The sequence below is a fragment of the Onychostruthus taczanowskii genome, unplaced genomic scaffold (genome assembly GCF_017590055.1).
Source record: "Onychostruthus taczanowskii isolate IOZ18803 unplaced genomic scaffold, ASM1759005v1 scaffold7, whole genome shotgun sequence".
Classification (NCBI taxonomy): domain Eukaryota; kingdom Metazoa; phylum Chordata; class Aves; order Passeriformes; family Passeridae; genus Onychostruthus; species Onychostruthus taczanowskii.
Window position 1 is genome coordinate 13518234 of NW_024504786.1, and position 144179 is coordinate 13662412.

The 144179-nt window shown below is 38.9% G+C and overlaps 2 protein-coding genes across 2 annotated transcripts; one reads left to right on the top strand and one right to left on the bottom strand.

The window, feature by feature from the left end:
- Positions 1 to 1289: 1289 nt before the first annotated feature.
- SELENOF (selenoprotein F) lies at positions 1290 to 25684 on the bottom strand. The gene is made up of 5 exons (XM_041421438.1): positions 25565 to 25684; positions 22499 to 22666; positions 11633 to 11696; positions 3950 to 3999; positions 1290 to 2283 (listed from the first exon to the last, which is right to left on the bottom strand). Exons 1-5 carry the CDS (start codon positions 25631 to 25633, stop codon positions 2152 to 2154), a joined length of 483 nt encoding a protein of 160 aa, XP_041277372.1. The 5' UTR covers positions 25634 to 25684; the 3' UTR covers positions 1290 to 2151.
- A 537-nt stretch (positions 25685 to 26221) lies between these two features.
- HS2ST1 (heparan sulfate 2-O-sulfotransferase 1) lies at positions 26222 to 100004 on the top strand. Its single transcript, XM_041421454.1, has 7 exons — positions 26222 to 26497; positions 82854 to 83092; positions 89220 to 89305; positions 92804 to 92942; positions 96386 to 96483; positions 97556 to 97713; positions 99190 to 100004. The coding sequence occupies exons 1-7, from the start codon at positions 26374 to 26376 to the stop codon at positions 99414 to 99416; spliced, it is 1071 nt and encodes a 356-aa protein (XP_041277388.1). The 5' UTR covers positions 26222 to 26373; the 3' UTR covers positions 99417 to 100004.
- Positions 100005 to 144179: the final 44175 nt, after the last annotated feature.

Sequence of the window (144179 nt, forward strand, 5' to 3'; positions counted from 1 at the left end):
GAACTCTGACCATGCCCCTGTATATAGGGAATTACAGGAATGTACCTTGCGCATGCTTTTAAACTATGGGAATACGAATCCAAGGCCAGATTAGTATGTGGAATAGGAATCAGCAAATCAGGAACCTAGGAGGAAATTGGGAGAAAGGCTTATTTCCAGTGTCCTTAATAGAAATACTTGAGAACCAGTACTGGAAAAGGTCAGACACTGCAGAAACAGCACTGGGACTCTGTTGTAAAATTCGGTTATGCTGGAGAAATTCTTTGGCCTGTCATCCTTCTCCACTCTGGAAAGGTCATCTCCTGGTACAAGAGTGAGTTCCTTGCTTCTCTGAAAGACAAGTAAGAGCAGCCATGAGGGATCTGGTGTAGGAAGACAAAATCTGTGAAGTACTGGATGGGCAGTAGGAAGACATGGAAATAAAAGGGAGGCTGAAGGTCAGAAAATCACTGGCTGTCATGTTAAGGAGGAAGCAGAAAGACATAAGGAAAGCAAAGAGAAGTATTTGATAGATATCAAATGAAGCAAACAATCTCACTGAGGAATGGTAAAGAGTACCTAAAACTGCAGAGAAGAACCAGGTTAAAAATACTCTGCTAAAACAATGTGCTAAGTCATCAATACAGAAACTGCTGGCAAGCACAAGAATGGCAAGTACTGGATATAGCCAGTATATTAAAAGACCAGTGGATGGCAGCATATTTTTACTACCAGGTTACAGGGTTGTCATGCCACGTGTTTTGGTTGTAGCTCATCTGCTGACTAACACATCATGTGTCCCAAGAAAAAATCCATGTTTGACTCTGATAAGTCAGCACAAGCTGCAAAGATTTGTGCTTTTTATGTACAGATCGTGCTTCTCCAAGACAGTGGTGACCATTATTGTAGCTGTCTCACACTGAGTCACCTGGAAGATCAGGAGCATATTCACAAGAATAGGAGTCAGCTGCACACAATCTCTATGAGTTTGTAAGAACATTTTGGGAATAAAAACTCCAAATGCTATGCCTGAAGAATACCTTAGGGCATTACTTCTAATAGTTCAGTATGGTCTCAGTCCCAGGTTTACTGTTCTGCTGTGAATCTGATGATTTCTTCTCAAAAGCTAGGAATAAAGTCTGTAAATTATTGAGAATTTTTTGAGATAGAAAATTATATATTATGAAGACAAAAACTGTGTACCACTTCAGGTCATAGCATAACACCCATCCAACCCAAATCTGGTGACCATGGAGTAATTACAACAAACACTTATTTACTAATTAGACTTAAAAAAAACCCCAACATTATTCTTGATTACCATATTTATTGACTCTAAGTGGAAAAAACTCAACAAGTCTTAATGGATTTGACTCATTACTATACATACTGTCTATATTCCCTGTTCACATAAATTTCAACTGAGAAAGAAAAATATACATTTTAAAAGAACAGTTTCTAAATTAATTTCATAAACAAACTTCCAATAAACTTCTGAAAGTTGGAAGGAAAGCTTTTTCAAGAGTTATAGCTCATGTTTTCTGAAGCAAAACACTTGATGTAAAGCACACCTGACATCTGACTTCATACACCTCAGAGGTTTTCTATGTAGTCTTCACTAAAGTGTACTTAATAAATGTTTCACAGTACAGAGCATGAGTTCCTCCATCAGCTTTCAAACCTGTAAATTAGGTACTCACTGTAAACAAGGCTTCTATAAAAGGACAGTTCAAATACAAATAAAAAAGGGCATTAGTAGCCAAGTTTCTTTGGGAGATAGATTGCATTTGGTTCTAACTTCCTTAAGAAAAAGCAGCAGACAAAAAGCATGGTAATCTTTTCTATTAATTGAAGCTCTTCAGTTTTTAAGAGCATTTGTAAAAACAGACCTGATTATAACAAACTGAGATTTGCATAATTAACTTTGAAACAAAGCATTCTTAATGATAAATGCATTAAGAGCTGAAATAATAATGTTAAGACAAGCTATTGTTTGTCAACTTGTCAGATATGTGTGCTGAAGCTTCCCTTCTAATTACAAGATGTAGTACAGCACAACAGATATTTTAAAACTAATACAGATGCTGGAATGTTTCTTCAGTTGTAGTGCACTTCATCTGAGAAGATTACCATGACAAAATATGAAAAGGAAAGAGGACAGAAAGCAATGATTTATAGACGTTCTAATTTTTCACTTAGAAATTCTTCCACACTATCTGTATTCCACTTGAGGATGCTCAGTTCTTCTGCGATGTTCCCACTGTCGTCCAGCAGCTTCAGCACAGGGTCAGAACCACGCACATACTGGGGGGAAAGGAGAAAAGTCAGTTACCTTGGTTGGCAAGTGCATTCTCCATACTAACACTGCCCCTGCTCTCAAGTGATTTAAATCCGTTCAGGCTTCTGACTTGCATTTAATGTCAGAGAGAGGGAAGTGGAGGAACAAGTCAAATGAAGGGGGGTGGAGGTGTGTGTCAGAAACCTCTCCTCATTCTCCTTGGTGCACCAGAGCAGTTAATGGCTGTGCAGAGGGGCACGGCCATTGGCCTGGTGTTGAAGGAGGGTTTTTTTACTCCAACTGTTTTAAGTTACCAAAGCTAGATTTTTGATGATGAATGACTTTTCTTATATGATCAACAGCCTTTTTAACCATTTGAGAAATTCTGGGTCACTAACAGGTCGAAGTTGTACTATCAATTTCTAATGTAATCACATTCTTTCTTGCTGTGTTGCACCTGTGCCTATGATGCTTTGCTGGTAACATAATTTTCCGCGCTTGTCAAACTCACTAAATTCCAAATGAGGTAATGCAAATAAAAGCTTTTAACAGTATCAGAAAGCTCTGACCATTTCAGTTTATGGAAAGATTGCCCCAGGAGCATTCCACTTTGCTCAGCTGAGCTAACCTAGTTGGTTTTACTTAATAAAACTAGTGGCACCTCTATCAAGTTTTCCAAAAGTCCTGTGAAATAAACAGATTCATTTGCACTTTTTTTTTCCTGGCAATACTTGATACCAATTGTAGTCTAGAATGCTTTGATGTTCAATAAATCTACAAAGTTAAAAAAAAAAAGAAACAGACGTCCAGAAGGAGAGAAAGCTTTTAAAAGAAACTGGAGGACACGGAGACATGAATGCGTGAGACAGACAGAGGAAATCTGTTTTACATAGAATCTGCTGCTGAGAAGACAAATCACTTATTGCAGCCATGCATAGCTATGAAGTGATTCCAGATGGTGCCATTTGGGCAACAGAGATGGCAGGCACAAGATGTGAGAATCAAGACGTGTATCTTTGAAGTACACTTGAAGCTCACACAGGATTTTAGGAGGAAGGTGAAGTCTTAGATTAGATCTTGAAAGCAAAGAATTGCTGGAGTTTAAGGCAGTGCAGCTTATGCAACTGTGCATATATGCAAGTCATAAGAAACACTATTCAGTATATGCATTTTTATAAAGCTGGATGTCTGAAGTATATAGAGAAAAAACAGCACAGCAGAACACAGCAAGGGAGTTCAGAGAAGGAGAAGAAAAATCCAAGAATCACTGAGTGTATGGAAATGGCAGCTCCGTAAGAAAACTAGGGGAGAATAAAACAGGAGAAACTATGACAGAATAGCTTGAGTAAATCCAAGATATCTATAAACTAAGAACAGAATATAAACATTCCTCAGATTCTTTTCCCATCTGCTATAATAATAATAATAATAATTTTTTCTTGGCTTAAAACCAACCAAACAACAATAAAACAAACCAGAACCTCACCACCACCAAAGGATTAGTACCAGTTACTGAGCAGTAAACAAATCAACATTACTAGCAGGAACTTGTGAAGATTCTCACTGGCAATGCAAATATATGCATACTAAAGGATTTACTTGATCAGCAAATAGGGAACAATCCACAAAATTGTCTCCACCAAACACAGTTCTTCTTAACATTGCAAACAAAAAAGTTAGGCTACTACTTACCTTGATTTGCAGCCCCCTGAAGAGTTTTGGCTTATCACTCCTGACGAAAGCTACAGTTTGGAGAAAAGAAAGAAAATCAAATTCTTCTCTACTTACATAAAGTAGATTTATGTCAAATTAGTATTCCCCATTTTTTTTTAATTATGCTTTAAAAGATATCTTAATGTTAAAATCTTAGTACCTTCACAAAATTAATAATACTAAACTTATTATGCCAAAGGAACACCTATTTTTGCTAGTAATCCAAACAGGAATTCTGTCTGCTTGGAATTTCCTTGAACACTAGTGCAACTGTGTAAGGCAGTTTATCTGCACGCACAACTGACAGCCTGCAGCAGACTGGCCCATATGCTGCTGCTAGGCACATGTGAGGAAAAGCGTTGGAGCGATCAGAACCTGGCTGAGGATCAGCTCTGTGAGGGAGGCTGAATGTGACACCCATCTCATCAGCACACTCCCCACTGCAGCTCTGCGGGGGCCAGGCACGCAGGAAGCTGTGGGGAGAGGTGTTATTCCAGGGAACAAGACGGTCAGTCTTGTCTTGCAGAGATCTCTGAGATTACGCGTTGAAAACCAGCAAGACAATCAAGCTAGAAAACAGGAAGAGAAGCTCGGATTTCCTCCTCTCCCTGACACTCCTGAAGGCAGTCGGTGTCAAGGCTCTGTGGGCTGCCAGGCAGCCACATGGAGAGAAGGCAGGTCTGAGGAGGGCTCCTGCTGCAGCAACCCTCACCTGCCAGCAGGTATGAACAGCAGCACGGGCCCTGCATCCCTACAGCACAACCCAGGCCTTGCATTAACCTTAACTCTGACAAGACAATATGAGCTATTTCAGGACAAAGTGTGAGCATAATCCCCTACTTCCTAGCACTTCACCTTAATGAATGTCTGAATTCTAGAAATATTTAAAATTTATTTAGAAAATAACAGTTCTCGTTCTTCCTTTTCACATGCTAAAAGCTGAATTTAGTATCTATATTGACATTAAGTGGATTCAGGATGCTCCTGTAGTATGTCAGTAGCGTTTCCCCAAGGATGAACCCTGTCAGTACAGACTGACTCCTACAAGGGTGCCAGCTGCATGTTAAAGCTGCTTTTTCAAGGTTAGACAACAATGAATCTCTCACAAATTGCAGTGCATCCAGCTGGTGCATGGAGATGAGTGCAACCTCAGGACTAATGTTTCATACTGCTTGACAAAGTGTAGTGCTTTCCTCAGTAATTGCAGAGATATCCCCTGGCATCTTTGTACTTTGTACTTTATCTTTACATTACTGCAGACAGTTACCTTAACACTTTCTCAGCATGGTTATCCAGACTGGCACTTACTTTTTTCCCTCTTTCACTGAGGTCCCAGTACAGATAAAAATCATAGACACTGCTTGCTGCACCAACTACTACACAATATAAACAAGTTAAAAAAATACCAACGGCCCACAGAGCTGCCAGATGTACCAGACCCCTGAAGAAAATGAGTTGTGTCATTCAAATTGTCTTTATTCCTTCTACAGACTGTGCACTGATGCCATTGTAAGCTGTGTACAACAATTTCCAATAGCACAAAATAACCAGTACTTGCTCACGTACTGTAGTTCGATTCTGATTTAACTCAAAGATGTACTTTCAACTTCAGTGTTTCCCATGCCCTTGTGACATGTTGTCTTGGCTGTCATCACAAGTAATGTGCAAAAAAGCAGCAAAGATATTCCTCATTATTTGTTAAGTCCACAGACTGTTGAAGTGTTTCTGGAGGAATTTTTCCACATTTTTCTTCAACTTAAATCTAAAGCTGAAATCAGTCTCTAGAGCTTTTTATGAAAAGAAGGTTGTAAGAAGCAGTCAGTACAGTGGGTGACTAATTGCAAAATGGTAAGAGAGCATAGTAAAATGGATAAAGTTTCTGAAGCAAATCTGAACTCTGTAACTTGATTGTAATAAAAAATTGCCTTTGGGAGGGACCTCAGGTTACAGCACTTCAAGCTTGTAACAGGTGTGAGGATTTGTTACTTGAGTGATAGATGAAAGCTGATTTGGACACGAGAGGCTGTTCTCTAGCTGCAGTGTTGGACTGAACAAGCTCACATAACGTAGAAACAGCATTAGGTGGAAGAAGAATATTCTATAGGCAGCATTACATTCTGCCACATTAAAAGTAGCTATTACACACTTGTATCAATGTCAAATGTCTAAATCTTCTGAAAGCTGAAGCACTACAGAATGCTTTTCCTGAAATTTTAGACAGCTGGAACAAAATTAGTTTCTGTTATGCCATATTTATTTCTAATGCTGATCATAGAGACTTTCTGCATCACTCACTTGAATTTGCGATGCAACAAAGAAAAACACTCGATGTACAAATAATTTGTATATTCTGAATTTCGGAAGCTAAAATGAGAAACTCGAATACTGACATGCATTAAAAACACAGATTATCCCATCAAATGCTTTTTTTTTCTTTCCCCAAAATCAATCCTTGAGCTGAATTAGCAACCTTTGAAATGATGAGGTTAGGAAGTCAAATGCATCTACAGTGCACATTTAGGGACATATCAGTGCTTGCTTATCATGGGATGTGGTGCATATGCTCCACCTTCACATTGCTCCAACAGTTTCCCCTCTATACCCTGACATCAACATTGCTTCTTATGGTTGTATCTCTAATTAGTACTTGCACATCATCTATACACCATTATTTAGTAGTTTCGTGTTTAATACTAAATCCTATTCAAGCCATCTCCCCATTTTCTTCTCTCTGTAGCAGCTTTAGAAATTACACACCCAGAGAAACAAACCTTTCTCTAACCTATCTGTGGATGAGCAGGAGAGGCATTTTCCACCGTGACTTCTGTAAGATGAACCCTGAGTTCGTGCCATGACACCATGTGCTGGTGAATTAAACCCCAGACCAGAAGTCAGAGCTGTTCTGCAGACAGCTCTGCAAAACCACTTCACCTTATGCTCCGGTAAATGATGAGCGGTACCACAGCACTTCTGTTGGAAGGCACTCCTCAGGTGATCCTGAAGAGCAGGCAGGGCTGCCCCACAATCAACTACAGCTACAGCGTCAGAGAAGGATCAAGTGTGTAGCAGCATTTTAAAGCCTGGCCCCCACTGAACAGTGCTTTTGAAGCCCTAAAAGCAGCCTTTATCCATGAACACAACAGATTGGAGAACTCACTGCTATTGTTAAAATGTCCATTTGTTTCAATACAAAACATAGAGGTGTAATAAGAAAGTCTGTGAAAACTAGTTTGTTGGAGTTAAATCCCAGATCCCTAAGTGGAGACTGCAGGAATCTAAGAATCACTGTGGCCAAAAGGGCAAGTCTGTATATATGCCCAGACCTGCACTATTTTCTGAGGTGCAGCAAGACACAGCATAAAAGAACTTCCTGACCCAAAATGGACATGAAACATCTCCCCAGGCAGAACTAACAGTTGTTCTGAGTTAACTTGAATAAACAGAAAGCAAGTGTAATGTTACTTCAGATAAGCTAAAGGGTTGCTTGCTTGGCTGTGAATTATTAGACACATGCCATTTGAAAGTAAGAAATTTTACTGGAGACACAAGTTAGTGCATAATGTTGCAAAATTTTACATAAAAAGGCACAAAGAACTTGACTATACAGACATGAGAATTTTGTACCTGAAATGAACTTGAATTAAAAAACATTTTACTGAGGCATTGCCAGTTATCAAGGGTTAAATCCATGAAAATAAACCAAAACAAAAGGTAGAGTAAGAGAGGGACATTTTATGAAGACAGGAAATTCCAAATTTGATAATGCCACCAATAGTAAAGCATTGCTAAAACAACTGGCAATATTTTCTAGAAATGTGAATTTGTAAATCAGTGGGCAAGACAAAAGCACATTAATGTCTTCCCTCAGACGTTAGTTTTGGGGACAAATACATGCTCTGCAGTTTTGAAGGTGGTATGAGTCTGCTTCAAAAGTTCCCATGAAAGCCGAGCAAAAAGACTGAACTACAGCACACAAGCACTTACTTACATTTTAATGACTATAGCTCTGTACCTTTTGGGCACCTCAGTTTGAGACAAAAATTGAAATTTAAGAATTCATATGGCACATCAATAACTACCATTTGTAGTCTCTTAATCAAGTTACAATGCAGCTGTCCGAGGTTTTATAAAAAGCACCACATGCTTTCAGAAACGAATCCAAGACAGTGCTCCAGTCAAGCCTAAAGAAGAAACTTCAAAAAATCCCAAACACAGGGTACCCTGTAAAAGCAGTAGGGCAAGAGACATTTCTAAATCTGAAGGGAAGTATTAATTTGTGTGTCATCTATTTGCAAAAGATTACAATAAAGCAATGCATGTCTACCACTACAATATCCAAATTTCTTAGCAAGAGTTTTAGTAATGCTTTTATCTGTGCAAGGTTTAAGGTTAGTATAATTTTCTAACTTTCTTTTGTCAGCACGTATGAATTGCAGATTAAAATAACTAGGAAATGAGTGATCTTACCTCATACAATACAATCCCATATGAAATTACATTTTAGTATCTAAAAGAATTCCCTTAACACTTGGAGAAGTTGGGTGATATGATAGTGCTGATTGTCTCTCAAGTCAGAGGATTTAATGTAGCTGGACACAGCATGAGTGCAAGGACTAAGGACCTTTTTTCTAGAACAGATTTGCTGTGAGCACATCCATTTCTTAACTCACAAGGAGAGACGAGAATTATTTTATTGAAAAAAAAAAAGAATGGAGAGAAATATGAAAGGAATGTTCAATGAAAAAACCCAGTCTGATTCAGTTTTTTAAACAAACTGGAGAGAATGTAGGAGTCTAAACACCCATCTCCTATCTCATGGTGAACAGAACACAGCTGCCACTGAAAAGTCAACTTAAAACAAATACACAAGATTAATCACTGACCCAACTAACTCATTATTCTGTTCCAGAGCCTCAGTTTTGTGGATGTCTGCCAAAAACTGTCGTTCTGTTACCTGGAATATTAAGGTATTGCTTCATCTATGAATCTTGTCACAGATTTGTAATATTCTGCTTTGATGAAGTGCTTTTAAATGACAAATATTTATGAACAGTTTTATACAGAACAATTTCAAAATAGATGTACTATAGGAAATAATATTACAGAGTACAGCATTTATAATAAAGCCCTTTATTTTTAAGGGAAACTTATCAGTAAGAATATTTCAGTACTGAATTTAAAGGAGGCATACAGAAATGTCATCTGTTATCAGACTTATCACAAGAAACTGTATCTGGAAAACCTAGCAGACATCCCTGTCCACATTCACAAATGCCAAATTTAGTAGTTTGGTGTGACACTACAAACAATAACATCCAGTTCAAGACTGAGATAACTTGCTGAAGACCAGACTTTTCCATCCTCTTGCCGAGAACTAGATTTTTATCATCACTTCTCACTCCTTTGCTTTCCTAGTATATACAAATATATTCCATATGTAATGATTCTCACATTTCAGGCACACAGGTGGACTGAGCAACTGTTTTTAGCTGAAGATTATATAACCAGTAATTTTGAAAGAAACTTTGACAGAGAAGGACTGAGCAACCCACAGCTTCTTCCAGTTGTGTAACTTTTACCAACCTTTATTACTTCAACTCATTTCAATCCTTAACTATTTTAATATGTGAATCTTGTAATAACAAATTCAACCACAACAAAAAAAAAACCAACAAAACAACACTGGTTATCCCTAAGCCAAATAAAACATAATCCAGACCTAGCCTGAGACACATCAAGTCTGTGGGACTAAGCCAAGTGACAAAACAATTTACACAGGTACCTAGAGATCAAGACTTCATAGTTACCAATCTCAGAATACAGTAGTAACATACACTAATCCATGTAATTCTAATATGTACAAATCCTGCAATTAACAATGCCATTTTGTGTATATTCTGGGGAGAAAAACCAAACTCATCTAAACAAACTCTAACAAAACCCTCACAGAAGCTATGGAAAAGGATTCAGTTATTTGTGATGAGACACTGTCAGTGACAGGCTACACAGTTGAGTGAAGCCTACAAAGACAATGCTTCAAAAGCAGCAGTGTGACCTTAAAGCAACCTAACTTCCATAGCAAATGTCCAAGTGAAAAGCTAAAATAAAAACACTTCTTGAATGTAAATGTCTTAAGATGGAGACGTTAAACACTGTTTCTGTTAGAAGTTAAAATAAAGGAGAAAATCTGGGTATGCTGAGATTAATACTAGTGTGAAGACAAATACCAGCTGAAAGAATATATTCTACTGCTTCTAAAAATTTCTAAGTATGCTTCTAATACATATCTCATCTTCCAACCTCTTCTAATAGCCTAGCTGTAAATTTGGTTAAGATAAGTTTAAATTGAGTAGCTGCAGAAACTGGTGATGAAAACACAAAAAGTAAATTTAAGTGCACTAGTCAGTCCTTTTTTAATTCTTACTGTACCAATCTGTTTTGACTGGTGGTCAAAACAGAGATCCTTTTAAAAAAACAATGAAATGTATCCAGCCACTTTAAAAAGTAACCTATATGATAAACGGAGTGTAAATATTTGAGAAGGTTTAGATAACCAAGAATTGAAAGGAAAAAACAACTAGTCAGAATTTTCAAGTTTCTCCTTTTGCACCATTCCAGGTCTTTGGAACATGTTTCAAAGTGTGCACACAGCAGGAATTGAGGGCCATTTCCTTCAAGGACCTACATGTGAAGATAACTGAGAACACAATGCAGGCTGGAGTCAGGCTAACAGGTTAACCTTGTCCTTCAAACCTGTGGCTCAAATGAGCACTTTCATGTTACAAATCCAGAACCATAAAGCAGCTGAGTGAATGGGCAACAACAGTAGAGACTGTTTTTGTTTGCTAAATTTGAACGGTCATGGAGGTAATACGGACTCCTGTGCTAACGAAATTATCACGCCCCTCAAGTATGACAAGTCATCTAAAGAATTCTCATTTGGACATTTTATACAGTGGAAAAGAGAAAAGAGCTTTGCTCTGGCCTTGTCATTCAACTCAACTGTGTGGGCAGAGGTGGCAGGAAAGGATATAATGCAGTACAACTTATGTAAATTGTAACCTGTTTTAAAACCTTTTTTTCACACTTTGTCAGCCAGCCTTCAAACAGGGAGGTATTAATACTTCCCTGAGTAGATGGAGACCTGCTGTTTGTGCAATTTTAAATTCTAAAGCTAGATTAGTACTTATGTCTGACTGTGTCCAAAGTACAGCATTAGGGAGTATGGTATTAGGGTCCTCATTACATGAAAAAACCCCACAATAAACCATAGTACTGCTATCACCTAAGCTCTTCCCTAATTTATAAGAAAAGTCCAGCTGGAAATTTCTCACAGACTCTTTTCCTGCAGCTTCCTCCCATCAGACACTGATGGTACTGATTTTCCTTTTGCTCTACTGTATTCCATTCCTGTTAGTTGACTGTCATTATCCACTGATAAAACAATTATGTGGCAGGATCTGTGAAAATAAAATCGTTCCATAAGTGCACAATATACTTTCATCTATCAATTACTGGAGACCGGTTCCTGAGTTTCAGGTCAATACAACTTCTCTGATATAATATACTGAATTTATGACTAGTAATGTACTTGAAAGTACCTTTTGTCATTCAGCTGTGACAGTATTTCATATTTGAAGGAATACTAGTGGCTTTACTTACCCTGGACTTGAGGGAACCTTCCCAATTTTCATCCACATACTTCTAGAACAGCTCCTGGATAAAGCTGTAATAATAAACAGAAGCTGTTAATGACAAAAGTAATCTAAATTAGTAGTTTATTTATCGTATGTTATCTGAGGAGACAATATGTTACTCTGTTGATGCTAATTACAAGTAAGATCCTAGAAAGAATCCCAATTCCAGACCTGTCTCTGATTATGCAACAACTGACCATTCACTCACAATACATGATAATCTTCATTCATTATACTAAAAATGTAAAAAAAAAAAAAAAAAAAAAAGATCATTTGAGATATACTGTTGTTGTAAGCAAAGTTTCATTTAGAAAATTCAACTGGACATGTTACAAAAGGAATTATGGGTTAGTAATAGGAAAACTATTCCTTCCTTCCCAAAGATACTAACAAAATGTCATTAAATGAAATTTTAGTTTCCACTTTAAACCTAACTTGGACATTCAAATACTTATAATAAAGATAAGGCACTAATTTTAAATTTCCCAATTGGGCTACTGGTTGATTTTAGTTCATTGTGTTTACAGAAAGAGGACAGACCACAGTAACAGGCCTTAGGTGAAGTAATATGTACAAGCTGGGCTTACTTTGATACTTGCACTTAGATGTTAATCACTTCTGTCAGCTATGCAAGATACTCAAATTCAGTCTCCTTAAAATATAAGTTAAATTTTATATAATATCTATAAAAACTGTTCACTTAATTATCTTGCATACTGTCATATTTTTAGACTATCTTGTGATTATTTTTGCAACATGCAAATGATTGTATAGTTTGGTGAATCTTAAATAAATTGACAACATATTTTCTAGCTACTAAAACAGAACTTCATACTCCGAAGTAAGGCATTTTAATACTACACACAGTATATATACTATAGGTAGATAATACTATATACCAAATCACATTCTTCTAAGCCTTAAACCTCACTGTTATAGATTAGCATACAGAATGAGTTTATTTTAACTATTTTTAATTTAATTCATTAGCTTTCATAGACAATTAAAACCTCTGTTTTCATGTTCTTTTAGACAGCGTTTTCATAAAAATGTGCAAGTCTGAGTATAGAAAATATAACCTTACTGAAATTACATAAATTAATGTTTCACTTAAAATATGAACTGCGAACACAAGTAATAAAAACTAACCTTCATGAACCCATCCAAAAAAGCAAACCACACATGACACAACAGAAATCTCCAAGACAATTTTATTAACATTCCATCACCTATTGCATGGAGGCATTATAGGCAGGCAAAAATACATGTTCATTTCTGAGTATTCAAATTCTGATTCAGGGCTAACTCAGTATTTGCTTAAATACTATGAATTAGAACATAAGAAATACTCTAATCATTTGCAGGGTAATTACAACTTCTCTCTTGGCATGAACTAATCAATAATCATTACTTCCATGGGAACCTGAAAAGAGAATGCTATACTGCATTATCTGTTCAGAACAGCAGCTCAGAAATTTGCCTAGCTACAGATACATTTTCAACTAAACATTGTATTTAAGATAAAAACCTAAGATTTGACTGTTTAAACCCAGAAATATTATGAAACAATACTCAAAAGATCGTAAATACTAGACTTTTTAAAAGCTTTTTTACCACCCAACTCAAGGTTTTAATTAAAAAAGGCAGTGATAAACAGCTCAGATACTAGCTTGCATAATTAAAATTTCTCTGGAATTAAAACATGAAGTAATTATGAAGATGGAGGAAACATGGCACATGGTTCATAAACTTCACTTACCTTGTCTCTTTTATAAAAAAAATTCAATAGTTCTATCAGCAATCCTAGATTTAGATATTCCTTTGCATATTCATTAATCCACTGAACATTTATCCTGATTTCTCTGATACTAATAGCTATCTGCATTTTTCTATCAAGAAGTCAGTATAAAGAAGGAGACAAAGGAATAAATAGCCTTCTATCTACTTAATTAACTATTTTATATAAGTCTATCATAAGCTAAGTACACTCAAATTTAGAACAGTAAAATAAACATTTTTTAATTCTTATTACTGCAAATTATTCTTGGTCTTTTTCCTTCCAAACACAAATTTTAATGGAACAAAATCACTGTAGAAATCTAATATATGTAAGACATTTTGTAATACCTCACTATTCCCAGTTTGTAACTCCTGGCCAATATCTTACAGAAATTTTACACAGAAGACAGCTCCATAACTGATGTCTAAATTTTGAGCTTGTAATTCTGCCATAATTGAAACCCAAATGTTCTCAGACAAAAAGGTTTAGATTCATGCTGGGAATAACAGCTGCTTTCTCGATGGCTAGACCAGAAAAAAAGAAGGATCAACTGGCTTCATTTATAACTCTAAACAAAGGTGTCTTTTGCAAAAAACCCAGGTTTATTTGCATCACTTAGCCCACCACAAAAGCCTAGTTGTTAATATCTACCATCTCATTGTGTCCAGAGCAGATGTTCTCCAAATTTCCTTGTGAAGGCAGTCACTGTGTTCAAGTATTAATAAGAATGACATGTATCACATGGAGGCACACAAACATCTTGAGTCAGTTCATTATACAATGCTTAACTCATGAGTTAGTTCATTTTAAAGTAATGCTTCACTTGTTTTAGTGCTCATGAAAGTGAGTTTAGTACTAGAAGCAATGAAATAAAGACATTCTAAACTATTACTGGTGTCCATGTTAACATCCCAAACAAGTGCTGATTCATGTCTGCATCTATAAAAAGAACTTAGCTTTTTTTATAACATTCTAACAGCATGTTTTCTAAAGCTACCATGACAATATCTGAACTACTCTCTCATCTTTCCCAAAGTATCAACTTGAGTTCAGTTTATTCCAAAAGTTTTTGGAAAGCATCTGAAACTCTTGTAACAGTCCTTACTGTTGCAATCAGGATCGCTCTTCACAAATGAAAAGAGACAAACCACATTACTGGCCATGTCTGCTTTAATTATGAAGGAGAGTACCAATTATATCAGAATAACACCTTTTTGCTTCAGGATTGTGCTAGTTAAAAATATGCATTGTAAAACGAAGGAACTTTAACTTATATGAAAGAAAACATTTCACCTGCTATTAGGAAGCGAAGCAATTTCTGCAAGACACAATTCCAGCAGCGCTTCATTTATACATTGATATGGTATTGTTATCACAGTTACTCATGGTGAAGACTCCAGAAGAAAAGTGACATTCCTGCTACATAACCATTAATATTAACAACCAAATAGGAATTCAGACCAAACTGAACTGCAAAAAGTGGTATTGAACAGAGATTACTCCTTGATTGTAATAATATTCTGTTAGATCAAAGGCGACAAAAAAGTTGAATAAAACACAACAAGTTATACCTAATTTTACTTCTATGGCATTTATATTTTGCCGACTGCTTTTTGCTAATTATTAATTCGAGGTGACCCTGCCTGACACAGGTTACAAAGTGTCATTCAGGCTGAATTTGTATGGCTGTTTGTAATCAACTGACAGTACCAGCATGTCTTAAAGCATGGAATTAAATAGGCTGTTAAGGCAGAGCCACAAAAGGGGCAATAGCTACTTTATAGTACCCAGATTCTCTCCAATATGTGCATACTGTCTTCTCCTAATATCAAACAGTTTAAAAAATATAGTTAAGTTCTGAGAATAAGCAGAAAAGCAAACTTACAACTACAGCTAAACCTCTAGATTTTCACTTGCCTCAGGTACAAGATTATCTTCCACTAAATATTTAGTAACAACTCTCTTTCCAATGTAAACACTGTTTTTATGAAATTTCACTGCAATTCTAATTTCATATTATGATATAAGCAGGTCTGCAGAAAACAGCTCCTCATCTCCTATTGATTTCAAAAAACTTCAGGAAAAATATGGATGTTATTATTCTTACTGGCCAAAGTTCCTTAGTATATGCAAAATGGTACTGTTGAAAAATAGGGTGAATTATCTCTTATGAAAGCATACAACTTGATTTTTACTATGTTCCATCCACACACACAGAAAGCAAAACAGGTTAATTAATATTTGTTCTTCCAAGAAATTTACAACAAAAAGATTTTGTTGAAAGTTTCTTTTGCTTTTTTCCTAAACTCTTCTAACTAGCAGTTCATTTGTGACTTTTACTAGAAACGTAGTCTTCTAAACTAGAAACCTTCTAAAGAATTTACACTGAGATACAAACTATAAAATATTTTCAGTGGGAGAGAAGGCACTCACGGACACAGCTCAAGGTTTTCAAAATCCCTCGTTTTTCCTTTCCCTGGAGGCAGAACATGAGTAAGAATCTGTGGGTTAACAGGGAGCAGTCAGAAAGCCTTATTGCCAGGAACATCATGAATTACTGCTCTATAATACAAGCCAAGAAAGTCATTGCTACACACACACATCATTCTGAACAGATGTCATCAGTAAATTTAGCAACAAAGCAACTTCTACTACTGACAGCTCATTATCCTGTGAAGGGAGATGCTTAACTCTAAACAAGAGTGTGGAAACAGAGTCTAGCAGTCAAAAACCAGTTATGTGAATCAGTGCTACTCCTGTGATTAGTGATATGTATTACAGGTAAATTGCTCTGAACAAAGCTGAGCAGAATCTAAGCTCTCATTTATTTGTGGGGAAGGAAATTCCGACTGAGTGTAAGGGTGAAAATAAATCACAATGATGGTGATTAAGCACTGAGGAATTTACCAAGCAAGACTGTATAATCTGCATTCCTGGAGATCCTCTGAACTTTGAGTTCTGCTCTGAGTAGGAGACTCAAAGGAGACTTTTTATTCTGTACATACAAAATATAGCTGTGCATTACTATTACATTCTTCAGCATAAAGGAAATGTGCCATCCACCACTACTTTTGGTTTTAAATTATACCCTCCTTGCAGGATTCTATAAACTTCTGTGCTGTTTAAATCCAGTAACCACCAAAAAGTTCCAAACCAGCTTCTGCTCCTGGCAGCCTGTTTTTATTAACTTTGGTCTCTGCAATATTTGGTGTAAGTTCATGTGAGCAAGAGATCTGGCACAAGGGCGACAGAGAGAAAATGGAGAAGCTGAGCAACCACCAACTTTAGACCTCTGGAGCTGTCACTTGGATTAGGTGGTGTGAAGACCCAGTTTGAGTGGAATAGAGAGGGTGGCAGAAAAAAGGCTCCTATGTACAGGCTCTCACTTGGACCTAGTCAGAACCATGCAAGCGAAAGAGCACAGACAGGAAGTTAACAGGTCAGGTTTCAATTCTGGACTATGCCACCTGATTCTATCTAAGCACCTACTTACCTCTAGAAGGAGAATCCCTGAACATCTCTTCTATTCTCCAGTCTGTGTTTTTGTTAAAAAATAAAGCATCTTAGAGTTGTAAAGACAACAGTGAGAACACATGTCATGAGATATTTATTTGACCTTGCACATTTCATTAATTTTAAGACTCGCAGTTTTCTGAAGTTTCTTCAACAAATGTAGAGTGAAATGCCAGTACTTTATTTAGATGAAGGTCAGCCTTAATTAGCTAAAGATATTCCACTGACCAGCACAATGCACATCAACAGCTGAAACTCACATTTAGCAAATTCACATTTATAGTTCTCTAAGCTTTTTTTTTCACTGATAAGATCAGATAGAGCTCTTCCATGGGTAAGGCTTACCCTGCTACAGACAGATAAGGTATTTTATCTTAGTTTATCTGACAGAGATGAACACTTGGTGAATCTGAACCAAACAAAAGGCAGTAAATTTCTGTCTTAGGCATTGAGTAGTTAGCTGCACCTTCCTTATCTAGGACTACTCTTGTCAACATTAATTTTCATTGCCAATAACAACATGTACAGAGGGAAGGGAAAGAGTGTACATAGTAAAGTTCTTGAGAAGGACATCCATTGCAGCACTTTTAATACAAGGAATGGTTGTGAATAATATTTTGAAGCAACTGTACTGGTAAAAGACTTTCTCAGTTAGAGAGAACAGTATCATCTCAGGTCCCCTAAGTTCCACATCAATATAGCCCATAAAATCATCCCTGTATGAACTGTATGGGACACTGAGTTAAAAGCAAACTTTGAAAGGAGATCATATGACATATAAGTCTTAATTACAAATCTTATAAATCTTAAAAAAAATTAAAGGTCTGATTATTTACTTGAATGTTAAATAAAATATGCTATCATTGGATCCCACTATTGTTGAAGTCACACTTGCTAGAAAACCAATGAATTTGGACCATTTTTGTGTAACACGTCAGAAATAAGGAACGTGCAGTTTACAGTAAGGTAAAAACACAATTTGATTTTTTACAAAGTTTTGAAGAGATTTTACAGTACACATAAAAAGACAGAAGAAGATGTGGGTTTTGAGAAACAGCTAGAAGAAGTAAACTAAAATTCTAATTAATTTCTGTAAGTATTGATATGACTCACACTTTACATCTCTGAGATGTCAATGAATTCTAAGTAGTTCTCTGTTTTTAACCATTGAGTTAAAAACCAGAAGTTCCAATGAACGTGGACCTATTCATGTTAAGAGCCTCTGGCAGAACAAGAAAGCAGTCAACAGCAATTTGAGTGTAGCACTCTAATTAGTGTAATGAAAAGAAAAAAAAAAACACCTGAAAAATGAATGTAAATTGGGTCACACAGGAGTAACCAGAAGCATTAAAAGCACTTCAAGTTATTCTACTTCCAGCAATTATTGTGAGTTTTAAAAAGTAAGTCTGAACAACAATGTCACCTTATTCCTCCTTATAATTCATGAGAGCACATTTAAGAATTCCACACATGTAAAAGGGTGGAGTTTTAAGAAAACTTTCATTTGTTTTGTTGCTTTTTTTTGATAGAAGAAGCCCACAGCCATTACACCTGGTGTCATGTTTTCTAAATCACCAAACACTTTAACATTACAATATGACAAATACTTCAAGGTAGAAATTTAAAATGCTGAAGTTCAACACATATTAGTGAGCAAAATATATTTTTCGAAGCTCCATTTAGATGTATTGATAACTTTTCTGGGTTGCAGCAGTGCTGCACAGTGCAATTATAAAATTTAATGTATTGCAAAATTTATCACAGACTTGATTTTTAAAATCAATTTGGATTTTGACACGCATATATTGTTGAGATAAATCTAAGATTATAATATAAAATTAATGGAATATGCTCACAGCTATGTCTGAAACGATCACACAGCCTATGTGAAGCTGCAGATGGAGTGCAGCTATTTTCAGCTACTGCAAAATATGGACAATCTCTGCTGCTACTACAATTTCACGCACAGTTAGCTTCACCTCCATTTCATCCTTCTCTGTTTTACACACCAGCAGTACTCTGCCTCTGACAGATTGAGGCTTAAAACTTGCCGCTGTCTAAAGCAATACTGTTTAAGCTGGCTTCTGAATTAGTGTCAGACTGAATACAAAATCTCTAGAGGAGGAGAAAATAACCAAAACAATTTTCATTTTACCCACAGTACAATTATGATGTAATTAAAATATTTCACTGGACAGGTGTCAGCAGCAGTTCAGAGCAAGACAAATTTTGTGTAACAACAATATCTCACAGCTATTTTCCACAATGTCAATTCACAAACTACTGGACCAATAACAAGAGCAGGATTAATAAATACACTTCTTTGAAGGCTATGAAATAGTTCAAATCTTTAAACATCTCATTTGAGGTTGCAGTGATACTATGCAGCATGAAATATTTTTAGGCCTGAGGATATTTCACAGACCATTTGTGAAAAGCAGCAATTATGTAAAAATTCTCAGATAGATGTGCTATTACCTTTAATTTTAAATTCTCATTTAGAACTCAAGCACAAGTCGTGCAATAAACTAACTCTTGCTTTCCCTATTTCTAGTATTTGCCACATGACTGCAAAGACAATAAAATTAAAATCCTGAAGCGTGTCCTGGAACTCAGTAGCTGCCAAGCCTGTTTGTAGCACAGACAACCAAGGTGCTGTGCCACCTCCTGGGAGGCAGCAGTGGCTCGGGTAAGGAGGGAGCTGTGTCACACACTGGGATCGTGGCTCAGAGGAGGGCAATTCCTGCGCTGGGGGAGGTTCCAGCACAGTCACAGCTTCAGCAAAACCCAGAGCACCCCTGCTCTGGAGCTCAGCAACACACCAGGCTGCTAATCACAAAGTCAAACATCTTACACTGAGATGCAGGTTTTCAGAATAAGATGAAAAATTCTACCAGCAAGAGGGTAGGAAAAAAAAGCCTTTAAGAACTTTCAATGTTCATTCACTCTTTGCTATCAAATTTTCGTCAGAAAGAAGATTTCTGTGGTAACTGCAGAAAAAAAGAGGGAAAAGGAAAAACTATAGCAAAAGGCAGCATTCAGTTTTCATAGTCTGCATACATAGCATGAAAATTCTTGTTTAGCAAGAAGCTACTAAAAATTATATTGTTAACTTTTATGTAATAGTAAAATCTCAAGCTCAATTACAGACATCTGTTACAAACAGAACTATGTTAAACACAAGTCAATTCAAAATGTGATGATTCTGAATACAATATGTTAAGATAATATTAACAGTCTCCAAACACTAATTTTCCACTGGCTAGTCTTCAAGAGAAGTTACTGAGAATGAGTTTAAAAAAAACGTAAAACCAATCGCCAAATCTGACGTATACATTTCTAAGCAGTAGTACCAGTATAAAAAATTTCCACTTTCTGAAACAGCATTCATAAGAAAATTAGAAATGATGCTATAAGAAATCATAATGTTAGAACAATCCAATATTTCCATTCATGCACACAATACAGAAAACCTGCATTCAAACTCAGATATGAAAATACTATCATAATCACTCCCATACTTCAAGCTGATGCTTACCATATTAGCTCCAAATCTCAAATATCATTTGCATTATATTTCTTCAGAAATATCACAGAAATAAGGAAAGATAAAGTAATAATCAAAATCTACATTGTTCACATTTACTACAAAGCCCAACCCCAAGTGGGTAAAACACAAATAGATTAAAAAACCAGTAACTTATAAGACATAATTTCTTGCTTCCTGTGAATATACAAGGAAATCTGCTCCACTATGAAGGAATTTGTCAAATACCCTTGAGGCCCTGTCCAGCTTTGTGCTACTTATTTTACTTCACTGATCATAACTAAAATAAAAGTTTTCAGACTAATAATGTTTACAATGTGAAGTCCTGATCACAAAATGGCATTTGCTTATCCTTACACAGAAAGTGTAATTATCCACACAATGAAATCTAGGTCTGATTCAGGAAATTAAGACTATTAATTTAATTTCTGTTATTTAATCCAAATTTTATTAATACAATGTTCACAGTACAAACTAACTTACATCCTTAAGTACACTATTGACAAATTCTTAAGACATTTTTTCAAAAGTTACATTGACAGAAATGTAACATAGTTCCTCAAGCTTCTTCTCCCATCAAATGACAGCAGAAGTTGTCCTGCTCCGTAAGTTCTCGTGCTACATGTTATGCACAGAGGCAAAACTCTAAGAATATTACCTGAGCAAATTAAAGAATCCTCTGTTTACATAAGGACATGAATCCTCGCTGCTGCTGCCAGCACAACTGTTACTGAACATGCTGGACACCCTTTCTATTCTGCCACTCCCTGTTAGTACATTTCATTAGACTTTACTCTGAAACCTCAGGTTTTGTGTTTGCATATGTACAGATATGTACATACTTCTATATATATATGCATACACATGTAAAAGAACTGGAGCTTTCCCCAGAGACAAATTTTCCTTTATAAGGTTCAGGTATCTAGCAAAGAAAAAGCCTTAGGTATCAAGTCCCATAAGGATTGTATTGCAAAATTGCTTTGTTAATGCATAAAATTTACAACTTAAAGTCTGTCAATATTAGGAAGCTTCTAATTAAACTATGAATTCTCTGCCAATCTCAAACATATGCTTCTTGATACTTATTGTACCTAACACTGTAATCAGTGGTTTTATTAAAAATTAAAGGCAGACTTTCTTTTTTAAATATTAGGCTGAATTTAATTGACAGGAAAAACCTGCTAGATTTCCTCATTAGTTTCATTATGCCAGTTATTTCACTATCTCCCAGCCATTAAAAATAATTTCAGCACCTCTCATCCTTGAAACCTCTACTTTCTTGATGATTAATTTGTCTTCACTACATTCTAGAACACTCTTAAATTACCACATCTTAGAAAACATGTATTCTTTTCAAGAACTCTAAACATTCTTCATTGATATCATACCTTAAGGAACACAGATATTTACTTACTACAGATAAAGGGAAGGTTTTGCCTTAAACAGATGGAAGCACAGCATGAGCTCTTAGAGATCATTCCCAAAATACCCAGCATTCTCACTGCTGCAGGATGGAATAGAGCAGTCCTGCTTCCCTCAGGCTTGTGCCACTCCAGGAACTGCCCTGGAGGCTGCAGCACCTTTTGCTGCCCAGGACTGAACTCAGCTATCCTGACCATTGTGCTACGGGTCAGGGACCAAGCAGGAGCTGTCATCAAGCACCACTCTCCTTGTCCTCCTCTTCTGCCCTCTTCCAATCCCATGGATCTTCCTTTAGAAAGAAGCTGGATATAGTTCCCAAATATGGTCACACAACACCAGAGAAGGGCTGCCAAAGAACCAAAGACTCCCCTGCTGGTACAGGGACATTATTTCACAGCACTATGGCAACTCTGCAAATCTAGACCCTGTGGATGTATACTGGGCTAGGAATAGCTGCTGCATTTTCCTCTTGAGGTGATAACCCAGATTCTCATGCATTTTTTTAAACGAAAAGTTTCATAAACATGACACGTTAAATTATTCCACAAGGGATTTGGTCCAAAACTCACCTTTCTGGTTTCCAGCTGAGCTTCCTCTTGGCAGCACTCCCTGCAGAACGGATCCAGCTGATTCAGATTGAACTGCCCAAGAAGGTTGCAAGAACTGCACAGCAAGTTACTGGAGAAGCCCAGCTCTCTGCAAGCTTCTGATGACAACTGTGCTCCATAAACACTTACCTGAAAGTCAATACAATGTTACACTTAGTATTAATGTTTTTAAAATATGGTTTTAAATGCTGTAATGATTAGAAAGAACAAGTCAGTCTCTTGTGACTGGTTTACAGTAATGCCTAAATGGTCAGCCCAAGGGTTCAAAACATCACCTTAACCCACCAGGGAATTCCAGACACTCGTCATATGTACATTTCAAGGTATCAGACCTGCCAAAATTAATTTGTATACATTTCTGATAGCTCTACTGCTTTCCTATTGCTAAATTCAAGTTAAGAAGGAAACCCAAAGGTAATGAATCAGCTGAAATGCACATGGTTATGGCCTTCCAAAGCCTCCTCTTCAAAAAGAATTTCAGAAAATTTCGGATCACTGAAAACACTCGTGGAAAGTAATGCAACAGCTAAGCTCAGGAAAAACAACCAGGAAGTGATGAAATGAACCAAAGTGCTCAACAAGACATACAGGTAGGATTTTAATTTCATGTTTGCATTGATGTTACAGGAAAATTGCACATATTATTAAGTGGAAGTGCAGATAAAAACCTGCAATTCTGATTTATCAGCAGGCCATTCAATTCCATGGCTTCTATGTAAAACACCAGCTCTGCTTTTTATGGACAGCAAATATAATGCAACCAATCACAACACTTAAATGATATTTGGGTTTTGTTCTCATATAATCACTAAGGTTGGAAAAGTCCTCTAAGATCACCATTGAGTCCAGTCATTAACTCAGCACTACAGTGTTCAGCCCCAAACCTTGTCCCAAGTGCCACATTCACGTGCCTTTTGAACACTCCCAGGCAGGGATGGTGATTCCACCACTTCCCTGGGCAGCGCATTCCTGACCACCTTTTCAGTGAAGAAATTATTCCTAATATCCTATGCAAACCTCCCCTTGTGCAAGCTGAAGCCATCTTCTCTCGTCCCATCACTTGCTACTTGGCAGAAAAGGCTGACCCCCACCTGGCTACGCTCTCCTTTCAGGCAGTTGCAGAGGCTGATAAGTTCCCCCTGAGCCTCCTTTTCTCCTGAATGAGCTCCCTCAGCTGCTCCTCACAGCACCTGTGCTCCAGACCCTTCCCCAGCTCCACTGACCTTCCCTGGGCTCATTCCAGCCCCTCAATGTCTTTCTGTAGCAAATTCACATTCCCACTTTTCTACACATGGATTTCTCACGCCTGGCTAAAACCTTCCCTTCCAGCTGCCTGCTTTGGAGGGGAAAAAGTGAGAGAGGAAATGAAGAGTGGAGAGACAGAAGGTGGCTTTCCCAGATGCTTTTCAGTGTGGGTAAAAAAACCCAGGCAAAACCTCCTACACCCAAAGCACTCAGCACTGTGCTCAGAGCTGAGTGACGGCACCCACAAACTCGGCAGGATGGAAACAGGCCAGGCTCAGAAGAATTATGCTGGGCCAAACACAGAACTGCAGAAGAAAAACTAAGTTTGTCATTCAGTAAAACAGACTTCTCACGTTCACATGCCATCTGATCCGTGCAGCACACCCAAGTTAGGCAGAGACAAAACCCATTTCTCTGCTGAAGTGGCCAACCTGCAGCTGAAGGAAAGACATGTCACTTTTGTGACAGAAAACACGGACTGAGGAGTGGTAGAAAATATACTAGGTGCCTCATTATTCTATTTCTCTGTATCTGCTAAAAAAGTAGGAGTTAAAGCATGAACAGAGAAGTATAATACACAAAAAAGCTACTCTGAAATCACTACTTTATCAGGCAGAATGCTATTCTTCTTCTTCCTACAGGGCACTGAGGCAAGCAAAACTGGAACCCCGTTCTACTGGAATAATGTAGCCTTTTTTTAGGATCTTTACTAAGGTATTTAGTTCTCAAAGTATTTACCCTTTTCAAGTATTTATCTTTTCTGAGGAATACTGGCAATAAGAAATACAACAATGACACAGCAGTACAAAAAGCCCCCAAGGAGCATTCCAAACTCTGCTAAAGCTACATTTTAATTATGGCTCACTTATTAAATCAATGATGGTAGCAACCAAAACCATTTTCTTGCACCTTGTTGCTTGCCATCCACCCCTCTGATGCTTCACTGTCATCTTTTCACTTCACTGTCACTGCTGCCTCTGCTCCCCTTGCAGCAACAACAGGGCACTGGCACTGCCAGCAGCCTCTCCTGACCCCCTGCCCAGCAGATCCCTGAACAATCCGGGAATGTAAGGCCAATTCTCTCCTGAGGATTTTTTTTTTTTTTGGCTTTGTGTGTGTGAGAAAGAACCAACCAAAACACTAACAGTGTATGAAAGCAAGTAAAGGCTCCGTTACATGATAATTCCTCACTCAGGCGGTTTTGGTTACATAGCAAGCTCAAAACACCTTGAGAATAAGAGTACAGAGAGGTAAAAGAAACAATATAGGTAAGAAAGTCTCTATCCTGAATATTTTTACTCAACTTTTAGTATCTTAACTATCCTATTTTCCTGAAACAAGAAACCACTAACCATAATAAATGTCTCTGATTGGGACTGCAAAACACCCCTGAGACTCCAGAAAGCAAATTCCCATCAGAACAAGATAATTTCAGACACTTAGCAAGTGATGCGCCTTATTTCATCAGTGTTTTCTCCTTAACAGCTTTGGCTCCAAATACACGCTACACTGCTTTGTTTTCACACCAAATAATTTACTGTAGTAGAAAAAAAAAATGCAGCACCAATACAAACTGTTTAGGAAAGAAGGCAGAAGTAGAGACCAATCTCCGACATAGAAAGCAAAAGAGGCGGCCACGGCCGCAGGAGCGGGAGGAAACGACCGCGCCTCCCGCCCCGGGACACGTCTTACGCCACCTTCCCCGCCCTCACACCCGCTCCCTCTCTCAGGAAGCGCAGCCGCGCTCAGCCCCGAGCGCGAACGCGCCGGTCCGGCTCTCACCGCCTGCAGCCCCAGGAGCCAGCAGAGCCAGCGCCGCCCCAGCGCGCCCAGCTCGGCCGCCGCCGCCATCTTAGTGCCGGAGCGCCCCTACCAGCGCCGCCGGGGGCCGCGGAAGGACCTCACCCATGGCGGGTGACCGATACAGCGCCTGATGCGGGAGAGCATAGACTTGCTCCTAGACCCCGGCACTGCAAGCAGAAACTGCTAACCCAGAATATCTACTGGAATTCTAGAGCAAAGATATTTTAGTCTATTCAGTGCAGTGCTTCGCAGCGGGGCCGGAGGAACTACCGTTGCCCAACGCTGGTCCGGCATTGCGGAAACAACCCCGAATAAAACCCTTTCCCCTTTCTCGAGAACTGCCAACCGGCACATCGGCCCCCAGCCCGGTGACTGACAGCCGGTCCGACCAATAGCATTGTGCCTTCCCCACGGGCAGCGGTGCCTGTGCCAAACGAGGTTGGGCGGGACTTCAAACAGCACCTCCAATCAGGAAGGGACGCATGTAGGCGGGACATCGCCCCGCTCCGGCGGCTCAGCGCGGCGGGGGAGGCGGAGAGATTCCCGCACCGAGCCAATCGGACCGCGCGGGGGGCGGGGCCGCGGCAGCACCGCCCAATGGCGGGGGCGCGGGGCGGGGCCCACCGCGGGGCGCGGCGATGTGAGAGCGGCGGCGCCGGGCCCTGTCCGCGCCCCCGGCCGCGCTCCCTCCGTCCCTCCTCGCCCGCGCCGTCCCCGCGGCTCCCGCCGGCCCCCGTGGGCCGGGCCCCGCGTTATGTCGTGATCCCGGGCGGGCGGCGCTGCTGCTCATGGGGCTGCTCAGGATTATGCTGCCGCCCAAGTTGCAGCTGCTGGCGGTGCTGGTCTTCGGGGTGGCCGTGCTGTTCCTGGAGAACCAGATCCAGAAGCTGGAGGAGTCCCGCGGCAAGCTGGGTGAGCGGCGGCGGGCGCGGCCGGGCGAGGCGCGGGTGCCGGCGGCGGCGGGCTGAGGGAGCGCGGCCGGGCCNGCCGGGCGCTGCCGTGCGGGAGCCCCGCCGGGCCGGCCGCTCTGCAGGAGGGGCTGTCCGCGGCAGCCTTGGCCTCTGGGTGCGTGCGTTTGTTTTGCCAGATCAGGAGAGCTGTGAGAGGTCAGTGCTGGAGGACAGGCGTGTCTGTGTGTCCGAAGGGGTTCTGTCGGAGGCGCGGTGCTCACGGCCTGCCCGTGCTCCTCAGGCACCTGGCGAGGGAGCAGAGCAGCAGCCGTGGTGCCCAGACTGAGGCTGCTGCTGCAGCAGCGAATTACCATCTTCTTCACATCCGATTTCTAATTCACACGTTTTACTAGCGCTTGGCGCTGTAATGGAAAGCACGGTGTAAAGAAAAGAAAGCTAAAGATACTGCTCTTAATGACAAATGGGTAATTTGTTTACCTCTCATTTAATGTGGGATGCTATTTTCTGCGTTTACTGAGTGTAGTTAGTGATTTCCTAGACTGTCACTGAGCTGTAACTTCAGTGAATAGCAGTGAACTAGAAATCTCTTGTGTGAAATTTCTTGTACTTTTCCTACCTTAAAAGGATCTTTTTAGGATAATATCTGCCTAGAGGGTAACATCTTACTACTGTGTTATACATAAGGCTGCAGAACTTGTAAAGATTTTACATTGCTTAATTAAGGGTCTCCTGGATATGAAAAAACCATTCTCAACCTGGTTTGTGGTGCCTAGGAGTTGTGAAATCAGAGCACTGAGACTTCTGGTGTATACAAGATAAGGTGTATACAAACTGGTTTGCAAATATTGTGGATTTGCTTTCTCCTATTATTTGACTATACTAAAATATTTATGTTAACAATAGTTAATAGTGTAAATTTAAGTTTGTAGGAAGAAAAGTGCACATCGTGTTCCTTCTGGTGTTAACGGCAGAAGTGGATTTGAATGACGTGGGAAGTTTAACAATGAGTTTTTAACAGCGTCCACATAACTTAGTGTTGAGCTGTATGAATGCCATTGGGATTTTACTTCACAGCATTTCTTTTCCACTCCACTCTCTCTGAACTGCATATTAGTGATTAGGACCCTTGAAATTGTAGTGGTTGAATGCTTGAGTTGAGGGAGGCCCTTACTCTGCATACTTTTCAACTGAAAGTTCTTACCAATTATAATCGAGGCATTTTTTTTGCATGGTCTCGATAACTGTAAACAAACATTTGAAGAAGAAAATGAATGAAATTGGAAGATAAAGCAAGCAAGTGTTGCCATTGTGCTGAAGGTTCAGTGGTACTTTGTATACACCTGCTTTAAAGTGGTTCATAGCCATGGCTTCAATGCTTCTGTTGCCGACAGTGTGTGTTACTTTAGGGAAATCTACCTCCTGGCATTTAAAGAATAAAATAATATGTGTTAGAATAAAGAATTTTGCTGGCAAAACTTCTTCCTCCCTAATATATATGCAATGGATATGTTTAACTTACATATTTAGAGGATTAAAACACTCAAACTGCTTTGGGACAAGAATCTAATTAGTATCCTCTGTGATTTTAGTTCTTGAGGAGAAGGGAAAACTAATGTGAAGTATCTTAAAAGTGAGATGGAAAGATCTGCTTTGTGTTCAACTTACTGGTGGCTCTCCAAAGCCTGTGGAAGGAAGGGGAAAAGGACTTTCTGCAGCAGCTTTGAACTCAGATTCCAGTTTTTAGTGTGAGAGTATGCTTTGTTAAAAAGCTTCAAGCTGTCTGAATGCCTCCCTTATCACATGTTTGGTATGTATTCTATGACTAGCAAATATTAATATTTCATTACAGCTTTTTACCATCATGATTGGTTAGAATTCCACTGAGCTGTGTTATGGAAAATGGTTTTCTCCAGATCAAAGTAATTAATTGGCCTAATGCACTCGAATGCCAATTTTCCTCCCTGCCCCCTAAAAGAATGGTGTGTGTGTGTGTGTGGATTGACATTATGATTTGAGGGTAAGGACAAAGTAGCTCTTTTGGTCTTTCAGGTGTGTTTCAGTGGGTGCTTTATGTCAGAAGTCTTGTTACATGGTGTTTGGGGACTGGGTTCTGAGCTGTGCCGTGTGTTTCCATTGATATATCATATGAGAAACTGTCATCTTGGAAAGTTCTTGTAAGAGTTAGGCATTGGCTAGGAAAACCAAACTACTTCAGATTTGATAGCAAAATAATTGTGCAGTTTTATCAGCAGTTCTAGAAATGTTCAACTGTACTTTCAGACAGAAAGAGCTTTATCAAAATCCTTCACATATGAACAACTCCAAATTCTGTAGTGAACAGTTGGGGGCCTTAAGTTTAATAACTTGGAATATCTTGCTTGTAAAGTGAAATTGAAGCGTGTTTCTGGGTGAAAAAAGAATGGGAACTTCTTTTTTTTCTGTAAGACTTCATATGAGTAAACTTGGTCGCCCTGGCAGACTTATTTGAGAAGTAGAGGACATATAAGCAAATGACCATCACAAATGCTGCTGCTTTTTGTGACAAAATTGCTATGATCCTTTAAAAGGGTATTTATAAACCTGTGGGCTTTTTCATGTGAAAAATAACTTCCTAATTAAAAAAGGTAAATCAAAATATTAATTTCTTTGCAGCTCTGTACAGCTAGTTTGTAGTGGTGAGGTCACAAGTGGAGTGCAAACAGTTGGAACTATGTGAGACTTCTACCTACAGCTACTAATCTTTCATATTATTTTCAGGTTTACATGCTAAATTAGCATGCTGTCCAGACTAAGCTGTCCCTAATTGCCAGTGAGAACTTTAATGTTTTTATTTAAGCCTGGTGCAGGTATATGCCCATTAGCTCTAGGAATGCAGAACCCTAATAGAGAATATTGCACATGAAATACTGCAATGAATGTTGAGGTTTCACTCTTGTTCCTGGAACAGAAGAACAGAAGTAATGTCTGGCTGACCCTTTTGGGTTTTGGAAGCCTACTGAGTGCAGCTCTCCTTTGGTGTAAATTGACCTAGCATTTAACATGTGCACCATGCCATCTCCTGCATTGTCATTAGTATTTGTGGTGAGTTGGATCAAACAAATTATCCAGCAGGATAATTAGGGAAGATGAAGATTCATCCCTATCTTCTCTTCCCTCCCCAAGATTTTGTAATCTATTGGTGGGGAGAAGGCAGAGGGAAGTTATTATGTGTTCTAGTTCTTCTGTTTAAATAATAAGCACCAAGCACCAGAAGCACTTCAGGTTTGGCCAGGGAAGTGGGAGAAGACAGTGTCTCATTTGAGGATTGAAGTATGTAGGATTGATGAGAGAAGGTGCAGATAGGAGATGGAGAAGGATTGCTCTTTGGTGGGGGAGAAATGAAACAATAATGCTGCTTTAGTGATGTTTCCATGTTGCATTGGAAAAAGGCTTTGTCTGAGAAACAGAACATACCATAACAGGGAATGCAACGATTGAGCTTGCTTCAGATCATGTTGAAAATCTTCATAGCTGTAATGTGGGAGTGTTTCCTCTGTTAAGGGATAAACAAAATAATGGCTCATATCTGTTAATTCAGCAGCTTGAATTCAGAGTATAGAAGTCTGTAACTTAAAAGAAATCCTTAATATTTTACATTTTCTGGTTTAAAAACACTTAAATCGTTTGAAAGGCTAAGACTTTTCTCATTAGCCCAGGAAAGAAAATTTAATTGATGATTTATTGCCAGATTTAAAAAAAAAAAAAAAAAAAACAAACCTAAGGTAGTTTCCTAGCATATGTGATCTTACTGGGGTGGTATCTTTCTAAGTACTGTGTGCCTAATAAAGCACTGTTCCCTTGAAGTTAAAGGATTCAACTTCCCAATGATTAAGTCTTATGCTTTATGGACATAAAAGACTTTGGTATGATGAAATGATAGGCATTCCATGTTTCCCTTATTTAGGAATAAAAAATCTCCTGTTGGTAGACCTGCCTGCTGCATTTTGTTAGAAAATCCCTCAGAAAACGTATTAAGTTGTCTGTTCTAGTATAGCATACATGGTTCCTTAGCATATTGTTAGCTTTGTAATTGAGCATTTATAAAGAGGGACACAGAACATTATAAAGAGATTATAAAGAGGAGTTTGTGACTGTTGGCAGGTCTGGCCACACACAGCTATGCAAATAATTTTCTAGATTTTTTTTCTAAATATTGCCCTGTTACACAGTAGTTATTATTTGCTGCTGAGTAGCCCAAGGCATTCCTTCAGAATGCTGTTTTATTGTATACTGGGTTTCCTGAAACAAGAATTGTAATGCTGCTCCCTTAGTCTATCCCCATCCAGTGGAACTTTCTTCCACTTTGTCTTGCTGGTTTTATCACAATTTTCACTTGGTTCCCTCTTACTGTTCCCTTTTACCATGCCTCCTATTGTCCCAGATGGTTTCAGAATAAATTTTAAACTACTCCCATACTACAATTGCACTTCCCACTGAAAACTGTGTTACTGAGCAATTGTATAAATTTTGTTCTGCTTTTTATTTATGTTGTTGTTTGTGGGTTTTATATTTCTTTATAGCTTTTTGGGGAATAAATGTTGCAGCTGTTGGTGTTCTATTTTCTGTGAAATTGGTAATGTGTGAACTTTGACTAGTACAGAACTGTGCACATTCCTAAGCACACATCAAGGCAGCTCAGACTTGCTGATGGGGTCTGTGACTTGATCTCCCCCCCTTTTGCTGGTACCCCAGCAGCTGGTTCTAACAGTGGAAATAAGAAGCATAACTTTCTAAAATACCTTTCTCCTTCTGAAAGGCTGCATGTGAGAAACTGCAATGTTGTTGGACCTGCTTTGCAGGCATTGTGCTTTTAATGAAATAACTTAGAAAATTGGTGATCTGGCAGGGGGATTTTGAGGGCAGTTGTGAGAGATCAAGTGGACTTGAGAAAACAGATGAAGCACCTCCAGTCCCTCCAGCCATGGGCAGTGGATAAAGTAATCACCAGGTAAGGTGCTCTTTCTGGGTGGAAAAAGGCCAGATTTGGACCAGTACATATCTGTGTTAGTGAGGCACAAATTTAAGTTGAAGAGTACATAGAACTACAGTACCATTCTCCATGGAAATCCTGGAGAAGAGACATGCTTGCAGTCACCTCTTTAAGACAGAAAAGGCTTGTGGGACAGTCAAAGGAATGTCAGTACTGTGTTCTTCTTCATTGTGAATTAATTAATATTAAAAATTGGTAAGGATGGCTCTGAGCTCAAGGCTGTTTGTGGGACAGTCAAAGGAATGTGAATACTGTGTTTTTCTTCATTGTGAATTAATATTAAAAATTGGTAAGGATGGCTCTGAGCTCAAGGCTGGCAACTTCAGGAGAAAGTGTTCAAAGGAGTTCTGTATGCTGTTCTTCCATATCAGTGTTTTTTTACTTCGGAAGATAGATTGGGTTATTTTAATAATGAAATACCTGTCAGGTTTTTCTACTGTGCTTAGCACTCTAAAAGGAAAAGTGGTAACACTACTGGAAATCAGAAAGAAACTACATTTGATTTTACATTTACTCTGTGCTAAAGCAACTAAAACAGCATTATGGCATAATGGCATGCCAGTGCTCACTTTGTTTTTCTTGTCTATTTTCTACTTCTGATCATGGCAAAAGTAAGTAAAATTTTCATGTCTGCAATACACCTTTGAAATCCAATGATTGGAAGTTCCTGTGTCTTTTTCTTTTCCTTAGCTCTCACTGGAGGCTAGTGTATATATCTGTACTGCTTGTAAAGGAGACCTTGTAAACTGTGTAGACCTTGGGTTTAATATAACAGATGAAAGCACTGCTTTCCAGTGTATTGTAGTTGCCAGGGGAAGTTGAGGATGCCCCATCCCTTGGAGTGTTTAAGGACAGGTTCAGCGCCTCTCTGAGCAATGTGCTCTAGTGAAAGGTGTCCCTGCCTATGGTGGGATGTTAGAACTGAATGATCTTTGAAGGCCCATCCAACCCAAGCCATTCTATGGTTGTATATATGTGTGAAGTGAAAGAAATTGTAGAATTTTTTTTTCTTCTGTATTTCAGAAGACTGACATATTTGAACCTGGATTTTTTTTTTTTAATTTGCATAGCTTGTTATTGCCCCTGGTGTTGAAGTTAGGGACATTTGAGCAGTTCATGAAGAAGTAATTTCCATATCTACTGACTGGCAACCATGAGTCACTCACTGCTAGACTTACTCTGGCCAGACTGGCCTTGTCTTCTAATAATGAGCACCTTCTCTCAAGTTCTTGCTTCTCCTTAGGAAATAGATGGCTTTTGCATATGGAATCCTCCATGTATTATCACTTCAATGGATCAAAAGACGGTCTTTTTGTGTAACTCTGTGCAATCTGTAGTTTTTGTCACTTATCTAAAGTGTATTTAAACCTTGTCAAAGCAGTATTAAAATAGTGGTAAGAGCTTTGCTTGAAATCTGTTTATGTATCTGAAATACTAGCCTGGCAAGCATAATGAGAGTTCCATGCTGTAGAAAAATAGCTGAACTAGTACGTGTATTTGCATTATTTTTTCAACTGGAAATAAAAGATAAAAGACTGCGTGAAAGGACTCCAGTGTTGAGAGAGGTATCTGAAATTTGGCCAGCTGGTTGCAGCCTTTCATAAATATGTACAGACTTAGCTGCAATCTGGGGGATAGGCAGTATCTTTTTCAAACCCTCAGCTTCATGTGGTGCTCAAGCCCATCCACTGTGTTGGAATCGGCCACTCCCCTGAAAACCTGTGGCTCTGTGACGTTGTTGTGTTCAAAGCCCAGCATCTTGAGAAAGGTGGCGTTCAGAGAAGTCTTCACCCACTTAGGAGAGAAAAGCAAACCTCTTTCCTTGCTGGACTTGGCCCAGGTGGTTCTTTATTCACCCCCCAGCTCCTCGCCAGTTGACCTTTTGTGTTCTGGAGAGCTCAAGTCCTTCCATTTGGCTAACTGCCTTTATGAAAATAACTTCAAATGCTGCTTATAGTTGGAATGCCCAGGCACTTCCCTAAAGATACCAAGTGTCAGTACCCATGGAAGCATTGCTGTGGCACAGATTTGTGTGGCTCTGTGTTGGGAATATGCTGACAATTAGGATATCAGTGTTACTGCAGGATGTGCCTGTGAGTGTCAGGGACTAGCTTCATGTTGATTCTGTTTGTTACCAAGGGATTATTTCATGGTTATCTATAAACTTTTTATGGCTGTAAATTAAGAGCATATGTTTACCATACAGGTAATGTTTGCAGATGTGTCTGTAGAAAACCCAGCTGCATCCACGTGTCTTTTTACTATCTCTAGTATTCAGCATATTATTGCTGTCCTTACTTTGCAATATCCTTGTGTCATAATGGTTTCAATAACATTACTGCTGTAATAATTATTAATCAAGTTTTCTGGTACTGGTAAAATGCATCATGAGTGCATTAATTCTTTTCACCAGGACAGCGAAAGAATTAATAAGATAATTAATTTACAAGAAGTATTTGGAAAGAACCTTTCTATCACTTTAGCCCAGTCTTTGTCTTCCTTCTTCATGTCCACTTTCTATATCTGGTTAGAGTTTAAAATGACAGCTGACATATTTTTTTTCATCAGTTTGCTGTTTAATTCTGAATACTGATTTGTGTTGAAACATATGTAAAACTTAAGTGCTGTTTTGATAAAACAGCTTTTGATGATTTTGAAGTGTTTATGCAAACCTTGTGCATAATTGCTGTAAAGCTGTAAAGAGTGTGGGGATGGGTTCTTAGGTTCCTTAAATTAAAATGCATATATCCTCCATTTACTTCTGTAGTGGCTTTTCTCTCAGATGATCTTATTTTCTTCTTTTTTTTCTAGTATATATTAAAATACATAGGTGATAGAGAGTATGAAGTATACACATTTATCATACATACAATCCTATGAAATATAAATATGATCTATGTATGTATTCCTCACCCTCATTGTCTATATTTTCTGATGTTGTAATATAGGACTGATCTTTCTTGCACAGCAGATTGAAAGGCAGTAGCATTTCATTTCACTTTGAAAAAGGTGCAGAAAGACAAGCAATTGGACAGAGATTATGCTTATGCATCTCACTTTCTGCAAAAGGAAGGGGGAAATATAGTTTAATTAATTTTCCCCCTTGAATCTTTTCCCTGTGTATCTTTCGTCTTTCTATATTTCTCTTATCTTTTTTTCTGGATATATTGTTGTTGAACATACTCAGGACGATTGCATGAATAGCATATCTGTATTTTCATTGAAATAGTTCCATTTCTTTGCATTCTGTGGAGGACTTGGGAGGAATGAGAAGTCTCTTTTTGCAAAACATGGAATTTGCAATGAATTTTAATACACAAAATCTTAATCAACAATTGATTATATTAGAGTTGATATTGATCATTCATTCTAAGCAAAGGATTTCACTAATTCTAAGAAGGATTTAGAAATTTAGAGTAAAAGCCAAAAGATAGGATGTGAAAATGATAGAATCTTATTCTGACACATTAAATAGACAAAAAATTGCCTTTCTTATGAAACAAAGCACTAAGATTTTGGCTCCTTCAGCATTTGAGTGACAGATGTAAATTGGGCAGAAGACTTTTTTTGGACTATGTAATTTAAAAGTTTTTATTCTTTCAAGAAAAGTGGATTAATGTTTACAAAAGCTGAGTCCAGCCGTGTCCTTCCATTGCTTGCAGTAAAACTAATATCTCCCAGGGTTTTATTCCCAAGCTGAAGCACAAAAACCCTATACCCTGTCTCCTGACCAAAACACTCCTGAGCACAAGTGTATGATCACTTTCTGAAGATGTTCTGAAGGTTTTGTACATGGCACACAAATTAGCTTGTATGAGGATCTGAAGTTTTTGAAACAAAGCCATAATGTCAGATTTTTTTGTATGCTGGTGCTGAGTGAAGTGTTTCATTGGTGAAATCTTATTTCAGCTGCACTCCCAGTGAGAACTTCAGATCCAAGGTTTTTCCGCATCTCATTTGTCAGTAAACCTTCAGCACTGTGCGCTCTTAAAAATTGTGGAAGTATATTTTCCTGGCAAACTACCTACAATATAACAATATTCTTGATACATTATCCTATGAACTGAGATGGCCATAGTACTAAAATGCTTTCCTCTAATCAAATTTGTGCCTTTGGGAATATTGAATGCCTTAGAGTTTGCCCGTCTTTCCCCCTTCCCCTTTTTTAAAAAATTAAACCAAACAAAAGACCCTTAGAAAGCCTTCATCTTTATCTGAGAATAATTTAGACTGTTTCAATAGATTTTTAGTCAGAGTAGCTATTTTGTATTAAGTCTGTTGATTCTGCTAACAAGGCAAGCTTTTGAAGATAAATACCTAATAAATAGTTTGCTGTTTTATGATGAAGTGGTAGATCTTGATGTCCAATTTGACGACTTCAAACTGTGTATAGTGGGATTGGACTGAATATGTTTTTAAACTCCATTTCACTTCAGAATATAGTATTTCAATAGCAGATGTGTATTTGCTCTTTGAAGACTTCCTGCCATAAGTGAGGATCAGTGCAACTTTTGCATTTGTGAGCTGCCCACAGTCTTTCTGATCCCAACAAAAAGCCAGTGAGTATTGGGGAATATGCTTTCCTTCAAGGCTGGCTTCACTAGTTTAACACTCTGAAAATGTACTTGCTTCTGAATCCTATTGCCTTGTCATTTACCTTCTACAATGTCATTAAACCCTCCTTTCCTTTCTGATATGAAAAATCAGCATAAAACTGAGTTGCTGATTTAGCACAAAGAAATTATAAATCAAAAAGCAAAGCATTTAAATGTATCCTCTTCTGGTTTTCCTGTCTGTGCTTTCCAAACCATACTCTGAAAAATATGGTCTCGCTGCCATGCTTGTGGGGGCATCTTTCTAAACCTTTGTGGTTGCTGGAACAACCCAAAGCATTGTTTCCACTGATTTTTATGTGCCTACTTGAGTGTGATTGCATAGTGCAGATGGCAAGGCAGTCTTAATAGGAGAATTAAGAAAGATAAATAGATTATAAATTATTCATATATCAAGTTTAAAGGAAAAAAAAAAGTGTGTGAAGGAAGAATGAAGATACTAAAATCAAAACAAATCAAAATAAATCCATAATAAAAAGCCCTTGGAAACTGAATGACTAAAGAGCATTAGTGGAGGTTTTAAATATATGCCCACTTTGGGGATGGAAGCTTGTGTCAAGGTTGCAGTTGAAAACACATATTGTTTTGCAATAAGTAATTATATGTAATAAATTTCTTAAATTGTTGTTATAAAATATTAATACAAGATACTTGTTTTGATGGAAATCATGAGAAAAGGTTTTAAATGTGAAGTGAGATTGAAATTGTAGTTTTCAAGAATGAATCTAGGAAACTTGCTTCTTCGCATTATATATCTGAAAATAATGTGGAAATAAAAGTAACAAATAATGTGCTTTTTAAATATGAGAGAACCTCCTGATGTCTGACAACTTGGCACTTAAGCAACATGTCAGGTGTTCATATAGCAGCAGGAATATGAAATAAAGTGATTGTTTCTACATCTTTTTTACTTAATATATATTAAGTATTTGCATGCAAATATAAACATGATATGGCACGCTAGAGGTAATTACTATGCAAAAGAAACTTATATGAACATTCTCTCAGATACCCAGGAATTGAGTTGAATCATTTTTCTGGCCTTGATGGAATTGCTTGTCTACAAGCTCTGCCAATTCTGTTAAAATCCTTTAACCTTTGTAACAGGTTCCACAATTAAATAGGAACCTAAATTAGCTTTTCTAAAGAAAAATGCCTGGTCCTTACAAATACACATCAGGCAGAACTACCAGATAGTTTAAAGTTTTATCAGTGGATTAACTAAGTAGAGATGTAAAACTATAAAAAGAAGTTGTTCTTTTTCATTTGGTCATAACCTTGTTACAATGAATGTGAGGAGCTAAAAAGCCTGTAATGTTTAGGAATCAAAATGCATTGATTTCAAATTTGTGTAATCTTGTTCTGTTGTGTAATTTCAGTTGCATTCTTTATAATTTTCCTTTGGTATGTAATATAGATGGCAATTTGATTTTAAGCAAGTTCATGCTGTCCAAGATGCAGTGTGGGAATGTGGTGTAGGCTGATGAGTTGTCTGTGTCTCTTTGTCCCAGGGAGACCCTCATGGAGGTTTTGAGTGTTCAGTTTGCTTTCAGAGCAAAGGATCTTGGTTTGGGGAACTTTGTAGGTAGACAGGACTTAATGATTTGAGGATAATTATGTTCTTAAGTTTATCACTGCTTCCTTTTGGAGCTAAGTGCGTGGTCAAAGTTATCTAAAAGTATTGCAACATTCCTTGGAAAATGTGGCGCTTAAATTATTACCAAATGCAAAGTTTTTAGGAGGTCTGTAAACTAAGAATTGTTAGCAAGTGTCAAAGAGCATATCAATTAGTTGTCAAAAGCGTTCTTGGTGAGTGTAGTTGTTTTTCTCTAAAAATTTATTTAGAAAACAAGTAAGTTTGCTCTTTTCCAAACTATGATTAAGCTTATTACAATCATTGCATATCTTAGTGCTCTTATTTTATTGTACGCTGCTCCTTGACAGCAGTAGTGATCTTATAAAGGTAAAACTTGGTTAGACTTTGATTTTTTTTTTGATAGAAAATAGCCTGATCTAAAACAATCATCCTAAATTGCACTTAAGTACTCACTAAGCATTCTGTCACTGTAACCTCCAGTACTCATCACAGAGTGCTTGTTACGTGAAGCAGTTGTGTTTCCAAACTAAAATCAGACTCACATTTTGTATGGGGTAGTAGTTAAAGCATTAGCAGGATTCTTAGTATTCTGAATTTGATTGTGAGGTAGGCTTGTTTGCTTGTTTGATCTGCAGACTTATTTCAGGTGAATTTAGAATACTTTGTTTTGTTTGTTTGTTTGGTTTTTTTTTTGTTTTTTTTTTTTTTTTAAGTAAAAGGATTGTTGTGACCAGAAAATGTCAGTGTAAATGTCTTGTACTTGAGAATTGTGTGTGGTAAATGCACATATTGCAGATTCTAGTGGCAGTCTTGTGACTTGGGGGTTTTATTTTCTAATATTTGGAATAAAACCATGCAGTGACGCTGTCTTTTATGATTAGTTGCTAAAGAGCTAAACTTTGTGTTGGTGTAGTAATGACTGTTGGGTTTGGTGTTTGTTTTTGGGGTTGTTTTCGGGGTTGTTTTCAGGCGGGGGGGTGGTGGGTTGTTTCTGGTTTTTTTAACATGGACATCCAAGAAGAACATTTGCTAATGCCAACTGCCGAAGTGAAATTTTCTATGAAAATGTAAGATTTCTTGCCTTGAGTGGTCTGACAACCGCTGGATCAACAAAGAGCACATGACTTTCCTTGTGTGTGTGTTTTGTGGAAATTTTCCTTGTTATGCTTTGTGAGCCTTGGCTACAATGCTAGAATGAAGAACAATTTTATTGAGCTGTTTGCCATTTTACGGGTTGATTTGTGAACCATTGACTGAACAGGATAACTTTTACAGACTGGAAAGGGCAGCCTTTAACATGGAGTAACACAAGTAAAACGGAGTCTGTTGGGCAGAGTATTTTTCCCACATTTTAAACAGCCTGTACTTGAAGCAGGGGGAAGGTTGGGGCTGCAGGCTTTGGGATGATTCACAGCAAGACAAGCGATGTTGTGATGGCAGGAGGTTACTACTAATGCTGTGGGTCACTACAGGCCATCAAGCATGGAAGCCTTCAGTAGCTCTTCTGCCTCTACTCCCCTCTCTGTGCAGTCACAAGGATGTAGCTGATCAGCTTGTGTGTGTATGTGTAGAAATGACAAAGTCTTTGTATTTTTAAAATACCCTAAAGAACCATCTTAATACAGAAACAATACAGTCTGTGTGTTTGATCTCTGTCCTTCACAAGTGCATTGCAGGTATGTGACATTACAAACTTTGTTTATGTACAAAAAGCCACTGTTTGCATTTATATTTGAGTTTGAACTTGGTAATTCTTCACAGAATTTGATAAATGTTGCTATAGAGAATAAACTGTTCGTATCCTTGTGCCACCTGACAGAGACCTGCTTTGTCTCCCTTACCCTGTTAAGCTACGTGAATGAGGTGTGAATGGGCCAGGATGCTTACTCAGGCCACTGCAGCCTGTCTGGGGGCTGCTCTAAGCCTGTTTCTGACCAGCTTTTGATCCGCAGCTCACTTATGTTTCTGAAGTGCTGCATTTGTGATGTTGGTTTAAGCATGAGTCTGTTCATCATGTTGTCCTGTAATGACTACAAATAGAGATTTACAGGTCTTCTTTCTGTGTCATTTGTTCCACTCCACATTAAATAAGGAGAAATTTCATCCCTTGAAGTCCTGTAGCCATCCTTGTGCTGAGAGAATCTTTATAGTTGGGCTTAAATGATTTAATGACATATTTTTAGTTATTAGTCCACATGGATTGTTAATTATTTAATAAATTATGTTCAGTATGCATTGAAATGAAACCTTTATAGAGTTAGGTACTTTTTATATTAATTGGAAGTAAGTTATTAAACTGACATTTCAGAGGAGAGCGTATGTTGAGAAGACTGATGACTGTTTTGCAGACAGTGTATAATTTCTGCACAGTACCTCATAATAAATTCATGCTATTAAAGACTTTCCAATGTTTAATGTATATATGGACAAATATGTTATGCTTATTATTCTACCCCTCAAATAAGCAGTAGTCTGACAGTGTTAGGAGCTCACTGGCTATTTCAGGAATTTAACCTCCTTTTGACACTTCCATGGCTTATTCCTGTGAGCAACTTGAATGCCACTTACTCAGCAGTTAGTAAAATAAAATCAGCTTAGGAGAGCAGCCTACAGTAAATGTTGCTGGTAACAGAAAAGGCATGTAAAATTGCTTGTAAGATGATAACATTTCCTAACATTCTTGAAAACAACCTTTCATATATTGATTTTTTCCCACATTTTTTAATCCCCCCCCGTGCAAATATGAAATGTAGTCTTTCAAGGAGTCTTATTTCTTCGTTGAAGACTTGCTGTATTGATCTGATACCATAGAACTGAAATTGATCATATTTTAACAGTGTTCCTTTTCTAATGACAATATATGGCCTTATGTGTAAGTGGAAATCTTGCTGCAGTATTTCTGTTACTGGAATTTCTGGACCAGCCAGGGAGGAACTTCACTAAAAACCCCTTATGAGATACTGCAAGTGAAATACTTCACTGACATCTGTGTGAATGGATAGCAGACCTTTGTAGACATGATTCATGGAAGCATACTGCCAGCTTGCTACAGAATAAAGTGATGGGAGAGGAAAGATAACTGAATAATCCTGTATGAATGAATACCAATTTTTGGGGTTTCTTTTGGTCTGGTGTTTTACTTATCACAGGCCAACTAATGAATGCAATTCTTTTTAGTGCAACTTCAGGTTTCTCAATCATGGTAAATATAAGAAACTTATCTCAGAACAAGAGACAATTTCTCCTCTCCTGCTCCTTTTGTTAGATGATGAAATTAAAAGCTGCTGTGTATTAATTATTCCCCATGGTAACTGTGTTGGGGTTGTTGCAAAGCCTTATTGCTACTCTAAAAATGTTTTCAGTTTAATAAAGTCAGGACTTAAAATTAATGAGAGAACTTTCCCCTCTCTCTGAAGAAACTGGGGTGAAAAATTTCATAAGAAAACACACAAAAAGGCTTAGGGTTATTTTTTCCAAGTTTGGTTCTGAAAAGAAGGGAAGTACAGAAGGTCAGAATAACAGTGTAGAATTTTTGATGCTTTCCAGTCTCACTTGTGCTTTTAACTCTACTGTCATAAACCTGTTGCTTCAGAACATGGCAGAGTGTTTGAATCCCTCAGAGGAAATGAGTCCCAGTTACAAATACCATCTTAAGCTAATTTGGCCTGGGCACTCAAACACAGCACTGTATATGCAGTAATACAATTACTGTTTTTTAGACATAACAACCTGCAGGGTGAGGATAGACAACTGAAGATGCCAAGAGTCTGTGCAAGCTTGGCTTTAGGGAAGAATAGGAACTCACTAGGTCCAAGTAATTTAGAGCCTGTTAAATTTACAGTCTCTGAACAAATTTTTCTGTTTTGGAAACTATGCAATATAAATTGAACATTAAATCAACAAATAATATAATTGTAGTCGTGTCTGCATGAACGATGTTTTTAAATTCTACTGTAGTGAAATTTATGCTAGGAAAATGGGCCTCCAATCAAACAAACAAACAGAAAACCCATTATGAAAAACTCTGCTTGAAGTTTTGAAAACTTTAAATGTGCAAAATGGTTGTTCTTATCCAATGCACACAAAAAACAGTTGGTTAATAATTTCACAAATGGCTGGGAACAAAATGAGTTCAGTATGATGCACTCTTGTGTATCATAAATTCTTGCAGAAAGTGTGTTATCAGGAGAACATAAAACACTAAACAGATGTATTGTTGCATACAAATTATAAAGGCAAGTTAGGCACAGCTTTACTGAAATGAGGTAGGAACTGGACAGAGCATTTGATATTCCTCCCATTTTCCATTGCCTTTGTGCTGTTGCTGTGTTCATCCCAAAAGAAATTGTTGTATGGTTCCGCTGAGAAGGACAGTGTTGCTGCCACACCGACTGAAACTGTGTGGTCTCAAAATTGTAACATCTCATAGTAGAAGTTTTTCTAGCTATAGTTTCAGCTGTAAAGAACCCCTTTGGTTTTATTGAAGACTGGTTGCTTGACCAGTCTTCAATAAAACTACAGGTAGGGTTGGTTTAAATCTGGGGGATATGGTGTCTTGTGAGGAGTAGACAGTTGTTAATAGTGAAACTGATTATCTGGAGTATCCTTCTGCAATTAGATTCCTTAAGTTTCTAATATAGTCACACTGGATACAGTGGTACCCAGGGAATGCTTTTGCATTTTATTCAAGTGCATATGCATGTTTAAACTTAAATTCTGAAGAAGTCTGTTTTAAAAACCAACCCAAAAAAGTGCTATTGTCTGGGAACAGTTTTAATGCATTTTGAATAGCAGAGTTTTAAGTCATTGAGTGCTGGGGCTGTGTGGGCTTTTGGAAAATAACCACATAGTGTGACCTCTGCAGGTATCTTCTCATTTACATCTGATTTCTGCTCCTAATGCTTTAGAGAGAGAGCTGAATGAGATTTGTAAGGTTTTTTTAAAGTGTTTCTAGGTTGTTAATTAGCTGGGAAAAAATCTGAATCTTTTGAAGACTGTGATTTGAATTGTTATTCATATATTTTACTGAACATTAATTCATAGTTTGAACTTGTGATATATACTTTCTTGTTTGTTTTCTGCATTATTGTGCATTGTGTGATGATAATGAGGTTTGCAGGGGAAGAATTTCAAAATACCAAGTGTCTGGCAGGTGAAACTTGTCATATCTAAATATATTAAGAGAAAAACAATCGCAAGTTTACATATGTTAAATTCTGAATTGGCTGTCTTCACTGAGGCTTGGGGTTACAGAAGTTGTGTCTATGAAAACTGCTGATAATTCTCGACAATGGTCAAAAATGCATGTTAAAAACAAATTATTAATCACATGAGAATATTTTGTTTTCTATTGGATGCAGCAGTTCTGCTGTGTTGGCCTTTCTTGCCCTTCATCATGGAAAAGGTTATAGCAGACTTGGAAAATATTTGTGACTGCTGAGAATAATTAAAGAAATGAAGCATCTTCCTATATGGGGAATGATAAAGTAGATCAAGGGTTGCCAGACTTGGGAAAACATCTCAGGAAAGGAATGGTAAGAGACTGTAACTATGGATAAAGTGAGCAAGGAATCCCTATTATACAAGCAGTAGGAAACAACCAAAAATTAACTATTGTTCAGTAGCCTCAAAAATGCTGAAACAGAGTGGTGAATTGTAGAACACAATGCCACTGCATGAAATGATATTGAAATGCTTAGAAGAACTAGGGGTAGAAAAATCATTCATCTGAAAATTCATTAATCTGCTAAGTTGCCAGTAGGTGGGTGATGTTAAGTACACCAGGAGCATATAACCTTGTGCTCGACCTGTCTTTGTCTTCTCCAGATGTCACTTGGCCTTTGTCAGAAACGGTATTAGAACCTTGGTCTGAACCAGTGAAGCCCTTTATGTAATGTATGCACCAGGACACTTCCCTTAAAGTACCACATGTCCCTTAATGTCCCCATTCATCCTTTTCAGGGTATGCCTGACAACTCTTCAGCATTGTGTAGATTTATAGCTTTTACCTCTTCTAAAGGCATATAAAGACTTTCGTTTATCATTAGTCACTTAAATTTCAAGTCAGATTTAGGAAAAGTTTTGTCAATCCATTTCTTCTAGGAAGGCATATAGTCTTGCTTTGAAAATGTCATCAAGAAAGGGAGCATTTTCCTTGTTAATTTGGAGCCTTTCAGTATTTTGAAATAAAGCCACAGTTTCTTAAAATCTGGATATGGTTGGTCTCACGTTAAAGCTACTGGATCTTACAGTGTTTTCTATATTCCCTCCTCACCGCCCTGCAGTATTTTTCCCCTGTAAAGGTACTTATATCCTCTAATCATCTCAGTTCTCAACCTCTCTGAAAAACTAAACACATTGAATTCCCTAAGCCTCTCATTGTAAGGTACCTCTGATTCTTGAATCATTTTTATGGCACGTCTGCACCCTCATAGTTTTCCACCAACCACTTTAAAATATGGACAAAAATAGTATGGAATGTTTCAGCAGCAGGCTCCTCCCTGCCATGCACTTCATTGTTTTTGCTCTGTTTTGCCCTCCTGACCCATCACTGGATGCTGTTGGTGGTTGCTTCTGCAGCTGCGGATACGGCTGAAGTGGCTGGTTGTGTTAGCAAGGTGCCATGTTCTGACATTTCCCAGTTTTTACTGAAATCAAGTAGCAGATAGAACTCTGACAACAGCAGCATTATATGAAGTTGAAAGCAGGGAATTTATCATACTATCTCCAAACTAAAAATGCCAACAAATATTTGCCTTCAATTTATTTGCTAGATAGTAGCAACTTAATTTGTAACCAAGATACAGAGCTTTTATAGTATGGAGATAATAGTATAGCTAAAACGCCCAAACTCTTTGAAGAGTTGATACTTGCAGTTTTAAATGATTTATTTTACTGGTAGGAAAATCTAGCATCTACCATCTATCAAATACAGTAAATATATTTAACGTGGAATTTATAGTTCCAGTCCAAGCTATAGTTTAGTTGGTGTGGAGCCGTATTTGTTCAACTGTACTGCTTTTGTTTTGGAGATGTTTTCAGGTTTGTTCACATGACAGGGATTCAGAAGATTTCTTTATAGAAGGCAAATCAGGAAAAAACCCACATCTTAATTTTAAAGGTCTAAGTAGCATTTGGAGTGTGTTTAATGTGTGTGTGAATGTATTTATTTGAAACACTGCATAATTCCCAGTGTTACAACGGTATGAAATGTGATAGAACACGTTTTAGGATGAGTGATGGATTACATTCTTAGTGTCCTGGTGGAATAAATAACATATTAAGATAACATGTTTCTTTATTTCTTGCAGTTGTACGGTGGAAGAGAAAGCAGCTCACGCTTTTTTCTCTCAGGTTTTGATTTTTTTCTTCATATTGCCAGAAGGAAAACTGTTTCCCTTATTTTTCCTTGACAAAGTACTGAGGCTTTTTAGATTTTATAATTGACCAGTCATACTTCTGAAGTTTGACTACATTCAATATTTGAAATGTAATTTCTTCTTGAGAGGAGACCAAGTTACTTTCCTGCCTCAGTGTTTTGGTTTCTTTTGTGATGTGCTTATGATATGATGTGATGGAGATGGAGTTGTTTGTAGCTTGTATTTTTGTTCCATAGCTGGTACTGTCTCACATTAGAGATCGGAAACCCTTGTGGTAGTATCTCTACATTGAAAACAAGTTATGCATTGTAGCAGCTGCTTTACACTAAGATTTATATTTATATTTGAGAAGTGAGCTCTTTTAAATTTTAAGAATTGTTCCCATGGCAAAGCAAATTGCTGTCTTTTGTTGCTTCAGATGTAAACTTTTAGAATTATTGGTGGGGTGTCTGTGTTCCCAGCTTGAAAGTCAAGAGCTTGAATGCAGCTTAGAAAATAATTACCAGCTTGTTATAAAGTGCTCTCTATTTTATGAAGAAATATTTTGGAGTGCTCTTTGTTTGGACTGAAGTTGTGACTCTGTATTGAGGACCCTGAGAGATAAAAGTGGATATGCTTTGTCCCTCTGGTTGCCTATGTAGATTTGTTGAATGATGAAGTAGAGCCACTTATACTTCTTTCATTTTTTGTGAAATTGAAAATATGGAAACACGACAATCACAGTTGTAATGCCAAATGTGAGAGCAGTTGCACTGCTTTATTTATGTAACTGTTTTTTTAAAGTTAAGCAGTGTTTTGTGATCTTTAGGCTCTTTGTTTTTCTGGCATCCAGACCACAGCTCAATTCTTTGTCACTGGGTATTGAGAGTGTTTTTTACAAGAGCATGTGTGTCTGATGTTTACTGTAGCAACCCCCACTCTGTGAGGCTGACTGCATTTCCTGTGCCTCCTAAGGCGTGGTGGAGGACCATGCTGCCCTGAGTTTAGAGAGACAGGCAAACCAGCTGGGATGTTGGAGAGTCTGATGTCTGCCCAGCAGTACCCCTGGTGTGATTGGAATTGGAACCTCTCTCAGATATTGTTAATGCAGGACTAATGCACAACAAGCCGTTTGCTGTGTTAATGAACAAGATTAAGCCAATCGTGGCTTTATCAGAAGAACAGAGCCTTAATTTTTCAGGTGAAATCTTGTCACAAATGGAACTGTTTGGGCTGGAGGAAAAACATCAGCCAAGTATGTGGTTAAATTTGTGGTTATTCTGGATTGCAAGCATGTTTCTCCACGATGAGAAGTACATAACTTGCACTTTAATGTTGAAATCATTCAGTTTCTCTTACTTCTCACAGTTTTAAAGAGTAGGAATAGGTAGAGAACTTAAATGTATGCAACATATGGCTGAAATATCACATATACAAAAGATCTAAAAATCAAAGTTGCTGTCTCCATGACAACTGTAGCTGAGCCAAAGAGTTCTTTTCATAAAGACAGCAGTCATGCACAGTGAAAGTTCAGAGTCTGGGAACCTGACTCCCGGGATGCTTTGGGATCCACATATAGATCTACAGGGAGGTGCTATTTATGTTTGTATCCACTTGGAACATAAGAGTGTCACTTGTTCCCAGCTTCTGCCTACAAAACACGCTGATGGGAGTAGAGTGTTTTTGTGGTATCCAATTGAGATGTCTGACATGTTGCAGATGGGAATAGCAAACTAAGAAGTAATGCAACCTTGGCAAAGAGGAATTTTAAATGGAAAATGGGAGGATTTCTGTCTTTAATGTTGTGGGTGAGGGATGATGAGGGCTTTGACCTCTAGCTTTTGCTGATCATAATTGTTTGTATGAATACTCACAACCAGACTTTCTGTGCAAAGACTCTCTGATGTTGATTACTGGAAAAATTTGGCTATTCAACTTTTCACTCTAGTGCCACTATATTTTAGTCATGTCAGGTGGAAAATGTCAGAAAAATCTAATTTTTCTTCTCTCTGATGCTAATTGCTCATGTTGCAAAATAGGAAAAGTGAATCTTGATTACATATAATAAAGATACTGAAAGTGAGTGAACCAATATCGTAACTGTGGTGAGTTCTGTATAAACACAAGGTTGCACTAGTGTATTTATTATGTTTAACTCCCATTTTGTTTGGATTTTGGATTGATAACTGAACAGGAATTTTATGAGATTAGTTACTATTTACCCTATTTTGAGTATTCAGACATAGAGATAAATAAAATGTGGATTAAGCAAATCTGTCTGTAAGTCATTTTCTTTCCTCCAGGCTACCCAGCAGAGAAGCTTTATTTTACTCTATTGAAGCAAATATTTCCAGTCATTTTTGGCTAGTTTCCAATTTAATCAAAATATGTTTAGATTGCCTGTTTTATAATTTAAAACTAGATAAAAGCCCTATTACTTAAAAAGGGAGGATAATAATGATGTTGTAGGATACCACATAGGCTCCCACCCCCCCAATTAAAAAGTAACACTTTTAATTCATGAAAACTCTTAAAAATGTAATTGAACTTTCTATAAACCCATTACTGTAACTCGTTGCCATTAGTTTGATTTGAATAGTTCAAACCTTTCCTACAGGGACAGCCTGTATAATAATAGAACTGTTCCTTTTTTCTGCTCTGACTTCTCTATATTAATGTATCTCAGTGCCAGTAATGGAGTTTGATCATCATATTTCTGGAATACTAATTCAAGAAAATTTAATCCCCTGGTGATACGACTTAGCCTTTCCAAATGTGCTGTTATAAATCCATATGAGAGCTGAGCTTCTGGTGGTTGGCAGTCAATGTTAGCACAGTGGATGGAAGCTAAGTGTTTAGAAATCCAGTGCCTCTCCCTCATAAAAGAACTCTGATTCATATTCCCAGATTTTGCTATCTTGGTTTAAATGATTCTCTGCCTCTTGGGCCTGACCTTCCAGTCTGTGTGGCGCAGACGGTAAAGGGACTTTGCACGAGCTCATGGAGCCATTGCTCCTCAAGGCAATGGTACTCCTCAAGGCTGGACATGAGCTTCAGGCTGGAGCAGCAGCAGAGTCCCAGCTGGAGGAACAGCACTGTACACGATCATCAGGCTTTGCACTGGGCACTCAGACACATCCGGGCAGTTCCACCACTGACTGCTTGTTTGAGGGGATTCGGGATGGACGTAAAGAAGGACTTCACAGTCAGGGCATGGGCATGTAAAGTGTCTGCCTAGATTTCACCTGTCAGGAATTTCCAAATACAATATGAATTCATAAATGAAGCTCTATTAATGAAAAAACAAGAAAATCATTGAAATACTAGCAAAGCCTAGCAGCAGATTTTCTTCTGCTTTCCACAACTTGAAAAATGTTTGTGGACAGTGTCACTTAACCCTGTTCTTGAATCTAGTGCTTTGTGTTAGCAATGAGGGCATCCCTCTTCATATAATGCATAATAGGTGAAGATTGCCATAGAAGTTTTAAGTTGGCTTTTTAAGTGACATTGCTTTTGGGGACATACATAAAAATGGAGCTGTATTTCCTGGCAAATGGATTTATGGTTAATTTTTTTTTTTATTATTATTACTTGAAACAACCAAATATATGTTAACTTCTGTCATTGAATCTTGGCCCATGCATCAGATTTGGAAATTGAATTTGTAGATGGCACTCTTGGAAAAAGTGCCGCCCAAATGAAACATTTTTCTTCTGGTTCCTTAAGTGCTACAAATGTATCACAGGCTGAACATAAATGTCACCAAAGCAGAATTCTTAAATACCATTTTCAGAAGCAGTATGCTGGAAAATATGATCTTTCATTTCAATTTTTCTTTACCTCCAAGTCCAGGTGAAATTCCTCAATTCGTGTACAGTATATAAGACCACATCACAGCAAAGTTGTAGGTTTTCTGAGCAATGCAGGGTTTTAGATTGTGCAGACTCCGTCATCCGTCACAATTCTGCAGATTCTTGTATAAAAGAGCATATTTTTTTCTGTTGTTTTCAGTTTTGCAAGATTTCAAAATGGACTTTTCACGACTGGTTTCCCATGCTCTATTTTGCAGATCAAAAGTCTTTTGAGAGTATCTTATCTTTCGTTTTAGCAAACAATGCATAATTGATAAACATCCATTGAAAGTAATCTTTAAACACAGAATTTAAAGATCTCTGTTAAATGGTAAAACATTGATTAGTAAGAGACAAATCCTCTTACCCAGCTTATGTCGCAAGTGAGAGGGGTTGCTAAGAAAGAAGTTATTGGCATTGACAAAACTGTTAGCATTGGATTTAAGTACTGAAAGCATAGATAGGCCTGAGTTGCTGTGTTGGGTTGAACCTTCTGTGCCTGGGGTTCTGTCTGTGCAGCATTTTCCCTTTTCTGAGGTGTTTCTCTGCAAACCACTACTCCAGGACATCAGATTGTATGGTATGTATTTATTACATGTATCCCAGTGCTCTTTGTACCTCTAAGACTTACATACCCTTCTATGATTTTTGTGGGGCCTTTTTTTTTTTGGGGGGGGGGATAGGGAATGGTTGGGGGTGGTTGGGTATTTATAATTATGGAAATACAACTGTTTAACAACTCCAGTGTTCAATTACCAATGCTTTCAGACATTCCAAAAAGGTATTTTTTCCTGGGGGAAAATGTGAATGAGAACAGCTCTCAAACCTTCCACATCCTCATTCAGGATGTCATTTAACACGAAGAATTGCTTTACAATTTAGAATCTCTATCTTTCTAATCAGCATTAGTGAAGTCTGGACAAAACAATTTAAATTCAAGCTATATTTTTGTTCATTAGAGGTTTAAAAATGCAGGATATCTGAATTCCAGACCTGTATTCTATATTATAAATGGACAGATAAATAGAATACAAAAGCTTTCTCTTCTGTAGTTTTATAATGCAAACATATTTATTGGTTATCTAAGTGGTTGCAATTTAGTATCTTATTTATAACTGACATTCACACATCAGCTTGCTGGTATTGATGTAGTTCTGCCAACCACCACGTTGTACAGTGGGGTCGTGGTGCTTGGTACATTACTACTAGAATCAGAAGTTTTTTTTGTGGTGTGGAACTTCATAAGAATTCTTCCAGTAAATTCCATCAAGCTTCAGTTCTGACCAAAAATCTGGTGATAATCTGATTCATTAGTTTTAAAGCAAGTCAAGATTAGGTGAACCATTGAAAAATAAATTACTAATACACAGACTTATATAGTGAATGCTGCACGTTTTTTTGAGCTGGCTGGAAAAATAAATGTTGTAATCTTTAGCTTTTTGCTAAAAAGAATCCTTTACACAGATGTAGGTTAACTGTTTCATTATTGGCTGGTATAATTGGTACAAACTTGCCAGTTCTATTTTGGAATTTGGAGGTCTGAATGGGACAAATACTTTGAAAAGTCTTAGAATACTTACATTATAAAATGCTGATTTTAAATAGCAATTTGATCTTGGCAAGATTAGCCTGGGGCTTCCTGTAGCTAAGCTTGAATAATGAAATATTTAATGTAGCGATAAATTGTGAGGTTTCTAACAATGGTCTGGATCAGTTAGAGATCAACTTTATGCTTTGTGATCATCGAGATCAACTTTATGCTTTGTGAGTTGTTTTCTAGTGGTGGTCACTATTTAAATAATGCACTAACTTGTCCATAACCTTATGCCATGTGAGTTTATGTCCTGGTGGAGAACACTGAATGAAGCTTTCAACTTTGTGGGCAAAACCTCAAAAGTGCTAATGCTTTGAAACCACACTGGATGGAGCTTTGAGTGGCGAGGTCTAGTGGAAGCTGTCCCTGTCCATGGCCAGGGGTAGTACCTAAATAATTGTTAAGGTGCCTTCCAACCCAAACCTCTCTGTGATTCTGTGGTATTAGTTAAACCATTGAAACTAACTGCTCTGCGTGTAATGTTAGGACCACTTAGGAACACATTGTGCTGTGACATAGAATCCCCTTCATAAAAAACAAGGATTCATAACTCTGGTATTGTGTTGTATCAATTTCAATAAGGACTGTCCAAGAAGAAACAGGAGAAAGGGGTGAAGATGAACACAGTTCGTCTGAGGAGTGCTTAACCCTTCCTTGACTAGTCTAGAATGTGGTTTTAATTAGGGGAAATAAGTACTTGTGAGCAAAGAAGATATTACTATTAATAGTATTTGGAAAGCAGGATGTTGCAAAATAGTTATCCTGAAAATTCTCTGCTAGATTATTTCCCCTTCCTTTCAGAGCAGAAATTGAAAATATGAAGTGTGCTTTTCAGATTTCATGCTATTCTATGGTGTCTGACTTGATGTCATATATCTTTTTAATTTCTAGTTTAGACTTTACAAATCTATGGTTTTAGAAGCAAAGAGATGAGGAAAAGAGACATTTAAGTCTGCAAGTACACCAGACCAACTTATTAACAAAACAAATTTTGTATATTTGTTACTACTAAAAATCCAGCCCAGCTCATCATCTCATGTCCACTTCTGTGGTCTTCCTTTGTTATTAAATTTCTGGCTAATAAAATATGTACCATGCATATGTTTGTGCTTATTTTAATTTTTAAGATGTCATGGTAATAATCTATACAGTGTCTCCACTCTCATAGTCATGTATATTTGAAATAATTGCTATACTAAGGCATTAATGTGCACTCATGACTCTTGCTTTTTGGTGATACTTCCACTAAAATATAAGTGTAACTTGCATTACCTGCAGAATATTGCTTAACATTTGCATAAACATACATTTACCAAATTGTACCAAGAGGGAAAATGAGGCATAATCATATCATAATTGCATAATCAATTCACTGTGATTATATTTTCTCCCTTGATGCAATTTAGTAAATGGGAGTTTGGGTGAATATGAAACAGAGTTTCTTGCTTACTCTGATGTGTTCAGTTAGTTTTGGGTGGCTTTTTGACTTCAGAAGCTGTAAGAAATATTTTTTATGTTTAGTTCAGTTTAGGACGCATTTCCATAATGACCTTTTCAGATTGTGCAGGTATTTTCATGGATGTTAGATCTGTTTGTGATGGTTTAAGTGTCTAGAATCTCTCTTGTCCTAGATATTATTATAGAATCACAGAATGGTTTGCATTGGAAGGGGCCTCAAAGATCATCCAATTCCAGCCCTGCTGCCATGGGCAGGGACATCTTCCACTAGACCATGTTGCTCAGAGCCCCATCCAACCTGACCTTGAACACTTCCAGGGATGGAGCATCTCCTCTTCCCTGGGCAACCTTTTCTAGTGCCTCACTGCCCTCACAGGAAAGAATTTCTTCGTAATATCTAAACTTAATCTCAGTTTGAAGCCTTCCCCTTTGTCCTGTCACTGCATGTCCTTGTAAAAAGTCTCTGTCCATCCTTCCTGTAGGCCCCCTTCAAGTGCTAGATGGCCACAATTAGGTCACCCTGAAGCTTTTTCTTTTCCAGGCTGAATAATCCCCATTCTCAGCCTTTCCTCACAGCAGAGGTGCTCCATCCCTCTAGTCATTTTGGTGGTCTCCTCTGGATTTGCTCCAACAGATTGATGCCCTTCCTGTGCTGGGCATCCCAGAGCTGAACATGGCACTCCAGGTGGGGAGCACTGCCAGGTGTAGGAGGGTTCTCCACATGAGAGTAACCAGAAGAATATGGAAAAAATCTGTAGTGTAAAACTCTTTTTCTATTGCTATTAGTTGGATTATTCAGCATTATTAACATTCCTTTACAGTACCAAGTGATGTATGAAAGCTTTGAGCAAAAAACATGACAAAAGGAGTTAGAGATCTGAAAGTCACTTTTGGTGTGTGGTGAAAAAACTATTTCCTAATTTAATACAGAATAAACACAATAAAATAGCTTAAATCTTGTGAGTAGTAGTATGACAAAAAGGTACTTGTCAGGTAGATTATCTAAGTGTGGCTTAAATCTCAGTGTAATTTTCTTAGTTGTGCATAACATAGCTCTGTTAAGGAATATGGAGTATTACTGGCTATAATACTGATTCCTACACACTTCAGTGTATTTAGAATTTTGCAGCATGTTTGTATAGGATAGGGCATATATTCTAGCTGCAGTTACTGTAAGAGGGATAGATGTTCTTATGTGGGCAGCTAGCCAAAAGAGCTAGAACCCTGTCATGAAAGTGTTTTTGCTATTTCAATGAGGTGTAATCATGTGGAGGCGGAGGAGAGGAAGTAATAGATATGTAGGTATCACAAGTGCTTTATAAATTAACCAGATGCTCTTTACTTTGAACTGTATTGCTATTTTAAATTTTCAGTTTTCACACAGGGTAAGATTCTAGGGCTTTGTATATGTCAGTAGGTATCACTGAGAAGCTCTACCATTAAAAGCAGACTACAAAGTCTGCTGAATATGGAGTAAATCACAAGACAGTTGTAGCTTTACGGCGCTGATTAAGAAAGTGGGGAATGCAAGCTCTGCCCTGAGAAAGGTAGTGACTAAATACATAAGATTACATGCTCAGAAGGGATGGATGAGTACTGAAAAGATGTAGTCTTCCTTAAGCAAGGACACACTTTGCTTCTCTTTATGTCCTTTAACTTTTTTATCAGTCTGAGACTCCTAGCCAGGTCTTCTTGAACTCTAAAACTAATCAGTCATTGGGTGCTTATGTAGCTAATGGAGAAGGCTTGGGACAGGAGTCCCTCTCTGGACCTAGCTGGGCTTAAAGAAGATGCCGCTGCTGCTCAGCTGGGGTTGCTACCCTTGCTGTTTTGCTTTGACAGAAAATGATTATGTACATGCTTTCTCATCTGTTTCAGGCTCCTGGTTTAATCATCTGATAAAGGCTAATAAGACCTAACTCACATGACTTCCCTTAAGGCTGTTTGTAAACCTTAAACATGATTTTTCCACAGGAGAAGAAGTGAGTGACAGCTGATAGTGGTCAGCAGTCAAGAACTGTAGAGATGTTAGGTAGATATGAGTTTAGGACGCAAGGAAAACAACCCAGTTAAATTTCTATAGAAATAACTGGCTGCAAATTAGGGTTAGGCAAATATAATCTGATTATTTTCTTCATTAGAAAGGAGTTAAGTTACATTATTTTTCAAGTCTAATTTTCTCTTCAGTGAGTCAGCAGGTGCTGACTGACATGTTTAACAGGCAAAGGCACAGCTCTTCTGAGTGTTCTATTTGTGAATTTTGCTCTTTACATAATCAATATTTATGACAAGAAATTGGTGGTTTTGTTTGTTTTGAGCAAACACATCAAACATCTATGTCTGCTTGTTAGTGATGGACAAAATTATACTAATTTTGCAAGCAAATTCTTTAACTTTTATACAGTTTATTCCTAAAAAGGTCTTAACACATTTTTTTTGTGTTGTCACTAGCATTACTTGATGCACAGGATATGTGAACCTCCCCATCATACAAGATTTAACAAAAGTCGTACCCCTGAAAAAAGTGAAAAAGAAACCCCAGAATTTTAATATTTCTAGTAACAAATAATTTAAAATGTGACTAGTCTTGTACAAGTGAGTGAAATTACTCACTTGCTTAATTATCTTGCTGACTTGGAAACTGAGCCATTTGTATTCAGCTAGTACAGGATTAGATGTTTATCTCTCTTAGATACGGAGGTCTAAGAATTAAACTCCTGGGGCATAGTGGTGAATGTATTGTCTCTGGGCTCTCTTCCCTTTCTGGAAAACTGAACAAAGCTTTTTTTCTATAGGTGTATCTTGCAGAATTCCTTTAACTATATGTTACTGGTTTAGTTTTTCTAATTTTAGGAAGTAATGCTACAAAAATCTTGAAATACAGAAATGAAATTTGCTTACATTTCCATTAAAATGTTTGTCACTTATGTAATGAAATGGTTTTCAGTTTTTGGTAAGGATTTTTTCCTGAATGTTGAGTCATATTACACTGAAATGCACAAGAATTTTATTTTAAATCATGACTTAGGCTTTTTGTTTGATTTTTTGGGGCGTGGGGGCAGTTGTTGTGTTTTGTTTGGTTTCGCTTGTTTTTAATTAGTTTTGTTAAGATGTCTTAACTTTGCTATATTCTGTTTCCAGGTATCCAATAATTTATATTTAATGTTACAGTGAGGGAGAAGAGGGTTTGAGAAGAATGCTACTTTTCTGAAAAGCAGGCTAAAATCCAGACCTATTACTTATTCATTCCTCAATGTTCTAGATGTCTTAGGGATGTTCTTTGACATTCATTATTTCTGGCAGCAATGCTGACTTAGACAGACCCCATTACTCCTTCCCCTGGTGCTCGTTCCAAATCTGTATAATCTTTGTGGGATACAGAGGTAAAGTGAATCAGACTTGTTTTACCATGTACCAAAACTGGTACTCAGAGATATAAGGATTGAAAGAGCCATGGAGAATGTGGATATTGCATAAATATCTGTATATTGGTGGCTGGTTTTTTTCTTTGTTGCTCCTTTATTTCTCTGAAAATAGATACTTGGACATAGAAGCTGGCTGCTGAAGTATTGCTTCTGGACATTGGAACAGGAAATTACATAGTTGCTGTTACAGAAGAGGTAGCAGGAAGAAGATAAAATATATATCCTGAAAGTATTTTAAGCATGTATGTTCTGTAAGATCAGATTCCCCTTCACCACCCTGTAAAATTGAACTAAGGAGAGCATGGTAGAAGGTGTATATGGTATAGGAGTTCTAGTGAAGAATAAAGAGTGGTAGGTAGAGGGGATAGAAAAGTACCAGGGATTGATGTTTGTTCCTAACTGTCCTTTGTCTGAAGTGGTCACGTTGTTAGTCACTGGATTCAAGACCTCATGAAAGCTCTAAGACTGAAGTTCAGGACTCAGGAAAAAGCCTTAATTGAGCTACAATGTTTTCACTTCACTGTTAGGTGTGGGTTATTCCATAAGCCCTGTTTCCTCATCTGTGGAATAGATTCATACATTTGCTGCGTTATCACAGCTGTATCTTCCATGGTGTGTGTTCTATGGGAAGTCAGTAGAGATGCTCCACTAAAGTTTTCCTGTCCAGCTGTTGGATGAACATTCTTTCTGTTCCTAGTATATGAGGAAGATAGGGAGCTGGAAAGCTGGCTGGCATGCACTTCAGCTTCACCAAGGGCAGTGATGGTTTTGGGGAAAAGGTTCAGTGGTTTTAGGAATTAGTTGGGCTGCTTACTTGGAGGCCTAAGGCTTTCAGTTGGGAAGGTGCACTGCGGTCTGAGTGGTGAGAGATGTACTGCTTGTTCTTTGGGTAGCCAGGAAAATATATTTGTCTCCAGCTGGCCAAGTCATTGCAGCTTTTCTTTAAGGATTTGAACAAAACTGCAGGCATCTGTCTTTGTCATCTTTAGACTTGATTGCTATAGCACACTTTTTCTTTACATACTTTATGCCTGACATTTTGCTCAAATCAGCATTTTCAAGTGAAACTGGTTGTAATTGGGCTTGCTAGACTAACATGCTCTGTATTTTGCATTGTTTACAAGTTTTCTTTTGGAATTTCTTCATATTTGATTGTCTGCCATTTCATGTACACGAAGAGTTACTTTATGAAGCATATATTGAAATATATCTGGGCACACTAGCAGCCTACTTAATTCATGAAAGCCTGAATCTTACTGTGTCTAAGTCTTGATACCTGGACCTGCACTGTCTCTGTGGATTCATAACTTTTTTAGCCTCCGTGCTTACTGATATCTCTTCCATCTTATATTTTTCTAGCTTGAACAAAATTTCCTTAGTTGCTGGTTTTTTTTGCATCATGCAGCTGGTAATCTCTTACAGTTACTTATGATTAGAATCACACTGTTTTTTAAGCCTCTGAAAATATTTGAAGTTCTGCACATACTAATAAAAAAGTCTTCAGTTTAACAGCAATAAAAGTAGAACATAGGGATTGTATCTGATGCTGCTTGCATTACTTAAAATTTTATTCATGGGTTCTTTATGCACACTTGCTTTCACCACCACACACATTTTCCCCACCCCACTGCCAAGACCCTCAAACCAGGTGTCAGTCTTTGCTTAGGCTTCAAAATTTCATAAGGTCTATGAATACTGTGACTGCCACTAGAAGAAGAAAACAGCCAGTTTAACTGTTTAACTGTTGATACTTTGAGTTGTACATACTCACATAGATAGCCTGAAATACCTTTACAGCTGTAGCACTTCAAAAGGAAATGCAACAGTACAAACAGTGTCTGAGGAAATAAATAAATAACTTGCCAAATAGTCTGCTTTATTTATGGCCTGACAGCTTACTTGTGCAGTTGGACATAGAGATTTAGACAAGCGTATTTGAGGAGGTACTTCAGAAATATTTCTCCACACTGGCTTTATAGAAAACCCATTGACCTGTAAAAGGATGCTGCTGAGTGCTTTATGTTCATCTGGATAGTAAATGTATTTTACTGGTAAAATGTAAATGTTATTCATTACTGGCCCTAGGTGTCCTGAAGGTGTTTTAATGTGTGCTTTACCTAACTCAAGTTTTCCTCTGTGCTTGCAGTCAAATACTACTCAGTTTTCATCTGTTTAGGGTAATGATAGCAAAGAATGGCCCTCAGCATTTGGTTACAAGAATGAAGATACAGAAATTCTGAAAATAGCCTCCTGTAAATAGTGTCTGCATTTGTACGACAATGCTTTTGATTTAATCTTCACCTTTAAAATGTTGATAATGGGAATGTCCCTGACCTTTACCTTCCCTTGGCTGAAGCTTGCCACATTTTTATCATTATTTCCCTGCATTTTCTTTAGATATCACATTACTGACTATTGTTTTTAAAATCACATGAACTGATTCCTTCAGCCTCCAGAGAAAGTATATTGAAAAAAGTTCCCCATCCCATCTTGTAACACAGAAACATTTCTGATGGATCTGTTGGTAAGAAACAATATGGGAGACAGACCAACTATTGAAAGAAATCATTTTTCTGGGGAAAAAACCCCCTAAAATGTAATGGAAAACAAGGAAGAAAGAAGCAGCTTCAGTTTATGGCAATAAATATCATTCTACTGCAATGGTGAGCAGGAAATCCCTGGTAAGGAACTGCTTGGCCACTGCAGAGTAATTAGATTTGAATATATCTATGAAAGAGATACTCTGGATATTTGCTGCAAATAGATGAGTGGCCTCTTACTTCTGACTGCTATTGCAGCTTTTTCTCATTGTTTTCTGTGACTAAAATGTCAGCTTTTCCTGCTGACACATTCACAATTGATTTGCCTAGAAAAAGTGGAAAAAAGTTTTAAAAATTTATTATCAAATATAAATGGAAATAGTTTTTTTTGTATTGATGTGACGGAAGAAGATATGAATAAAAACATTCAGATCATATTTGCTGTGGAGTAACACTTAAATTCTTAATAGAGTTTTGGATTATAAAGTTAAATTCAGTGGCTCTTGCACAAAATGAGATGAGAAGAGAGACCTTTTGTTTTACTATGAACTTCAGTGAAATTTCAGAACACATTGACAGGGTCTTCAGTGCATCAATAGGGCTGCACTAAAACACTTGCTGTTTTCCTTGGGGTATTTTCTGTTATTTGAAAATGTACAGTAAACTAGTCATAACAGTATTTTCTCATGAGAATAGTGGTGAACTAAGGCCTGGTTTTTACATTGACATTATCAACTCAGCTTCTTTTTGCTGCCAGAGAAATTCAGTAGAGTTTATAGTGGTATTTCCAACTATATTAGTGCTGATTTGTTGGTATGGTGCATTATAATTCCATTAAATTCTTAATAAAAAATTAATGTAAATAATTTGTCTATAGTACTTAGAAGTCGAGTGGGGCTGATTTGTATAGGCAGAGGCTGCCTGCTGATTAATGGCATTCATTCCAGTAATGCTGTATTTGTTTTAAACAACAGTTGAGTAATTATGTGCAGAATGCCAGGTATAGAAGGTGATTCTCAGGCAGATGAACTGTAGTCCTTCATCTCATTGATTGGGACTGTCGATTCCTACTTGTAAATGTTTCCTATCAGGATTGTAGAAAAACCTGAAAATGGGGAAACTGGTCATAAACTGGTACATTCCTCTAAATATGAACTATTAGGATAAAAATCTACTTTTGAGTCATGTAGTTTCAAAACAGTGATTTAGATTATCACATGTTTACAGCAGTAATTGTTTGAGAAAGCTGAAGGGTTACGCAGCTTCTAAGGCACTGTAATGAATGTGGCAGCTGGGAACAGGAGGGGTTATCTTCCTATCACTAGACCCTGGAATATCTTGAGTGATGAAATAATAGTTTGAGAGAGACCATGTAGTTCCAGAACCTAAACTTCTATGATTTTATTTTATGAGAGTCTGATTAATTAGTATTGTATAATTCATTGGATACATGAGATTACAGATTGATGGTTTCTTATTCTAGTCAGCAGGAGAAACCTACTGATTGATGATAAAGTATGGTCAGTATTCAACATGTTTTAAATTTTTTATTAAAGCTCTTAATTCAGTTCTTAATTCTGTGAAGGGGGAATGTACAATGGTATGTGGGTGTATTTTTTAAAAACGTATCTAATGTTTAGAATATGATTTTATTCAATACCCCCAAGAAGAAAAATCACAATATATATGTGATAGAAAGAACAGATCATATTATCAGGCATGGAACATGCAAGATGCAAAGAATGGTTTTCATCTCCAAAAGCACAAAGAAGTGACTGCAGTGTTTTTTAAATCAGTTTTAACATCGAGTATCAAAGTGGAAAACCCAAGCTATAATGAGCTAAAGTCTAACAAAATGGATGCTTATAAAGGCCAGCAAACCTACCTCTTCAAAACTGGTTGCTGTCCATAAAACAGGCTGAGAAATATAGCCAGGTTCTTACTTAGCTCTGCATCTGTTTTTGAGGCTAACACTGCTGATATTTTCCTTTGGAATTTTGGCATGACTTTCACCTGACAATGACTTCCTTCAGGGAAATAAAGATTCTTTTAAAAAGCAAAATAAATGTACTGTTAAAGAGAATGTCCATCTCTTACAGTCATATACTTCCTAATTAAAAATACCCACAAAAGTCATTATATAATTAGTATTTGTATTGAAGGGGAGGGGAAACACATATCTTGAAAGGATGTGCCAGAGCTTCTTTCACCTACTTTATTAAATCACGACTGATGAAGAGCAATAAACATTACATGGTGCCAGACCTTGCAGAGCTTGCACGTCTCAAGGGACTCTCAGACAAATACATCAAAGTATGTGAATTTGGTATGTGTACAGTCACAACTGTGTATTTGAGGTAGTGTGCTACTCCATTTTTCCACATGGGAAACCATGTTGGTGGAATTAAAATACGAGGATGAATTCTCACATATTTGAGATAAATGGATAATGTCTTCTTGCAGTGTAGGACAGCATCACTGATATCTTGGGCCTTACTCTCAGGGCAAACTACAAGATATCTAGGTAAGGTAAGTGTGATAATTACAATTTAAAATTTTGTTGAGTGAAATTTGTGCTTGGTGTAGTACCCTTCATGAACAGATATGCAACAGTCTTTCTGTGTCTTTATACAGGTACTGGCAGCTTGGTCCCAGTATGCTCTGAAAACCAGCTATCGTTTTTTTCTCAAGGGGCCGAATTACAACAGTAAAGTTTAACTAAACAGAATTCTCTTAAACTGTAATTAGTTTGGAAAGTGTAATTTCTTGTCAGACCTGATACTGCAGGGAGTGGATGCTTGCTCACCTGGCTTTTTACCCCCAAGTATATAATTTTGTGTAATATGATACACATCAGAGAAATGAGAAGGGAAAGGTAAACTTTTAATGGCTGATTTTTATTTTCTTGATAGTTGTATGTCTGTTGTCATTCTTGAAGGACACTGGTGACTAAACAGAATTTGATAAGGTATTATACTTAATGCAATAATGTAATAGATTTATCTACACTGAGTAGATAATTCAGTGCTATCTTGACCCTCTGCAGTATGCAAGATTCAAACCCAACACAGCTTTTAATACAGCTACCTCAGTGTCAGGTGCCCAAACAGGTAATTTAAGGCATGTTAGGCAACTGCAAACTGATATATTATCAATATATCAGCTGCTCTTTTGTGTCAGTCACAAGACACAAGACAGTCTCCACGGAGAACTGTGATACTGATACTACAACTGAGGTTTGAGCCAAGGATTTATGCAATCTGGCTTTAAATTTTGGCTGGGGGCTGTGTGTGCATGCATGGGCAAATGGCTTCTTTGTTCTATGCTTCCTTGTGTATAAAATGGAAAAATTAATTTTCCAGTCTCTAGGGGAGAATTGGAGTTTAAATCCATAAATTCTAGAGGCAGGCAGGTCTCATGGTAGGTGTGGTCATTGTGGTCATCCCAGAAACTTCAAAGATTCATTAAACAGCTACGGACTAAATCTAGGTGCTCACATTACATTAAGGACCAGTGTATAGTAGTTGGAGACTTTTCAGGGGTATTTCCTTCTTTTTCTTTACTTTTAAAAATCTTTCATACAGAAAATACTTCCTTTTAGGAGTGGTCCAGCTTAGATTCCAAAAGCTATAGGTAAATGCAATGACACTTTCTTGTTCAGCAATGTTACTCTTTCTTACTAGTTCTATGAAAAAGTCTCTGTTCAACAGTACATACACTCTCCTTGCTAGGAATTCAGGCTTTGAGAACAATATACATTTATTAAACAGTTGCACTAATTTCTCAGTTTGGTAATTAAAGTGTGGTGTAATTCACAGAAGTGAAAGGGAAGAAACAAGACCAGATTCCAGGGTGTTTAAAACAGCCCCGTTGCAACATTCCAGCCCTTTGTGGTACTCCAGAAGGGGAAAAAAGAATCACTGTAGACTTGGAGAGGTGTTTTTAGTACAGTTGGGTGCGACAATATAAGAAAGATCTTGTCATAAAGAGGCCAGAGGAAGGCTATGAAGATGGTGAAAGGCTAATCAAGCCCTTTGAGCTATCAGAAGCTCAGATTTGTTTTGCAGAGAGTAAAGTTCTAACCAAGTACATTCCCTCTGATTATTCCCCCAGTTGTGGAATCTGGGAAGGTAGCTGGAGGAAGGAGCCTCTGCTTTATGTTGGCCAAACATGAAAACTTAGTGCCATCCTCATGGAACTGCTTTAAAAAGTATTCATGTAGATTCCTTTGATGTGGTAAATGGCTTCTCTGATCACATCTTATGAAGATTTTTACAAGAACCAACTTCAAACAAGAGCCTTTACTTCTTTTTCTTTTACTTTGAAATACCTGTTCTGCAACTGGCATTCTCTTCTTTTGATGTTCATTTAAAGCTATGAAAAAGCATATTGTCTATTTAATCTTTATATTTGCTACTTTTGATTTCTGTTTCCAGTGCAGAGTAAACACTGGACTAAACTCCAGCAGTAGTAGTTTTACTGTTTATTGTGTAAAAATGTAAATATGCAGGAGTTTTTACCAGAATGTTTTACAATAGTGTTAATAGTGTTAGTGGGGAACAGCCAGAAAGTTCTATCTTATCAAATATGCTGTTTCACAAAATATAAATTAGGCCATCACTAGTCATGAAACTTTATGTAGCAGTGTATTAAAGTTACACATTTAAAACCACTCAAAATGTGAGTGTTCCCATCATTTCATCCTGCATTAGGCTTCACATCTATGTGTATTTATTGTCATAGAAATTTGTGTTAATGTAGTTCTTGACTCCTAATGAATAATTTGCAAAAGAGGTGGACTGACAGTTTCTTAGCATATTGTGTTTGCATCTTAATGAACATTTTCTGCTTGGTCATGATCAAAATAGGAATGCATTTACATAATGTTAATCAAGTACTTGTTCTTAACATTTGGAAAAGGGCAGGTCTTAAATTTAATTTTTACTGTGTGCACATCTAACACAAATTTAACAAATAGTTTAAACTACAAGCTGCTGTCGTGGTGGAAACTGATGTTAACTATCCCTACCACAAGTTCTATATTAAATGTTCTTTTACAATGTTTTATAGATTGATATCTTATAACTCATTCCTATTGCTAGCTCTCTAGACATAAATCTTATCTGAACTTTCCCTAATCTTTCTCAACCTTTTTAATTTAGAGGATCACTTTCCATTTTTAGCTGTTCATGGAGTCATAATTCTTTTCTGCTGGTTTGGTACCACTTTTTCTTTGGAGCCAAAAAGTAACAGGTGCTTATTAAGATCATTGAAGATTTTTTGACTTGCATCCTAAAGGAAGCAGGGTTTTTTGTTTGTTTTGTTTTGTTTCCTCTCTCTGTTGTTAAAACATTGACTAGAAACCTAGTCAGCTTGAAGCTGAAGAGAAACAGAGAAATATATATAGAGGTAGAAATAGTTATTTTTAGACAAGGTAATGCCAGACCTCATTTGTTTGCTGCCTCTGTTCCTTTTAATGCTATTTTGTGTAAAAAATTCTGGAAGGAGGCATAAGAAAATAATCTGTGCCACTCTTAATTAAAAAGAAAATGTCAGTCACAGGCAACCTGTATTGGCTATGTGATTTTAGTGTTTTTTTTTTTTACGGTGGGTTCATTTTTTTGTATTTTGCTTAGGTTTTTTCTCTTCATATTACAAGAGTGTCTTGTATTTCTTGGTTTTATTAATTGATTGCCCAAAAGTTAGCATTCACCTTTCTGAAATCAGGAGGAGATCTTGTGGTAAGAGAAATGTGTATTGGCTCCCATGGATTGTTTTGGCCAAAAGATGATGTGGCAGAGCACAGGGAAGTACAATGGAAAAGTGAGAAAGATGAGATTACAGGAAAATGAAGTAAGACTAAAAAAAACTCCAAAGGATCACTTTCCTGCTTCTGTGACAGTGTCTTTTATCCCTTCTCACTGACCGTGCCCATAGCGGTACTGCTGGGCCTGCTTTGCACTTTCAGTGCCATTCCTGTGGGCTCAGTTAATGCAGTACTCTTAACTGTCTCCCAGTGTTCAGTTGTCATAAAATTCCTATGCAGACTGTATGAAGCAATTCTTTCCCTGAACTTGATTCACACAGGTAGAAACCAGATAAGCCATCTGTTGTTAGTGTTAAAACACAGACCATTGGTTTGCACCCTTTATTCCTCAGTACCCTTGCACAGTTCATTTTCTTTTGGATAAATAGCAGATCTGTGTGTACAGCTGTAGAGCTGTAGGACAACAGCAGGGAAAAAAAGGAACTGGTACCAGTAATAGCAAAACAATAACTTGCTTTCTCTTTGTAATATGAGTCTATATATAGTGACTTTATTCCTGTGAATTGTTTGATTAAAGCCCATTAATTTACTGAGAAAAGACCAATTTTTCTTTCAACTGCCTTTATGCAAGACAAATAGTGGTCTGACTTTTACCGTCCCGACTTTTTCTTCTCGATGACTATGACATTTCCATAGCATCAAAGAATTTAGACAAAATGCCTTTCTCCCAATCTCTAGCATTGCTTTCCAGATGAAGCAAAAATTGTAAGAGGTTCAAAATGAGAATCAGTCTTTGTCCTTAGGAGGTGAATTTTGCTATATTTTGATATGACCATTAAAAATGTGCATCAGTCCTTGATTTCTTTCAGTTCTTTGCTGTGTCTCTGTTGAAAACACTGTCACCTGTTCGTGGTTTACCATGCTGGCTTAAGCCACTGATGGAGATAGGTTTGTGACAAGAGGCTAAGGTGGGAGGTAGGGTTGAGGAGGAGCAGACATATGACCCATTCCTCATTTCTCTTGAGGGATGGTACTTCTCAGGCTCTGCTGTGTGTCTACCTGAGATCTTCTGTACAGTAATTGAGAGGCCAAAGGAGTTGACAAATACTGCACTGGCATCTGGAATTTTAGGAAGGTTAAACAAAAGCAGGAGACATCAATTATCACCCCTACTATAAATACTTCGAAGGAAGCAGACACTTGCTGGTAAAGCACAAGTTTAATGACCATCTTCATGAAGATTATTACTGGGTTTGATTTTACAGAGTTTGACTGGTGTACTGAGTGTACATAGTAGCTGAAGTTATATAATGAGAACATGATAGTGTGCTTTGTTTTGAGAAGGAACAGCAATGTTTTAATTGTCTGGATTCTTTCTGAAAGGACATGAATTAACAGTTCGCTGTTGAGAACTTTTGCATTCATTCAGTGCTGGGAAGAGCATTGCAAGCTGATATATAATAGTTGCTTCCAAAATAGATATTGACAATGGGCTCTCCTTGTGAGAGACAGAAGAGTCATTATTTTCACTTTGAAATAAGAATTCTAGTGTCTTGAACGTGTTCTTTCAAATATACAGGAGCATATGTAATTTTTTTACTGACAAAATTTTTTTCCACTCCAAGTTCTGGTTTTGGGGCTATAAGATATTCTGCTGGGTCTCTGCACTTCAAGGATGGAGAAATTGATCCCTTAGTATACATTTCATTTGCATAAGTATGCTATATCTGTATTGCATAATTATAGACCACCAGTATGAACAGCAGATTATTACATGTCTGGAACTTGAAAAAACCTTTTAATTTGACATTTTTGTATTTTTGTCAGTCAAGTGTTGGTTTCATTTTACGGAATAGTTGAATAGGGAAATGATGATTGAAGTGGAAGCTGTTTCAGACACCTAGTCTGTATCTTAGTCATCTGCATGTTGCTATATCACTGTTTTCTTCTGTAAAATAATTTTTTATTCTCTTTTTTTTTCTGCAGCAAAATATAGGTATAAAATGCATATGACTAACTTGAATTGAGAGATAAATCTCTAAAAATACAGCATGGAGCAGAAAACAAACACAACTGAAAGAAACCCAAATAGTTTCATTTGCCACAGTGTAGTGATTATCTAGACTTTGACATATATAAGAGAGCTTAAGAAGAAATACTTCCAAGTGATTTCTCTTTGTCTAGTGTTCACAGCTTCTTCGAGGTGAAAGTGAGGTTTTTTTCATGAAGTATATATGGATTCCCAAGGCAAATGCCCTGTGAAACATTATTGTGGTTCTAGAGAAAAGGGCTGGAGTTTCTGGCGCTGTTTAATTCCGTACACCGCGGGTGCGGTGTCTGCAGGAGACAGCTGGAAGCAGAAAGGTTGGGATCGAGGGTGGGCTGTGCCGCCGTCGGGTCAGCCTGGCGACCAAGCTCCTCTCCATAACTGGTGCCTCCATCTCCTGTTCTCTGAGCTGCAGGTTTTGTGGCTTGGTGCTGAAAGGCAGCGCTGGCGAGCCCAAGATGTGGCTCCCAGCAAGAGGAAAGGGAGAGGCCACATGGAGCCCAGCAGAGCCCCGTGAGGCCCGAGCTACAGCTGCTGGAGCCGCAGCCGGAACACCGAATGTTCCAGTCCCGCTCCACAGGGTCAGGCCAGGGAGAGGCCTCAGCTGACTTGTTCAGAGCCCTGTCAGGTCCCACCAGGTTCTGCCTTGTCCCTGTTTTCCCGCTGGTTTGGGGCTGGAGGAAGTCAAGCCTTTGTTTTCCCATGTACCGTAGGCCCAGCACCATCTTGCCTTTGGGAAACCACACTGGGTGCCGTCTTCAGGAAGTGTTTTTGGTTGTTCTGTGGTGAATCCCCTTTTGGGGGTAAAACACTCTTTCGTACGCTTTTGTTAATGTTGTTGTGGTTATTGCAATTTTTCAGTAAATTGTGATTGCGTTTTATAATCTCTCCCAGTGCTTCGACCACTATCAGAAGGAGACAGGGGATAGGGGATGGCTTGAAGGGATTTAATTTTCCTGCTGGGTTTTAAAGCAGAATAAACTTTAATAAAGTTGAGGTAGCAAATTTTGGCTAAGGGATAGAATTTGTGAAATGCAAACTAGAACAATACTCTTAACTGAAATGAAAAAATATTTTTTGTTTATTTTCTGTAGGTGTGATTGACCTGGAGGAACTGTCTTTCAAATGCCATTGGCTTAATTGATAAATGTGGATTTTCTCAGATCAGAATAATAGATCCTGTTACTTTATTTGTAGTTGTTAATGGAAGCTAGGCAACAGCAACTTGTATGTGGGCATCTTAACATTTGGATGTGTTTAAGACAGAGAAGCAGGAGCTTCAGAGGATTTAGGAAGTACTGGGGAGATATGACATTGGAAACTGAACAGCTGCTGGCTTGGTGCTTAAAATGACACCAGTGAAAGGTGACAAGGTGTGTTTGAGAAGACACTGATAGCTGTAAACAGAACACAAGTAGGGCTGTCATAGCTGGAAACTCATAACTGTGAACTTCATTATGAAGTACTTGGCATAATCATGTACTGATCAGCAGTTTTTGGTGTTGGTGGCAGGGAGTTATTTTGAGTGGGGTTTTTTTGTTTGGGATTTGTTTTAGGTGTACTACAATTGAGTACTAGGTCCTTTTTCCCCTAAAAAAGTGCTCTGTTTTCCCAGTGGCAGAACTTTGAGAAGAAAGGAATTGGATGCTATATTCTTCCCCTTTAGTTCACAGGTCTGCAATCAAAAAACTTGTTTACTGTTATTTGTGGCTGCCAGCACAAATACCAAGTGTATTGGAAGAGCCTCTGGTTCCTCACTTGGATGTATTGCTGCATCCTAGTAAACCTTCTCTGGGTAGACCAGCGGCTCTGTATTCTTGGTTCCTATTCAGTCTCTAATAAATGGACAAAGAAATACCTTGAGTAATTTTATAATAATAGGTATGTTCTGTAGACCAGAAGTTTGTGCTTGGAGGGAGTTTAAGGGAAGATGAAGTGATGTCCCCAGTGTTCTCAGCCTGCTCACAAGCCTTTTGTATGTCATGTTATATTACCTCTGAGCTGGAAGATACTAAAACAAAATCCATTAGGACAAGACCTAAGGTTATCTCAACTGCCTTACATATAAAAAGATAGATGAAGACTATCATTCTTCTGATAGAGAAAGCCACATGTCCATTCCCCTCAAATTCCTGCAGCTCTATAAATATTTGTGTTTATTCTTTGATAAAGCAGCCATAGAAAAAAGGCTGAGGCAGTAGATTGCATAAGCCTAATGGTTGGAAGGTGGGATCCTCAGGTTGCTCACTGCTTTCTGGCCTCAGAGTGTTCCCATTCAAGTCTATTAAAAGCTACCTAAAAAATCTTTTAAAAGCTTTTGAAACTGCTGGATTGATTTGTTTGTTTGTTTGTTTGGAAGTAGCACTACTTCTTTACCTCCAGTGCATCTGGTTAACCATCAAGAGTGCCTGGTGTTCTTTCATTGTAGTATACAGGAGTATATTTTTCTACTCCTTAAGATGGTTTCCCACCTTTTTTAGTGTTTTTTTATGGCTATTTTTATTTTAACTTCACTTGCTAGAACTGTGGTTAGGTCTTAATGGTGGTATTCAGTAAACCTTCAGTCTCCTTCTCTTCAGTTTGGGTTAACAGACAAGTTCTTCCTCAGCCGCATAATGTAAAATAAAAGGAGAACATTGTTAATTATGAATGACTAGGCTTATTAGCTGTGTCCAGACAAATATTGCAGAATTTTGGTGCCCTTCTCAAGGGTAAGTTTGAGATAGCTGTGAGCTTCCAGGTTTACTTTCTGTAGACTATTCCCAACTCTCAGTAAATAGTAACACAGACTTTTTGAACTTTTATGCAACTGTATGTGAATTTATATGCAAATAAGAAATTCTGGATTCAGTGTTGGCTCTTTAGTGGAGTGTGGAATAACACAACATACTCTAATTGATAGCCAACTTAAACATTATTTTTTCTTTCCAATTAGTTTCCTTCCTCCCCACATTTAATGCATTTTGACCTCATGACTTCACCACATGAAATGGGGAATTAGGTATGTTGTCTTGGTTGTGCTTGAAACCCTAATTGTTAGCCTGGAGTAATTAATAGTAAGGCCCTCCAATATTCAAATCCTTTTGGAGGTCATCGGTGATCTTGAAGGTTGGTTTGTCTCTAAGACTATTGAAACAGAAGGAAGTCTGTATGTTCCTTTGCTTGTATTGTGTTTGTGGAGAAAGAAAATGAAATTAAAGAAGCTGAATGTGTAGAAAAATAATATTACAAGCTTTCATTGATAAATCCATGAAGAAAATAGCAAATTCAGTCTATGTGCAGACTAAATTTACGCTACTATTGACTTACATGCAGAAGGAAACATTAATGTGGTACGTAATGTGTACTGGTGTTTTATAAAATAACATTTTTGAGATTTTTTTTTTAGTTTACAAGTGGCTGAAGTTATCAATTTTATCAATTGTGAAATACAGCTCCCATGACCCAGATGACAGCTGTACCTTATCTCCCATACTCCCCATTCCTCTTGGATGGCATGTTCAGCAACTAATGATCTCTGTATTGTGTTTTAATAGCATTAATATTTACTTTTCTTTTTAAGTCCTGGCAGTGAAGCAGAAGGTTCTGATTAAGGGTAATCCAAAACAATACTGTATTTCAAAATAGTCACATTGATTGCAACAGCTGATATTACTTTGCCCTTAAATGAAGGGAGCAGTTTATTTTCATAATAGTTTGGTGTTATATACATTGATCTTTGCAACTTGAGTTTCTTTCATATCTGAATGATATAAACAATGTGTTTGCTATTCTAGTCAAGACAGTTCATTACAGTTTATAATGGGAAAGGTTTTGGCCTGTGATACAATAATCAGTTCTGACAAACCTGTGAAGCTCTGTAGTGCTTGAATGGTTTCTGCTGATTTTCAGCCAAAAATAAGAATTCAAACCTGAGAAGTCTTAATTTTTAACTGTAACTGAAATGTGTGTTCTTTCCTGAGTAGTTTATTGGTTTTGATCCTATATTGTGTGCCTAAGGATAAAAACATAGGCATAAATAAGATTATCTGATATGTAAGGAACATGAACAGTTATGGATTAAAATAGGTTGCTGTTTCATACACATTACATTGATGCCTCTGGTTTTTCCAGTGATTTGGCTAGTGGAAAATGTTAAGCATATTTCCTTCTTTTCTTTTTATATAAGTTTCTGACAGGAAATCTGTAGCTAAATATCAGTTTATGATTTCCATCTGTTCGTGTATAATAGTGTCTTATAATGCAGTCCAGATTGCTGCCCAATGGAAATGTCCTATAGCAGGAGATAGGCTTTCAAGTGATTGTTGTACATACTAATTATTTTCGTAAATTAGTACTTCATGTAATTTTAAAGACACAGAACTCATTTTAAAGATAGCTTTCTTGATGCAAAAATTTCCACTAATTAGCAAAGATAGTGCCTCATCTTTCTAGTGACAGTATTTTTTAAAAGAAAGGTTTGCATAGTTGTACTACCATGGTAAAATAAGAAAATAAAATACATCCTTAGATTCAGGTAGGCAACAGAAACAGGAAAATTGCTGAAATGTTTTTTAGTTGCAAACCTCATTGATCTCTAGTGTGTTTCTCAGCTAGTGACGTACTAGATTAGGGAGCATTTATTGTAACAGATATAATTTTAATTTTGAGAATTAAGGTGGTTTAAAAACTGTTAAAATTCTAGCTCTTGAAAGATGTCTGTCAGCTGTGTTTTACAGTGAAGATTTCCATCTTCTCAGCTGGAAGGAAGGACTTGGTAATGGGACCCATGTGTTCCGGTATGGTGAGAAAACAAGACAGTGAATAAAAGAACCTTACCCGTGTTATTCATGCTCTTCATCACATCAGTCTTGATTTTTGCACACCTGACTGTAAATCATTGCAAGGGAGTTGGACTAGATGATCTTTCAAGGCCCCTTCCAACCCAAATTATTCTGTGATAAATGGTAAATTATTTTTGCTTTTCTTTATAAACTTTGCAGTCAAGTTACCTGAAAATACCTGTACTGCCTGAGAGTTTCCTGCTTTCACATGTGATGATAATCTGAATAATGAAATTAATATGATGAATAATGTTAATATTTTTCAGTTTAGGACTAATCTAAGGACAGCTGTATTGTGTGTTAAATGGGCCAGGATGCTATCTGTGACTTAAAAATTGGGCTGGAAGTTCTTCTGAGAGGCAGAATGGTGCTCAGCCTAGTGAGGTTTAGCTTTGTAAAAGCCTAAACAATTATTATCAAGAGCTTTCACTTCCTGAAAACGTGTTTTATGTCCATGGTGAATTTCCTTTCACCAAGGCAGTTTGCTGTAGTTGTTTTAGTGGCGTGAATGTGAATTTCTAAATTTCTATGGGTTTTTGCAGCTCAGTTGTTGTCAGTTCAGAACTGTTCTCAATGGGTAGGCTGGTTTCCTATGGTTTGCCTGCTGTGGCTGTGTGCTTTGCACAGGGTGACCCTTCACAGAGGAGCTGGGGGTATTCCATCTCAAGTTCAGAAGCTGGAACCAGTCACGTTTGTAGTCATGAGTGAGTGGGTCTCTATCATTTGGGAAAATGAAAGCTATTGGCTTCAGCTGCTTTTATGATGAATGTACTGGATGAGTTTGTATCTGGGCTGAAAGCAGGGGTTGTTCTCAGACGCTTCCACCCACAGCAGACGTGCAGAGCCAGCCAGTCTGACTCCAGACCGCTCTGAACTCGGGTCAGTTACCGGCGCAGCGCGGCAGCCTCCCGCTGCTGCCAGAGATCTGCTGCGCAGGCAGCTTCCCTCCTCGGGGAGAGGCAGCGAGAAACTCCTCTGCTTCCGAGGTGTTCAGAGGCACGATTTACAAACAAAACTTTACAATACCTAAACCACCTCTTTTCCCCGCTCTGAGCAGCTGGAAGGCACAAAAGCAGAACAGGGCCGTGGCGGCTCTGTGCTTTTTCGTTCAACAGGAAATGTATTTTGAAATAAAACTTACCCTGTAAGTAAGTAAAGGTAAATACAGCTTTTAGAAGTCAATATATTACAGAAATTGTACTGCAGACAAGAACAGGTTAAAGTAGTTCATGGGGCATACAAAATTAATGAAGTTCCAGATACTTTTTAAGTACCACATGTAAAGTCAAGTGGAATTTCTTCTCTGTTGTTGTTGTTGCAGTCTTGTGGCATTGACTATAGAGAGGGGCCTTTTCCACAGTCTCTGGAATAAATGGCTGCTTCTTTAACCAAATTACCATTGAGATGATATGTTCACATTTGGGAACGCAGAGGCGAGGCCACTTGGACGGAATAAACTCTTAATTTTTACATAGTTTTGCTGGAAAAATCACTGTACTTGTGTACTGCGGTTCACCCTGGATCTTGCTCAAGAGTTCTGAGTTGGTCAGAGGCTAGTAGTGTACAGAGATGTGAAGTCCTGATCTACAACAATTTAGATACAGAATTTCTCTTTGATGAAAAGTGACCTATTTTCTTATTGATAGTGTAATGTATGAAATGTAGTGAGAATTTTTACCGAGTCAGTTTTAACCCTGCATGTTAATGTCAGCCCAAGATATCCTTGCCTTGCTGAGAAGAAGATAAGTTGGTATGAACTAGGTGTCAGAAGAGGTGTGAAAATATTTTGAGATGGCTGTTGGGAAACTAAGAGAAGTTACTTTAATCTAGGAATGTAGCAGTAATAAGACTTCAGAAATTATTTTAATACATACAAGGGAGGTTAGTGTTTACAACTTACATACAGCCATAGTGTTCCTGCCTTCTTGAAGATAAACTGTTTGGAACAGAATTGGAACAGAAGATAAAAATGATGAATTAGATACAGAACAGTAACTGAGGAGTTGAAGGATGAGAGTATGCACATTTTCAGTGCTCACTCATCATGGAGCTTCCTTTGCACCACCTCATACTATAGAGGACTATTGCCTCTTGACTTTCCCTCCGCCTTTTCTGCCCAAACTTGGGTATGAATTGTTCCTACCACAATATGATGTCTTCTGAGCACTGTTGTCACGTGGGTGAACTTCACACTGTGAAGTTTCCACAAACCTTTTCTTTAAAACAGAGTTTTCGCATTGCTATTCATAGCTGTGCTGACTGTATAATGCTTCTTTAAAATCAAATTAAAATATCGTCAGTGCCTCGGTATTGACAGTTCAAAACACTTCCACTCTCAATGGCAGCAAAAGGATTATTGCCTTATAGAGCTCTGCAGGTTTCAGCCTTATTAGAAATGGGTTAATGCTAGATTTTAGCCTATTGACTATTGTTGGAAGCAGATTACTTTGCTTGTATAAAATAAAATCTGACCACTGAAAGTCTTAATGTCTGCAAAAGATAATCTGGCCAAATATGTGGGTGTTCCTAGTGTTTGATTTGGGGTGGTTTGGTTTTTTCCTCAAGACCAGTCAACTCTGCATACTATGCAATTCTGACTGCTAACAAAGCAATGTGTAAAGCTAAATACACTTTCTCATCATAAAATGAGTATTTTAATGAATTTGAAATGCTAAAAGAGAATCTTGATTCCTCTTTTTCTCTGGATTTACTCAGAATTCTTTTTGTCTTTTATTTCAGTGGCATTGCCTTACCCAGCATAACATTTGGTATTTCTGACTTTTAGTAAGTTCAGTGATGGTATGTCTTCTGATAATGAATAATTGTGCTGTATTGTGGTTAGGAAGCATTGGTAGAGAGTGAGGAATACAAATCTGTTGTAGCCCTCACTACTGTGGGACCAAAATACTGAGCAGGGGGCTGGAATTGTTTTTTAGCTTTTTGTAACAGCTACCTGAGATGCAGTTGAAGGAATTGTTTGCCCTTTTGTTCTGGACAAATTTTCATCAAATAGTCCTTCTTGTTCAAAGAAATATCTGGGAGAAGATCAGAATATTTCTCATGCATGTAGGAAAATAATTCCTTTTAATTAAAAAGCTTAATCCAGTCTAAATCAGGATTAACACCAAGAAGCTTTCAATGAGCCAGCTGGCTGTCCTGCCAGAGGGAAGTTTTTTGTACAAAACCACCTTACTGTACACATCACTAGTCTGGACTGTTTCTGTTTTTACCAAGCACAAGGAGCTCTATATCACACTGATATGAAATGAGGTCAGGCTCTTCCTTGTATAATTCTGATTTTGCCTATCAGTGTCTGCTGCAAAGAGATTTTTAGTTGTGATGTTGATATGCAGGTATTTGAAATATGATTGCCACTGTTTCTTAGCATAGTGAAGATGATTCTGGAAGGCTTGCATTAGCTGCTAGTTGTGTCACAAACGTTCTATAATGCATGGTTTCAAACTCAGTACGGCCAGGGAGGGTGTGTGTTGAGAGGAGTTTGTGGTGGTCCCTCTCTGGACTCCTTGAGTGCACAGGGCCGCTGCTCCTTTGGATCCTCTGAAAGTCAGAGGGGGAGGGTTCCCCTATAAGAAAGTGATTATTTTATTCATAAAGGAACCAGGTTGATACTGCCTGTATTTTTATTCCTAGTTCTGCCTGAAAGTAGCTTGGACTTAAGTGTAAAGAGGTGAAGGATACAGCAAAAAGAGCTTTCCAGAGATAATGAAAAAGTTTTAATTTTGTGTTTGTTGTAATTCTAGCATTTAATTAAAAATAAGGGGGCTTTTGTACTTTCATTTACTTAAAATAGCTTTGATGTTCCTGAAATGTAATTTTTAAGTGGTCTGTATGTTGTTAGAGCTTATCTTTATTCATGCTTATCTTTTTGATCTTGCAGATGAGGTCTTTGGGCTGCAAACCTTAGACTAGAAAAAAAGATAAAGCAGTATTTTTTATCTATGTTGATATTTTAGCTACATGAAGTAGCAAATATCTTGATTAACAATTCATATTTTTGAGGGAAAAATAAAACTTACTTTTGATTTAAGTACAAAGCAACCAGGGTATAGAATTAAATTGAAGTTCTTAAATAAGCTAAGACCAAGATAAATGGTTTCCATAAAGAAAACAATAAATATAATCAAGAGCTTATCTAATCGGCATTTTAAAAATGTAATTAAAGTTAATTCTGTAATGACTTAACAACCATGGTGCTCATGCACCACGCAGGCTCATTTCTGTTTTTAAAAAACTTCTTTCAAAACTTCTGTTTTACACAAACTCCTATAACAACATTAAGGTTAGAAATCATGTTTATCACTGTAAATGCTTAATCTATACATAGCCAGTGTCAATTCAGCAAATATCACGCTCTATCTACTGTGCTACACAGAGTTCTTGTAGGGTTATTCTTGGCACTCTAACTTCCTAAGATTCCTAGTAAAATGTTTAGCTCTTCTACCTTACCCGCGTCGGCTGCCGTTCTGATCAGAAGGCAGTGCTGTTTGCTGTCTTCCTTTTTTTGGCTGTTAGACCAGATGGCAATAGCTTGTTTTCCACATTAGGTTAGTTTAGCCAAGATGTGTGAAGACAAGCAGGGGTATAAGTGCAATATGTTGCAAATAACAGTATGTCTTAGCAATTCGTTTTATTAAACCTGATGCGTCTTACTAGAATACAGCATTGTTCTTACATACAGGCCTTTCAATGATTTTAACAGATAGTTTAGTGATTATTTTTGCTTTTTTTGCTAGTCAATATCCTTTTTAAATAGTAAATGATTATATGGCTGCAGAAAGGTCATGTAATAATATAAAGAACAAATATATGTAGATAAGCACCAGTCTCTAGGCTGCCTTACTAAATAGAGTCTGACACTCTATATTGATCTTGCTTTTTTTCACTATTTGAATTGGATTTTTCTTGAAGGAGTCGCATGCATATTTGTATAGTGGAATGCTTGTGACATATTCTGTAGTGGAATGCTTGTGTATGTGTGTAGAAAACAGTTCCATTAACTTCTTTTGCTAACGCTGGAGACTTGCATTAAGATACTAAGGCACTATAAATAACAGCAAACCCTACTGTTACATACTCAGCTGATGTTTTATTATTTAGGGAACAAATCGCTGGTTTGGAACTTATTTTTCTTTGCTCTTATCATAGTCACAGTGTTTTGTAAGAATTTACTGACAGTTTTGGCATTCTGAAAAGTCACAAACCTTTTCCCTGTGTGATTACATCATTCTCTTTACAGCTATCTGTTTACTTGTCCCAAGGAAACAAGAAATTGCAGGTGGCTCGGAGAAAACAAAAATGAATGGTGACTGTTGTGTTTGTTCTCATGCTAATTCGTCAACTTGAAGTCAACACTTGGGTCAAGCAAAACAGTTAAATCTGAAGTTGGAAAGCTTATGGAGCTGCTTGACATTGGCTCATTTTTAAATATACTGCATCATGGTGCCTAAACATTTTGCTTCTGTAGATCTTTACCTAACTTTATAGGCAGCATTATGTGCAGTATTCAGGAGTCATGGCAGTGATGCTGTAGTTAGAGCTGAAGATGTGTTTGAAGTATGCACCTTCTTTTAAAGCATTTACAGACTTTTGAAAATTCTGTATTTGGTGCTATTAAGTCTTCTGGTTTTTTCTGTTTTATTGGATGCTGTTTTACCAAAGTATTGACTATGAGCCATATTGTTTCTGGGAATAACCATGCTTATTTGGGTACCTAAACTTTGATTTATATAAGCATTTCATCTGATATCTAACTTTCCATGGGCTTTTGTCTAGTTTTGCCCTTCCTGGGACAAATTTGAGATGCAGGCCCTTACCAGTCCTACATATTGCTAAAAGATAGGCTGACTTAATAGTACATGCTTTGTATGCCTGGTCTTAAACCCAAAAAGAGCTACAACATAGTCTTCAATTAAGATACTTTGTGCAGTGAAATGCTGGAAGAAACATATATAATGCTGTATGTTAACTGTAGTCTTAAGAAAAAAAAAATAAAGAGAGCAAGTACTTGGTCAAGCCCTAATCTCTCTTCCTTAAGAAAAATTGCAGAAAAATGAGAAATGCAGTCTCTGATGTTCAAACCAGGTTGGATGTACATGTAGATTAGTGATTTCATTGTAAAGGTAAACCTTCTGTCATTTGGTTTAAAATTAAAGCCTTAACAGGACTATTCACTAATCAGTATGCTCGTACTTAAGTGTTCAAAATAAAGTCCTGGCAAAAATGCTGTCTTGAATTAAAGTGACAGATATCAAATGCCAATGGAACTGTAGCAGGCTTTTCAGAATTGCTACTTCTAATTTTCAGGCAGCTGCTGCATTAGATTTCGGTTAACGCTCTCATGCCTGTGTTGGGATTTCTGAGAAGGGCTATTTTTTCTTTTAACGAGTTCCGTTGAACATTTGTTGGAGTTTAAAGTTTGGAGTTTGAAAACAAATCTGTTCTGTCTGGACAGTTCTGAAGTGCAGAACAGTCTTTTCCTTCTGTTCTGAAAGTGCGTTAACGACTACAAAAAAAATGTTTTGGCAATATTAGTGACTTCTGCTTGGTTACTAAACTATTGGGGTTTATTACAAAGTGCCTTTTATACCTATTTCTTTTCATGCATTATTGGAAAATAAACAAGCTGGGATAAAATTTCTGAAATTAAGCAATAGAATTTCTTGCCGCTAAGGCAACTGAATTCTTAGAAGAGGAAGAAAATATGGGGTTTTGACCTGACTGAAAAAACTTTAAATTACTTTTCTGGTATTATTTTAAGCATTGTACTATGTTTCCATCCTGGTTTGTCCTTTGCATGTGATCTTCACTTCCTATAGGTCAGAACTGGGTTCAGAGCACATATGTGCTAAGCCTGTCCTGAATTTGAAGACTTTTTAAAAGGTAAATGTTAAATTAAAGGGTTTAGCAGGTATTTCGTAGGCTGATTAAGACAGCTAGACTTGCAAATGAGACCAACAGTATTTTTTGTCTAAAGTGCAAATAAATAAAATACCTTAAGGGTTAAGATGTTTTTAATTAGTAAAGTTGTTCTGAACTACACAGATATCTAAGAAAAGAGGAAAGCAAAAGGTCCAAGTTATTCTCTTAAATAGAATAAGTTATGGCTACTCCATAAGGCAGCAGCAGTGCATCCTACAAGTGTCATTCCCTGAGTGGTGTCGTTGTTAGCCAGCATTGCTGAAGCTGTGAAGTGGCTGCTGGTAGTGGGTGTGAGGGGCTGGGAATGCAATAGGACCATCTACCCTCTAAGGGTGGTGGGCTGCTGCTTGGTACCAGTGTTCTTGCTGCATGACTGAAAAAAATTACATTAAATTGCAGTTTTGTTTCTTAGAAATCTCTTTCATTATTTTTGCCCCAAAATACTTGTTGGTCTTTAATGCATGAAGTTTCTAGAGAACACATGGTGGTTCTTCTCTTAGTAGGACTTAAAACTAGAGCATAATAGAGTTGTTATTTATAAAGGTCTTTGAAAAAGTTGGTATGTTAATACTGATGCCTTGCACAAATTTAACCTTTAGGCACTTTTTATTAATAAAATCTATATTTTTCCTTCAGATTTCATTTGGTATAGTGACACAAGTCCTCCATGGCCATAACTTGTCATAGTGCCATTGATTCTTTCTCTTCTTCTCTCCATGCCTGAAGTATTGCTATCTACATACAGCTGCACTGTGGTTTGTAAGTTGTGTGCTGCTAAGCAGCTCCCAGAGGAGACCACATTTCTGTGATGGATGAAGGCTGTGTGTATGTGGTGGGTGTTGAAAATTATTCCAAACATCAGCTTTGCTACAGATTTATGACTCGGTTTTAAGCTGTTATTCAATTTTCATTCTTCATCAGAGGAGAATGGAGTCCAGAGTGAGCAGGTTTGCAGTCCTGCTCCGGTTCAGTATTTAGGCCAATCCTGCTTTTAAGGAAGCTTTTGGGCAGGGAGACAGCTTGAGAGCTGCTCCATGCCTTAGGCTACCAGCTGCTTGCCTAATCGGCCTGGGAGCACAGTGGAAAGGAGGCTGAGACACGAAGGCAGCTGGCTTCCCTGTCGCTCCCAACTCCAAGAAGCCTGCTTATTGTTTACTGTGGTGTCCAGTAGTGTAAGTATACAGCAACAGTTTGCTCAGGGGCGGTGCTGTCAAGGCTAGCTGTCCAGTTCCTTCACTTCAAGCCAGTGTGATTGAAGTTTGAATCCATATCTATTTCTTCTGTTGGGCAACACTTGAAGGCTGCTGAGCTAAAATTTATTTTAAGACTGAGTCTTTCCTCATCTGGGTGGGCGCTTTCACAACAAAGCATGGCAGGCACATAAGGCAGATAGAAGAGAGAGCCTAAATAATGTCTGTAGATACATACAGAAGGAAAATGGATGTAGAGGACAAAGAGCATAGTCTGGGAAAGTGGAGCCATATGCTCTGAATTATTCTTCCAGTTACTTGAACTTAATTTTGACAGCCATCAAGGCTCTAAATGTGTCTTTCATCAATAATGGTAACTGCTAAGTTAGAGGGTAAAGAAGAATTTCTGATTTTGATAGATTTCTTTGTTCAGAAATCCCAGGAGGTTCTTATGCTTCTGTGAAAAATGTGAGGAATTTGAAATGTTTGGTTTTGTTAATCTTTAAGTTTTTAGAATCCATGACACAGTTTTCTTTGGGAAGATTTTGTATGCAGTTATGCAGTTAATTCTTGGATTTGAAGTAAATGCTAATAAGCTTGTTTTACCTAAGACATTTATCTGTTTGAATGTGCAAGGAATGTAGACTAATAACTGCTTATGATCCTAGTCATTTGTTTCTATAATTATTTAAATATTGTTCATTTGGGTAATTTGTTTCTGTAGTTATGTAAATATGATTCAGCTGGGTTTTCAAACATTTTTAGAAGTGTCTATGGGTCTATTGCATTTTCACAGGTGATTTTATTGGTTTGGATTTTTGGCCTGTTCATTTCTCTCCAAGTGTTTGTTGTTACTAACTTTTGAGCTCGTTGAGAAACTGCTTTGACTTGAAAGGGCAGTGACCTTGAAGTGATGGCATATGGAGGAAATGTTGCTATTAGTCTTTCTACTGAAGGAGAAGATATAACTTGCCCATTGTATGTTATTTTCTGGTAGCATGTGACTGGCAAACCAATTTGTTGCTAGCCATGATATTTTGTGGTTTATTGCTACAAGAGGATGGCTCAAGAAATGTAAGTCATGCCAAGAGGCTGAGTTACAGAAACAGGGTGAAGGTGGGTTTAGAAGAACATGTAGACAAATGGGTGAGAAAATAAACTTGTTCTACTGTTTACAAAGCAGCTACTTCAGCCAACTAAGGATTTTCTGCAAGTAATTCATCTGCTGGTAAACAATCAGTTCAGCAATTGTTATTACACTGATCATATTGGTGGCACCTGTGTGCAAACTGTCCTTGCAGTTGGTGAAAGTTTGCGTGCAGGACAGCTGCAGGTGACAGAACAGAGTTTATCCCAAGGGTATAGCAATTATATTGTGTACTATGGGGAATTTCAACAAGCAGTAAAAAGTGTGAGACAGAATATTTTATGCCTTAAAATTATCCTGTATTATAGTTTTATGAAAACCTGTCTTGTACTCAAAGGTATCACTTACTTAAATGCCACATATCTTTTAAAATGGGTGTAGTTATGTAGTGTGAAATTTAGAGTGTATGATCTTAACCCTGTTTAAGCATTTGGCTCTTCAGAATTTTGCATAAGTGTTTTTCCTACAACGCAAAGTTTAAATAGAATGCAGTGAAAGCAATGAGACTGTAGGACATATCATCCACTGAATCTCTGAGAGGAAAGAAATCACCCATCCTGATTTTTAGAATTTTTTAAAATTGTTTTCAGTGAAACCAGTCCAACCTTATGTAGACAGGTTCTTGTAATCAAAGTTGTATTTGCAGGGCTGTCATCTAAGGAGATGTTTTGATAAATACGATACATTTAGTAAATACACATCCCTGTCTTCCACATGTAAAATGTCTTTAAAGCATTGCATTTTCTACCATATTTCTAAACACATATAAGTATTGTTCATTTTTCAGCCATCACAGGGCTTCTGCTTCCAAGATTATTTAAGTTTTATAGAAGAACAAATGAAGTAGTTAATCAAATGCCCATTAACTCCTCAAATTCTCTAACTTCTGAAACATAGCTATCTGAAAGACTATTCTCAGTTGTATCTCACCATTACTGGACCTCTTCCCCATTCCAAATAATAAATTAACTAATTCTATAAATAAAAAATATATATATATATATATGCATCATTTTAAGAGTTAAACTGACTTTTCAGTAAGTAGCAGAAAACCTTCCTGACTTCACATGAAAAACTGCCAACTGTTTGTGATTGGGAAAAAATGTGCACTTTTATGAAATTTGCAATTTTCATTACTGTATTACTCATAGACTGGAATGAAATAGGCCCCCAGGATGGCTGACCAGGTTAGACACTTCCAGGCGCTTCCTCTTGCACTTCAGCAGTTTATATCCTTCATTTCAGATTCTATTTTTTAGCTATTGCAGTTATTTCAAAAAAGTGATTTCAGTGCTTCATCTTAAAGATCAGTTTTTGTTTTAGTTTGAAATTTAAAGCCTCCTTTTTTTTTTATGATAGGACTGTCTGTATGGCTTGTGAAGGTTCTGCTCCTTACTTGAGTTCTTGCTTTCCCCCTTGCAATGGGAAGCTGAAGGTGGTTGTATGCAATGGCCTTTCTGCTAATTGCATCCAATCATGCAGCTTTTATACCTTATGCATGGTCTTTAAAGTGCCCTTATCACACTAATTCTTGAATCATCAAGGTTTAAAATACATCATTAGAGAATGCTTCTCATCAATCCTCTTGCAAATCATGTCTCTTTCTCACAAATGTTTCTCTCTTCCACATAAGCGTCATCAGCCCTGGGGTTCTGTGCAGCTATGATTAAAACTAGCTTAGATCTACTACTCTGGTGTAGAAAATACCAATCAAATTTGTTTCATTTCAGCTTCTCTAGGTGTATTCACTATCCATGTAGCCTTGGGCAGCCACATGGTTAACTGTGTTCCCTATCGAATGCTTTCTCTAATCTGTTACTGGCGGGAAGGGGAGAGTCGCCAGCCCCATGCTTCTGTAGCCATCTTCAGAGATGAAACCTGAGTCTGTTGCCTCATCTCTTTCCAAAATAGGACGTTTGCCAGCATTGATGGGAGAGGTAGCAAATGAGAAAGGAAGGAGCAAAAACTGTGACTGATGTAGTGGGGAGCAACAGATGTCATGTGGAAAATTGAGATACACTCAATAAGCATTTCCTACAAACATTTTCCTACTGATGTAGCTTAGTTATGGGGTGTGAGATATGAGCATATGAGAGAGTGAGTGAGTTTAAGCTTTGAAGCATTTCAGACAGATGGAAGTTTGTGGTTTAAGACAATTTACGTGGAATTACACGGTAGGCTATTCACAGCTTGATGATTCTGCTTTAGAAGTGATTTTATGTTATAATTAAAGAGATTTGGTGAAAGAGAATAGAAGAGGCTGGGCTAAAGAGTCAAGGGAAGTAAAGGTCAAGAGCTGCTGCTGCTGTTAAAAGTATGTCATCCATAAAGATCTGTATAACCTGTAAAAGACCATAATACAGAGAATTACAGGTTACTCTTGTGATATCAACTTCAGCTTCCACTGTTGATAAATTCAGATTTCTTTGAACATTATTAAAGGCAGTATCACCATACATGAATGAGAAAAAGTGCTTTGACATCTGTATTACAGATTGTCCTAAAGTACATACCTGTCTGAAACAGAAAAAAACCTGAGTCTGTTACCTGTTTTGTAAGCGCCTCTTACTTCTATTCTTGTCAAACTTCAAATTAATAAAATCTTCTTCCATGATAATTTTTAACTAGGGGTATTGTAGAAATCATGTGTGATATTTCTGGGATGTCACCATTTTCATAGTGCGTTACAGACTTTCCTTTAGAAATGATGACTCTGAAGACAATGACATCAGCGTGAGTCACAGAGTATGGTCTGTGTTCCCTAAGGATATTGTTTTCTGGGCTTTGTGTTTTATGTTGGACTGTCTTTCCTTCATTTTTATTGATGAAGTTTTGTTCAGATATGTCAGAAATGCATAGTACAGCTAGTGTTTCCTTTATTGCTCAGGAGTTATGCTTTTCACCAGATTGTGTTCTAAGGTTTGAACTTCAGAATTGGTGAGACTTCCACTGAAATGTTATATTTGTCTTCTTTAACAGAAAGGGCTATTGCAAGGCATGAAGTCAGAGAAATAGAGCAACGTCATACAGTCGATGGTCCCCGACAAGATGTGACACTGGATGAGGAAGATGATGTGGTGATTATTTACAACAGAGTACCCAAGACTGCGAGCACATCCTTCACAAATATTGCCTATGACCTCTGTGCGAAGAACAAGTACCATGTTCTACATATCAATACAACCAAAAATAACCCTGTTATGTCCCTGCAAGATCAGGTAAGCTGCTGAATTTGGGGTGTCTTTATGAAACCAGGGAAGAGCACAGGAAAAAACATTTACTATTGTAAACTTGGGTGATCTGATGTATTTAATTTCTTTATCACATATTCCAATATGAATGAAATCCAATGCTTTCATATTTTCTTTGTAGAGAATTAATATTATTTCTTAATAGATTGAGGTTTTTGCTTGGCTACTGGAGGTGGTAAATGTCTGTTTATTGGACAAAAACAAAGCTAAAAAGGGGCAAGACTGGGGTAGAAATGACCTTTGTTATTATAACTATTTTGGCAGTGTAATACAACTTGCCTGTCATCTCCATCTGCAGTGAATGCAGTCTTAGGCAGTTTGCTCTCTGAGTAGTGCAGGCACTGTGCCATGCTGTCAGGGCTAGACTTGTGTCTTTGGTACTGGGGCTAGTCAGGTCTCACAGGTGATAAAAAACATACAAAAAAGTGCTTGTAAATAGCTTGCTCTGCAAAGGACGGGTCACTTCGCATCCATTAAAATGCTCACTAAAATCACTGTAGTACCAGACTAGAAATGATCATGGCTACTGTATTTTAAAAAGATGATGAGGGTTCAGTGCCGTGTTTTTTATTAGGCTGGGGTGAGGAAGTAGGTTTATTGGTTTACTTTCATTAATATTTCCTTGGCTGTCATGAGTGCACTTGCAGAGAATCCAGGTTAGAGATCTGAAACGTCACTGTCATCATCCCTGCCTGTAAAACAAATGTTTCTGAAGTCTCTACTGCCGGTTGTATGCTGATCACTTAAGTTGATATGCAGCAGAGGCAGGAGCTGCTCTGCATTGCAGCATGTCAGCACTGAGCCTTCCAGCTCCTGTGAGTGCATGTCTGCAGGCTGAAGCAGCTCAGCACAGCTGGACTGGGGCAGGGGAAGCAGATGCTAAAGGCCCTCCACTTCCTCTTCTGTATGTGGGAGAAAGGTTGAGGGAGGGGTCTCCATGCAGATGAAATAATGGACTTGGGTGATACTGGAATCTGTTTTGTGATAATGGAGTTGTGTTACTGTGGAGTATCTCCTTCTGTAAAATTGTTTCCTACATATGGAGGTGGTACTGTCAAACATAATCACTCTGATTATAGTCTGGTAGTCATCACTATAGTCCTGTCCACTGCACAGAACAAGTACTAAGGACCTGTGTAATAAAGCAGTGTGATTTTTCAAGATTTAATAAGCTTATTAATTATTAGTTAAAAATCGTACTCAAGTCAGCTATACCTAGTACTGCACTTTCCACCAAATTCTGTTTCTGTCAAGGTGTCTCTTGAAATTGAGGTCTGTCCTACAGGATAGGAGAGCTAGTCATTGAATAGGTATAAATTAAACACAGGCTACCTTAAATTTCTACTTCTGTTTGAACTTAATTCAAATAAAATTTGTTCTTTGCTGGCTTAGTTTTATAAAATAGAAACTCTTCATCTTCCCTCCAATAATATTGTATTGAAAAATGAAAATCTGTCTGTGCTGAGCATGTACACAGTACTCTCAGTCCTACCTTCATTTGATACTATGCTCTTGTCCAAGGTGGTAAATGATATAGTTTAATTGGGCACTTGATACTGTTTTTTGGTGGCCATTACCTGGGAGATGCTGATAATGAAGAACTTCATATATTGCATAGCTGTTCATAGATGCAGAAATAATTATTCTTCTTCAATACATGGAGATAATACCTTGCCATTGTAAGTCATAGTGCATAATTCAGGGGATGGCAGGGGTGCTGAGAGGTAGCTGATGATGTTTACTCTGCGTGGGCTTGGATTAGCATGACATATTCATGTGCCACCTTCACCAGTATAGCTCATTTGGGTGCATTAGGTGTATATGTGCCAGTAGTAACATACATAAACATATCATAGAGACAAAATTGTTCTGTTAGTGATACTGTTGGTTAAAGCAAATCTCCCTAGGTAAGGTGAAGATTGCTTCAGGCCTGGTAGAAATATGTAAATTAGTGAGTGTTCTTTTGTGCAGTTTTTTCTGCTGTACTTTTTCCAAACTACTGTAATTCTGCAACAGATTCTAAGTTCTCAGCCCATATGTGAAACCTTTACTTCTTGAATGCAGTACGAAAAAAATGATATTTAAAATCCACTCCAAATACAGTCTGTATCTGATCTGAGATAATCCAATAAGAGTTCCTAACACCCATTTTAGCTTTAGGTGTAACTTGTCCCAGCAGTCCTCCTTTCTTTTGCAGCATCTCTGGCAGCAGGATCCTGGGAGCTGCCCCCTCTTTCTCCAGGCTGGGCCATTTCTTTGCAGCAAACTGAGTGCCATATTGCTCATGTTGCATTCCTGACCTGTGTGCTTTTCTTAATTAAGTCAGAGTAGTTGTTTGGTTGAATTTTACTTGTTGCTTGGGTGTTTCAGCAGTCCATACAAGAATGCCTGTATTACAGCTATCAGGATGGCATGCCAGTCACACAGATTTTATTGCTTTTGTTACATAATTAAGTTGTCATTGAAAACACTTAAAATTAAATTACTGTTCTGCATTACAGCATGTGTTCTTGATACATTATTTTAAAAGTGGGTTAGAGAACATTCTCTCTACTGTTATGAATGCTGCAATTATCCAGTGTTTCAGTCCCTCAGCTTGATGGTTTCTGTTTCTTGGGGTTTTTTCTCCTTCAGTTTCTCTCTCATTTTTTTCTCAAAAGAGCAGCATGAAAATATATTATTTTGCTTCGAAGTGCATTCTAAAACAGTTGGTCTCTCAGAGGACAGCACAGTCATAGTGGCTTTAGTGGTACTTATTTCCTCTGCTAGTGCAGGTTTCAGTGGCTGTCAGAAGTGGAACAAGTGAAAAGCTTGCAGCAACTCTGCTAGAAGTAGAAGTACTGTCACGTACTTGTGAACATTTAAGAATTTTTCTTTTGGAGTTACATGGTCTACTGACTACAAGTGCTGCATGTGTGCCAATTGTACTTTTCCTTCTGAGAAAGAACTACTAGTGCAAGGCAGGTATCCTGGCTGTACTGTGGCTGAACTGGTGAACTCCATCTTTTCACCATCTCCCAAAATGGATTGTCAACTGTCCTTGCCTTGAGCTTGCTTGTGGTTGTTCATGGCATGCAGCCAAAGGTGTGCTGCTTGCCTGTTTCCAGCATTCCAGACCCTCTGGTTCAGAGCTAGCGCAGACGCGCTCACGCACACTCAGACACGTTCTTGCACTCTAGCGCATACACACACACTTGCACACTCAGACACTCACTGAGACACAAGAACAGTCACAGGCACACACCATCAGGTACACACAATCACACACATGCTCTTGCACACGTGTGCACGTGTGTGTGCATGTGGCTGCGTGCATGTGTGAGTGTGATTGAGTGTGTGTGAGTGTGCGGTCAGACTGTAGAGAAAGGGGCACTGATGGCTGCAGTTAATGGACAGTGATCAGAACTTACAGCATCACTTTGGTTTGCACACATGGCTTTTTCTCAGACCACGCATGCTGGTGGGGTTTTTCTTTCTTTTGGCTCACTGGAACTTGTTTTAAATTCCTGCTGTCCTAGAAACTGAACGTGTTTAACTTACCTTTCAGGACATCTTATGCCCCTGGAGTACCTTTGATGGGCTTTTTAATTCAGTGAACCTCAGCTGATTTCCCATTTACTGAAGGCTGTGAAGCAACTTTGTAGCTGATTATATAAAAGCACCCTGAAACAACTTCACAGGAATTCCATTCACATCTATCTGAACTTTTAAAGTCACCTCAAATTTTATTCAATTGGGCTCAGGTGGAGAAGCTTGCTCTGTCTCTTGAAAGCTACAGTATCTGCTAAGCCCTGAAAAGAAAAGTAAAATTGATCATATTTAACAGTATGAAGCAGTGAGCAATATTCATTTCTGACCTAAAATGTGTGAATCCAGACTCATTAGGCTGTCTGTGACCTGGAACAATTCTGACTTTTGGAATGCTGCAAGTTGTGAGGGAAAAAAAAATAATCTCTTGCCTGCAGGCTAGTTATAGGTGTTAAAAACTCAAGTTCTCAGGGGCTCAGCATGTTGCAGGTCCATCTCAAGACAGATGTAAATGTCACAGGTGTGTTATAAAACCTTCCTAGCTTTCTTTTAGCTTGGCTGGTGTTAGAGGTTAGACTATCCATCCTATGTTCATAAAAATTATTTCCATAGCAGACAATAATACTGTAAGACAAAGGCAATAAAGGATTTTTGTAGCTGTTACTGAAACATCCACAGTTTGATGCCAGGTGGCTGGCATGGGGATCTAAAACAAAAAACTTGGGATTTTGTACTTAACATTACCTTATGTTTAGTACAAGTCTATTAGAAACTGAAATCTAGATGATACAAGATTGCAAAAAGCTCATTCATGGAAACATAAATGTACACTTTATTATATGGGCTGCACTGCACATCCTAAATTGCATAACTGGTTTACTTGCAGAGTTGTATCAACCAACCATGACATTTTGGGGTTTGTGGGTGAAGGAAGGAAAGGTGATTGATATTTCGTATTTAGGAAATATCTTTGCCAGGTAAAGAAGTGTTTATAGCTGATGCTCTCCACTGAAAGTATCTTGTCATTAATCTTGGAAAGATACAGTGAATGGAATTGTGGTTTATTTCAGTAGCTGTAAAGGTAGAGGTAGTACAACTGGATTCAAAGTCCCATATTATCAGTTTGTGCTTTGGACAGCACCAGACAGACAGCCAATGCAGTTTATAAAACACCATTGTGTAACATTGTGCAGTGCTTTTCAGCTAGATTTGGCACCATTTTAATGTGCAATACGTGCTTTAAATTTTGTAATGCCACAGACTGTGAAACTTGTACACTAAAAAAATTAATGTTGCCTGTTATTAAAAAGTAGTATATATTTCTGTTAACTGAGAGTCCAAGAGCTAGTGTTCAAATAAGTAAGGTTACCAACCTCTTAAATCATAGACCATGAGTTCTGCACAATTGAAGAAACAGCAGCAGGCCAGTCTCACCTCTTAGAATCTTCAACTGGTAGGTTGTAATAAATAGTAAATATTATGCTTCAGGACACTCTAAATCCAATTGACCTTACAGAATGGTAGTTAGTGTATTGTCTTAAGCTCTCAAACTTTCCTTTTTTTGTCTCTCTTGTCTCACCTTAGAATCTTTGTGGTTATCTGTTCGTCTGGTTAACAGAAAAGATATTGCAGATGTGCAGAGAAACACTTAATTCACAGCCTCAGAAATGGCATAGCTTTGTCAGACAGCTCAGGCAGTGCAAATTTATCATCCTCTCTTTATTATCCAATTCACTAGTTTTGGAATAACTTCCAGTTACATGCTTTGATGTTAAAATATTCTGTTCATCTGGTAAAGCCAAGCTCTATCAGGATTTGCATGTCCCACTTAATTTGATCACACTCTCTGGTTTGGGGCATGTGTCTTATTTTGTTCTTTGAAATGTAAAGCTGTTCCTGTTTTTGTGAAGTTTGCCAATAAGTGCTCTATCTGCCCTCATTCAAGGGCTACTTCATGCTTTAACATGAAAGTTGCACTGAAATGCTAGGCTTAAGATGACCACCCAAAATAGCAAACTATAGATCTGGTTTACATTGAATGCATTTATAGCATTTCTGGATTACTTGTGCATTGCATTTTGGGATGGAGGAGCAAATGAACCATGAGATTTGTTTCTTATGTCCCGATAAAACAGGTCTAAGAACATGCTGTAAATCTGGTACACTTTTATTTGAGGGACTGAATATAGATCAGACCATTCTATAAAATATGTACTTGCATTTCTACCGGAAGAATTCTGCATTCCTTTCCAATTACAAATAAAATGGACTGACAAAAATATAAATGTTTGTTTTGTTGATGTTTTTGTGATAGGTTTCCTTGGACTGTCCTTCTGATTGCTGTATTCTGCTTTTTTTTTCTGATCATTAAATTCTGATGACCTAAAATCAGTCATCTGTATGCTGCAGGAAAGTCTATTTTAGGGAGCACAATTTTTTTTTTCTTTATAATACTCAAAATAGACTTTTTAATCTAATGCATTATAAGATTAAAAGCCAGGAAAGACCGTGTATGGGTAAATGTAATGAGCCGTACAGAAACACTTTTTGTTGCCCACTCTCACAGGTGCGATTTGTGAAGAATGTGACTTCGTGGAAGGAGATGAAGCCGGGATTTTACCACGGCCACGTCTCGTACCTGGACTTCGCCAAGTACGTTGTGCCCGGGCTGCGGCCGGGCTGCCGGCGCCCTCTAGCGCTCGCAGCCGGGGAACTGCAGCTTGCGGAGCCCGCGCCCGGCCTTCCCGAGTGCCGCGGTCTGGGGCTGATCTTCGCCGATTTCTCTGGTTTTCTGGCATGATAAAATGTAGTTTAGATACTGGGATTAATATTCCTTGTCTAAATTCCAAGCTTGTTTTGCTGAAAATCATGGCTTTTCTCTGAAACACTGGCAGTTCTGTTTTAGGATTGGCTTCCCATTTTGGGAAGTTTAACATACCTGTTCTCAAAAATGCTTCATATAAAGAGTAACACCACCTGCTTCTTAAGTTATGTAATTCTTCTCTACCTTAGTATCCCTTCACACTTTATCAAAATATGAAAAGTTATCTTTTGAAGTAAGTTTTCTGGTCTGTAATAGTTTGATTTGCTAGAAAAAACATTGAAATAATTATTGTGGAGTTAAATGCTGCTACTTCTAAAATTAAATTAAATAAAATAGCTTAAAAATCGTCCCACTGACTTGAAAGGTTCAGGATCATATCTTTATTCCCACTTTCATACTTTTCTTTTCTTGTCTTATTTTTGCTTCTGGATCTAAACCTGTGATCCTCAGTAGCTCAGTCTTCAAGCCTCCCCTTGAACTGACAAGTCAGTTTTGCTTAAGATGCTTACTAGGCAGTGCTTCATCTTGCACTTGGAGCTTGTGGAAAATGATTTAAAATGAATGTGGAATTTTCAGATTTCATTACATTTGACTGCACAAACAATGGTAACAACTACTTTTACCTCTTGCTGATGGTCACTCAGTGTTTTTATGTTTCTGTGCATTAAAGTATTTATTTAAATTCTTTTTTTATGTAATAATTCCTTTTGTTTAGTCATTCCTTTTAATTACTCATTTTGTCATGTACACTGATTTTTAATTTGGAGTTTTTATTCCAAAGAATGAGATGGGGAAGTAAGACCTGTGCAGATTCTCAATATAGTACATTATCAGAAAATGCTAAAAGCCACACTAGTAGCTGAACATGACCAGTGGCACCAAGTTTACAAAAAGTAACAGGCAAAAAAAGTTACAAATCAGTAAGTCAAATAAAATATATAAAAATTCATTAGTTTCCTTTCTGCCTTTTAAAAATTAAAATGCTTCAACATTAATAAATGCTTGAGCTGAGTAACAACTTTCTGGTGCAGCAAAGCTGAATGTTATTTTATACATTAATTCATAAAGCTGAAAATATTTTCAGATACTGGAACTCTTAAAACTAAAATATTTTATGTCTAGAAAGCATCTATGCAATTTCACAGATTTCTTTCATCTGCATCTTCCCTCCGGGACTGTGTTATCCTTGTCTTTGTTGTTTGTTATCCTTTCACCTGAGTGATTTTTTTTTCCCCACAACAGCTTGCTTTCTCATACTTTGGGTTTTCATTATTAAAATAATATCTTGAATACGCTGGTTGTGCTTGGCAAGGCCCACACCTTTAAGGCTGTGAGGTATGTTCTTGTAATGAACATTCTTGTAGTTAAGACGTGTAAAATATTTCAGAAGAGTCAGTGCTTCCTTATACATGGACATCAGACTTAGGTCCACTGTCAGATATCAGAAGTACCTCTTAAAATATGCTGAAAATTAAAATACTGGATTCTACTGATAACTGACAGTATTGAGGACAGATTATTGTAATCCATCCGTGTAGAAATTATGCTAATAAAAGTTTAATTTTTTTCCCTTTTCTTTTTGTCTTTAAAATTTCTTATCCACTTATTCTCTATTTTCTCTGGTAAATAGTTGGGAAAAAAAGTTCTTTGACAATGCAATTGCCGATTCATTGTCATTATTAATAAAGTTACAGTAATAACTTATGTTACTGGTAGGTTTATGTTACTGTAACTGAGACTAGTTCTTCAAGCTTGTGTGCAAATGCAGGCAATTTTACAATCCAGCACAAGCATTTCTAAGGACTTGGCCATCTGCATTTAACCCACAGATATGTGCTGTTCATTGGCTGAGTCTGCTGCTGTATGGAAATGGTTTGTTACAGCTTCCTCAGCATTTGCAGTAGTCTGTGGAAGGGGACACGTGCATGTCTCATGCACTTCAGTGGAGCTTAAAGAGGGTGAAGTTCAAAGCCTGGACTTTGCATCAGAATAATTGAAATATTCACACCCTCTCTACTCTGCAGACTCTGGGAAGTCAGAGCTGGCATGCAGACAGATGTCAGCAATTCTGCCTTAGAGTGCTCCAGTCTGAATCATTGGTACTCTACTGGCAGCACTGGAGAATCAATTGCTCTTTCTGTAGCCTTTAACAATTTCTCTGTCTGTAGTGCTTGTTTTTGGCAAAAGCAATGCCTGTTAATTTTTTTTTTCCTAATTTCCTCCTTTCTGCTACTTTTGCTACATTTCTGTTCTTCAGCTTTTCAACTTAACATTCCTCATATGCACGGTATCTGGTAGTAAAATGTACCCCTTTAAAAATCATGGTACTGCATCTTAAAACTATGAGTGCTCTGTTTTTGCCAAGCTAGGAGGCATGAATGGCCCTCTTTTGATAGAGAATGCTTTCCCAGTTTGCGTAGGAACACAAGAGAACTTTTTTTTCCAGCTTCTAGCTTTACTTCAGGGCACTTGACACACTTGTAATTTCCATTGTGATGTAAACTCTTTAGTAGTTGGATACCATAATTAATTGCCACAGCATGTCTCAAATGGAAAAGAAAATAAAACTGAGAAATGCATTGTAAAAGCCGACTTGAACATAGATCATTGAAAGGTAGCATTTGCACAAAACAGTTTGGTGGTTTAAATTGTTCTCCTGTGTTGAGAAATAGGGCTTACCACCTCATTTCATCAGGCTTCTGTTTGTACTGGAGTGCGTCAAAATTTGCTTAGGGTAAATGTCTGTGGAAAAATTTAATATCTTTATATAGAAAAGTTAATATGGTTACAGATACTATCTTAGAGTTATATTTAATAACCATAGCTGTATGCATCAACCCGGGCAATGGATGGGCTCAGAGCTCTGTCTTCCTGCTGTTAATGTCTCTGACAACTGGAGAGCTGCCAGGAAAACCACTCACAGCACTGCAAAGCCCAGTTCACAAGGGCAGGAACTCGATATCAAACTTCCTTGTACTTCCTATAAACATGTATGCGGCTGCTACACTAGTTAAGGCACTTCTACAGTCAGGATGGTTGTGTAAACATTTTTAGTATCTATTTGTGTGACAATATGTCTGTTTTGTTTGTTTCTTTAATAATAAACCCATAAAATCATAATCTTAGGCAGACTGAAATTGAGCTTGCTTTCACATCCATGTAATGCCCTGGATATGAGGATGAGAAGAAGTGATCATTGACCTTCCTCTCAGTATCATATATTCTGGGTATGGATTTCAGTTGTAGCAATAAAGACAGGCTTTTACGTATTAGATGAGAAGCTTTGATTTGTCCTTTGAAAGATGTTTTTTCCTCTTTTACTTTAGATTTGGTGTTAAAAAGAAACCAATTTACATAAATGTCATAAGAGACCCTATAGAACGCCTAGTTTCTTATTATTACTTTCTGCGCTTTGGAGATGATTACAGACCAGGGCTACGGAGGCGAAAGCAGGGGGATAAAAAGGTAAAGTACACCTAATAATATATGATGAACTTACTAAAATCAATGTGAAAACAATTTTTAAAATGCCCTGATAAAAGCCAAGTCCTTATTTTATCAGTCTTTGGTGATAGTGGTGACTTTGTAAGTTATATTCTCCATTTCCTGTCCATACTGGAGCAGAGCATGACATTAGTAGGTTGTCTGTACCCTTACAAATTCACTGTATTTTGCAATTTGTTAAAAAATTAAATAAAATATTTTTAAAGCTGTTACTCGGTATCCAGAATTATAATTATTGGATTAGGCTTATCCTTCAGTGTAAGAGGCTACATATTTTCTTGTTGAATACTGATGGCATATTTTTTCAGCAAAAGCTGTAGAACTGCTGATGCTTTGGCTTTGTTGATTATTTTCATATAATTAGCAACCCAATTTGTTCTGTTTTTTCAAAATGTAAACATTGCAATGTCTTTTTGGAAACTGTGGAGTATGACACATAAAATTTCTGTACTTCCTCCTCGTGTCTTAGGTGGCTGTAGACAAGTTCAGGTTAGCACATTCAAACATTGACTACTAATACAGTTTCAGGATGGCAGCCTCATTCAGGCCCCATAATGGATTTGTTACAGAAAGAATGTACACATCCACTGTCATGGTTTGCAGTATGACCTTTCGGGGCATGTTGGTTTGAATTTTTCTTATATTAGAAAGAAAAGCAGGGTATTAAATATATGAGTATGGTTTACAAAACTGTAGCTTGAACAGTATGGAATCCTATAAAATGTAATGAATTTTTGTACTTTAGAAAGTCAAACACTTTATACAGTTTCAGTGATGATACTTTCTTAAACTGATGCTGTTTTTCTGTAATGTTGACAGTTTAGTGTAGTGCTGTGTGGGTACTAAGAGTCATTGAAAAAACAAGCAAAAGTCACACAAAATATACAGCTCAGTCTATAAGCACCGTAACAACTAGTAATCGTGAGTAATCATTTTGTGTGCTGTCCCCATCCAATTAGTGCTTTTTAAATATTCGGGGCAAACCATTCCTCTTTCTTTCCAGTTGAGAACTAACTGGTCCTCTGTTATTTAGGCTTTAGCGCCATCTTCAGTTACTGCATTTCAGTTTGTCCAGGTATCCTGAAGCACAGCAGCATAGGAAGAGGAAAGCTTCAAGAATATGTTGAAATTGAACTTAAAAATTGTCTTTATGGAAGTGGCTAAAGAGATGAACAGGTGATGTGATATGAGATAATAAAGGCATTTTAAAAAAGGGAGATAGGACCTCATCTTTTGTAGCCTGTCTTCCTCTTTCCTGCTGGAGATCACATGGAAAGCTGAGCACTTGGAAAGCTGAGCATGCTGCTAAGTCTGAGCTGCTTCTAGGACATAGAACTTACTAAAAAGGGTGAAATTTAACAGTGTTTATTTTAATTTTGAATTATAATTTATTAATATTAGAATTCAAACAACATGGTTAGGTAGTCACTGGGAAACATGCCAAAAATCTTGTGTTGCTGCTTGGTAGACTGCACTAAGCTTTGATTTGCTGGGAAAAAGGTCATATGCATTTCTGTTTATAATGCTTGCAATGCATTGCATTATTAATTTGATGTTTTTCTACTGAAAGTGCTTTTTACATTTTGTCACTACAATACCACTTTCTTTAGGTCTGAGAGACTTAGTTGTTGTTGTACAGATTTAACATGTTCTGTAAGCATTTCAAGTTCATTTCAAGTGAAATTGATTTACTGTATCAAGCTTCTGGCTTCTTTCATGTAAATCAGGTAGTATGATTTTTCCAAAGTGTCCCTGGGGAGCTGTCCATGTATAGATGATGTAAGTTTTGCATACATTAGTTGTAAAATTCAGTAAGCTCAGAAATGGATTGAGCCAATTGAAGTGTCTTTATTCTAGTATGTGTTACAGTAGATTAATGAAAAGCTCTTCAGTTGAAAAGTAGGGAAGATCAGAAATTACCTCTAGTGAAACTCAATTGTTCCTTTGTTAGTGGAAAGGAATCTCAATGTATTTTGTACTCTTGTCCCCTCCTAGTCCATACCACAGCATTTATATAGAAGAATTCTAAACTGGGTTGTTTTCTGTATCCCTGTGCTTCCAGTCATAGTTAGCTTGGCTCCAAATGCAGGGTCTGTAGAGGCAAGGGTTTCTTATAATAAAATCTCTGGATGGAGCAGCCGAGGTAGGTGCATAAGAGGAAGTGTGGAAGGAAGTCTGTCCTATTTCAGCTTACTTAGAAAATGGCTTGTTTCCTCTTGCTTATTAACTGTAAAATAACCTGCAGGTATAAGCAAAGAAATCTTCCTTTGTACAGATGCCAGTTCATTTTTAGTATAAACATTCATAATTTAGGAGGTGCATTTAACAATAGATCAGTGCAGAATTTCCCTAGAGAACTCTGCTAGAGAAAGCATACCAATGCCTTGTTTTCCTACTTAAGCTGCAGTTTTATCTATGATGTGTGACATGTACAAGCTATTCTAAACTCGAGTTCAATGTGAACCAAGGCACCACAGTTTACTCCCTGCTTTGGCATATTATCAGTAATTTTTTCAGATTATCTCATAAACTTCACCTCAAAATAGAAGCAAATTATGTTGTCCTTGTTCTTAACCCCAAATAATTACACAGATGTGTTTTGTTGCTTTGAACAGAAACTTATAAGTATACTGACGAAGCAGTCTAAAAAGTTGTGGGATCTATTTTTTTTAATATATCTTAGATACAAGCCTTATATCTTGATTAGAAATATCATAAACACTTCCTTTATGGTGGCACAGTAAGGCATTTACAAATTCCCTGCTGTGCTAATGGAGTTCTTATTGTAACTGTGTTACTGCAGTTGAAACTCTGTTACTACAGCAGGGTATCCACGTAGACAGCAATATTGTATGGAATATTCTGTTATGCTGTGAACAACTTCTTTTCAGTTCTTCTGATTGCCAAAACAAAATTAGCCTCTGAAATGGCAGTTATTTGTCATTATTAAAATGTAATAGAAGGTTGTTTAATCTAAAACACAAAATGTACAACGTTCTCTGTTAAAAAAGATCCAGCTGTTGCAGAATCACACAATTCCTTATGGCATGTGATGCTGTATCTTTAGTGACTTCTTTTATAGAGGAAAATAATTATACTAACACTTATCGATTATTTTTGCTAGTTTTGACAAATAGCCTTTGCTTAAGTTATATTAAAGGTATATCAATGTATCAGGTAAGATCAATTGTTCATTAGTTGTAACCATAAAGGACTGTCCAAGTACTATTTAGCTGAGACAGTAGATCATCCTAATAACACTGTGAAAGCAAGGCTTGGCATTTTTTTCTAGAACATCATATATGTGTTTTTCTGTCCCCACTACATTTAGCAACTAACCAGCTTGAGATGTTAGCTACATATATGAGATTTTAAAGCTCAGCTCAATTTTGTCTTTGTTCCAGACCTTTGATGAATGTGTGGCAGCTGGAGGTTCCGACTGTGCTCCAGAGAAACTTTGGCTTCAAATTCCATTCTTCTGTGGCCACAGCTCAGAATGCTGGTAGGGAGATAAATGTAGCTTGTTCGTCAAGTACATCAGTGCTGAAATCTAAATTTTAACAAATTTCAATATGTACTCCAACTGATAAAAGTGTGAGGGACTGAACAGAGTGAAGCAGTGGATACTTGAGTGTTTTCTGTTGAAGATGGATTTACTGAAACAGTTTTGCAGTTCTTTAAACTAGCAGTATGTTACAATACTGTATCAGCGGTGCTATGAGGGAAAACACATTTTCAATTTGAAAAATCATTTTTGCAGATTTAGAGTCTTGACATTTTTCTCTTGTGTCAGACTGCAGTATCCTTCTTTGGGAATGGAGATATTTTAGTTCAAGCTCCTAAAGTTCCTGGGGAGTACACAATAATTGAGATCAGGATAAATTTATCTTTTTAAACGTTTACCAGTAGTCAATGCTACTTAGCAGAAACTGAAACAAAAGCAAATAGTGTCCATCTGTCAATGCAAAATATTTTATAATAATGGCAAAGACTTTAAAAACTCTTTAGCAGAAGAAAAAAAAAAACCAAAAAAAAACCCCAAAACCCAAACAGTTTTTTAAAGATTCTGAGTGATAGCAAGGGCAATTATTTGTCAAAGGTTTTGTTCATTCAAACACAAGCAAAGTAAATGGCCACTTGGGAGCTCCTCTTTCAGTGCCTGTTGTTCAGACCTGTCTACTCTCTGGCCATGTGGAGAAGCAGAGAATGAAAGAAAGTGCAAAAGGGAAGGTATGTTCTTGCCAGATTTCTGGTATCTAATGTGAAAGTAGAGACAGAGTATTAATATTGAGACAATGTAAATCCTTGAAAAATTGCTTGAATAGAGGCATTAATCATATACACACACACTGGGTGTTTTTGTTTAGACTATTTCATAAGTAGAGGAGTCACATTTTTAGGTAAGAACACAAATGAGAGGAACTGGAAAGGGAAATGAAGTTAGGAATGGTTATAACTTGGAATAAGTCTTGCCTTTCCTATACAAATGTCCTGTTGTGAAGTATTCTCCATCTAGGGACTAAGGATTGTTGGCTGACATCAGAACTTCATATAATTGTTCTCTGTCATTTTAGGAATGTGGGAAGCAGATGGGCTTTGGAACAAGCCAAATACAATCTGATTAATGAATACTTCCTAGTGGGAGTTACTGAAGAGCTTGAAGACTTTATCATGTTATTGGAGGCAGCTTTGCCCCGGTTCTTCAGGGGTGCCACAGAACTGTACCGGACAGGTATTAAAATAGTTGATTTCCATGGTTTTTTCATCCACTTACTGCCTTTTTTAGTGTGAATTCTTTAGATCTAGATGAATAGTTTTGAGTCTCTGCCAGGTTTGCCTCTCATCTGGATGATGATGCTCCTTTAGAAGAAACAAACTCCTTTTTGAAGATTCTCAGTTTTTTCTCTCCCTCTCTCCCTCTCTCCCTCTCTTTCTCTCTTGGGAGTGATGCTAGTCCAAGTATCCTTCTGCCTTACACAAATTATAAATATTTAAGGCTGGGGTAAAGGTATGTGGTAGGTATACTGCATGTAACATTGTGATGTGTTTGTAACAGAATATTTTTTTTAAGGTTTTACAGTGGCTTCAGTTTTTTAAAGTGGCTGATGTGGCCATTTCCATTTCCTCAGGAGCCCTGCTGGAATTAACTGTGCTTAATGCAGCCTGGTTGGCTGAGCAATAAAGCCTGAGGGATGCAGAGACCCAAGTAGATGTTTATCTTTCTGGGCTCCTAGCTACAAGAAGTAGCTCAGTTTCTAGGACCTGGCCATGCAATTTATGATGAAGAAAATATCTATCTTAGCAGGGCTTCTAACTGCAAATAGAGGGAGAAAAGGATCTGATGCACAGAACCTAGATATGTAGTATTAACAAGTTAATTACAAAGCAATAGCACTCCTTGGGGAAAATGTGGTCATCATTTTTGGTGACCTTTGTCACAGAAATTCTGCAACAGGGATGTGGCTTATGCATCATTTATGATAAGACTATAGTATCCTATTTAGATTGGAGAATAATGGTCTAAATATTAGTAGATTATTAGAAATAGACAATTGAAATTATGCAAAAACAAGATTTTTTTTTCTCTTTTATGGACAGCTACAGAGAACTACACCAGAACAGGGAGTTTTTTGGTAGTTTGAGTTGAATATAACCTTCCCTGGAGGTATTTAAAAGATGTGTAGAAGTGGTGGAGGTATTTAAAAGACACATAGGTGTGGCACTCGGGGATATGGCTGACTGGGACTTGGCAGTGTTAGGTTTGTGGTTGGTCTCGATGACCTTAAATGTGCTTTCCAACATAAATGTTTCTATGATTTTATGAAAGAAGTCTCTGTAGTTTCTAAAATTCTTAACATTTGATACCAGATCAACATCTAAATCATTAATTTTGAAAGACCAGTTTTGCTCCAGGTAGATTATATGGAGTAATCTTCTTCCTTAAATGAATGTTCATTCCCTGGGTTTATTAGAGCAAACAGGAAGAATTGAAAGAATGGATGCAAAATTCATAAACATTTAGTGAGAGAGGCTGCAGTTTTCCAACTCTGCATGTTGTGTTAATAAATTTTGGATTAAAACTTGCTTCTTCTAATCCAGTTTATCAACACACTGAGAGTATAAAAACTCTGTAAATAACAAAGGACTGTAAACATTTTTTGAGCATGTGAACTTAAAAGTGAAGTTGTTACTTTCATTTTGCATTTAGGAAAGAAGTCGCATCTTAGGAAAACAACTGAGAAAAAACTTCCCACAAAAGAAACTATTGCCAAGCTACAGCAGTCTGAAATCTGGAAAATGGAGAATGAGTTCTATGAATTTGCACTGGAGCAATTTCAGTTTGTCAGAGCACATGCAGTTCGGGAAAAAGATGGAGAATTGTATATTCTGGCTCAAAACTTTTTCTATGAAAAGATTTACCCTAAATCAAACTAAGAATGCTATACTGTTAGATTTATGGACCTAAATCTTTGGCCACATCATCATCTTAGTCCTCAGCCATGGAAACTAGATTGCTTGTAGACCTCCAAGACATTTCTTTATACGAGAAAAGTGAGTTGTGGATCACCTCCAGGGCTTTGGATATAGCTGTGTTGGTTTTCCAGAAGCAAAGGCTTCATTTCTTTTATCTAAATAATATTTTCAGTCAATAGGGAGTCAATATCCTTAACCTGAAGAAATCTACACTGTAATTCGGAGCAATTAATACACGGCAGTTCTATTTGAAAATATAAACAATCAAAAAACCAGTTTTGTTGATGCTCTTTTTAATTTTCAGAGCAATTGATTTTCATTTGTACTTCTGTGAAGAGGAAATCATTTTTCCCCAGCTTTCAACATGGAAATTTCGGTTGTATAAGTATGAGTAGTCCTAATAACTGGTTGACATCTGTGCTTTGTTTTAGTGAATCATGTCACATGATATTAATTGGGATGGTTAATCATGTTCTGCTGAGAAATGCTGCTGCTGCTGGAATTGCCCATATTTATATTATGTGGTTTTATTAAAAAATTACAACTACTCATTAGTGTTAAAATGTCATTTTCACATTAATATTGTAAAAAGTTAAAGAATCAGAGCAAAGCAGTGGGGTTTTTATTTTTGGGTTTTTTTTTTTTGATCACCACTACCACTGACTGAGGTTGGGAAAACTACAAAGAAATTTGGTATTGTCTGCAGTTCTAGTTGATCCTTACACAGTGGTATAAAAATTGTAAATTCAGTAAGTTTCTCCATGGATTCTTTGTAATAATTGTAAACTGAGGTATTGGTGAATCCACATTATGACTCTACTAGTGAGCTGTGGTATGGCTAGGGTTTTCCTACTACTTCAATACTTTTATCTGTAGAATATTTTTACTGAGGTGCTTTATAACGTGTTTTAAAGCATTGCATTTACAAAAGGAGTAAAATGCTGTAAATACTGCTTATTTTATGTATTTGGACCAAAAGGTTTAAAGTAATTAGTTTAAAGTGGGGTTTTTTGCACTGGTTCTGTTATGTGTGAAGTGAAAAACGTCACATCTACTTCCTGGTTGAGTTAACCGTTGGACATTGCTGAAACGCACTTCAGTGACCTCTCTGACTTCAATACCAGAATGTTTTCCAGGGATTCTCTTTACAGAAAAGTAGTCTTCATCCTTTTGTGGTAAGAGAACAATAAGAAAATTGTCATATGCAGTCTGGTTGGGAAAGGTGCAGTGAACTTGATTGACATAATTGTATTTATGTAACTGCCTTATGTGACTGTTGTAAATTTGTGAGTTGCAATTATTAACAATGTGAAACACCTGGCAAATGAAGTAAATTGAAATTTGAGAACAGATGTTTGGGGCCACTGCATTATAGCAAATGGCCGTGGAGCACTGCAAGAACTTTTCCTGTTGAATTTTCTTAAAGATACGAGTATTTACACAACTTCCACCTGCCTTTTCTTAAAAGTGCTTTTCACAGCATTTGATTGGAAAGGCACTGAGGAGACAAAGAAAGGAATGGTGGGAAAGGTTTAAATTCTTAAGGTATGATGCTGAAGGTTTAGTTTAAAATGACCAAGTGGAGTTTCTTTAACCAGCTTGTTCTTGTAATGAAAACAAAGGTAATGAAAACAAAGGAAATGGAAAATGGTCTGTGAACTGGATGTCTGCAGCCAAAAGCAACAGCCCAATTACAGAGAGGATAACTAGAGACTATCAAGTACATCTTGAAGTTTCTTTGTTTTCTTAGATTTTTCCCTTCTGATTTTAAAAATAGATCTCTCTTTGTTCTTCCCAAATAATCAGGGAAGTTCCTTCTCATAAGTTACCATTTATATAGCATGAACCATGCATAAGACTTCCTGTTCTTGTTCTTGTCTGTTGACATCAATAATAATGCCAACATGTTTGGATATAGGATGTGTTAGGTCACACATGAAGACGTTTTCTAGCTAAGGAAAGGAACTGAGGAGTCATACACAGAAAGTAGTTAATGGAGACCTAAAAGTTTTCATTGAAAAGCAGACACTTTTTTAAAAAGTAAAATAAATATTTATAGTCCCAGGAAAGACTTCCGCTCAGTGATAGTTTTATGTTAGATTTTTTTACTATATTGTTCTAATTCAGATTAGTTCATCTTCTTGAATCTCCTTCAGAATTTTCAGCAGAGCACCTCTAAGAGAGCTGAAGAGCTTGCTAAGTGAAAATGCAAAATATTCATCTAAGTAGGTATGTAGACAAATGCTTCTCTATTGACAAGAAAACAATAGACAAAACTTCTACTGATTTCAGTAGGGTCTATGGAAACTTCTTCTATTCTTCTATTCTTCTGTAAGCAGTTTTGAAAGTTATGTTTCTTATTTTTTCCTTCCAGGATTTAGAATTTCTTAATTATGAGTCTCCAATAACAAAACCAATAGAAAATGCAATTTTTTTTACGTTTAAAAGAGCAATATATTTTTCATAGTTCATGTAAGATAAAACATTTTATTTAATCAGATATAATTTCCTGTTCTTTGCTGTGAACTGTGAAGGTTGAGACAAACAAGAATTTTAGGAATATTTTTTAGAAATGCTAACAACCATTGGAGCGGTACTCATTTCAGTTGTACTCGGAAAATGTGATCATCTGTAGAACACAGAAGGAACCAAGACTGTCTACTTTTATATCTAGTGCAACCATTAAGGACAACTGTGAACTTAGAATAATTTGAATTTAGAACTATCAAATTGGATTTCCTAAAAGACAGTTTAGGAAAAGGAGCTTTATGGATTTTTAATAATCTGTTCTACTTGTCTTCAGTTTGGAAACAGAAACAATCCAAGTTGTTGCCATTAAAAATATTTTACGGCATATAAATATGATTTATCTCATGTATTTTCCCTTAATGACTCATAGAGGAAAGAGGCAATATGTGAATTTTTGTTTTTGCAGGCTGTGTGATCAGTAAACTATTATGCAGCCTCCTGAACACAGATCTTTTAACCGGAGTCACTGTACTCTCTCTAGAGGAGTGAGATTGGCTTTTTGCAGGGCTAAGTTCATTTGAAAGGTGCTGAGATGCTCATATATCTACATATAGTTGAGAGTAGATTTTGTGACAGTGTTCTGTACTTTCTGTACAAAAGTACCACCCAGATTTTGTGCAAAACTAGAGCCCTGTTGAAACTCTTGATGTCAGCCTGAGGCGCAAGGTCCTGCTGTGCAGGTGACTACACAGCCTGTGCCCGCAGCTTGCCTGGGGCACTTGTGATACTCTGGGCAGTACTGCAGGAGAGCAGCAGTGCTCTTAGCTCCTTCTCTTAATAATTCTGCAGCCACACAACAAGAGTTTCACTTTTATTTTGTTAGTGCATCTATAAGCAGACCCAAGGCTAGGATGCAGAATGTCCTCTGTGCACATTCCTGCTTGTTCGAGGTGGATTTTCTAGCAGTCTCTCTTTTATTGGTATGCTGATCATGGCTTCATTTTCAAACACACATTAAAATTTATAGCTATACAATGTAGGAGATGGAGAACCAGCCCATCCTGATCATTTGAAATGCCTTTTCTGGGTATTTAGTTTTTCTGAAGATACCTAGCTATTTTTACATTACTGTAATAAACTTTTGCTTATTGATGATCTCAGAATAATTCTATCTTATATTGGGAAAAATTCAGTTATTTTCTTTTAAACTTCTGTTAAAATTTTCCATTAAGCTTACCTGGCTTAATGTGTATATGTATACTTAAAGGTGTATGTGACAAAAAGGTGTGTGAATGATACTGTCTGAACTGTGCTGCTTAAGCAGTCACTGGAAAAGCCTGATTCAAGTCCACTGCCAATCCAGCTCTTCAAAATTAGAGCATATTTTATGACTACTAGATATTAAACTTAAAGGAAGTTTAAGGCTGCTTAGTTGGATGGATGCTTCCTCTACTGTAAGCCTATGCAACTGTGTAACCTTTGCAGCAGTATTTATAGAAAGAGCCTCTCTTCCTGAGACTTTTCTGGAGCATAATTATAAATGTTTGTACACTTGTACTGTCTGATACTTACATCAGCAGCTTTCCGTAGCTTCTGCAAAAGAGACAGGTTTGTGAGCATTTCTAAAGCAGCACTGAATGTAATTTTGAAAAACATGGATTGTGCTTCATGACCTTTTTATTTTTAAACACACACACAGCTAAATAGTGCCTTTTTTCCTCACAATCCATGTAGAAGATGCTTGCTCCCACTCACCCTCCGTAAATTGATTCATTTGTGCAATACTATTCCAACTTGAAACAATTTTGTCACAGCTGTTTGAGAAATAATCTCCATTTTTCCTCACTGTGCTGCCAGCTTTCTGTTGTTTAAGTGTTTCAGTTGATTACCTAATGCAAATGCTATAAAATAAAACACCCATTGGGAAGGGGAAAGAAAAGAAGTCTGGTGTCCTGTCTTAATATTTGCATGTCACATTCACATTGAATGCTTTTTTTTCTGGAGCATGTTGTTATACAGTATTGTGAACTTTGTTGGCAGCTATTGTGATTTTGGAGGGGAGAGGCAAGCTAGAGTGTAGCTTGTCTGTAATAATTTCATACAGCTATAACCAAATATATTTAGAGGCTTGTAGAACTTGCATGAGCTTTGTGACCAGATATGTGTTAAGTTTGTAGGGGGTATACACTGTGCTTGAAGGTGTCAGTGAAAAGTTACTGATATTAAAGCCAAGATTGGTAAGAACAGAAAACTGGCATTAAAATAGAGGATTTATACCTTTGTGCTTCCCTGACTGTGGAAACAAATGACCAGCCAATTGCTGTGGTATGGGAACAGCCTCAGTTACTGCAGTGCTGAGAGTGGTTTAAGAACTTGAGTAGACTAGAAATGTCATTTGCATTTGTAAGCAAGGACTCAGAACAAGAAAGTACAGTGAGCATGGATATGCTGCTGTTTAGGATTTCTGAGGCATACTGTAACCACTGCCCTATAAACATCCCTGGCTGCGTGTGCTATGGAGCTGAACATCGTCTGACCCTACCAAGCTTCTTAATGCAGGAGTTCCTAAATATGTAGTTATCAACCTTGATGATTAAGAACCATCATGGAATTACCCAGGAACTTCCACTTGAGGATTTTGATGGCTTTTAAACCCCCTTTTGTTGAAAATAGACTTTTCCTTGCTCCTGTGAATGGAAGTGGTAGGTGTAATTGTACACAGGAAACAAAGTCTCTCTGCTTTTATCAGCTGGGGGAAGTGGAGGAAAAAATGCCTATATAGAGGACTTCCTAAGGTCTGTACCTCTCTCTGAAATGATGTAATAAATACAATGACAGCCAAAAAAAGCTGCAATACAACAAAAAGCTTTATTTAAAATGACAGTAGCTCCTCATCTGAAAGCCAGAATGACTAGTGTATGTGGTAGGTATTGGTTGAACCTTTTTTTAACCGATGCTGCCGTTTGCCCATGTAATTAATCTCAGCAGTTGGAAATCATGGGAGGGGAGCAATAGAAAGGAAAGGTGGTTTTTGTTCCAACCAATTTTTTTTTTCAGATCCTGTATTTTCATTTTATTTATTGTTTGCATCTTGCAATTGATTTCAGTATCATTTCCTTTTTTTAATAAAATAAAAAAAGTTGCTAGTGAATGTCGAAGCAATACCCAGATGTTTTCTTCAAGCCCAAGTCCCCTGCTATGACCTCCTCCCCCAGCTTCATTACCACATAACGCAGATGTGGTAACTTTCAATAAGAGCTAATTTAAAGGACTAATAATTTTCTTTATTAAAAAAAACCTCTACAAAGAACACCTGTGGCCTAAAAATGAAGGCTTTGAGACCTTTAACCTTGTCATAATAACCAACTGCATCCTCATAAAAATGGAAAATACTGTGATAAACATTCTCTGCCCCTTTTCTGCACACTTACAAGGCTGATCCTGAATCCATTCTCGCATTTGCTACACACAGACATTAACCTTTCATAATAAATTTGACTGTCAAAATAATTGCACAGAGAATAATCTTTCTATTGAAAAAAAATTAAAATCTGGGAACAAAATAAGTTAAAATGGTGATTCATGGGAGTTGTGGTTATAGTTCAAGTATACAGGTATTGCATTCCTCTGGTGTTTTAAGAAATTATTCACTACTGTGCTGTATACATGTATGTGTTATTTCAAACATAGTTTCAGTATTAATAATGAAAAACCTTGTTCTGTTTTGAAAGAGAAACATACCTAATTTGGTATGATATTTGAATGCTCTGACTCTACCAGAACTCTGAGTTTGATGCAGCAATTACTGGAAAATATTATAATATGTCTCTTTACCAAAAAAAGAGAAAAGCTAGTTTAGAGAATAATGGCCTAGAGGGCCTAAAGGCACTATTACAGTCTTGACAATTATTGATTGCAGTTTTTAGCACAGAATAGAATTTGGAATCCTTAATCTCCTTTATTTAGAATTTAATAACTTTAAAAATGTTGTATGACTTGGAGAGTTGGCAAGAGGAGAAGGAATGCTAGAGACTAGTGCAGTTACAGGCTGGCTTTGTCAAGACTGCCTCACAGCAGTGTGTAACAATGGGTGTAAATACGGGCAAACATCATGCAAAGCAGTCCATATGGAAGGAGGGGTGTATTTATATCTGTGAAGACAGTCTGTAAAGAACAGAGGAAAGTACAGGCGGAAATATAAACCACTATATATCGCAGTAATTGCTTAAATTAACAGCTATGATGGCTGTCTCTGGCCTGATTATCTGCTTTGGATCTTCAGTGCCTTCTCCTGACTGAATTAATGAACTTAAAGCTGCAGCCATCAACGCTGCTGCTATTATAAGCAAGGCCTGTACACCACCAAATGAAATGTCTCCTATTTATAGCCCAGACTATATACCTACTTCCCACACTTTGCTCCAGTACTACTTACAGCAAAGCTATAGATCTGGAAAAGTAAATTACATTGACTGGTAGGCTCATGTGCTCTGCATCTGAGGTCTTTGCTTCTTGAAGATAAAATAATAATTGCATGATAGAAGTCAAATCCATAAAGTCTGGGAGAAGGCAGCTTAATGTTCAGATTATGTGGAGCAAAAATGCTGCACTTTTTTTTGTGTCCATTCAGAATGAGTTCACTGGCTCAGGCAGATTCCAACAAGACATCTGTTAGTACTAAAGGCTATTTCAGAGAGACGTTTGGAAACATGAGTTTTACTGTCAGCAAAAATGGCTGTAAATGTTTTCCACAAAACTTTTCAGCAAGGTTTTTGAGGGTTTTTTTGTAAGGCAAACAGGGAGTTTTCCCCTTAAAACAGAGCAAAACAGGAACCTGTCAGTGCCTTCCCCAACCAGCAAACATTCTTTGCCAGTGTCCTTTTATTTTTTTATTCCCCAAGTGTGTGGAAAAATATGTATGAGTGTATGACATCTGTGTTCAGTCTCTCTCTTTTCTCAGCTGGCTCTGAGATAGTGCGCTAGTTTGTGTTCCTTCACAGGCCTTCAAAAGGACAAGTCTTATCTTGCAGGTATTGTTGTGGAACATGAGATCACACTCCAGTATGGAGTTTATCAAACTTGGTGTTTACTCAGGGTCACCTTTGAGAGCCTGGTGGCAATGGAGGTCCCTGTCCTTGTGTGGGGGCAGCACTCGCGTGTTGTGCTGCATTAGCTCATGTGTGCTGCTGACAGCGCTAGGACAGTTTGGATACATCTACCCCATGGATCTGGTGAGGATACTTAACATGGGGGGCATTTTTTTTTTCTTTTTTTTTAAACTTTGTGCAGGAAAAGTGCCTGACAAGATGAGAATCAGGCTGCAATCAACAGGTTTTATTGAGCAAAGCTTTGCAGTAAGCTTATGTCTGTCTTTGGTTCTATACTGCTTCCTCCCCAGCTCACCCAACCAGGAATGTTCAAGAAAAATGAAGAGTGAATTACAAGGCCAAAGGCAGCTTTTGAAAACAAGGTTGAAAACCTTGTAAGTAGTCAGAGGAGCAGGCAGATGTGTGAATGTGCTTTCAAAATCCAGCTTCTTTGTGTCTCTCAGCATCTGAGTACAGTTGGGGCTGTACACAGTTCAAGTACCTAGGAAACAAGTTTGAAAGAGCTTTCTGCAATTAAAGGTCCTGATGCTAAAGCTTGTTGCTCAGCACTGACAACAGTGTTTTCCAAGGCAATTGTGTACCTTGTGACTGAGAAAGGAGGGAGGAACCCTGATGTCATCATGGTTTACCATAGATGATTGTTCAAATTAATTGCATCATTTCATGTCTGGTTTGTGTGTGGTAATTTAAACTCTTGTCCTTTATCATATGCATGAAAAAGATGTGTTTAAAATCCGAAATAGACTCTCTCCCATGCCAATCTTATTTTGTTTTTCCAAATTCAAATAATGATTGAAGACTGGAAGTCTTCCTGTCTAGTTCCAAAGGTACTGCAGAAGACTAGGAAATGGGGACCTGGGTACCACAGCCACACTGAATGTTCTGAAATTTCTTGAAGTCTGTGATACTCCATAACTAAAAACAATGGAAACTAAATGTGATATTTGACAGTATTTGTAAATTTTTCAAGTGTGGAACCTGACTTTAGCTATTTATGTTAATATGTAGTTGTGTAATAAATTGTTCATGGTTTGTTTTCTTTCAGGTCGAGCAAGTATTGTAACTTTCTAGGAAAGCATAATATCTAGTTTTGTGACAAGGTATTAACATTGCAACGCTCTGGCATCTGAGTCTGTGATTGTTGACTTTATTCTTTTAAAACCAGCCAGAAAATTGGTTTCTGTTGTTTCATGCCTTGTTATGAAAACACATATATACATTTCTAACATTTTTTTTAAAATCATTTCCTCTTCATGTACTTTTCTGTAATCACATCTGCAAGAAAAATGTGAGTTAGAAACATTAATCATTTGGGAGCCTTGTGTCTCAGTCTTTGAAGACAGAGTGCTGCTTCTGCTGACTGTAGACTTTTTTGCCCAGGGTGGTTTCCTCTTTCCTATAAATCAAAAAACCCCATACTGCTGTTCTTCCCAAATCAGGTGGGGGCAGGGGGAACCCTCGAGGAATGAATAGCTGGTTTTCATGTGATGTTGCCATCACAAAAAACAGGCCATCAATAGAATCTTAAAGCATTTTTGAGAAACAAAGTTTAAGCAATGTAAATTAAAAACAAAGCCAAATTTTCACCCTGCCTAAAGCTGGTACAAATCCTTACCCACATCACTTCAAACTGATAGGATTCCACTCTCTGAATGTCCTTTCAGATGAGGAGGGTTCTTTCGTTTTAGTTTCTTAGGGTTCTGCAGATTGATTTCTAGGCTTCATCCACTGATGCATCAACTCTCAATAAATGCATCAAATAATGAGATTTGTTAGCATTTGTTGGTGTCTCTAATTCCTGTGAGGAATATCCAAGAGATGGTAAGAAACTGACTGCTGGCTGAAGACTTGTCTGTTGAAAGGCAGGAGAAAGGTTAGTTGTAGGATATTGGTGTCAGGTTTTAGGAATTATGATTTTCCAGTCTTTTAGATGACACAGAGCATAACTGAGAAGTTTAAGTAATTTCCCCACAGTTACTCATCAGAGACAGATGTTTCTTCCTGCATGTGCAAAGCAAGTAGACAAACACAGGTGCCAGAGGTGAATTGCTGCATCTGGCACATCTCATCTTCCCACTCATCTCTGGGCACCTGTTGTCATCATCACCTGTCCAGCAGAGGAAAGTCTCTCCATCAGGTAAGCACTTTCTTTACCTATTTTGGAGCAGTATAGATGCTTGTTCTTTGTAGATCAATTAGATACAAAGCTGTGTCAGTATTACTGCACAGAATGTTTTTATTGGCACATAAAGCAGTAGTGCTGCAGATCCAAAGGAAGCCGCTGTTGGTCAGAGGTATTGCCATGTGGCTGCCAGAATATCTGTTTATTACTGGATAGTATTGAATAAAGTCCCCTTATCCTTTACAATGTTTTGGTTAGAAAATCTGGTACTGTTGTCCTGTGTTAGAAGTAAGGCACTGAAACTCTGGTGGGATTTACCTGTCTTGGGAAGCTGCATCTTCTGGTGGCTGCTGCTGCCTTGCCCAGCTGCAGCACGGCGGGCTGGTGCCTCGGCAGGGCTGCCCTGTGCCCGGGGGGGAATGGCTCACTGGATTCCCCTCTCTGCTCTCAGTGAGAACTTGCTGCCAGCTGTCAGGTACAGCAGCCTGGAACACTTTGGAGGAATGAGGCCTAGACCTGGTGGGTTGTTTTCATACTGCCTGCTGGGCTGTTTTGATACTGATGTGTGCTGAGATAACAGCAAGATTGGGTTTTTCACTGCACTCCTAAGCCAAGAGTGTGGTGTCTGCAAATATAGCACTGGTGCTGATATATGTGAATTGCCTACAGCTAGGCAAGAACATTGTGGAGGAGCCAGGAATTCATACCTCCTGAGCCCTGCGCAGGCTGCTCCTCTGTCTTTTCCTTAATCTCCTTCCATATAACTTTCTGCCTTGGCATGACTAATGTTCCTAATTAATGTGTACTAACCTCTAGCATTTTAATATAATAAAGTAATAATTTATGTCTTAATACGGAATTTAATTTTTGTACTTGCCTGTCATGTTTCAGGCACCATGAAGGGTCAAAAAACAGGTGTAGGTGTTAGGGGAGCGCTGTATTTGCAGCACTGCTTGTGAGTTATGAATCCCTCGAACTTGCTGTTGTTGGCCGTATCAGGAAGCAAGATATTGTTACTTGGGACTCCAGAATTAATCCTAGGCCCTGAAGTGGGAAATAAAGCAACATACAACTATGTTCTGAAATTTGCAAATAACTTGTTTGACTGATTTGGAAAAGAGTCAGAACAGGAAAAGCTGTCTGTGCTGGTAGCATTAGTGGATTACAGAGCAGCAATTGCACCTGCTTTTCTCACCCCAGGTCTGATTCTTGCTTCTGAAGATTTGAAGAAATGTCACAATTACCTTCTTTGTTTGCCTGCTATATTAACCACTTTAAAAAACAAGGAGAAAAAGATCAAAGAATGTGATCTGATCCTTTTGGACAGCTGTAGCTGTTGGGAACAGTGGTGGTTCAGAGCCCTCTCTGTCTTGAGCTAGCCTTGTGGTGAAGTATGCAGCTGGTGGAAGGAATTGGGGAGGCACAGAAAGCAGCATATTATATAGAACTTGTGCACTTCTGTTCCCAGACTGAAATCCCTCTTGCCCAAACTCCGTTAATATTTAACAGGTAAAAAGAGGTTAATTTACTTCATTTTGAAAAAGAAAGCAAGCCTCTTTCCCTGCCCTAGCAAGGACTAGTCATACAAAATGAAAGCATGAGGATATTGGATTGAGATCATGCCAAAAAAACCTTTTCACTTTTCACTATACAGTCACACCTGTGTCTAACTGAAAACAAGCCCAAGAGCACCTGTGCCCTTGCCATGCAGTAATGCTGTCAAAAGGAATATTACTGCCCCTTACATTCCAAAGAAATACCAGTGGGCCATAAATACATGCCTGTGCAAATTGAGGGGTAGACCATCATATCTGTTTTAGAGAGCAGAGCTCCTAGGGCTTTCCATACTTGCAGGACCACTGCACACTTTTTTGGAACTCTAGGCAAGTAGTAGATTTAAACTCTGCCTGACTGTTGCTGCAAAGGCCCTCTGTAGCGACCTCCCCATCCCTGACTACCCACTCTGTGCTTCGATTTTTGAAGGGTAGGTGTGCTCTCACAGCCTCTGAAAACTCCCCCCATCTCCAGCAGGGCTGGGGGTAGGCACCCTTCACAGGGCAGTAACTGCTTTAAAATTAACACATCTTTGCACTTGCTGCAATTATTTAGAAACCTCCTTGTCAAATGACCCACGTTAAGCCAAAGAGCATATTACTAGGGGTGTGCTAACAGCACAGTGCACTAAACCACAACTGACAGCCTGACCCGCTGCTGTGCTTTAAAAGGGCTGGGCCACAGCGTTGGAGTTGGAATTCTGCTTTAATTAGGCCATTACCTGACCTTCAAAGCTGTATTTTGTTCCTCCTCTGCATGCTATGCTGGAGGAAGGGCTGCTGGAGAAGACAGGAAGAGCCCTATCTGATCGTTATCAGGAGTGGATGAAAGCCATGCATTGCCTTTTCCTTTTGACGTTTGCAATTAGTTTGGCTTGTGTGGAAGAAGCATGTCAAGGTAAATGGCTGTCTCTGTCCTTCCCCCTGCTGATCCCTGGCAAGGTCCATCATGCAAAAAGCTATTCAATCACCTGTTGACAGTGGTATCCCTCTCATAAAACCTGATTATACACCATCATGAAGTGCCTTTGCCCAGTGGTGGCCTGACACTACCATGGGCTGTTTTACAGGCTGAGTGCACTCCAGTTCTCATAAAACTTTGTTTGAACCCAGTTGTTTCTACATCTCTCTGCTCCCCTCCCCCTGCCCTTCAAAATAAGTTTTTCCATTTTTATGGGGATGGAAGAATCTTTGTGTCCAGGGCACATGACATCTGTGGTGGTCACCAGGAACATGCTGCCATGACCCTTCCTTCTGGGCAGTCCTCACCCTGCCAACCCAGCAGAATCCCACGGCTCTGCTGCCACCTTTGGCCTTCTTGTTGAAGATGTGTATCTCCTGTGTTTGCCCTCTGTTGTCTTAGGCAGAGATCTGTGCTAATGCACTTACCTTTGGGAGACCAGTGAAATCAGTTCCTGCCTGGAACTGCTGCTGGCTGCCTCCAGTGCTCGGTACACACAGGGGACAGATCCTCCATGGCTGTGTGTTGCAGATGACACTCACAAAAGGCAGAAGACCTGTTTAATGCTTGGGTTGGGGTTTTGTTGGGGTTTTTTTGGGGTTTTTTTTTGTTTGTGTTGTTGTTGTTGTTGGGTTTTGTTTGTTTGTTTTTGGTTTTTTTTTTTTCTAATAGGCATAAGAATTTATTTTCTTTTTAAAATTCAGTTCACTAGATTTAAGTAATGCTCTCCTTATGAGAAATGAAGTCCAAAGCAATCCAATGCTAGTGCTTAGAGTTCACTTTAAATTCACCTCTTAGGCCAGTTGCAGCACGTTGCAGATAGGTCATGCCAAGGAAAGGCATTAAGCTCACTCTGTATCCATGTCTCAGAAGCATGTGCATGTGCCTTTCCACCACTGCTGAAGGGGTGGCCCCTTGCCGTGCCCAGTATGAGCCGTGGTCACAAGTCTCCGGTCATACCCTCCATCTCACTGCAGATTTCCTGTGTGGTCACGGGAAAGTCATTTTGAACTCGTGCTATCTCCTTTGCTTTGACCAGAAGTGCTGCTAATCCTTTTCCTTCTTGTGAAGTTGACTGTGCATGAACACCGACTGTGTGGCAGGCCAGTGGCTTCCAAAGCAACGTCTGTCCCAGGAATTCAGGATGGTTTTATCTGTCTCTGTTTGGGTGCTGCACCTCAGCAGATGGTGATGATACCAGTGCTCCCCAGTGTCACTTAGATCACAGTGGACAATGTTTGAGAGAAAGGTGAGAGAAAAACATACTTGTTTAGTCACAGAGGCTTTGTTTCATTCTTCAAGCAATATTCAAAGGGTGATGGAGTAGCAGTTGAGTTAATTAGGGGACAGAAATTAGACAATGTGTTACAAAAGGAGGTATATTCAGAGATGGAAACAGCACTGGATTTTTACCGTATTACTATACAGTTAAAATAAGTATTTAGCTTTGGTTTATAAAGGGGTAAAATGAAGCATGGAAAGATCCAGCGGCTTCCTCAAGGTGTGACAGGAAATTTTTTTTGTTGGCACTAACATATGGAATGATCTGGCCAACAAATGACTGAAGTCCTGTGCTGCCAGAGAGCCCTGGAGGGTGGTGTCTGAGCGGGATGTGGCCCTGGCCTCCGTGCTCAGACCCCGCTCTGCAAGCAGGGACTTAGGGCCGGCCGGCCGAGGCCGGGCAGCACCGGGAGCGGTGTCCGTGCTGAGCCGCCGCGGAGCTCATGGCTGTGGAAACCGGCTGCTGGGTGTGCTCGCTGGCTCCCTGCCCGCGGTAGGAGGTGGCGGTTGCAAACTCGCAGTGACATTGCTGGTAATCACAAAGATCGTTTGTGCTTTTTATCACTTTTATCATGTAAAAGCCTAGTCTTAACCGGATGATGTTCTGAGGTGAATCTGAGGACAGATAAACTAGTAGCTGCTGAATTCAATCTTGGTGAGGCTCTGAAGTGGTAGAATCACCATCCCTGGAAACGTTCAAAAACGTTTAGGCCCTGAGGGCCTAACGCTAACCCTAACCCTGCCCCTAACGCTAGCCCTAACCTAAGGGCCTAAGCCTAGCCCTATCCGCCGCGAGATGGCGCCCGAGGAGCGGGCATGCCGCGCAGCCCCGCCGCAGCGCGGCCCTCAGGCGGCCTTCCCGCGCTCGGCCCGCGCTTGCAGGAAGGCGGCTGCTTGGGGCGGCTCATTTTAGTGCTAAATTGAGCCCAATATTATAGTTTAATGAAGGGCTGCTTCAAGTTAAATAATGACCTCGGCATTGTATTTATATGAATGAAGAATTAACCTTAAAAGGTTGCCCTTCTCAGAAAATGGATTGCATGCTTGGTTCTCTCTATTGATTAGCTTAGGTATTTAAAGTGCTGCATTTTATCTCTCCGGCCTCCCGGTAAATTTGTCATGATGATACTTAAAGGAGCAAATTTACGTTGCTTATTTTCACAAACCTTTTTGGCATATATCTGGGGCTTCTTATGGCACCTTTCAGCTATATAGTGTTGTGTGAAAGAACAGTGATAACCCTTCTGCTTAAATAAGCATGACAGTCTAACATCTCTGTTCAGCTGAAATGCCACTGAGAAGGATGCTGCAGTATGAAATGTGTATTGCATTGCAGCTGATGGAGTGGGATGAGCAATTCTGAGGAGGTTTTCAAGAGGTCTGGAGTCTTCCCATGTTCAATGACTGATGGGAGGGTTTGTCAGAATTTCTGTTCATGCCAAAAGTTGGAGTCCATTTCTCCTTGGAAGCTGCCAGACAATGGGAGCCATCCTAATAATTGCAAAGTACTTTAATACTGAGTAGTGTTAGGGATTTTGAATGCAATGTGAAACTAAGCAAAAAGAGACAGGACACATGCATGCATTTCTATATTACAGATTTCTGAGGAAATAATAGGATGATGTAAGGTTTTAAGTTAAATACGGGCATCTGGTTTTCCTACAGAAGTTTTAAAATATTTTTAAATTTACTCCAAAAGTTATGGAGAAGTGGGAGGATTTTATGCTGTGATGCTGAAAGTCGCTCCCCTGTGTACTGCTATGGGAAGCACCACCAGCTGTGGCTGTCCCCCTGAGATGGGCTGTCTCCCCACTGGGGCTCAGGGAGCAGCCTCAGCTCTGCTTGTCCCACATTCCTGTTTCTGGGGGATGGTTGAGGGCTAAGCTGTGGCTCAGTGTCCCCCGCAGGATGACCCCACTGATGCCTCCCATAGCAGTGGCACAGGGAGCGTGGGTGTGGGTGCCCTTGCTGGAGAGCGGGAGGTTTGTGTGCCCGTGTGGCGGGGCGCAGCAGCGTCTGCACTTCCCACACTGGACCAGGGTCCAGCCACCCCCGTGGGGCTGCACTGCCCAGGGTGTGCGAGGGGCGGCCAGCCTCCACCAAGGCTCCTGTTCCCACAGCTGTCAGTCTCTTGCCTGCTCCTTCAGTTACTCTCTTGGTTTCTCAAGTTTACAGATCTGCTTTTGGTCTCTGAGTGAGCGATTGCCACCCCTTTCCTAACCCCATATCCTGGCTGGCAGTAGGAATATGCACACCACTTAAATTCCCCAAACAAAGTGGAAATGGAAAGTCTTGGGTTTAGTTGAAAAGAACAGCGAATTCTGCTTGCAATCTGTAATGCAATTAGTGTTATTTGACTTGGCAGCCGTCGGAGGGCCTGCGTGGGCTGTAGGCTGTGAGGGCCTGGAGTCAGCCTCCATCTAGGAAGAGGACTTTGGAGGAACTCTCAGTAATTTTTTTATCTGAAGTCTCTCAGTGGTTTGTCTCCCCCATATCCTCTTCCCTCCACCCTCGGCATTCAGATGCTGCAGCCAGTCCTTCTTTCCAGCTGGGAAGGGGTGAAGTCGGCTGGTCCTCCAGCCGCCACCCTGCTCTGCGCCCCCACTGGCCCCCGGGTGTCTGCGTCCCCCCGCCCGGCCAAAGGAAAATAATTCTGGGTCAAAACTCACTGAGCCATCTGTGTTTCTGAGGCTAAATTATTTCTTACAAAGGAAATAGCATTAGGTCGGTGTATCTGGCTGCTAATTGCTTTAACTGGCTGAAAAGATTTCAGTCTGTTCCTGAACTGTTTGTGCAAACTTAACGGAATAGTGTTACCTTCAGATCCTGCCCCAGCCGCAGCCAGAACATATAAACAAGTCTTCTGGTACGAAAAGCAGCACAAAGTTTCGAGCTATGCTAGCAGAGGTTATGAGAGACAGGAAGTTATGGGCAAATTGATTTCACCACTGGGAAACTTGGGATTTTTTTTTGCATCTCCAAGTAATGACTGTAAAGCATGCTAATGCTATTCAACATTAGTGCATTAAAGTGTAGCCTTATTAATTTAAGGCATAAAGGCAACAAAATAAGCTGTTAAATTTAAAGTATAATACATATATATAATGAGAAAAAAATGTGTGAAAGCTTTATTCAAATGAAAATGCAGAATTGTTTGAGCTAGTGAAGTATCTTTTGTGCTGAGTTTTGAGCATATGTAATAGATTTAATTATTAATTTCTCCATTGTTCTATGCACACAGACAGGGTTCAAGGCACAGTCATTCTCTGGCTTTCATGGATCTAATTTGTATAATTATTGTCCGAATAAAGAACTACTCTGATTCCTAGCTCACTTTTTTCCTGTTCTAAGTACTACCTTGCTGCTGCTTTCCAAAAGGAGAGCACCTGCCAATTCTTCAGGAATCAGCTGATCACTTCCAGTGATGAGACACGCTCCCAGTGACATTCCTTTTCAAGCCTTTTTGTCTAAATGAATTATTGTGCATACTTTATAATTTTATTGAACAAATTAGATTTGTCAAGGTCTAGCTTTGTAAATAAATAGCTAGAGACACATGAATGCATATTGCTGCTGTTCAAGGTCTCCTGCTCTATTTATGGAAGCCAGATGAATATGAAACAAAAGAGAAACTTTTCTCTAAAAGCAATTATCTTTCTGCATTCCCATCAGTATAATTATATTGCAGGGAATTTTAAGAAGTCATACAAGTAGAATTGAATACTTAAAATCATAGCTGGATAGTTATGCAAAAGCTGAGTGGAGTGTCTCGCCTCATGCTAACAAAACATGCCTGGCTGTTCTCTTACGCCTTTACACCTGGCATGTATGTGGGTATTCATCGGAAAATAAGATCCCGAGATCCATGATATACATGAAAAGTTTTTCTGGTGAAAACTACTGAAATATTCTCAATTTTGTAGTAGTAATATTAATGGCTTGAATTATTTTGTTACTCAGGCATCTAAAAAGTTATGGTCCTTATCTGTGAGCATCTTTAATCATGAGTGTTTTCTCTGACTTTGGAGATACATTGTGTTGTTAACACAGGGCATCTTCTTTGTCTGTGGAAAGGTCTTCCAGATGGTGAAAGGAATAAGGCCCAAGAACACATAGCGAGGTCCAGACTGTGTTGGTAGAGGGGACCAGTAAAAATCATTATGTTGACTGTGCTTAGAGATAAACTTTTTAGGAAGCTGCAGTACTGACACATGATTTGTAAAAAGTCAAATCATTCTGGGTGCAAGAGTAGGCAAAGTTTACCTAATTAATTAAAAAATTATCAAATTTTGGGACCTTTTCTTAAAAATATTGTTGTCTTTTGCCTTTAATTTATTCAGAAAATGCTGTCAGACCACCTAAATAAAAATGATGGGGGTGTTCTATAGATTCTTTTGCACTCCTGTTAGAGCAGAAAGCTCAGCAAGAGCAGCTGCGGGGGTACTTCTTGAGGAGAAGTATCAGCCGTAAAAAAGGCGCAGCTAAAATCCTTCTTGCAAAGCAAAGCAAAGGGGGTTCCTGCAGGAGGGATCTGCTACACCACAATTCATCTGTCACCTGCCTTTGCAAGGAGGTGCTATGGAGAGGCAAGGACATGATAGTTCCATTAAAATCCATTAAGCAGTCCTTGTATGAGGAAGTGAAATAAAAGTGGCACAGGATAAATACATGGTATTTCCAGATTTGAATGTATAACCTACATGTTTAAGTGTATGTTTGCATTTAGTACTAGAAGTAGACAGATGTATTCTTTCCAGATAGATTTTTCCCCTTACGTCTCTCCACTCCTGCTGTATCCAGGATTGCTGGCTTTTTCCTTTGCTCTGCTGCCTCTTTTTCCCTCTTCCAGGCTTTTTTATGTCAAACAGAACCATATAAATTAAACATTTAAAACTCAGTTATGAAGAAATGATATATTTAACCTGACCTTGGCCAACAGCTTTAGCAAGTCAGGAAATGTAGGTAGCTGCCTGTGCCATGGCAGACGGCTGCAGGAAGCTGCACACCGAGAGGTGCCCGTCCCACAAGGGCCAGCTCCATGCTGCACACCCACAGCAGCTCCAGCCCAGTGTTTTCTTTCCTGTGAAAGCCATTTTGACTGCCATGTGTTTGCATTTATTTCCTTTCCGGCTCTGTATATGACTCATCCGCAGCAGGACGGATGAGCCAGGGCAGAGCTGGGCTGCCCAGGAGCTGCTTTCCTCATTCACCAGCCCTCTTTTGGGCAGCTTTCTGGAAGGCAGTCCCATGCAGAGGAGCAGTTCTCCAGGCTGCAGGAATTAACTTGTGCTTGTGTCAACTGGCTCAGTGTTGCTTTGCAGGGCGGGTACACCCGGGCTCTCATACCCTTCCCATACAAGAGACAGAGATGCTTTTCCCTCTGTAAAGTGATGGAGGCAGCTTGTATTTACTCAGGCTTTGAATCTTGCCATTCTCTATAGGTTACCCACGAAGCATCCTGCCTCAGATCTGACACTCCTAGGTTGTAGTTCAATCCAAACCTAATCTTTTCTTTTTCCAGAAGTCCATTTCCATCATATTGGCCAGAGTTTTTTTTTGCTTTTGTTCATGGGCAGGGTTGCAGTAAGTAGTTTCCTTTCTCTTCCTTCTGGGACCCTGTGCCAGTGCAGAAGCTATGTTTCCATGTGAAGATTCCTCTTGGGAAAGAGTCTTACTTTTTGGAGGGGCTATACTTGAACCATGATGGTATTTTAACTGACTTTTGTATTTTAGTAAATTCTCCTCCCCTGTCCAATAATCTGCAAATCTGTTACCAATCAGAATATGATACGTATCCTCAGCCAGTTTCAATGGGGTTTATTTCTATTACATCTGGCAGTGTGTCCAGAAGAGGGGGGAAAAACCTCAGCCAGAATTAGCTGCACTCAAATCAGCTGAATTTTGGATGTGCTCAACCTTTTTGGCCAGACTCATTCCGGTTCATGAGAAGTAATTATCTCTTGAGCATCACATTAATATTAAAGATCCATAGGCATTACCATTTAGGCAATATACCTTCTCCCCAGCTCCAAAAAAAATTATGTGGGATAATTGATCTGAACATGCTCCAAATGTGCATATGTCTTTATTTATGAATTCCAATGTGGATTGTTTGGGAGGATAAGATGGAAAAAGGAAAAGCAGGCAAAAATGTTGAGACCTATTCATCTCCCTGGCCATTTCTGTTAGGAGTAGTTATAATCCACTGAAAATGAGTTGCGAAAGCTAACAGTATGTAAATAGCATATGTTTCAAACACTAAATCCCTTCAACTGGTACTCCTGATTTACACCTTTCTCTGTTTCTTAGATCAGGGAATTCATGGTAAATGCAGTTTGTGTCTGCCTGCAGCCAGGCCAGTAACTGCAGAACGAGGTTTGGGCACTTAAAATCTACTTCCTAAGGATGGCACGAAATTGGACCCAGCTTCTGGCTGCTGAAGGAAAAATTGCCCCTGAAGCACCCAAAATGCTGTCTTCTGCAGGTTCTCCATCAGCCGACACGCATCACGTCCCAGACACGGAGGTGATGCTGGCTGTGCCATGTCCCAGGACATGGTGGCCTCGGGTGTTCAGGCGCTGCTTGCAGAGAGTGTGGTCAGTCCTGTGCGGGTGGCTGTGCTGCTGGCTGAGAGCTGGCCTCGAGCCGCTGGGCACCCCACGCTGACAGGCTCCCCTGCCTTCCATTGTGTCTGTGACACCTGGGCCTGTGCTCAGGTGTGCTCATGGGTACATAGCTGGTGTTGCATCGCTCATCCTTCCACTGCAAGAAAATTCGAGTACTCCACTCTAGCCAGCAACGTCATCACATTATATAGAGGGGAAACCTTTCCCTTACTGAATTCTGCAGTGTGTTCAGCTTCACTCAGTAGGGGAAAACAAGTCTATAAAATTGCCACTAGCTTGTTTTAACTTCTGCATGTGCACCCACCTCATTTTCACGCCCTGGAGAGGGGTGTCAGACGCAGCCTGACTGCCCGAGCAGTCATGGACTGGCCCAATTTCCTGCAGAGTGCCGCAAAGTCCATAGGTATCAACTTCAAAGGTAAACAATTACCTTTTATTATCACACATGGTTTTAGCTCTACCAGTTTCAAATAGCACATAATCACAAGTCTGTGATAACATTTACTCCTGATGAGAGAAAATTCACCAAGTACTAAATTGCTGCTGAGATGACGGGAACATGAGCCAGGCACGAATTAACTGCTATGATGAGTCAGCAGACGTTAATGTCTTGCACCATGCTGGAGACATCTGCTGAGCCGTCCACTGTCGAATCATCTTAAATATTTCTGTGTTATTACCCCTCCAGGAGCAAGCATCAGAGAACTTTTGTGTCTCTGTGTTATATATGCATAAGCTATTTTAAAATAAATATATACAGGCACATAACAAGTGTATGCATTTAGGTATATAGGTAATTTTCAGCTAAGAGAAGGATGAGCAAGTAGCAACTATTTAAAGTAAAACATGCATGGAAATGCTGATAGCAATTGCCCACATTTGGTGTTTGAAAAGTGATAGCTTTGCTTAGTTGTGGGTCTAATGAGCCTGGGAGGGTGACCTCATGTCTGTGCCATACACCCTGAACCTTCATGCAAACCAGCCTGTCCAAATTCTCAAAGGAGGAATTACAAATTTCTAAGGGCTTGCCCCATATTTTGAAAATTAATCCCTCCAGAACAGCTGCAGGGTGCTGTGCTTAAGTGTATCATCACTTTGGCTTTTCCCAGGTATTTTCCCATATAACCAGAATGTCAATATGTGGTTAGATAGTAACTAGGCACTATCAAGAGCATCAGATTAATCCAGTGGAGAGTTGCAAATGCCCTCTTAAATGAGATCTTTTTTCCCTGAAGGCCCTGCAACTGTCCCAAAATGCACTGTCCTTCTGCAGTGGATCTTCATCAGATACTAAACGCAGTGGTGTATTACTGGGGGTGTCGAGGACTGTACTTTGGGCACTGTAATCATTGCACAAAAGAAGAGTCAGAGCTTTTCTTTGGTAAACCCTTTGTTGCATTCAGGTTAATTCACTGCAACAAAACAACACACACTTTTTAAACTCAGAGTATTTTAAAGTACATTATCTGTTCTGGCCTTAATTTAAACTTTTGCATACATAATTACTCGATTGTATGCACATGAGAACTGTAGTGATTCAGTGCACATTGTGCAAAGCTGCATTTTTTGAAACTCTGGCTCTCTGAGGTCTGGAGGTCAAAAGTTAATTCTAGTGAGATGTGAGCGTTCTCCATGTTTGCCAGAAAAAATTGTTATTTCAAGCATTCTGCAGTCTGAGTGTCACTGTTCCAACTTGTGTTTTTAAAGTTTCTCCACCCTCTGAATTTTCATATGCAATTGAAAAAAATACTGTCCAGCCCAGAGAATGTTTTAGGAAGCAGAGTAACAGCAGGCTTGGCTTTTGCAGAGGGGGCATGGAAAGCACAGGCTGACAGTGGAGCTGGTGCCTCACAGTGTGGCTGTGGTGCAGTGGGACCAGACAGCCTCATGGTGCCCATCCTCCCTCTCCTGGTCTCCTCTTCACTGCTGCTGATCCCAGGCCTAGAACACACTCAGGCAAGCCCATGGCTGGCTGCCATCTGATGGAGGTACTCAGAGACCTTGTCCCCCTCTTCCTGGGACTTGGGATGGCTGCAGGTGCCTTCTGGTCCCCACTCGTGAGCCAGAGGACATCAGGTCTTCTGGACTGATTAATTGCTAAAATGCTTAAAATAGCCCAAAGGAAATGACATGAACATCCCCTGCGTGCTGCGTTTTGCACTCAAACACTACTTTTCCCAAAAATTAACTCTAACAACTCATCTTGAGGTGCCCTAAACTAACAACTTAGTATTTAATGAACATTAAGAGGAAATTAAATTAATCTAAACGGTAGCTAGGTTTCAGACTTCTCAGTAGTGGCTGCACAAAAGTAAGGCAGTGTTTTTAGAGCAAATAAGAAATACATCCTTTGAGGATTGGTTTACAGTCCTCCAGATTTTTCCATGAGGTTAATAACCAAGTGAAATGTCCTGGCAGGAATGATCACATGCTTAGTACTACCCAGTCATGACAATGGTACATCAGGATATTTCAAGTAAATCACACTATTTTTCTGCTACTGTGGAAGACAGTGTGACTCCGTATTCAGTTGAAAAACTTTCTCCCATTTTGCTTTGCATACTGAACTTCTTGGGCACAGTGCATTAACTCTTCTGTAAGTACAAAATGGAGAATAGAACTGCCAGAACATTTTTGTCAATGGTTTCCAAAAACTATGGAATTTCCTGCCCAGCTAGATCAGATCAGCCAACGACTTTGTAATTGCTAAAAACAGCCTGTTGATTTTCCTCCCAAGTGTTTCAGCTGGCCTGGCTGAGCTTTCTCTTTTCCACTGTCTTGAGATGTTTCTCTCATTGTGCACTGTACTGTATTTTTATGGTCAATATATCCTCTAGCAAACAATTTCAGGCTGATGGCGGAAGGGAGATTGGATTCAGGTTAGAGATTTGAGCCTGGGATAGGGAGCCAGGAATGCCTCAGTTCCTGAATCAGATCTGCCACTAAATCAGGAATCCACATAAAGCAAAGCCACGTGATGAACAATTGTATGTTGATTTGATTTTCTGTGCAGAGGAGGAAGTGAGCCTTTGAATGCAGTTCTCTCCTTGGCATGCCCGCTGCAACTGAAGCTGCGGCTACAGGTGGCCCGTGAGCAGGGGGCATGGAGCAGGTTCCCTCCAAGGAGAGGCAGAGATTGGTGAGGCTGCTGTCTATCTGGGGACCAGAAGTTTTCACCAGAGTGATACTTGGACTGACACCTCAGTGGTAAATGCAAATAAATTAGTTAAATACGCCTGCATGAAATTTTCCTGCTGAAAGACTCATTCTATAAAAGCATTTATACTGTATTCTTTATTGTCAGCTAATCCAGCCCAAACTCATTAAATGGCAGTGTGTGGGTTACTCGCTGTCAGTGAAATTATCAAAGGCATTTTTCAGCTGATGCACTGGGAAAGCATGTGCTTCAATGCCAACTAAAACAATAACGAGGAAATGTTATGATCAGACTTGACCAAATGACCTTTCCCATTTTAGATTAGTTCTTAATTTCAGCACAAGGGTCATCCTGTGAGAATAGTTACAATAAGTCACTGCTCACCTCTCACATGAAAAAGAAGTGACTTATTAGAAATCTCACTCTACTCATTGCAGTTAATGAGATGTGGAAAGCTTTATAATTTGATTTGCTGGACCATATGCTGTAAAGGGATACTGCTGATTTCATTCCTCCACATTTAATTTAAGCAGTATGCAATGGCTTCTTCGTATGGCTACTTATATAATAAAAATTAACTTGGAGCATAAAAAAATAGACCATTGTGGGGTTTATTACTCTGTGTGGTTGAGTTTCAAGTGTTTTTCATTGAAACATCTGTAAGTAATGTGTAGGTCTAATTTTAAATCTTGGCAAATATTTTCCATTTAACATTTGGTTTTACTGACAGACTTGGAGTGGTGGTTTTCAGAGCTTGTCAGTAACAGATACGTATTTTCAAAGATAAACAGTTTTTTAACTGAAGATAACTGTAACCCAATACCTGCTTTTCCTACCCCTCTTGTACTTTAGTGGTTGCAAGCAGCAGCACAGACACTCATCCCCTGTCCCCCAGACCCTGGCCAGGGCAGCAGCCCTGCGGTGGTGCGGGCTGTCCCTCGTGGGCTGTCCCAGGCATGTGGAGCCATCTGGGGCCACACAGCATCTGGAGAGTGAGTGCGGCCCCAGGCATGGGCTCACCCAACCCAAGGCAGAAGGTGGTAGACATTAACTCCCTAAGACTGTCTCTTTCAGAGATGTCCCCTTAGGTATTTTGCAGGAAAAGTGACCCCTGGAGTCTGGATTTGGGCCCCGGCGGGGCTTGGCTGCCCGCAGCCACTCAGCAGCACACACTCCACTGTCTGGGCCAAGTGTGCTCACTAGCGCCGCAGTGTCTCACCATCACAGCTTTACTCCAGGTTATTTGAGTTTCGGCTGCAGACAAAATGAACCAGCTCGAGCAGGCAGGCTGGCTGCACGGCCCATAAAGGTGGAAACCGCGCGGCCTTGTCAGCGGGCGTCGCCTGGCCCTGCGGGGCTTACGCTCCTGGTGCTTGTCTGAGAGCCAGGGATGTGCCCGAGCTAAAGGTGGTGGTGGAAATACCCAGCGTGAGGCAAGGAAAGGTCAGTTTGGAAGTAAATGTTAAGATTGTTTTCAAAAAGTCCTGAAAGGCTAGAAATGTGGGAGAGTCACTGGTTTCATGTGAAAAAAATGCCACAGCGTTATTTTCAATTAGTGCCACAATGTCCATAATCTCTAAATACTAAAACTGTGTGTGCTTTAATCTAAACTTTTGGTAACACTTGAGATCAGGCCAAGAAATCTTGTGTATTTGCTGCCCTGAGGCAGGCCATGGCCCTGCAGCATGGCAGGGCTCCATGAACCGCTGAAACACCATTTTGTGAGGTGCTTGGTAGAAGGACGGCACTTGTTTGTGTCCCCCTACTCTGTCACTCCCTCTCTTGACTTTTTACTGTTTCCTCACCATGATTTTACAAACAAGTTTAATCTGGCTTTCAATGAGAAGTAATAATAATATTATTCCCTTCAGACCCAGGCTGTTGTCTTACTGAGCTCTGAACTGCAGCAGCAGAAAATGGGATTTTGGTGCAGGGGCATTAGCCATGGCGTGGGTCCATGGTGTGGGATGCTGGTGGGAGGCTGGTGATGGGCACTGTGGCAACCAGCAGGAGCATGGGGACCTCCAGGCTCCCGCAGCCCTGTGCTGAGCCTCCAGAAAAGAGTGTCAGTGTTAACTAATTTAACAACTTCTCATTTAGAGAGAAAAACCTGTCTTTCCTACCAAAGACAACCCATTTCATTTAATTTGGAAACTGCCTTTAATGCTTTGCGATGGTCTATGATGTGGGTTCCACAGCTGAACTGAAGGTGTGGGCTCGAGCCGGCCCTCTGTGGCTCATGGGTCTGAGTCATCTTGGTGGAGATCCTGACAGGGAATGAATTGCAGGCCCTCCATGAGTTGACCTCCACATTAAAAATATAATCACAAAACCAGGTTTCAAGTGTAACGCATCCCTATTTTCTTTCATCTTTCATTCAGAAGTTCTGAAATGCTTCTGAGGAGGCTGGTGATAGTCATAATCTCAGCCACAGTGGTTTCTCATAAACATTGAGAGAAACTGTAGCTTTGCTGAATATAGTGTCTGTTTTAAATGGCTGGTGGTTCACTAGGCTTTAATATGAGTACGAGCACAGAGGCAAGTAAAATCTAATGAAAGTGCTTAGAAGATTTTGTTTGGATACCCACAGCAGCCATGGTTTATACTGAAAGGGAAAAGATTTCTTTATAGCCAGGTCTGCAGAAGCCAGAAATTTAATTTTGCTCCACAACTTATTTTATTGCATTTTTAATTTTCTCTTGCATTACCCTGACCCTTTTCTATAGCTTTTGACGCCTGGTGCTTAATTACTTATCATTAGCAATGTACATGGGGGCCTTCCTGCATATTTATAAATGTGATCATTAGTACATGGGAAGACAAAGACTTCTTTAAGACCATCATTAGTTATTCTGTTTTCATAGAAATGTTCATTAGAGAAACTACCCACCTGGTTAAATAATTATAATTAAGAATTGGTAATCTCCTTTGCATTTTTAACTTGATCTTCAGGATGCGTGTGCATAGCTAAAGGAGCCTTGTTTGGACATCTTACTTCTTTTGTTTTTGATTTAAATTGTCAAGCAGATTTAAATTATGTGTTTTGGAACTGTGCACCCTATAGAATGATTTATGGAAAGATAGGTTATTAAAAAAAAAAAAACAGAAAGAAAGAAATCAACCCTGCAATTATCTCTGAATTCATTAACGGTGCACTGGCAGCAAGAGGTTGTGTAAGCCATTTACTGTAATGCACAGTATGGAGTTAAACAAAATGTCACTGGAGCCTGATTTCCCTGTCCTATCTGTGGTACTCACTGCAGACACGCAGTCTGTGGGAGAACGCTTGCAGAAAGGTATCATTTCCATGTCAGGGGCTGGTGTTCCTGGGGAATGCCGGCAGTAACTGGGATGCTGTCAGTAGCCCTGCTCCCAGCCATTGTGGGGAGCTGCTGGGAAACATGTCCAAAATGTGTGCGCCTGTGGGGAAGGGAGAGCATCACCCCACCATGCCCACTGTGGGGCACTCAGAGGGCTCACCTCTCAGACACCAGGGCTATAGGAAGAGCTTGTCAGTGGCATAAATATCATCTGTAAACAATTAGGCAGCTACTGCTCATTCAGGGCAGTTCTGAGAAGCAAAGGAAGTCTGCAATCAGTTATATCTCCAATTACCATAAAAATATATTAGCCATTCATTCATTTATTAATGATTCATCAGTTAACCACACATAATGAGCAAATAATTAGCAATGCTGTACGGTTGCCAAAATTGAAGAAGTGTTGGCATTTTAAAGATGAAAGGTTGCATTTATGTAAAAAGTCGGGTGGTGATAAAGTTAATACAGAAGATAATTATAAAAGTGGCTGTCCTATTTTAGAGACTGAGGTCCCACAAAACTTGCCTAATTGAACCAAAATTAATATTCTTCAAAAGCACGCATGTTACTGGTTCCTCGCTGCTGCATTTAGTGGGAGATCTCCCTTCAGTAAGGTACATCACACAATACAAGTTAATAAAATGCCAGACAGCAAGACTGCGTTCTTTGTTTGCTCTGTTCAGGGCCTTGTGGAAAACAATAAATTGCATTCATGTCAGCCGAGGCCCATCCCTTTGCTAATTACCGTTTGGTGCTGAAATGACTTCTGTGAAATTGGGAGCATGAAGAAACACACAGCCATACAAGGGAGGCTTTTCAGGCAGCGGCAGTAAATGTGAGATAGGCCTTAGGCACACAGATGTTGAAACAGTGAATTCCCCTACAGATTACACTAATGGAAACCCTGTCAGCGTAAGTCAAATCTGGGGTCTGTGGTCAAAATCTAATTAATGTTCCTGTACTTAAAAAGAATATGAATGCCTGGAGGTGATGGAGAACACATAAGAAACTTGCTTGTTTGTAAAATTGCTGGTGTGGACAGCAACCACCACCGAGCCCTTCCTTAGGAGGTAACACCTGCTACAGGAGCTGCTTGCACTGATTGGTGCAGGGCCGTGGGCACTGGGCTCAACCTCTCTTGCAAGTCCCGCACCAAAGTGGCTCTTGGCAGCTGGCCCATGGGGAACACGGATGGTCATGGCTGTCATTGAGCGCCTTCCCTTCGTTCGGCTCGGCTGCCCAGAGTCAGAAATGCTGCTTAGGAAGTACCTGTAGCTGACGACAGAAGAAAGGACCAGCTCCTCTTTGTGCAAAAACAAAGGCTTGGCCATCTACTTTGAGCTTGAGGACATTGCTGGGGCTCTTACAGCGCTTTCACAGCTGCACTGTGCATGGCCTGTGCAATAACAGAGGAAATGAATTTATAATGCAACAATCTCTTCATTTTCACAAGCACAAAATTCCCCTAAATACTTAAAATAACACTCAGAGTGGGACAGACCTTAAATTTTAAATAAATGAAACCCTAATCCAGTGTGTTGCTGAAACAAGCACGTTATTAAAGAAATAAATTTGAAACAGCAAGTGGTTTGAGAATTTTGGATTTAATTATTTAAATCTGCTTAAGATAACTCTCTAGCACTGTGTTTGGGTTTCCTGTTGAGAGCATGTTTTCTGGGAAAGGTATTCCACCCAGAGTCTTGGAAATATTAACTTTCTCATGCAACAGTGGTTTAAGCAGTAGAGACAAATAATTATTATAATAAGCAAGGTATTATATAGCAATTTGCTGGTAGTTCTTGGATGCAGCCTGTCATGACAACTGCACAGAACCAGTCATATTTTGAGAGATCACCACTGTCCTTGGCTAAATGGTACAGGGAGTGTGGCTCCAAACACTCTTCAGGTAAAAAGTGATTCCCTTAGTAACGTTACCTACTCAGCTATGACTGATAAAATCTGAACCAGCAGATTTGCAATTTTAAGCTAATTTCAAGTATTATATGTTATTTAATAGGTAAGTATTGCAAATCAGATTTTGTTCATTACTGTTTGCTATACTTTAGTTAAAACTACTACTTCACCTTTAGCATGTAGGATTATCTCTTAATGTAGCATAGATCAAGATGGCAAAATCTTCCTGAATCCAGACAAGAAATGTATTCAAAGTAACCCAATCGGCACAAAACCTAGCAGAGGGATGAGAACCAGGGAGGTGTTCCTCATCCCCAGCCACAACCGAGGCACGTGGGAATTCAGCTTCCCCAGCCAGGAGTGAGTAGGGGAAAAACCTCCCACTCTGAATCATATTTCCTTCCCCTGGGCTTGTGCTGGGACAGAGGGATACAGCCATGCTGCATGCTGGCTCAGTCTCACCACTTGGCTTGGCTCCTGCACTGCAAGCACACTGTACATATTCTGTGAAGATCAGGAAATGTGGTTTTGTGCTGAGTATCCTCAAAAGTAATCACTTATGTCTTCAAGGCAGAATGCTCATCTTAGCCATTTTCTTTTGCTATGTTCTCTGCATTGTCTGTTTGCAGTACAGTTCTTGCAGGGGTGTTACATGCCAGCTTGGGGACCAGACTGTGTTGCTGAGCATTGCCAGCATTCACTCTGTCAGTCATGTTGGCCATGGTGGCTCAAGTGCCACTCTCAGTAACAGGGATGAAGGAAGCCCTTTTGTTTTCCTAATGCTACTGAGGTTGCATTGATGTGATTGAATTTGTCCCTTCTGTCACGCATATGAGTGGGGTCTTAGGCAGTGTTCAGGTTTCTAGCCAAATCTGTGGGGATAAAAAAAGGGCAAGTCCAGACCTGGTATTAATCAAGTTAAATGGGTCAGTTGCTACTCAGAGGTCTGATGGTCAACACAGCCATCTCATTGTCTGATTGCAAGAACACCAACCGACGACTCAGGAGCTGCTGCTCAGTTAGCTCCACGTTCCCTAAAATTCACAACATGTGTAAGGATGCTGTTCAACCAAACCCCAAAGAATTCACCTGGTTGTCCTCATTCAAGCATGCTCACTGATCTACCTAGTGGTTATGAGCAATATTTTCTTTTATACATGTTTTTATTTTCAAGAAGAGGTCCTACAAATACTTTTTTTCTTAAGCAGTAATGTCTACGTTTATGTGTTACATGAGGCAGATGTTGATTTAAAGCTTACTTCTTGCTTAAGATATTTTTCAGTCCACTGAAAGGGGTTGATTAGTGTCCCCTAGCTGAACCATTTTTTCCCTCTGTTGCTTTGACCCATTGATTTAATTAAGGTCTAATAAAGAGAGGGCTGAAAGATTGTTAAAAATCTTTTTTCTTTCTTTCTTTTTTTTTTTTTTTTTCCCACAGTTCTGACCTATGCTGGTCTGTCAGTACAATTTGACTCACACATGCCCCCTTTAATATGTGAGCACACTGATACAGAGTTTGTCTTCTTTAGATTCAGTTGGTTTTTCCCTCAATGATAGGTCAGATTTAATTTTGATTTTAACCGAAGCAAATGCTTTCCTGGAGACCTTCTACTTCAGTGAAAATAAGTAATGAAAAAATAACCAAAACAAGTCACAGTATCAAAAGGAAAGACCTTAGAAAGCTTAGTGGTGACCCTTTCTTTCTCTGTTTCCTTTCCCATCCTCCTCTTGCCAGCATGGAGACAGAGAAAGAGAAATGAAAACTCAGAGTTTGTTTTTCAATTAAGTAACAAGAATGACTCAAAGTTTAGGAAACGTGGGGTTTTCACTGAAAATGCTTGCTACTTTTCAACTTTGTGTCTTGCCTAGGTCAGTGTTAATGCTCAAAAAAAAATACTTCACAGTACTTGTCATATTGCCAGACTCCTGTTTTCCTTTCCCTTCTCCTCCCACCAGCTCTGCAGTTTGCTACTCTAGGGTGAGAAGAGCTGTTCCCAGCATGCTAATTTTGCTACTGAGCAGGCTCATCTGTACATTGTAAAAAGGAGATTACCATGAATGTGCACCCTCACCCCACTCTGCTTCTCTGGTAGGAGAGGACTTCTGGCGCTCCCAGTGCTATCCCTGCTGATTGCAATGATGGTCTTCAGAAGAATAAAAAAAGGAAGAAAAGCCCCAGCTGCAACTTCAAGGAATGGTTCAATGCACTATTCATGGCTTGAAAGAACAGCATTGCCGTCCATAGTGGCAGTTTGTGTCTATGAACCTTCTTAGATGGCTCTCATGCTTAGATTTCTGTGCTGCAGCTCATTAGCAGGAGAGCTGCCTGTGGGGCTGCGGCAGGTTTGTAGTACAGCAGGATGTGCACTAAAATAAAAATCCAGTTAGGAGTGGTGTTATCCCAATGCTGCCTGGGCACTGGCAATTAAACCTGGATGAGAATAAGACACCTGGACTCTGGGACTCGTGGGATGAACATACTGCTTGCTGAGGGCCATCCCTGCCCAGGAAAGCACTAAAACCGGTGTATGAATCCTACCGTGTTCAGTGGGACTTGGGCACCTGCTTAAGCTTAAGTGCTTGTTTAGAGAGTTTCCTGAATGAAAGCCTGACAATTGTGCCCGAGAGTAACTTTTAAATTAGTTTTAATTCGTTCATCATAACCAGCTGTCATGAGTGTATGTAAAAAAGGGCTTGATTCTGGAAAGATGAAAGACTTCCCAGGCCCTTGGCTTTTACGTAAGCACCCTTGCTGGATGGCCAGCGTGCTGCTGAGCTGAAGCAGCTCTGCTCAGCTCTGCTTTTATTGTGTGTTGCTCTGTGGTCCCACTGGGGCTGCAGTGCCAGCACAGCAAACTGCCCTGCCAGCAGCTGGCACCACCCGCTTGCACCTCACCAGCAGGGTCCCATCAGAGGCAATCTACAGGCTGCAACAGAGGAGAAAGTCCACGCTGTATTTAGTAGGTGAGTGCCAATGAAGGTTAGAGGATTGAGAGAGGGGGAAAGGAGATTTGTGTCCAAGTGAAAGAGTCAACTGACCCTCCCACTTGGAAACACAGCAGTCCTTTTGTGCCACAGGAGTGAGAAAGCTTCACAAGCTTTTTCTTTTAGGATTTTCCCTCCACTCTTCAATCCCTTCCTTGTTACAATAGAGTTTGAGGATAAACTTGAAAATAAATCTAATGTTACATTTACACTAGTCTCAAAGGAAAAACAAAATACAGCAAACTCAAATTACTACTTAATTCTATATGTGCAACATTTACATGCATCATCTACTTAAGACAAGCAGGACTGTGTCCATGTAGCTGAGAGTTATTTTATTTTTTTCTTTAAATATGTGGTTAATTATTCAATGGATGATACCACTGCTGTGTACTCAGAAAGACTAAATTTGCAATTAAAACATTTTAAAGGCTTTCTTTTGTAGAGTCCTTAAGTAATTAAGCTGAAGTGCCAGACCATTTTATACATAAATGTACTGGAGCAGTGGTAGCTGATGTAGTAGTTAAGGTCAGGTAGAAACCAACCTTGCATTTAAAGTCTTTTTTCCAGTATCTCAGTTGAAACCTCCCTAAATCTAAATTAATCTTCCAGAAATGTATGGGAAATTTGGTTTATGAGGGGAAAAAAAGGTCTTGCATTATTACCATAGTCTATCAGTCTTCCCTCTGCGTGACTCCATTCATTTTGCAATGCATGGCTGTTCAGCATTGCCCAGAGCTCAACTTCAGAAGAATTTTTGCTGAAACAAAGCATGTCATGGGAACAGTCGTGTTGGGTGCCCCCAGCAAGGCAGGAGCAGGAGCTCAGCCCTGCCTGGCTGCAGCCCAGGGGGCAGGTGTAAGAGAAACCTTTGTATGGCCCTCAAAAGGGACTTGGGGACAGCATAATGCTCAAGGTGGCAGTGACAAAACTGGGGGCAAAATTGGCTTCGGGTCTGTGTCCTGCTGCAGTGCTGCTGTGGCCTGTTCTGCTCCCCAAAACCCTGCTTGGGCTACAGCTCCCCTCTTTGCCTCCTGAAGCCGTTCCCCCCCTTGCAGTCTTGCTTCCTCTCCTCCTTGCCAAGTACACTGACTCCAGCCTGATCTGAAAGTTAATTTTAACAAATAACATCTTGGGCCAAGCCAAGTTAGGATCTGGAGATAGGACACACTGCGGGAAGGGAGCAGGGTGGGGTGGAAGGGAGCGTGAACGCTCAGCCTTGTAATACGTGTGAGAGCTGATGCTCTCTGAGCAATCGAGTGCTTATTATTATTTCTCTTGGATAGGCCACCTGGGAGTGGAGGAATTTTTCATTTTAAATTAAAAAGAAGTCTTTTATAATGCTCATTTCTGAAAGAAAAAAAAAACCCTCCCTCATCATGGAAGCAATTAGATGGAGGACACATTGAAAGCAGTGATTAGTTGTTAATTTTTGAGCTGTTGGCGCTGACAGAGGGGTTTTTTTTTCCAAGGATTTCTTTTAAAGGATGCCTATAGTCCAAGGTTACTTCTCATTCAATAGCAATTACCATATGTCCATTACATGCTAGAGACTGCTTGAGGTGGATGCAGTGGTCCCCATCAGAGCATGTGTCAAGTCAAAGTGCCAGCAGCTGTGTGAGCCACGGGATAATTGTTCCTATCTGTTTCTTATCTTTTCCAAGTCCTAGTAAATGTTCTAGGGAGTAACTTCCCCCTTCCTTGATGCAACCTGAAAGTGCAGCCCTCCAGTTTGCATTTCAAGTTCCAAGTCAGCCGTGTCAAGATTTGAGCAACAACCAAGAAGGATAATGGCTCAGATGTAAGTAAGAAGTAAAACTACTGGTGAAATAAGTTTGCTTTCTTTCTGCCCATCAGATTACAAACTTAGCCCCACCACCACTTAAAAAAACTAATCTGTAACAGCAAACCCTGTATAACTGTTCTAGTGTATCAGATGGAAACCAACTAACTAGACACCACAATGGAAAAAAAAATACACACATTGTACCTCACAAAAATATGGGGCTGAAAACACAGGAAAAATGCAGTCTTGTTAAAATGTGGACATGGTCCAATAATAGAATGAGTAGGGAAACTTGAATAGATCAGAGTCAAAAATCACTCTGCTTAAATCTTGAGTTTTTTTATTTGCCATTCAGCTTACATCAGTGTTAACATCTACTGAGAAATGCAGCCATTTACAATTTGCAGTTCAATGTGTTACTTTAATTAGTATGAAAATTAAAGGGCAACTATAGGCCAATGTGAATGATTATGGAAATACATGTGCATCACATGCTATGCTCTCATTTAATTAATCGTCTTGTAAACTATATCAAGCACTTTAAGTCAGTTGCTGAGTATAACAACTCTATTTTAAATAACCACTTAATACTTAACAGGATGTGGAGAAAACACTAGCACACGACTGCTTCTCAAGTTTCAGTGTCTGAGATTTTATAAAGCTGACCCAAGTCAACCCAAAGAATGTTTAACACCCTGTGTCTGCACACAAGAAACTCTGTGATGTACAGACATTCAATTACATTTTTTAAAAAGTGAGAAACATTTTGCAAAATAGTGACTTTAAAAAACTAATTGGCAGCAGCAAACTTGAGAGTCAAAAGCCAAAAGCTAGGGGGGACCTTTTACTACAGTAACTCTAGTCAAGGAAAATTAAAATAAAGGCATCTTTGTTTCTCGGTCAAATTAGCTGATTAAGAAATAAAACATTTTAACATACTTTAAATGCAGCATTAATTATTTATATGTAAAAAAATTAAAGCCAGGTTCCATGAATTACACTTTGTGTGTGTGAATTGAATGTTACGGGAATACTAATCCTTTTACATTCATGCCTTACTTCATTAGGCAAAACTAAATATTAAGGGCTCTATTCATTCAAAAAATTCTTATGCATTCAAGTCACACCTTTTCTATGGCCTTTTTTTTGTAAGAGATTAATTTGTAGCACTGATTTTTAAGTATGATTCAAAAAAACCTATCTACTTCTACAGGATGGGCTCTAGTAAACAGATATGTTTACAAAAGGCCAAGGATACAGTGGTGGGTCTTCCTTGTCATTGATGAAAAAGTCTAAAGTAATATTGTATGGTCTCAAAGGTGGTGTAACATCAGATGCACTACTAGCAGGGAAACTCTGAAAACTCTCAACCTTTTTTCCTATAGATTGGTTAGTAAACAATTCTCCCCCTTCCCCAACCCTCTCCCCCAAATTTATTGTTTCCAGTGACTGGGTGGTACTTTATTCAAGTGAATGAATAAAATAGATGATTTACTCATGCAGATGTGTTCAGGGATGTACTTTTCTCTTGTCCATATATGTCCATTTTGGCAATGGTGTATCCCATGCTTGGCTCCCTGGAGGGAGAGTCCATCCACTGAAGCTGCACTGATCTGTGGGATGTGGTTAAACACCCACTAGGACTGAAGCTGGGACCATCAAAGTCTGTTGTCTGCTTTGTTTTGAACATGGACCCATGAGTTAAGGAGCTTGTGCATTAATTAATTGTTTTGCTAACATTTATGTGAAAAGAAATAAGAATTGAACTCTGGTTTGTTTCAGCTTCTTTCCTTGAGTGTTTTGTAGCTGTTGTTTTTTACTGACTGAAGAGAGGAACTGCTAGAACTGTGCAATGATGATCACGTTGATCTTTCAAAATAATTAGAAGATTCACTTAACATTAAAGTAATAACTTTAAAGGAGAAGGGGCTTGGGGGAGGAGAGAGAGAGAAAGGGGAGTGGAAGATGGGGTGGAAAGAAGAAATTATAAAAAAATGTTGCCCAGAAGCTTGCAAATTGTCAGCTGGCTGAATTTAAATAAACTTTTGGGAAACAAAATATTGGAAAGTAGGACAAGGTGTCAGATGGTTGGGTAAGATTGATGTATTTAATAGTTTAGTTAATATGAATCAACATCTGCCTTTAGTTACATCTGCACAACCCCCTGACTTCAGCAGTGTTGTACTTTTGCAACCAAGTTTGGACTGATGTTTTTAAATAGGCCCCAGTGCAGAATATCTGCAGAGAGCCTGCGGTGCTCAGTGCTGGTGTAATCAGGCAGCTCTGGAGAGAAGGGGTAATACAATATGTTATTGTTTCTCATGTAATTTTTAAAATACATTGAGGAGTAATATATTTTTTATAATAGGGTGCTCCCTGTCTCTTTAAGCAACTGTCAGATGTAGGATGTCCTCGTGCCAGAATGCTACAGTCTGCTCCCTCTGTGCAATTGTTAATTAAATCCATCCCTTATTGTAGAGCCTGCCTGGTCTCTTACCCATTCTGCTTATCTGTGATGCCAGATGATGCTCAGTAATTCATGGCCAACCTGCTCCCACCTTCAATAGGGCCTCCTGTGCACTGACCTTAACCAGCTTCACCTTTTCATTATTCCCAAGGAGAACAGAGCCCCGAAGGTAACAGTTTTATCAACTTTTCCTATTGACCAGATGACGGTTCAGTGATAAATAAATGGAGTGTGCTTGAGCTGGAGGCCTCCCACACGCCATCACTCCCTGTCCTCTGGCTCCTGCTGCCTGTCCGGACACAGAGCTGTGCAAGGAAAGGGGACTGTCCTCAAAGGGCACCGCAGGCTGCACTGCTGCTGGCAGGCAAAAACCACCTTTGCCTAGCCAGGTAATGCTACTCTGCCACTCACCCTATCAGCTGAAAAGTTTCTCTGCTTGCTATTGGGCTATGCCACCTGAAAAATCTCTTTTTCCCAGTGGAAAGGCTGATATACAGGAGCTGGTAGGAATATTTTCATAGATGACAAGCTGTTTGCCATGAACAGTGTCAAAGATTTAAAAGCCACTTCTGCAAATAGGACTTTCTGGCAAATATAGTCTAAGCAAATCTTCTATTATTACCACATGACTAGAAATACTCCTAGAGTTCTCCTGAAAATGGGTACTGTACCAGCAGAAAGCAATATTCTGTTGGCCTGTACATTGCCTCAAGGGTATTTACTATGGTAATAAGATCAGTATTTCATCTCCTAAAATCACTGGGAGTACAAATGCTTATTTAAGTAGATGGTATCTTGATTACAACTGAGCTGGGAGAGTTGTTAAAGCCTGTTTAGGCTACAGATCTTTTAAAGGCAAAGGGCTGGTAAGCACAAGAACGTCATGTTTCATATCTACCATACATTTTCAGCAATTCACAGTAGATGCACAGCACATCCCTTGACAAAATGGGCATGTACAAATAAGTCAGGAAGTTATGCCTGTTGAATGGGTTTTTTTCCCCTTTTTCTTTCCATAGAACTATAATGAAAAGAGAGATAAATCTCTCTCCATATCTAAATGTTTGGCTAGAACGAAGGAAACAGAGAGAAAACCACACTCTAACAGCACACAGAATCACAGAATCACAGAATAACAGAATTTCTAGGTTGGAAGGGACCTTTAAGATCATCGAGTCCAACCCATGTTCTAACATGTTCTTTTTTTTGTTTGTTTACAAATCTGATCAAGAGAAGCCATGGGTTTATGACAAAGGCATAGAAACGGAAGTTTAAAGATGAAGTTTCTAATCCCAAACTCTGTCACAGGAAGTGTTCACAGAAAGGATGATATAGTTTAGAGACACAGAGATTCATCCAGTTGCTTTGTTTGAGGAAAATCATAGTTTGATTTCTGAGAATCCAAAAGCAGTGCCCATAGCCATGTGCCAGTAAAGTCTCAGGTGGTTCATAGTATTTCCACATTGGTGATGTGGCATTGAAGGTGAATCACAGAAGAACAGAGCTAGAAGTTGCTAAAACAGATGTTCTCTAGTTTGCCAGGAAGCCTGAGCCCTTAATGAGGACATGTGACTGAAATGGAAGGCATTAGCAGTTTCCCTGTCAAATGTTGTTCTGTACTTTAAATTCGATACTGCTCCTTCTTTGCACAGTTATTAAGTTGAATATCACTGAGGTATGTGCATACTTGATGAGAGAAGTAGTTGTTTGTGCTCTTTATATATTTCAGAAATTAAACATTTTTCAGCAGGCACGATTCTGCCTTATGAGCCAGAATTTTCTCTCTAATCTTTTCCGCAGTCATGGAGCATAAACATTTGAAATAACTTTCACCAGCTTGATCACTGTTGTCAGACAGAGTACAAATGCAAATGAAACTAATAATTTTTGCTGAAGTTCTCTAGATTCCACCAGAATGTATGGAATTGTCTTTCATTAGTTAACAGTGCTTAACACTTATGTAGCAATTTCCATCCTCGGTGACAAGCTTATTAATCAATGCAACACCTCTGAAAGGAGTATTGCTATGTATTCCTATTAGAGTGTGAAATTTAAAATGTATGGATGTGCTCTGAATTGTTGGTCAAATAGCCGAAGAAATCTCGGTTTAGAATTTTTAAGTTTGTGGTTTCTGTCCCCTGCTTAGACCAGACTCCTTTGACACACAGACTCCTTTATGCATTTAATAGATCAAGCTCCACTGGGTTTAGAGCCACACATCAGCATGGCCATACTCTGACTTTGAAATGTGGCGATAACAGAAACGTTTTCTATAATTGCTGCCTAGAGGACCTGAGATGGGGACACAGCACACTGCTGTGATTTGCTCTTTGCGGCTTTGTTAAGAGTCACAGGAGCTGGAATGTGTGTTTCCAGTGCACAGTAAAGAGGGTTGTGTTAAATGACCAGTGCCTTTTTTCATGCTAATAGGTGTGACCCTGTTAGGCTAACAAAGAAGTCGGTCCTGACATAGCAATGATAATTTTGTCTGGAGTGAAATCCATTGGATTCCCTCACCTCTCTTCAATGCCGGCTCTTGTCGGACGCTTATGGTACTGCTGATTGGCTCAGAAAGTGTCAGATGAGTGTTTTCTGCTTGCTACATCCTAGGAAAAAAAATGTATTTCTATCGAATAGCTTGGTTTGGGAAATAAGTTTTGCTCAATGTTACCAGCTTTGCAGAAGCCACCTGGCAAGTGCAGTGAAAAAGGCCTCCTATAAAAGGTGTAATGAAAGACAAACCATTTCTGTTGGTGACTGGAGGCATATCAATAAAAATGAACTCCTGCATATATCAAGTAACTGATAGCAAGTTTGAAAGCTTTTCCACTTCCCTGTTAGTATCATCCAACTGCAATAAAACACATGGGTTTCTCTGCTACCCTTACAGATATGCGCCTCCCCCCAACTCCCCATACTGCATGTAAGAAGAGCTTAAAGGGGTTTTTTTAAAAAAAGGTACAGGGAAATTTTGGTTTTAGGTAGTTCAATCCATTGCTTTTAAATATGAAATTTTCTAAACTGTAGCAGGAGGGGAATGTCTCATTGCCTTGCTCTGTTGGTAGGCAGCCTGTGAGACTGTCAGGAGCCATACTTAAATCATCCTGCTCAGGGGTGACAGCCCTGATATGCTGTCAGCCAGGAAAGGAGCTTTTGGGATGTCTGAAGAGAAGACTTCAGATGACAAGAGCTACCTAAAAATTCACCCCTCTGGCAAGTCCAGCAAGCATCGTCCCTGTGCTGGGTACCTTGACAGGAGAGGCAGGGCTATGGCCAAGCAGTGCAGGTTCCCACATGCCTGTGCAAGGCATAGGCTGCAGTCCCATTCTCACTGTCTCCTTGATAGGTAAGTTGCTTGGTACTGCCTATGGTTTGAGGTTGAGGCTTGCAGCTGCTTCTGTCCCTCACAAATGCTGAGTCTGGCCCCTCAGGGCATCTGGTGTTTGGTCTTGTGCTGTTAGTAGGAACCAATTGCTCCTGTGGAAAAGGACTCTGTTTTGAGGATTTGTGCATCCAGACGTGAAACATTCATATCTAAAAGCAATATATGAGTTTTATATTAGTTTGAATGAGAAGTATTTTATGGGTTTTTATGACCCAGCCTGTATCTATTTCATTGCCTCATGCTCATGAAAGTCTTGTGTCAGCTGTGGGGAACCTACAAACCTAGGAGAAGTTAAGGGTCTTCTAGAAACTCTTTCCAGGTTTAATTTTATATTTCGATGCTGTTCCGTCTCACAAGAGAAGGAAATCAATGTTCATGAGACTTCAAAACTTGGGAAAGGACCTAGAAAATACGAAGGTTTATCTGCTTTGTCCACGCACACTGGAAATTGATTCCAGCTACAAGGCTTGGATTTGCATCTGGGTCCAAATTGTCCTTAATTCAAAGGCGAGACATTTATCCTACTGATGCCAATGTGATTTCTATCACTGGCGTAACTGGATGAGGGTCTGTTTAAAACCACAGATTTTTAGTTTGACCTATAGGTAACATAAAGATAGGTATTAACTGGGAAGTCTAAATTTCTGGAAGTCTCTCTCTCAGTAGTTCTTATTAAATTTACTACCCCAGTATAATGTAGCTTTCTGTTCTAATCATAGCACTGCTGTTCTTGGGCATGGCACATCAAAGGGGTTACCTTGCTCTCGTAGCAGAATCCTCCTCAGATTCTCTCACTCTAGGGACCCACACCACATTTCCCTGGTTCTGCACACAGGCCAGATTTTCACCTCTCTTTTAATCTTTGACAATTTGAATTTATATGGAAAACTTACAGGTGACAGTCTGGCTATGTTGAGACAAGTAGGATAGAAACCATGTCAGAACAGTCCCTGAAAGTCCTACGATGTGCTTAAAGCATTTCAAGAGAACCCTTGATCCAAAATATCAAAGGGTTACAGTATGATCAAGAAGAATTAAAACTGATGGTGTGCCAGAAATCACGTGCAGCACAAGGTCATTACTCACCCTCGTTAAAGTGGTCTCAGTACTGTGGCCTGATCTGAAGCTTAATTGAAAAGTTTCAAATCATGCATTATAACGAAGACAAGACAGCCACTGCCCATTCCACGACCCCTGCTAAAAAAGGCAGATCAGTAATAGGGCAGAAATCTAAGCAATTGCTTGAGGATAATCAAAACATAATGAGGTATCCACTTCAGTCTTTCAAAGGTGGAGGAACCTCTTCCTGGCACTGGAGAGAATGCAAGGGCTGATGTGAGCAGGTTCTTGCATCCAGGGAAAAAGCCATCTGGCCAAAGTAGTCACTGGAGGGAATACTGAGGGTGACACACTATCTGTGGAGCGGGTTTGCTGCTGTAAAAAAGGTTACTGCTATGGCCAGGCAAACCTCTTCTCAGTTGCCATCTTTTGCAATCGTTTTCTGTTACCCCACACCTTGGCCCAAAGTGATCAAAAGGAGCCCATCAGGTCTGAATTATTAGCTGTGTTAGGAACCAAGAGAGTGGTAATGGGAGATATGTGCCTGCTGATGTTATCAATTTTCCCTAAAAATTCATAAAACCCCCAAAATTTCGTTGATGTTCAGCTTAAGTGTGATAACAAACTGCAAGTCACTATGACCCAAAGAAATCAAGTATCTCCTTACCATCTTCCTCTTTTTTTTTTTTTGTTCTATTATCTGCTCTAGCAGAGAAGTCAGGGCCCATATCCACATGATTATCTCCACATCCAGCTGCCAAGTTGTGAAAGCTACTCTTCCTGGGCTACTGCTTGGGCGGCTGTACTAAAGGGTGTGCATATGCCTCTGCCCAATGAGCAGTTAGAGTGTGGAATCACCTTTCAGTATGCAGAAGCCAAATGTTTTTCAACTTTTTGAAATAGCCATTTTAACTGATTTTAACCCATATCTGTAGGACACGCTTTTGTCAGGAGAGCGTGTCTCTCCAGATTCATATCTGTTTGCTGAGCATGTTTGCTTGCTGTTTCTAATCTCTCCTGTTTTGATAAGATCTCCCTCCTGTCTTGAAATACACTAGCCATAGAAAGCTAGACTAGATAAAAATATTGTACAGGATTCTGGGTTCAGTGACAGAGGACAGCCTTCAGTGAAGGATTTGTTTAAAATCATCATACTCAATGACAACTTACAAAAATTGTTTAGCTATATGGGACATTTTCTGTGGCCTTCAAGTTCCTCCCCAATTTTAAGTGTCTTGAAAATCAAAGTATCTACTTGCTTTGCTATGAATCCTACTTTAATTTTCTTTTGCTTTTTCATGTAATTTCCTTCAACTTGAAGCCTGAAAAAGAATGCTGACATAAAAGTTATAGTAAAATAATTAAACCCTATTTGTGCAACTGTTTGGATAGCTCTCTCGAAGATGAGAGGTGCAACTGGCTTCATTGGGACACCCTTGGATTTAGCATTAAACCATGTGTTTTGCTGATGTAAGACTTTTAATATATGACATATGGCATCAGCTCTACAAAATATTACTTCTTGGCTGACAGCCCTGCTTCTGTCTGTTGCTTGCAAATTAATACTGTAAGTCTGTGTGCGTAAAAAGGTTGTCATCACCAGTGCCCATGGTCACTGCAGGCTGCACCCACCAGCCTGAGGACTCTGCATCTGTACTTTCCTCAAGAGGTATTTGTGTGTTAAGCTGCTGGTGCTGCCCATGGAAGCAGTGGCTGAGCAGGCCTCCCTGCAGAGGAACCGGTGCCACTTTGTTTTGAGATCTCCAGGCCCAGTGCTGGAGGATGGGGCACTGCCAGCTGCTGCATGAGGGCTGGAACCAACAGTGGGACCAGCAGTGAGAAACGGGCTGCCTGTACCAGGCTGAAGGTACTGAGTCAAGAGGCATTTCTTGATATGTTGTTTCTTGTTAAGAACCATTGATTGATTTAGCCATTTACAGAATTTTTTTTACTCAAAAATGAGGACAAAATACAGATAGAGGGATGCCTAATATGTCTCAGGATCAGGTACCTGCCTGCTCCTCTCAGGAGTCTGCAAACCTCAGCTAGGTCTGATAATTTCAGATTCAGGGTTGCATTTTCCCCATCTGTTCCTGGCAATATAATCGCCTGCTCTTTCCTTAGGTCATTGCACCATTCAGACAACTCACCAGGTCTCACTGCAGTACCTTAGGTTAGGGATAGTTGAGCCTTAATTTGTCTATTCTACAGGTATTCTGCACATGTGCATGCAGTGTGTGTGATGAGCCATAGACCATGGACTGGCCACTGCTGGTTTGGCTATGAAGGATAAGAAAACCTTCCAAAGAACTTGCTATGTAGGAGCAGCATGAAAGTGAACCTTGTGACCAATATGCAAACCCCTGTTTGCTGAGTTTTAAGTAATGGGGGGAAGAAACTTCTGATTGTTTTTCAAAATGTAGATCCTGGAATCCATGTAGCAAAAAATAGGGCAGTTGAGTTATCAGTAGCTGATGAAAATATGAGAAGACTAATTATTGTATAGTCCTATTAATAAAATTGTACTGCAGCTCAAAAACAGAAAGTTGCCAAAGAGAGCCCAGTGAGTTACTTCAGGGCAAAAATAGCTTCTATTATATGAATCAAAATATCAGCTTGTGTGCTTAGCAGAGAGCTCTGGACACTTACGGAAATTCAAAACAATTCCATCTATCCCAGTCGAGGATGGAATTAAAGTGTTGTAAAGCTTCCCTGGAAGCCAGCATTTATCTATTATGTAAGCATATTTAGATTTCATTTTGAAACGGTTGTTAAAGGCTATCCTTTGGCTGCACTCTATTCTTCTTTCTAACTTTTTTTTTTTTAATTGTTGAACTCTGGGATTTTTATGCTAAAAAGAATGTACTTTCAGAACCAGATATGTCTGAATTACCAGTTACAGCATGTATTAACTCTCAGAGATATCCACTGAATCTGCTCCCCTCCTCCAATTTATTTGCTGTTTTTACAATCATGCCTTGCATTAATGTTCTACACTTAGCTAAACTGTGTGTGCTATGTTTTAGATGTATTTTTGTTTTGTCTAAAAAATTTCCAAATTGGCATTAAGTATTCAAGATGCAATCCCTGTAGCAGGAAACTAGTTATCAGATTCATATAAAATAACTGGGCAATAGAAATAACTCTGAGCAGAAAGCATTTTTTTTCCCTTAGAATTAATTTAGAGGGAATTTAATGCCTGTGAAAGGTGCTGGATTGCAACATCAGAGAACTGAAGCTGCTATTTAACCAGAGCGGTTACAGGATGGGAGATGGCTTTACAAGATTCCCCATGAGGACTGACAGAACTGAAGCTGCTATTTAACCACAGAGTGGTTACAGGATGGGAGATGGCTTTACAAGATTCCCCATGAGGACTGACAAAATATTTGTCTCAGGTTTGGTGCCTTTCATCTAGCTGGAACAAGCAAGCTTTCATATGTTGGTAACAGTTGCTCTCAGGTTGTTAGCTTTCACTTGGGTGATGGAGAGTGCCCTTGTATAAAAAAGGGAGGGGATTTTGCTTTTGTGATAGCTGGCTAACATTTATAATATGATTAAATCTAAAAGACTAGATTTACCACAGCTGAGTTGGCGCATCACTGTAAGGAACTGTTGCGAGAAACAAATACAAAGCACCCATTGCATCCATGCTGTCCCTGCCCTGTGCCACAGAGGCAGGTAGAACTGGAGGGGAAGGGAAGGAAAAGGCAGACTCTGGGACCTGCACCCCAATTCGCGCTCTGCCAGCAACCCTGCAGTGCCCTTGGGCATGGTGCCACTGTGCTTGGACCACTTCAGAGGGACTCTCAGACCTATGTTTGCATCTTTTGCATTTTCTTGCCACCTGTTTATCAGAGGAAAGATGAGAGTGGCAGGCTCTAAGCTGTCATTATTGGAACTGTGCCAGGTTCAGAGCCAAATTCTCATATTTTCTCATTTTTTCCCCTCAACATTTCCAGCATAGTTATCTCTGAAGGCCGTGTATGGTGTCCATGGTTTGGGTCGTAGGTCACAGTAGTCAGGCTGCTATTGCACAGGTACAGACAATATCATGTGTGCTAACTGCTAGTCTTGCCAACTGCAGAAGACACTGAAGACCATTTCTCATGATACAGGATATGCTTCAATTTGTATTTTTTACTTAGTTAAATTAATATGTTAGGTGTTGATGGTTTTTACTGACTTCACAAGGAGAGAGAGAAGGTGGTAGCCTCAGGGTAGTTCTAATTTCACACAAAGGGAGAGACTTTCACAGTACTGCCTGCCTCCCCTGAGCTCATCAGGGAAAGCAAATCACCCTTTTGATGTATCCCATGGGCCTGGTCTCACGTGGGACATGTACCAAGCTGTCCATGGCTCTGCTGCTCTCACAGCAAGGCCAGCTGGAATACATCCATGGCTGAATGGACCAATGGACTTGTTACTGTAACACAAAGTCAACTTATGCATAAGCCCATTAGGAACCAGTTAAAAGTTTTTTTTTTCCTGGGAAGTCACATTCTTCTGCTAGTTGTGGTATGTTGGACAG

Bases quoted from the DNA above. Each gene is read 5' to 3' on its own strand.
- HS2ST1 (XM_041421454.1), top strand. From the start codon at position 26,374: ATGGGGCTGCTCAGGATTATGCTGCCGCCCAAGTTGCAGCTGCTGGCG. The intron at 89,306-92,803 runs GTACGTTGTGCC...CTTTTACTTTAG, and splicing joins TCGTACCTGGACTTCGCCAA to ATTTGGTGTTAAAAAGAAAC. The intron at 97,714-99,189 runs GTATTAAAATAG...TTTTGCATTTAG, and splicing joins CACAGAACTGTACCGGACAG to GAAAGAAGTCGCATCTTAGG.